The sequence below is a fragment of the Ursus americanus genome, chromosome 26 (assembly GCF_024610735.1).
Source record: "Ursus americanus isolate L20-20 chromosome 26, mUrsAme1.1.p, whole genome shotgun sequence".
In the NCBI taxonomy this organism is placed as follows: Eukaryota; Metazoa; Chordata; class Mammalia; order Carnivora; family Ursidae; genus Ursus; species Ursus americanus.
In genome coordinates this window covers 32,567,794-32,711,972 of record NC_142152.1, presented here as the reverse complement: position 1 = coordinate 32,711,972, position 144,179 = coordinate 32,567,794, and the positions used below count along the sequence as shown (strand labels likewise).

General features: G+C 45.9%; 1 protein-coding gene and 1 pseudogene across 1 annotated transcript; both read right to left on the bottom strand.

Annotated features, from left to right (window-relative positions):
• Positions 1-37,043: 37,043 nt before the first annotated feature.
• On the bottom strand, positions 37,044-137,682 carry KCNK13 (potassium two pore domain channel subfamily K member 13). Its single transcript, XM_045807644.2, has 2 exons — positions 136,755-137,682; positions 37,044-38,752 (listed from the first exon to the last, which is right to left on the bottom strand). Exons 1-2 carry the CDS (start codon positions 137,092-137,094, stop codon positions 37,860-37,862), a joined length of 1,233 nt encoding a protein of 410 aa, XP_045663600.1. The 5' UTR covers positions 137,095-137,682; the 3' UTR covers positions 37,044-37,859.
• Positions 137,683-142,692: 5,010 nt separating this feature from the next.
• On the bottom strand, positions 142,693-143,637 carry LOC123799061 (calcyclin-binding protein pseudogene; annotated as a pseudogene).
• Between the last annotated feature and the right edge of the window lie 542 nt (positions 143,638-144,179).

Below are 144,179 nucleotides of genomic sequence, written 5' to 3'. Positions count from 1 at the left end.
GGAGGAATGAACCGGGGCCAGTTTTCTGGGTGGCCAAAAAGGTGCGTGCAGTTCAGACACTCGCCAGCAGAGGGCGCCACACAACCAAATACTGCGCAGGGGCCTGTTTCTCCTGACCAGTTACGTTCCCTTCAGAGCTGGTCTCTGGTGCTAGGCTCCAAAACGGCCTGGACCCCCTCCCTGGGCACCCTCTGCTGAGGTGCTCCCCAGGCCTGGCCCGTCCTCTTTCTCACGAAGCCCCTTCTGTCCGCGAAGCCTGGTATTTGGCCTCTATCAGACTCAAACCCTGGCCCCTGAAGGGGAGCAGAATTTGTCATCCCAGAACACGCTTCTCCGGCCTAAGGATGATGTTAAGCTGGTTATTTTAAAGAACCTGCAGACATAGGAGCAGCTCTGAAAACTGAGTAGATGTTACCCTTTTGTAAGAGACATTGACAAGTAAAAGGGAAATCTCCATCTGTGCCTCCCTCGTTGTACCAGGAAGAGGGGCATGACCAACTCTCTGGAAACTCTTATCAAAGGAAAAGGTAATGACTTATGTCTGCATAACAACCATACCCTTGTTTTCTCTGTTTTCCTGGTGACCTCCCATTTTGTCTTTAGCTGAACATGGTATTTTAGGGAATGGCTCCGGCCATTTCTGAGAGATACTGTTTTCCTAGGTCTCTCCCAGGGGTATTGGAGATATACATGTTATTAAACTTTTATTTTTCTCCTCTTAATCAGTCTTTTTATTAAAGGGGTGTCTCAGCCAAGAACCTAGAAGGGTAGAGGGAAAATTATTTTCCCTCTCCCACACCCTTCAGGCACCGCTTCTGGAATCTACTCTCTGGCCTCACTGTGGCCACCTCCATCCCTCTGTCCAGGCTCCACCTGGCTGGCCACCCATACCGGAGGAAGACGTGCCTGAGCTCCTCTTGGTGCTGGAACCATGTCACTCCCAGTCCCACCCCCAACCCCCTTCCTCCTTGTTTCTGCCTTGAGCTCTGGATCTCCAGAGATGAACTAAAGCTGAAGACTTTATTATTTTATTTTATTTTTTAAATATATATATATATATATATATATATATATATATATATATATATATATTTTTTTTTTTTTTTTTTTTTTTTTTTGAGAGAGAGAGAGAAAGTGCACAAGCAGGGAGAGGGGCAGAGGGAGAAGCAGACTCCTTACTGAGTAGGGAGCCTGATGCGGGACTCAATCCCAGGACCCTGGGATCATGACTTGTGCCGAAGGCAGACACTTAACCAACTGAGCCACCCAGGAGCCCTAAAGCCAAAGACTTTAGATTCCACCTGCACTTCTACTGAGTGTCCAGTGGCTACCCTCTCAGCCACGAGCCCAGATGATGTACAGGAATGCTTTGACTTCTGTGTGTTACTGAAAGAGGACCCACTTGTTGCCTTAACTGCCTCCATTTTGACCTCAGTCTGTGCTTGCTGACTGATTAACTTCTTCTTCCCGGCTCATCCCTTACCTCGGGCAGAAGACCAGGCAGGCAAAGCATCCCGTGGTGGGAACCGAAACTACCCCTCCAGCAGTAAGCACTGCCCTGACGCCAGCAGGACCTCGTGTGATTGACCCCAAGACAATGACCGACCTGACCTCTGTTGCCCAGCTGCATGCACCCACTGACCTTTGTCCCACCGTTTTCTTATATAGCCCTAGAAGCATTTTCAGCACTTTGGAGACAGCCTTTGGGACACTAGTCTGCTGTCTTCCCAGTGCTGGCCTCACTGAAATAAATCTCTTTCTCGTTTCAACCCAGCTCGTGTCTCCGCCTCTGGATTTTACCAGCAGCGAGAGGCCAAACCCCATCTGTTTGGGCCCCACTAAGAACATTGCACTCAGTTGTGCAAAATGTTATCACTGGGGGAAGCTGGTAAAGGATATGCAGGATCTCTCTGTATGATTTCTAACAACTGCATGTGAATCCATAATTATCTCAAAATTAAAAGTTTAATTTTTAGAAAAGTGGATCAGTACCATTGATCGAATAATTACTACGTGAACCCACTTGGCACACTTCTGTCTCATTAAATTCTCACTCAGATCTGAGAAAGAAGTATTGTCACCCCTAGTTTATGAGGAGCTGGGGTTCAGAGAGGTTGGGGGGACTTGGCTCGGAAGTGGTACGGGTCAAGATTCGAATTACTCAAAAGCCCAAGCACCTCACTAGGTGGGTTCAATGGGCAGAAGAAAGAATCAGTGTTATTTAAAGATGAATGAATAGAAATTAACAACCCAAAGGACAGGAGAAAGTGAAAAAGAAAAAAATGAACAGTCTCGGAGGTCTGGGATCGCATCTAGTGTTACAACATACACGTAGATGCAGCCGCAGAAGGAAGGGGAATACAAAAGCAAAACAAAAAAAATTGTGAAAAATGAATTGCTGGTAACACCTCAAAGTAGGTGAAAAAACATTCACTCACAAATCCAAGAGGCTCAACGAACTCCAGGTAAGAAAATCACAATATAGGAAGGAAGGTAGATAGGCGACTGTAGACACGGTCTTCACAGAGGAGCTGGCCGCAGCCATGGGGCTTTGCAAGGCGGGGGACGTGGCGGAAGGGGTCAGTCCTGTCAGCCCAAGGCTGACTCTAGGGACCGGCTGTCATCAGACAGGAGTCAGAGGGGTATTGGCCGGTGGGGGCGGGGGGAGCGCAGAGAGAGGGTGAGACGGGAGTCCTGGCTGTGAAGATGTCAAGGAAGTGATGGGGAGAGAATTCTCAAGGAGGTCAGTGGTGTCAGGTGCACAGAGCAGCATAGAAGAATCAGGACAGGGAACCAAAAGGCGAGTGGACATGGTTCATAAGGAGATCTCCCAGGCACGTTCCACCAGTGCCCTTGGACTCTAAATGGGAGTGGAGTCTTCCCCTGGGGGGCAAATATGTCAGTGCTTTACAAATGCAAACTTTGACCCACCTCATTCCAATGCTAGGAGTTTATCCTACAAAAAGTACTAAGTGTGGGCACATGGATTTCTGTTCATCTGTGGTGATAATAATGACAGCTGACTTGTGTTAAGTGATTACCACGTGCTGGGTGCTTGGCTTGCATTATCTCATTTACCTCAGTGAGGGAAACGCTATTTTTATACTCATTTTACAGATGAGGAAACTGAGGCATAAAGACGCTGAGTAATTTATCAAAGGTACATAATACGTGAGAAAGCTCAGATCTTTCTGAGACAGAGTCCCTGCTCTTACATATGAAAGCAGCATAAATGTCAAGAAATACGGGCTTATATCCATTATGGCATATCCAACAACCAAAATACCATGTTATTGTCTGTCCTTTCCCAACCAGAGTTCAGCTCCATGAGGCTGGGGACCTTCTCTGACTTGTGCCCCAGGGCCTAAAATGGTGCTCGCACATAGCAGATGTTCAATAAATACTTGCTGAATGAAGGAAATAAACCTACGTAATAGAATATTATAGATTATTAGAATTCATTTCTTTCAAGGAGTAGTTAATGACATGAGAAAATATTCATGATAAATGCTGGTGATACTATTCTTAGTAAAAAGGGAAAATATAACACTAAATATATAGTATGGTCCCAACTTTGCTTACTTGCTTATTATATGTAAGAAAAAAAAGCTTAAGGAAACACATCAAACTATTCGCTGGGATTGCATCTATCTGAGTGGTAGAACAATTTCTTTTAAAAAGATTTATTTGTTTATTTCAGAGAGAGAGCGCGAGCAGGGGAAGCAGCAGAGGGAGAGGGAGAGAGAGAATCTCAAGCAGACTCCCTGCTGAATGCGGAACCTGACTTGGGGCTGGATCCCAGGGCCCCGAGATCACAACCTGAGCCAAAACCAAGAGTCAGATGCTCAACCCACTGAGTCACCCAGTCACCCGCCCCATTTATACTTTTTTCCTCTACTTTTTAATGAACCTGTTACTTCCAAAGTTAGAAAAAAATAAATGTTCTGTGTGATGAACAAGGTTGGGAGAATGAGGCACGGAGCTCAAAGCAGGATGGAAGGTTCAGGAGAAATAAACTCTGGGGACATGGAGTACTGGCTCCAGCAATCCTGCTACAGAAAGGAGAGGAGCTGGACAGGAACAGAAGGGGAAGCTGGGTCAGATGAGGCTTTTTCAAGTGATGGGGATCCTGTGAACCTATCTGAAAGTAAGAGGGAAAGAAGCCTGAAGAGCCAAGTTTGAAAACCCTGCAGGGGAGTGGAGGTGACACTCAGTTTAAATGTCTCTGCATGTGGCCAGACACAGTGGAGAACACCTGAGCAGGACATCCCATTCCTTCAACCAGTAACTAGTTAGGGAGGCCCCACCAGATGCCTAGGGCAGGGACACAGTGATACAAGGATACAGGAGTGAGCAGGAGAAGTGGCATCTGAAAGACAGTGTCTGGGCATTAGAAACCTTTGTCCCCAATAATAATAATCATGTAACTCTTGTGGGATAAGTGCTCAGAGAGGAGGGTGAGGAGATATGGCCAGGGTAGAGATCAGATGTGAGGGTCAGGGACAAGAGGTCCTGGGGTGGTTGCTGTTGTGGGAGAGGAAGAACTTTTCCTCTGCCCTCTTAGATTCAGTCAATGGGGACATGCAAATTAAACTGACAAGAGACATATTAACAGGAGAAAAAAAGGCTTATTTGTATGCATAACAAAAGGAGCTAACAGATTTCAAGCTATACTAAAAGCTGTGATCACCAAGACAGCATGGTACTGGCACAAAAACAGACACATAGACCAATGGAACAGAATAGAGACTCTGGAAATGGACCCTCAACTCTATGGTCAACTAATCTTTGACAAAGCAGGAAAAAACATCCAGTGGCAAAAAGACAGTCTCTTCAATGAGTGGTGCTGGGAAAATTGGACAGCTACATGCAGAAGAATGAAACGTGACCACTCTCTCACCCCATACACAAAGATAAACTCCAAATGGATGAAAGACCTCAATGTGAGACAGGAATCCATCAAAATCCTAGAGGAGAACATAGGCTGTAACCTCTTTGACATCGGCCCCAGCAACTTCTTTCATGATACATCTCCAAAGGCAAGGGAAACAAAAGCAAAAATGAACTTTTGGGACTTCATCAAGATAAAAAGCTTCTGCACAGCAAAGGAAACAATCAACAAAACAAAGAGGCAAACCATGGAATGGGGGAAGATATTTGCAAATGACACTACAGATAAAAGGCTGGTATCCAAGATCTATAAAGAACTTCTCAAACTCAATACATGAGAAACAAATAATCAAATAAAAAAAATGGGCAGAAGATATGAACAGACACTTTTCCAATGAAGACATACGAATGGCTAACAGACACATGAAAAAATGTTCAACATCATTAGCCATCAGAGAAATTCAAATCAAAACCACATCGAGATACCACCTTACACCAGTTAGAATGGCAAAAATTGACAAGGCAGGAAACGAATGTTGGAGAGAATGTGGAGAAAGGGGATCCCTCTTACACTGTTGGTAGGAATGCAAGCTGGTAGAACCACTTTGGAAAACAGTGTGGAGGTTCCTTAAAAAATTAAAAATAGACCTACCCTATGACCCAGCAACTGCACTACTGGGTATTTACCCCAAAGATACAGATGTAGTGAAAAGAAGGGCCATATGCACCCCAATGTTCGTAGCAGCACTGTCCACAATGTGGACCTAAATAAATTGTGGAAGGAGACGAGATGCCCTTCAACAGATGAATGGATTACGAAGATGTGGTCCATATAAACAAAGGAATATTACTCAGGCATCAGAAAGGATGAATACCCACCATTTGCAGCACCATGGACAGGATTGGAGGAGATTATGCTAAGTGAAATAAGTCAACCAGAGAAAGACAATTATCATATGGTTTCACTCATTTATGGAACATAAGAAATAGGAAGATCGGTAGGAGAAGGAAGGAAAGAAGAAAGGGGGGAGTAAACAGAAGGGGGAATGAACCACGAGAGACTGTGGACTCTGGGAAACAAACTGAGGGCTTCAGAGGGGAGGGGGGTGGGAGATTGGGCTAGCCCGGTGATGGTTATTAAGGAGGGCACGTATTGCATGGTGCACTGGGTGTTATACACAAACAATGAATCATGGAACACTACATCCAAAACTAAGGATGTCCTGTATGGTGACTAACATAACATCATAAAAATAAAAGGGAGCTAACAGAAGAAGTAGGTAGCGCAATACATGGATAAAGTTAGAGGCGTATATACCTAAGCTTAGTAGGAGAAAGTGGGAGGAGAGGCTTCTACGGGAAAGACAAGTAGGTTTCTTTAGGATAAAGACAAGTGGACTTTTAGGAAAACAAATGGGAGATAGAAAGTTTGTGATGATGTTTGTCTAAAAAGGTACTCTTAGCCTTCCCATCTTCTTCAGGGCCATGAAACTCCCCCAGAGAGGAAGTTTACTGTAGGTTCACCTGTCTCTCTCCTGGAAGTAGACTTGTCCCAAAGAGGGAATTCATGGAAGCCTCATTTCCTAGAAGTTGCAGCTGTTAGTCAGATAAGGGAGGCTCTGAGAAGGTTTCTTTCTACATCTGTTGAATTTCAAATGTTTTCAGCTTAAAGTAATTTTCATACCAACTCTGGGGTTCTGAGCAGATCTCCACAGTGTTTAAGATGGGATCTGAAAGGAGGAGGGAGCCAGGCGGAGATGTCTCCAAGCAAGGGTCGTGGGGTCCCCAGCAGTTAGCAGAGGCACAGAACAACTAGATGGGAAGTTCTAGAATGTGAACTTAGGGTGCATCTCAGTCTGAAAACTCTCCGGATTTTTTAGAGACAAAAAGGCAAAGAAAATACAGGTTGGGAGCCAGAATGTCTAAGTTAGACCCGACTGCCCATCAGCTGTATGGTCTTCATGTCTCTGACTGCCAATTTCTCATCTGCAAATTAGGGGTAATTTACCAAAGACCAAGAGCACCTGCTCCAGGGAGCCCAAGAGGACCGGGTTCGGCCACTTGCCCTAGTAAATCCAGGAGCAGAGAGAAAGCAGTGGCGAAATGAGAAAGAGATTTATTTTAGTGAGGCCAGCACTGGGAAGACAGCAGACTAGTGTCCCAAAGGCTGTCTCCAAAGTGCTGAAAATGCTTCTAGGGCTATATAAGAAAACGGTGGGACAAAGGTCAGTGGGTGCACGCAGCTGGGCAACAGAGGTCAGGTCGGTCATTGTCTTGGGGTCAATCACGCGGGGTCCTGCTGGCGTCAGGGCAGTGCTTACTGCTGGAGGGGTAGTTTCGGTTCCCACCACGGGATGCTTTGCCTGCCTGGTCTTCTGCCCGAGGTAAGGGATGAGCCGGGAAGAAGAAGTTAATCAGTCAGCAAGCACAGACTGAGGTCAAAATGGAGGCAGTTAAGGCAACAGCGGGGTCCTGTTTCGGTGTCATGACCAGGATATTGGCAGTGGGGCCATCAAGATGCAGGAATGCCCCTCCCCACCAGGACCCTGTTTACAGCCACACTCATTTTGCTCCCCATCCCCCAAGTCCTAGCAACCATGAATCTGTTCTGATTTCCATAATTTTGTCATTTCAAGCACACTACATAAATAAAATCATACAGATTTTAACCTTCAGGGATTTTTTTTTCCCACTCAGCGTATGCATTTGTTTTCTAGGACTACTGTGGTGACCAGGTACCATAAACCGGCGGCCTTAAAATGCCAGAAACGTACTGTCTCATGATTCTGAAGGTGAGAAGCCCAAATCAAGGCGTTGGAGGGGTCACGCTCTCTGGAAGGCTTTGGGAGAAGCCATAGGGCCCTGCCTTAGCCTCCTGCGTCCCTTGGCTCAAGGCCACACGGCTTCAGTCTCTGTCTTCCCGGGGCCATCTTGTTAGAAGGACACCAGTCGTAGTGGGGTAGAGACCACCCTTGTCCAGCATGGCCTCATCTTAACTTAATTAACCTAATTATATCTGCAATGACTCTATTTCCAAATAAGGCCACATCCTGAGGTATTGAGAGTTAAGACTTAAGACAAATCTTTTTTGGGAAGGGAACACAGTTCAACCTGTAGCAACATCATTCCCTAGAGACTCACTATTTGCTTTTCTTAAAACAACACAACACAAAACACTTTATATAGAAGTATCTGTTCATGTCCCTCTTTCTCCCCACAGATTGTGAGCTGTCGGCCTTTCCTGCCTCTCTGCCCCAGCACCACTTCCGGCATCCAGGAGGCACTCGGTAAATACCTGTGGAGGAGGCATGGCTGAGGCCTCCCTGGACCCATCACGTCTGTGTCCCGCCCACCAAGCTCGGGAAGGCTCCCCATCAGCGGCCATTTCCAGGGTTCCTGCGGGGGGGAGGGGGCACTGTGGCCATGTGCAGGCCGGAGCTCCTTTGTGCCTCCCTCCTTCTATCCATATTCCCTAGGACTTCTCCCTGGCCTCCGTCTTCTCTCTGCCTTCCCAGTCTGATCAGTCTCTGAAGGCAAGGGCTGGAATGGAAGAGAAAGTAGAAAGAGAAAAAAAAACATGGATGAAGATCAATTCTTTAAAAATAGAAGGAATAAGGGCGCCTGGGTGGCTCAGTCGGTTGAGCACCTGACTCTTGATTTCGGCTCAGGTTGTGATCTCAGGGTCGTGAGATTGAGCCCCTGTGTCTGCTCTGTGCTCAGCAGGGAGCTGGCTCGAGGATTCTCCCTCTCCCCATGCCCCTCCCACTAGTGCTCACTCTCGCTCTATAAATAAATAAATATATATATATAAAATCTTTATAAAAAATAGAATAATTATAAAAATAACAAATAAAGAAATTTAGGGTATAACGGCATTCTGCATCCATTCCGCTAGTGAGCAAAGCATGAGCTTGATGCTGAGTGTAGGGCAAGTTCAGCAAGGGGCCATAAGAGAGTTTGATCCTCAATCTTTCACTTCCGGGTTGGTTTTCACGGCACAACAGGTCATTCTTGTCGAAGCTCTCATCCGGGGTGTTAGCTGGTCTGTCCTCACCACATCCTCTGGGGCCAGGCATTTGCTTGAGGCACGAGCAGCTGTCACCCCTGACACTCTGTCACTCTGTCACATCTGACGTAGGTTCCCCGAGTCCGGCACTGTTGGCGCCATTTGCCGTTCTCCTTGTGCATCTGGATGGCAGCGGCTGACAATCACGCGTCAGCAAGAGACTGAGGATAAACGTATTGACCCCACGTACCAGGAAGAGGCTACAGAGGGATGGTGATTGGGTGGGGACTGGTTTTCTAAGGGCTGAACTCATTAGTAAAATGGTAGCGTGACTTCCCACAGCCTGGGAGTGGTGGATGCTGGGATATCAATCACTGGCATAAAGAGGACCCCTCTGGACCTCTCCTCAGGGCTTTGTGGTCCAGGTTGCTCCCAGGATGGGTCTCCCCAGGAGCGTCATGTAATCAGAGCAGGGGTTCAGAACATGGCATTCCTGAGTCCACCTTGGGCCATGGCCCAGCCTTTCGACCTCTCCGCTGGGTGACCTTGGGCAAGTCACCTGACCTCTTTGGGCCTCAATGTCTTTCTCCGTAAAATTAGGTTGTAACTGAGATGATGCGTTGGAAGCACATCCCGTAGAGCTTAGCGCATAAAAATCACTTACTACATATGTTCCAGGATTCCAGCTGACTCGTTTACTCGCATCTACTCTACATACAACCTGACTTCTGGGCTCAGAGATCTACTTACAGTTTCCCAAAGAACTGTGTTTATTCATTCGTTTGTAAAGGGAAGTGGAAAAAGGCTTGGGTGGCTGTTTTCAGAAGTTAGGAGAAACCCTAAAATGGAGAACAGACACATTCTTCCACCTGCTAGGAGAGAGAGACCCCTGCAGGGCTCAAGCCCATCAACTCCCACTAGCAGCCATAGTGGCCCCTCTTGTGGAAGACTAGACATTGGAGAGAGGAGGGCACATGTGGAAGCAGAAAGCCCTCCAGATTTTCCCTTCCCCCACTCAAGTCACATGAGCAAAACCCAAGTAGTTAGAGATGGGGGTTCCCATAACAACAGGGACTGGTATCTTGCTCCCTGGCTGCAGGTGGGCTAAGTTACAGATGTGTCTGGGCACCAGGTTGCAGCCTGGGAGGGAGTAATTTTGGTGGGAACTTGATGTGTGTGCCTGGAGTTGGGGTACCCACATGGGAGCATGACCGGGGCAGTTCGCGGTGGCAGGTGGAATGAGAAGACAGTCACAGACAGCCTGTACTTCTGTCTCATCATGCAACCAGTGGATGCCACAGAAAGTAGCTGAGCTGGGGGTCACGAGAGGTCAGCTGGAGAATGCAAAGCCAAACTCAGGGGGCAGGGCGCTGTGGAGGTATCCACAGGGAGCCCTGACAGAACCCCAGGGCACTTCATGAAAGAGCTGGCATGTTGACCAGTGGATGTCAGCCAAAACAGACTGACAAATAGCCTCAGCTAAGACTCAGTTCTCAAAATGAGATAATATCGCTCCCTAGGCGAGCATCTGTAAGCACGAGGGGGTGTTTTTTGTGGTCACAATGATGGCAGGGAGGGGAGCTGTCCTGGCATTTAGTGGACAGGGATGCTGGACAGCTTGTGAGGCATGAAACAGTCCAGCTTAAAGAAGAATGGCCCTGGGGCGCCTGGGTGGCACAGCGGTTAAGCGTCTGCCTTCGGCTCAGGGCGTGATCGCAGCGTTATGGGATCGAGCCCCACATCAGGCTCCTCCACTATGAGCCTGCTTCTTCCTCTCCCACTCCCCCTGCTTGTGTTCCCTCTCTCGCTGGCTGTCTCTATCTCTGTCAAATAAATAAAAAAAAAAAAAAAAAAAAAAGAATGGCCCTTCCAAACTGCAAGATACTCTGGAACCACAATAGATACTAAATAGCCAAAGTAATCATGAGAAAGATGAACAAAGCTGGAGGTATCACTCTTCCTGATTTTCAAACTACATTACAAAGCAATAGTATTCAAAACCGTGTGGTACCAGCATAAAAGCAGACACATAGATCAACAGAACAGAATAAAGAGCCCAGAAATAAACCCACACATGTATGGTCAGTTAATTTTGCTTCATCAAAGCAGTCAGGAATATACAATGAGGAAAGGACAGTCTCTTCAATAAATGGTGCTGGGAAAACTGAACAGACACATGCAAAAGAAGGAAACTGGACCACTTATCTTATGCCATACACAACAATTAATTCAAAATGGATTAAAGACCTGAATGCAAAAAAAAAAGAGAAAAAAAGATTTGAATACAAGGCCCGAAACCTGAAACTCCTACAAGAACTGATAGGTGGTAGGTTCCTTGGCACCAGTCTCGGTGATGATTATTTGGATTTGACACCAAAAACAAAGGCCACAAAAGCAAAACTAAGCAGGCAAAAGGACTACAACAAAGGAAAGTTTCTGCACAGTGAAGAAAACCACCAACAAAATGAAAAGGGAGCCTACTGAACGGGAGAAAATATTTACAAACAATCTCTGATAAAAGGTGAATATCTAGGGGCGCCTGGGTGGCTCAGTTGGTTAAGCAACTGCCTTCGGCTCAGGTCATGATCCCGGGGTCCTGGGATCGAGCCCCGCATCGGGACTCCCTGCTCAGCGGGGAGCGTGCTTCTCCCTCTCCCTATGCCGCTCCTCCTGCTTGTGCTCTCTAGCTTTCTCTCTGTCAAATAAATAAATAATCTTTTTTAAAAAAGGTGAATATCTAAAATGTATCCAGAACGTATACAACTCAAAACAAGCAATATCAAAAAACAAGCAATCCGTTGAAAAATTGGCAAATGATCTGAATAGACATTTTTCCAAAGAAGACATGCAGATGGCCAGCAGGTGCATAACAGGTGCTCAACACCGCGCATCATCAGGGAAATGCACATGAAAACCACAGGGAGGAAGGGCCAATATAAAAAAGACAACAAACGCTGGGGAGGACGTGAAAAGGGAAGCCTCGTGCACGGCTGGTGGGAATGCAAATTAGTGCAGCCGCTATGGAGAACAGTGTGGAGGTTCCTCAAAAATTTAAAAATAGAGCTATCTTCTGATCTAGCAATTCTACTTCTGGGTATTTGTCTGAAGGAAATGTGTTTTCACATAGTGTTTTCAACTAGCTTGAAAAGCTATCTGCACCCCCATGTTCATTGCAGGATTATTTACAATAGCCTAGACCTGGAAACAACCTAAATGTCCACTGATGGATGAGGGGATAAAGACAATGTGTCTATAATACAACGTGTACACACACACACACACACACACGGGAATATTATTCAGCCGTAAGAAAAGAAGGAAACCTTGCCATCAGGATAATATGGATAGACTTTGAGGGTATTAGGCTGAGTGAAATAGACAGAAAAAGATAAATACAATACAATCTCACTTATATGTGGATTCTTAAAAAAAAACGAAACATCCAAACCCATAGATCCAGAGAACGGTTTGGGGGTTGCCAGAGGCAGGGGTGGGGGACGGGGGCTGTGATGAATGAAGGTGGTGGTCGTAAGGTACAAACTTCAGTTATAAGATAAGAAAGTCCTAAGGAGGTAAGGACAGCATGGCGACTAGACTTAATAACACTGTGTTGCATTATGAAAGTTGCTAAGAGAGTAGATCCTGAAAGTTCTCATCACAAGAAAATGATTTTGTCTTTACTGTGGTGATCACTTCGGAATATATACAAATATAGAATCATTATGTTGTACACCTGACACTAATACAATGTTATATGTCAACTCTATCTCAATAAAAAGAATAAAATGCAACACACTCCCCTGAGGAGCTCAGATTCAATTACAGACTTTTGCAGCATCTCTAATCCCTCCAGCCAGGTGTGTCAGAGGACACAGTGGGAAGGGGGAAGGGCAGAAAAGGAGAGGCCCCGCCCCTCACCCCTGCTGCGTGTGGGGGGAGGGGTGTCTTGGGCTATGAATTGGGTCTGATTTGGGGGATGAGGGATGCTTTAGACTGGGGTTGACTTCCTAATCAGAGTGAGTCTTCCGAAAATGTGACTGTTTTTAATCCTAGATATGACCCAAAATGCTGGGATCTGCCCAAGATATCCAGGATTTTTCAAGGCAGGGGTGAAAGCACAGGTTGGAGAAAAAAAAATTTTAAAGATTTATTTATTTATTTGGGGAGAGGGGCAGAAGGAGAGGTAGAGAGAGAGAAGCAGAGAGGGAGAGAGAGAGAGAGAGAAGCTGAGTGCAGAGCCAAGGGGGTGCATGGTGAGAGTGTGGGGGGTGGGGGGCTCGATCCCACAATCGTGACATCAGGACCTGCGCTGAAATCGAGAGTCGGATGCTTAACCGGCTGAGCCACCCAGGCATCCCCAGGTTGGAGAAAATTAAAACCACTTCTGGTTTGAACTCAACCTGAATTGCAGTAAGCTAGCTGTCCATTCACTCACTCATTCATTCAGTATCCACTGAGCAGTGACCACGGGCCAGGCACTGGGCGATTTGCTGGCTACACAAAGCTCCCGTTCTAATGAAACATACAATCTAGTCAATTTGCATTTCATTCCTCAGTGCCTTTGCACAGGCTGTTCCCTCTACCTGGAGTTTCTGGCTCTCTTCATCTTCCTGCTCCTGGTAAGATTCTTCCAGACTTGGGTGGGGCTTCACTGCTGGACTGGCCTCGGGAGCCCCTTCTTCCCATTCCCTCTGCAGTTCCAAGTACCAGCCTGCTCCAATCACTGGCTCACGGGCTCGTTCCTCCCCTAACCTTGTTACTTCCAGCCCCTCAAGGAAAACACGCACTGAATCATGACAGAAAACTCTGAAATGACGGTCAGGTGATTGGGAAAAATCTGCCTCCCTTTAGTTACCACTGGGAGATCCTAAGCACGTCATTCTCCACCTGGGAACCCCGGACCTCACCTTTCCCATCTGTGAGGAGGGTTTACAATCCTTGCCCTCTCGGGTGCCATGGGCATGGAATGGAGCTGGGTGGATGGAAAGCCCGTTCTGGGGGCTAGGCTGCTGGGCGCTCCCCCCGTGGGTGCAGGTGTGTCCTAGCCACGGCCGTGGAGGAACCTTGTTAAACAATTACTCCGGCTTCTGAATTATCCCTTACATTGCAAAGTCAGGACTCTGGTGAGCTTAATATTTTCTAGGGCTTGTAGCTTTATGGATTGACTCCTCAGAGCGATGATGATGACGACGACGATGGTTTCTCACCTCTCTAGTTGCTTCTTCCCTAATTCCCTGCTTTTTAGCCAAATGGGACCAGTTTTTGTTTCTGGTACATGCCCTGGCTTCCCACCTCCCTGCCTTTACTCATACTTCCAACTCTGCCGCCAGCTGTTGAACTCCTACTCAACCTTCAAGACCCACCTTGATGCCACCTGTCAATAAAGCTTTCCCTGACACCATCCCCCTGCCCAAAGTTGTGCTCCTGCCCTCCTTTCTTAGAACTTTCTCATTTGTTGACTTAATTAGGGAGGTGGTGCCTGTCTCATCTTTTTTCGGAGCCTGGAAGCTTTGGGAGTAGGGACCGTAATGGTTTTGTGTTCGTGCCCTGCCACCTGTGCCTGACTCCGTGGCTTGTGTATGGGGGAAACACAAGAAACTTCCCAGAGAATGGAACTGAGATCTTGGGGGACACAGTGGGTCCTGGGACAGAAGCCAAGCAGCCCAGCATCTGAACTGACTTCTGCCTCCATCGCAGTCTGCCTGGGCCTGGCTCTGCCTGAATGTGCCCACATCATGGCAGCCAGAGGCACCTGCCAAGGCATATGCCCACGGCGTTCCCATAGGCTTCCCCCAGCTTCCAGGAGAAAGCAGCCGTGTGCCCAGGGAAGCCCTCGCGGAGGTAAGATTAGGTAGACCTTGTTAACAAGAGCGTTCGCTAAATGTTAAAACTTGGCTTTCTCTGTCTCAGCAAAGCCTTCTTGCCAGAGCAGAGTCCCTGGGAAGGCGGCAGTCCCCGTGGCATTTGAACAGCTGAAAAGCCAGCTGCTGGAAAAATTCCAGCCGAATGGCTGCCAGCCGTGGATTGACTAATTTATGGAATCCAATTTGTGATATTAATGGTAAGCCTCCTTACTCAGGTGTGTCGGCTCTTCGCACGGGGCAGAAAGCAGTGGAATGAAGAGCTGATTTCGAAGAGAGCAGAGAGGCAAGGAGCCAGCTTGCAGGGCCGAGCTGGAGAAAACCCTGACCGGCGAGGGGCTCGGGCTCCAGACCCTCGAGGTTCCTTCTCCTTCCAGCCTGGAGCGATCACAGAGCTCCGCGGCTTGGTGTGTGCCCACTGGGTTTCAGGGTGTTGCCATGGAGCATTTATGGAGCATTTACTGTATGCATGGCACACTGGCTCAGGGATTCGAGAACCTGGCTCTGCCATTTATGGGATGACAACCAAGTTTGCCTGTCCAGACCTCGTTTCCCTCACTGTAAAGTAGGGATGATGGTGACAGGGACATGAAAGCTTCTGTTTGGTGAGCACTTTCGAGGGGCCAGGCTCTGTGCCAAGAGCTTTCCTGCCATATCCTAACCTAGAACCCACTAACAGCACCATTTTATAGATGGAAAAGGAAAAACAAGGCTTGGAGAGTGTGCTGGGTTAGATGCTGTGTCCTCTGCCCCCACCGCCTCCTATTCATGTCCTTCCTGGAACTTCAGAACGTGACCTTGTTCAGTTATTTGAAGATAGGCTCATTGCTGGTGTTATTAGTTAAGTTATGGGGGGGGGAGCACTGGAGGTAACATGCGAGTAGGTTTGGCCTTTACTCCAGTACGTCTGGTGTCCTTATAAAGAGAGGCTTGCTAGCCTCACAGTTCCAGAGGCTAGATTTTGGTTATTTTAAGCCACCCAGCATGTGGGAATTTGTTATGGCAGCTCTAGGAAACTAACACAGAGAGGTTAAGTAAGTTGCCCAAGGCCACACAGCTGGGAAACAGAAACCCTGGGATTCCAAAGCAGATTTTGATTCCAGAGCCCCTGTGAGAGCCATTAGTCTGTATTAAATGAGTCAGTTGTGTAAATCCGCCTTGGAATGCGGCATGAGCTAAAGAAGTTAGCATGTTACAGTTGCTGTCGCCTTCAATTATGTATCATCGCGGGCTCTCCCTCCTCTGCACACTTCATGGGGCTGATGTGAGGACCAGAAAGATCGGGAATGCTTTGAAGACAACTGTAAGTTATATCACTGTTCGTATTATCAGAGACAATGAGGTAAAGAACAAGTATAGCTAATATCTTTTCACGATCCACTGAAGTGTGTTTAGTCAAAGTGACACCAGTTCATCGTGATAAGAGGGACGTGCGCGACAAACAATTCTGTTGTCTTCTGGAGACAGCTTGAGATTCTCCTGCTGCCTCGTCTATGTTTCCCAGTGCTGCCACCTGCCAGGACAGAGGGTGAGGGAACGGCTCCCCAAATCCCTGCCGAGTGCCATGTGACTTTGTCATTCTCCTCCCTGCCACGGGCTGGTGCGGGTCCCCTGCCCTTGGGGTTGGCCAGGTGACTTGCTGGTCAGTAGAATGAGATGGAAGTGATGAGGTGCTTAATCTTTTGCATTTCTACCTGCCCCCTGGTGCCTCTGCATCAGCACGAGAAGAGCATTCGCAGGCAGCTTGCCGAGTCCGGGTGGAGGACGAGAGACCCTGGCACGGAGCCGCCTCCAGGGAGCACAGCCTGGCTCAGCCCATGCCCAACCCTGCACCCCTGCGGGCAGTCAGTGCTCCCCTCTGGATGCCACTGGAGTTTTGAGGGTGTTTGTTAGGCAGTATTATGATAGCCAAAGCAAACTGATAACACCCCCGAGGACCTGCTCCTTTACAAATCCAGCTGTGCAAGTGATGCTATGGTCACCTGGCGCTCTGGCGCACAGTGGGACTCAACAGCAGTGTGGGCGCTCCCTGGAGCCTCCCTGGGGACTTGGGGATGGAGAGTAGGGTCACGTGACTGGCACCTAATGATTGTATGACCATAGCTTCCTTAAGCTCTTGACTCAGATTTTCATCTGTAAAATGGGAATGAATATATGTTCCCCCTTGGATTGCTTTGAGTATTTTAAAAAAGATTTTATTTATTTGCCAAAGAGAGAGAGAGAGCGTGAGCAAGTGTGCACAAGCAGGGGGAGCGGCAGAGGGAGAAGCAGGCTCCCCACTGAGCAGGGAGCCCGACGCGGGACTCGATCCCAGGACCCTGAGATCATGACCTGAGCCGAAGGCAGCCGCTTCACCTACTGAGCCACCCAGGCTTCTCTGCTTTGGGTATGAAATGAAATAAAATCCGTGAAAGGGGCCGGCACAGTGCCTGACACACGACAGGTCTCAGCGAGTGGCGTGGGTAGAGGTTAGAGGCCCCGCACGGACGAGGCTTCTGCATGTGGGTAAGAAGGTGTGTCCTTCTGTCTGTCTGCCCCATGTTTCCCACACTAAGGCTTGGGGCCCGAAGGAAGGTTTATTTGCCTATGAACCTGGATGCCCTTCATCCATGTCCTTGAAGAGTCTGGCCCCTCAACTTGCCCACCCTTCACGATGCAGTCCTGTGTGGCAGGAAGACGTCGAACCGCAGTTAGGTGTTGGGGGCGGCGCTGGGTTGGAGACCCTGCTGCCGGCTGGACACAGGCGTGACCTTAGCAAGTTAGGGTCTCGGGGCCTCTCTTTCCTCATCTGTGGAGCGCAGGCCATTGTACTGGCCTCACGGTTCAGCTACAGGGGAAGGTCAGATGTCCTCACGTCCCCCCTAAGGCAGCGGCTATCACTACCATCTGTGGGCCAGGCCAGGTCCCCGCCTCCCAGGTCTTACCCAACTCCACGCACCTGAACTCACCTACCAGTCCCACCCATGGAAGCTTGTCCCTCTGGTGGCCCCATCTTGCAAGAAGGAAGAGGGAGTGTGAGCCATGTTTTGCTTTCAACACCCACCCTCCCCAGCAGAGGGTTCTCTCTGAAATGTTTCTGGGGCAGAAACAGCCCATCACCCCCTCCATTCTCTCCTGCTTCTATCTCCCTTGCTCCCTCCCCACACTGACCCTATGACACCTGTTGGGATCCATCCAGAGATGATTCCAGAGCTCAGCTCCTGACCCCAAAACTCACAATGAAATGGAATGAGGTGCAAACATAGAAATCAGAAAACAATTGTATAACTACCACTTTACCAAACTCGTTCTCTGTGCCTGGCACCAGGCTGGGAAATTTCTCTGCTCTCTCTCTCTGAATCCCCCACAGCCCGTGGGATGGGAAGATGGGTGGTGTCATATCCACTTGGACAGTTGAAGAAATGGAGGCTCTGTGCAAAGCCCTCCAGGGAACTGAGGGGAGTGGGGAGGGAGCAGAGGGGAGGCGGGTTGCTTCTGATACATGGTGGGAGAGGGTAAGGCTGGGAAGACCTCAGAAAGAGAGCATATTTAAAGTGCCTTCGAGGGGCGCCTGGGTGGCTCACTGGGTTACGCATTTGACTCTTGATTTTGGCTCAGGTCATGATCTCAGCGTTGTGAAATCGAGCCCCACATCGGGTCCGAGCTGGGCGTGGAGTCTGCTTGGGATTCTCTCCTTCTCCCTCCATCCCTCCCCTTGACTCGCACTTTCTCTCTCTCTCTCTCTCTCTCTCTCTCTCAAAAAATAGAATAAAAGGCTCTACTATAAACCATTAAAAAAAATAAAGTACCTTTGATGTTGAAGAGTTAGGAGGGGTAAAGGAGAGCAAGATATAGAGATACAGAGAGATGGGAGAGAGACAGATGGAGAGATAGAGATGAGAGACAGAGAGAGGGAGAGAGAGAGAGAGTGCAGGTGCCTCAGCAGCTCCTGTGAGCCAGGAGAAAGCAGAATGACTCACGACTGATTCTCACAGGCCACGGCCCCAAGTGGCTTTTCATCTGTAGGGCAAGTTTACAGCTGAGAAAGGAACAGTTGTCTTTAGCTGTTCAGCTAAAACGGAAGAATCCTTGGGGATTTAGTAATAAGTATAAGAGTTTATAAAGTGCCTTTTTATTGTTAATAATAATTATGACAGTGGTAATACCAGCAGCTACCTCTGTTGAGTGCCTCCCCTGCACCCGGCACTGTGCCAGGTGGTGAACATAATTCCGTGCTCACTACAATTTAGAGGGTAGGTCTTCTCACCTCCCTCCACATCTGGATGTTGAAGCCCAGGTGCTGGTCTAAGTGACACAGCAGTGGCAGAATAAGGACTTGAGGGGCGTCTGGGTGGCTCAGTCGTTAAGCGTCTGCCTTCGGCTCAGGGCGTGATCCCGGCGTTCTGGGATCGAGCCCCACATCAGGCTCCTCTGCTATGAGCCTGCTTCTTCCTCTCCCACTCCCCATGCTTGTGTTCCTTCTCTCACTGGCTGTCTCTCTCTCTGTCAAATAAATAATAAATAAAATCTTAAAAAAAAAAAAAAGAAGAAGAAGGACTTGAACATAGGTCTCCTAACACTCAGAAAAGGGTGACAAAGGATGGTCAGAGTTTGAGCTGGTGCAGAGCTCATGCCCCCTCCCCCACTCCCTTCCATCCCTCCTTGGGCCTCTAGGCCAGGCCCTCCAAGGCCAGTGGCTGGGGCTGGCAGTGATCCTGTGGGAGGTCTAGCTAACTCTGCACTCGTGTTCAGGAGCTGGGTGCGCTCCATCTCCACCCACTTCTCCACCCACCTGCAAGGGCTCCCACCTTCCTCCTTCCAGGTCCATTCTCCAAGGACCACTACTGGAAACCTTTCTGGAGCTTTGACAGCATTCAGAATGGAGCCGTGGTCATAGCCCTGCTCTGAGTCTTCCCTGCAATGGGCTTGTGCTTTCCCAAACCATCCATCCTTCCTTCCTTCCTTCCTCCCTCCCTCCCATCCACCCACCCTTCCTCCCATCCATCCATCCATCCATCCATCCATCCATCCATCCATCCATCCTCCATATGTTTATGGCGCATATCCTATGGGTCAGGTGCTCTGCTAGATACTGGCCTCATTGGAGCGAACAAGACAAAGAGCCTGCCCTCACTGGAGCTCACATTCTGGTGGGAAGACACAGCAGAGAGATAAACCCACCAATAAATACCATCAGGGTATGTGGAGGGCCAGGTATGATCTGTTGTTTCTTAGCCCCATTCCCTCACTTCCTCTTCCCAGTAATGACAGAGAGAAAAGAACGAGGACGTTGACAACAGAAATAATAGCCACCACTTACTGATGGCTCACGCTGTGCTGGACACTTCGCATGCGTTAGCTCATTGTACCATCACGACAGCCCCATGCGGCTGTGCTGTTATTATCCCCATTTCCCAGTCACAGAGAAGTTGAATAACTAGCCCAGACCACAGTGTTGGCAAGTCGAGGATGGGAAGAAATTCAAACCCAGGTTCTCTGGACCCCAAAAGCCTTTCCAACACACGCTCTCCCCAACCATTGTGTGACTCGTCCCTCCAACACGCCTTCGTACACACCCTCGACTTCTAATGCATCTTCTCCTCTCATGACTGCGAGCTACGAAAAACCTACTGGGTTCCAGGCAGCACCTGGATACTATACGTACATTATTGTTTCCAATCCTCCCAAGGACCCCCCATGTTAGGTATCTTATAGGTAGGGGAGCTGAGTCTCAGAGGCTGGTCACACGAATAGTAAAGAATGGAGCTGGGATTATACCTTTGGTCTGCTTGGCTTCAACACCCATGTTTTTTCACCATCTCACATCGATCCGTCATCCAGCAAACTCCTACACATCCATCAAGACCCAGTCTACATGTAACCTCTTCATGAAGTCAACCTTAACAACCTGAAGCATGAGTTTCCACTTCTGTTCTCCCACCGTCCCTTCGATATGATATTAGTTTGTGGGTATTGGTTTACTTCTGCGCCTTTCCCCTAGGCAGCGGGCTCCCCTCCTCCTCCAGAGACTGGGGCTCTGTGCATTTCATTTCACTTCTGATTTTAAACTAACTTAACCTGTTAGCCTATCTGTCCATTTATTGCTGCCATTTACCACAAATCCAGTTAGGGTGGAATGAGGATTTGGTCCCAGTGGAGCTAATGCAACAAGCATTCTCAAGGTCAAGTCCAGCCCTTAGCAATATTGTGGAGTCTGCCTTCAATGACTTCTGTCCCCACCTCTGTGGGCAACTCAGCCTCTCTGACTGTATCTTTCCCCTCTTATTAGGAACACCGGCTGATAAACATTCATCCCCAAGTTAAAGTCCCTGGAACCCTGTGCCTCAGGGACCTGCATTCAATCCAGAGATAACTAAGAGTGGAATTTCACCTCCCTGCACTTGGAGCAGGGCTGTGGTGTGACTTTTGGGATCTCTTTCCTCTGTAAAACATCTTAGAAATTATATTTTATGACTGCCTTGGTATAAAGCCAAGTATAATCCAGGGTGATTTATATCCCTTCCTTCCCTCCCTCCCTCCTTCTTCCTTTTTTTGGATGAAAGATACAACTTTATTGTGGAAAACCAGTTGGCAGAAGTCTCTAACTAGAATGTTTGGCCCGTCTATTTACTATATATACACAGGGGCTGGGGTTTCCCATACACAGCTGGCCATGTCCCTCGTCAGCCTCGGATATATTTATCTCCCTCAACAACGATCATTTCCTTCCTCTAGCCCTGGGACTGCTATGGCCGCAGAACAGACACAGGTCTTCAGGGTGACATCCCATCATGTAATTCCTGGGCACCACCTCCTAATCCCTCAGGCTCCCTTCCCAGCCTACGACCCCTGCAGAGCACTCCGGGGGGCCCCCTGCCCTGTGGAGGGGCTTCAGTGGGCATTGTGGGGACACCTCAGACATTGACTCTACCTCCGAACCTACGACTTCAGTCTAAATACTCTCACAACTGTGAGAAAATATCAAAAAGCTCAAATCAAGGGACCTTCTGCAAAATATGTGACCAGTATTCTTCCAAACAGTCAAGGACATGAAAAACAAGGAAAGACTAAGAAACCATCCTAGATCAGAGCAGACTGGGAAGAAGCCACGAGAACTACATCCAGTGTGGTTTCCTGAACTGGATTCTGGAACAGAGAAAGGACATCAGTGGAAAACCTAGTGAAACTAGTAGAAGCCCCTGTAGAACAGTTAACCAGAAAGTACCGATGTTAATTTCTTAGTTTTGACAATTGCACCAGGATTGGGTACGATGTTACCATTTGGGGAAGCCTGCTGAGGGGTATATGGGAACTTTGTCCTATCTCGGCAACTTCTCTATAAATCTAAAATTATTCCAAAGCAGAACATTTATTTTTAAAAATATCAAAGAAATCCACAAGTAGGACTTTTTTTTTTTTTTTTTGAACTGGGATGCTATCCTTTCCAAAGGCAGTGTTGTATACCAAAAGCTAATCTTGTATTCATTGAATGTCAGGTTCTTTTGATGACTCCGGGTGGCTTGTGGTGTTTGGGGGCAGGGAGGAGCTCCATGACTCCATCCCCACAACCCCTACCAGGGGGTATGTGATAATGAGAGCAAGTCTCGCTCCAAATTCTGCCAAACATGCAGGCGTTTGTTAGTAAACTGCCCAGATAGTCTCACAAAAGGTTGGAATTTCAGGAAAGGTGTCTGCCTGTTTCAGAGACACAAATGTACTCCACGCACAACAGCCTCGAGCAACAGCATCCTTATGGCAGGGAAGATAAGCCCTGTGGTCAAACCAGAGGTCCAGAAGCTTCTGGATCATAAGGGAGGGTCAGTATTCATCCTTAATCACGCAGGGGGTCCCGATACTTCACTTATAACTCCGCTAACCCAAACACGCTTTGTTTGTCATTGCTAATGCGAATGAGATCGCCCTAGCGAGTGGTTTCAGGGGTGGATTAGCTTGTGGACGGAGCCTCGCACACTACACTTCTCATACCGAAGTATTTACAATATTCCAGGGAGGCAACGTCTGCAAACAAAGCATCCCTTACACAGGTTGAAACCCGCTTTGCCTCTTTTTTCCCACAGCAAGCAGGACATCGCTACCAATGGGGCTCCAGGGTGCCACCGAGCAGAAGAGAAAGCCAGGTGGGTGCCTGCGGGCAAACCCTGGAGAATGTGTACATGATGGATGAGAAAGAGGAGGGGGCCCCGTGCCCAGAGAAGTAGGGACAAAATGGCAGACACAATTTTTGGGAGGCTGTGGCCCACAGAACCGAATACTTCGGGAGACGGAGTAAGGTCTACGTCGAAGCGTCCACGGGATCTGACAACACGGCGGCTGCGGGTGAGCTGCCGTTGGTGGTGCTGGTGGCCACAGTGGCGTGCTGGAGGCCAAGCCTGAGTGTGTAGGATGAGGGGAGACGGGTAGAGAAGAGGAATGGCAACCCCAAACCTTGCTGGGGGACATGAGGCCCTGAAGGAGAGGGGAGAGATGAGGTGGCAAATCAATAAATCAAAGGAATTTCTTTTGTTTCTTGTTTCTTGTTTTACTGTTTTGCCGGGAGCAGCGTGGGGGGCAGGGGTTCAGTGTGGTGCACCGTAAGTGTTCAAAGCTTTCCTATCAGCCAGACGTACCTCTTTGTTCCTTTCACTTTGGGCACACTTAATTTTTTTTTTTTTTTTTTTTTTTAGGATTTATTTATTCGCTTTGGAGAGAGAGAGAGAGGGAGTGGGGGGAAGGGCAGAGGGAGACGGACAAACAGACTCCCTCCTGAGCACAGAGCCCCACGTGGGGCTCAATCCTACGACCCTGAGGTCACAACCTGAGCCGAGATCATCGAGAGTTGGACGCTCAAGCGACCGAGCCACCCAGGCGCCCCAAGGGGACCTTTCCTACCTCCTATGGGTATTAGGCGGACTGCCTGAAATAATGTACAAAACGCACTTAGCAAACGCCTGGCGCACAGCAAGAACTCAGTAAGGTTGTCGTCACAGGGCCAGTCGAGGAAACGAAAGGCGCCGGAGAGAAAGGGTTAATGATGGAGCCCAGTCCTCAGCCACGGCCCTAGACGGTCTCGAGTCTGACACAGAGACACAGAGACGCTGACTGTTGGTCCGTTTCTCTTGCTGCATGTTTTATGTGGAGCGTGGTCAGAGAATGTGAGGGACGGGAGCTGGGACGTCATCGCGCTCACGGAACAGGCAGCATGATCTGGCTTGGGACCCGCCCGCTACTAAGTGGTTATTTGATAAATGTCTCTATGTAGGGTGGCATTTGGTCTAAGAATTGCTTTCTTAACTCCCGGTGGTGAGGTTTGGGGGAGGGAGCTAACTCTCTTCCATCTCAGAGTTTTGGGGGTCCCTGTCTTTTTGCAAAGAGAACCTAACCGTTGTAAATGACCAAACTGGCTCAGGTCCGGTCACAGGAGGCCCCCAAAATGGGCTTTTGAAGTGAAGAGATTAGAGGACCAGGAAATTAAGAGAGGGGAAGAAATGAAGTCTCACAGGGGCTAAGTTGAGTAAGAAAATGGAGTCCATGGGCACCTGGGTGGCTCAGTCAGTTAAGCATCATTAACCCTGACCCAGAATAATCCAGAAGAGGATGAGAATGTGAGGTGGGAAGGAATATCAGGGTGTCCAGAGAAATGGAACCAATTGGAGATAGATGAATGACAGATAGATAGATAGATAAAACATATAAAGAGATTTAAAGACTTTATTTATTTGAGAGAGAGAGAGAGCGCGCGCACTCAGGTGGGGGGAGGGGCAAAGGACGAGGGAGAAGCTGAGCAGGGAGTTCGATGCAGGAGTCGATCCCAGGACCCTGGGATCATGACCTGAGCTGAAGGCAGACGCTAAACTGACTGAGCCCCCCAGGCGCCCCTAGAGAGATTTATCATGAAGAATTCGCACATGGGATCACGAGGCTGAGAAGTCCCACAGTCTGTCCTCTGCAAGCTGGAGACCCGGGAAAACAGTGTAAATTGAAGGCGGGAGAGCCAGGAGCCCTGAGAGCGGAGATTGACGTCCCAGCTCAAGCAGCCGGGCAGAGAGCACATCCAACCTTCCTCCACCTTTCTGTTCTGCTGGGGCCTTCAAGGGATAGGGTGATGCCCACCCACACTGGGGAGGCCAGTCTGCTTTACTCAGCCTGTGGATTCCAATGCTAATCTCGGCCAGAAACACCCTCACAGACACACCCAGAAAAAATGTTTAACCAGATATCTGGGCATCCAGCGGCCCCGTCGAGCTGACACGTGCAATTAACCATCACAGAAGAGAGGAGGGAGAGAAAAGCCAGAAAGATACCATGTATGTGCTTATGAGGGGCTCATACAACAGAAATCCCACATGTGTTCACACAGGAAGGCATTTAAAGATCCATTAGAAAAGAAAACACTAGTTAGATTACAAGAATCTCAGAGCCAGAGATGACTACCCAAGTATTAGCACCTCCAGAATTCACAGCAATCTCGACGGTTGGGAGGAGAGGGCTTTGAACTGATCTTATCTAGATATTAAGGGGCCAGAAAAATTCACATTAACATCGATCTAAGTATCTGAGGCCAATCTTTCGACAAGTTCCATACTGTAGAATAAAGGCTCAAGTCCACGAATCTCCAAAGAGTGGACTGTGCCTTACTCGTCTTTCTACCTCAAATGCCCAGGGAGGAACTGGCAGGTGGTAGATACTCAGTCAGTGTTTTCTAAATGAACGAGTGATTGCATGAACGGAGCAGGGCATAGATTCGGCCCTAAAATGCTTGAATTAGCTGCCGTAAAACCCCAACAGGAAAGCTAGTCATTCTTACTTAGATCCTTGTTCAGTCTTATTAACTCATATTTAATAAATAATTTAAAATATATTGGGTACCCTGGATACTTGGACAGGTGTCTATTTTAGGAGCACTAATTAGGGGAGGCACAGTGGAGAGTGGCTGGTCCGACAGGTGCAGTGAGAGCTGAGGAAGCGAGCTGCCAGGATGACCCTAAGGCAGGAGGGAGACAAAGGTCCACAGACACAGCGTGGAGTCTTCAAGAACAGAGTAAGTTAGTTCTTCTATTGAATGCTTGCTCTGAGCCAGCAACTTCTGGTCATTTTATAGTCACTTAAGCTGTGCAACTCAGTGGTAAGATTAGGGTAATTATCTGCTTCACTGGCGGGGATGCTGAAAGTCAGAGAAATTAACACACTTGCCAATATCCAAATCCTCATCTGTCTGATTTTTCCACTGCTCGGTACTGAACCCATTTTATTTTATACTTTATCTTCATTTTTGAATATTTTAAAGCAATAGGTAACTACAAAGAAGAAATTGAGAGTGAAGCATATGGCAACTCAGAATTAATTACCGTTAGCATTGTAGGTCTATTTGTTTCTAGGGCTTTTTTTGTTTTTGTTTTTGTTTTGTTTTTGTTTTTTTGTCTCTTAAGAAAAATCCCTCTACTGGATTTATAAAAATGATCTGTTCGCATTTACCGGTTTTGTATCTAATTTAGCAATCTTACCTTGGCATTCTTTCTTCCCCGGTGTGTGAGTGTGTGTGTGTGAGTGTGTGTGTGTGTGTGTGTGTGTGTGTGTGTGTGTGTAATACTCTGTATTCTGTATATCCTGGTCCCCTCAGTCTGGTTTGTTATGCTCCATTGTCTGTCTTCTCTTGTTCCCTCACTGAGTTAAAGAAATCTTTTATTTTTGCTCATTATGTATTTGTATGGGACATATGATTTTCATGTTTGGAAAATTATATTTCAACACACGGCCCCCACCAAGAAGAGAGTATGAGGGGCCACTGCAGGGGACAAGGGACCGATGTCTGATCTGAATCTCATCCTCACACTGTTCTTTCTAGGCTCCCAGGACAACACCACCTCCCTCCTCAGCCAGGCTAAAATTTTCCAAACAAATCTTGCAAAATATAGCTCAGGGAAGATTTAAAAAATATATAAAAACACAGAATATAGAGTAAGTTATAGAGGATAAACTTAGAACTTCATGAAAATCATTCTCGTAACAATTTTGGAAGCTGTTAAAAAATCTTCATGACCGAGTACCATCCTAGACCAACGGAGTCAGAATCTCTGGAGACAGGAATAGGGCATCACGTGTTTTTAAAGCTTTCAAATGATTCTAACATATGAGAGTAGGGAACGCCCGGTGCAAGGGGAGAGACTGGAGTAGGGAACTCTAGATGGAGTTTTCTCTCTTCCTTCCTCTCCCGGCTGTGTTAGGGAAGGAAAGGATGGGATGCCATCTCCTTAGGGCTCTCCTCTGGTTTACTTAGAGTTCATTTGGAGACAGAAGCCACGCCGGCAGTTTGAACAGGGAAAATGGAACAGAAACAGTTGTTAACCTGATGAGAGGTGATTAACCACTCAAAGCAGAGAACGAGGACTCCTGGGGGGTGTGTGTGAGAGAAGGCAGCAAGGGAAGAAAGCAGCAGCCACCCCTAGAGCTGAGGGGGTGGTCGAGGGAGGTCCTTGGAAATGTAGAGGAGGGCTCATCCCTTCCTCAAAGCTGACATCCGGTCCTCTAGGGCGAGAGTGTGCCATTTGGTGCATTTCCCCTGAAGCCTGACTAGAGAAGGGTTTCAGGGCTTAGGATGGTTTCTTACTTTTTTTTTCCTTCAGGCTCTGAGGAGTTTAATGGGTGTGATGCTTAATTTTATGTGTCAACTTGGCTAGACCGAGGTACCCAGGTATTTGGTCAAACACCAGTCTGGATGTTGCTATGGAAGTATTCTAAAGATGAGATTAACTTTTAAATGGGTGAACTTTGAGTAAAGCAGATTGCTCTCCAGAGCATGGGTGGGCCTCATCCAATCAGTTGAAGACACAGAGCAAATACCTGAAGTCACTGGAGGGAGAGGCAATGCTGCCTCCGGACTATCTTTGGACAAGAGTTGCAATATCACCTCCTCCCTGGGTCTCTAGCCTGCTGGCCTAACCCTGCAGATCTGGACTTGCTGGCCCCCACAACTGCAGGAGCCAATTCCTTACAATAAACCTCTGTCTACATATTGATACATGCTATTGGTTCTGTTCCTCTGCCGGTCCGTGGCTCCCACAATGGGTGGCTGCCTGTCCACCTTCCCCAGGCAGTGCCCCTCAGTTTGGCACACCTCTGTCCCACTCCTTTTCCTCCAGGAGAATGAGGCATTGAGGCTGGTTCTGCCCTCCATTCCCACAAGGTAGTATTCAAGCAGCTCAGGGGACGCGTAAAGAGTCCTTGAAGTTAGTGAATGTCCCGGAGTGCCCAGGCTGACCAGGAAGAAAAGAACCAGAGATTCCCGTAAAAGGAGGAGAAGAGTCAGCACAGATCCTCCTTAGAGGACGGAGAAACAGAATTCCAGAAAAGTAGGAGCAAGCAGTATCCCCCAGCTCTGGACTCGCCTCGAACTCCTTCTTCCCTCGTGTCTGGGAGGTGTTCACAAACACTCATCATGGAAGACGCAGTCTCTATCCTTGGAATCCTTGGTCTTCCTTCTTCCTTTCTTACCTACCCATGCCTTCAGCAGAGTGCTTTTTCCTTCTGGTATCCACTCTCCCAGTCCTAGCTCCCAGCCACATTCTTCCATGCAGACCTCCCTGACTTTCCCAGGCCACGTGGACTCCCACCCCTTCCTGACATCACCCTGGAAATTTTTTAATAGTTTGTTTCAGCCCTCAGTTACATAATGTGTTCTTGCGGTGTTCACTGTGTTCCTGAGGGACTGCCCTGAGATTTGTTCTGTCCTTTCAAACAGCTCACCCCGGGCAGGCTTTGATATTTATTGAATATTGAACTGACTTACGAGAGCCGGTGAGAAAGCAGAGGTGAATGTTCGGACAAATGGGTGGGGGTGGTGCCCAGACTCATGCACGGGTCAGAGAAAGTTGGGAACAAATCGTGGGGACAGGTGCACTGGGCAGGTTTTGGGTCATCTCAGTGGCCACCAGCCTAACCAGCCTGGATGCACAGAGCTCTGCTGTAATTATCTCAGGAGTCCATAAATCCTTCTCACTAGATCTGACGCAGGTCCTGCACCTTCTTCGAGGCCATCCCGTTTCTTTGACCCCCACCTCATCCCACAAAGCAGCACCTCCCACATGTGACAGTGCAAAAATACTGATTTTTATGGGAGGGTGATGGAAATGCATATTAAAAATTCAGATTCCCTGGTCCGCAGAGATTCTGATGGAGAAGACCCGGGATCTGCCTAAAAAGTCTCCCTAGGGGATTCTGACGGTTTGGAGGAAGGTGGTACATACTAGATGCTTGGCTCCTGCTGGCAGGTCATTCTGTAATGACTAAAATCCAAGGGCAGCTTCTGGGCAGACTCAACAAAATTCAATCACTGAATGCCCTAGGAATACATAGAAATCTACCCAAGGACAGTGAGGAGATGATTTAAAAAAAAAAAAAATCCCTTAAAAAAAAAAGTGCCATCTTCTGCATCAATCCAGGAGGCTAAGTCATTACCTTCACCTAATAGCTTACTGGAAGCATAGTTGTTAGGGCAGTTATTTTGCATCTGGGCAATTTAAAATAATTAGAATTGGTTCTGAGATGCGGAAAAGAGGTTCATTTCGGGGAGCCATTAGGATGTGGCCATGGAGGCAGAGCCTGGTGGTGATGCGGGCTGGACCCCAGGGGAGGGTCTCCTACCTGCCCTTGATAGCTCGTGCTCAGGCTGGCATTCTTTACTGGAAAAAATTGCCCTGGAGGACTTGTTAAAATACAGATTGCCTGGCCCTGCTCTCAGAGTTTCTGATTCCTGAAGCTGGGCTGGGGCCTGAGAATCTGCATGTCCCACAAGGTCCCAGGCGCTCTGGGGGCCACACACAGCTTTAGATCAATGGCCAATGTCTGCCTCGGACGTGAGACCTGAATTGGAGTCATAGACGTTCACCGAAGTCACAGCCCACGTTGAGGTGTGACTGGCCGTGTGCAATCTCGAGAAGGTCTTGGCTTTTTCCTTCTTAACTTTTTACTTTGAGATAATTTTAGACATACAGTCGAGCTGTAAAAATAGTACAACTTTCCATATACACCTTTTATCCAACTTCTCCTAATGTTAACCTCTTAACCACAGGGCGATTGTCAAAACTAAGAATTTAACCTTGGTACAATACCATTAACTAGGCTGCAAAATTCATTGGTTCCCACCCCAGTTTTTCCAAGAATGTCCTCGTTACGTTATGTGCCAGGATTTAATCCGGGATCCTTTACTATGCTTTGCCATCATGATTCCTTACGCTCCCCATAACCTGTAACAATTCTTCAGGGGCTCTGGGGTGACTCAGTCAGTTAAGCGTCTGACTTCAGCTCAGGTCGTGATCTCAGGGTCCTGGGATCGAGCCCCGCATGGGGCTCCCTGCTGGGTAGGGAGTCTGCTTCTCCCTCTGCCTCTGCCCCTCCCTCGGCTCATGCTCCCTCTCTCTCATTCCCTCAAATAAATAAATCTTAAAAAAACAAAACTATTCTTCCGTCTTGTCTTCTCTTTTGTGAGCTTGAGACTTTTGAAGATTTCTTGTTCCTTGTTTTGTAGAATGGCCCTCGGTTTGGGTTTGTCTGACGTTCCTCTTGAGCAGACTGGCGTTAGTGTGGGGGTTGCCCCGGGGACGCTGCCCCCTTCTCAGTCTGTCCTTTCAGTGGTACCTGACGTTGGCATGGACTGTTGTGGCTGTTAACTTTGCTCCCTTGGTTAATCTGGTATCTGCCAGAACTCACCACTGTCAAGTTACTATTTTTTTCTTTGTAATTACTGAATATTTTGGCAGAGATCCTTTCAGACCGTAAATACCCTGATTCTGCTTCCACATCTGCGTCACCTATTGTAGCGCCAGCAGAGGACCTCGTCTGTGCCGATTCTTACTTCTTACCCCTGAGTTGTTCCTTCTCTCCTACTATTAAGAATGTTACAGAAAGTTCTTTAACATTTCTTGAAGAGTGGGTTTGCTGGCAATGAGTTCTCTCAGTTTTTGTTTGAGGAAGTATTTGTTTCTCCCTCATTTTTGGAAGATATTTTTGAGGAGTATAGAACTCTGGATCAAAAGTGTTCTTTTTTTAAAATTTCAGCATTTTAAAGATCTCACACTGTGGTCTTACGACTTGCATGATTTCTGATGATAAGTCTGCTATCATTCTTTTCTTGTTCCTATGAATGTAATGTTATTTTTTTCCTCCAGCTGCCTTTATGATTTTCTTTTCCTTTTGTTTCTGCAATTCGAGTATGATATGCCTAGGTGCAGGTGACGTGTGTGGTGGGGGGGGTATATTTATAGATACCACCTGCTGGGCATTCTATGAGCTCCTTGGATCTTGGTTTCTGCCATTCATTTTGGAAAATCCTCAGCTACTATTTCTCCGAATATTTCTTCTGCTCTGGTCTCTTTTCTCCTTCGATTCCAGTTACTTGTGTGCTCGTCCATTTGATATTGTCCCAAAGCTCTTGGATGTCATGGTGTGTTCACTTTTCACTTTCCATCTCTTCGTGTTTTCGTTCAGGTAATGTCTATGGACCTATCTTCGAGTTCATGGATTCTTTTCTGAGCTGTGTCCGTCGACTCATAAGCCTATTGAAGGCATTACCCACTTCTGTTACTATGCTTTATATTTCAAGCATTTCCACTTCATTCTGTCTTCATTGTTTCCATCTCTCTACTGAAATTACCCATCTGTTTTTGCACGATGCCCATTTTTTCCTTTTGCACATTTAACGTGCCAATCATAGTTATTTTAAATTCCCTACCAGGGTGTTTCCAACATCTGTTTCAAGTCTGAGTCTGGATCCAATGATTGCTTTGTTTGGAGAATGTAATTGCATGCCTCATATTTTTGTTGTTGTTGTCGTTGTTGTTGAAAGCTGACACCTTGTGTCTGTCAGCAGAGACTAGGGTGAAGAGTTTGTGTGCCTAGAGACAAGCATGCTTTTCCTACAGACAGACACTTAGTGTGGGTATTTGAATTCATCTGTTTAGGAGCTGGGCTGGACTTGAGGTTCGTTGGTGCTCTAGTTCCCCTCCGCGCACCTCGGGCTTCATGTTCCTGCCGCAGTATCTTATGCATAGGGTGTAACTGGATTTGTCAGAGCGAAGTCTGCTGGAGTGAGCTCTAGGTCTTGCCCTGTGTCTCCCAGAGGGGTTCTTGGTGCGCTCTTACCCGCTCCACAGTATTCTGCTGTTACTTGTTATCTGCAGCTTGTTAGCTTGGTAGGGAGGATGCTGGGAGTGTTTCTGTTGTTCTGACTCGGTCTTAGTTTTAGGTAGGCACCGTGTCCTTGGGTGTCAGGGGCATGGTCTTCTCCCTTCTCCTGCCTGTCCCTTGGGCTGTAGCTGCTGGTGCCGCACATACTCCTGCCTTTCCCCCATGTAGGGATTTGTCCCCCCTATTCTCGACCCCTAGCTGCAAGGAATTTTCACCAGTGTCCAAAGGAAGCAGATTTTGTGGCCCGTCTCTCCTCTAAGGTTTTTGCTCCTTAGAAAAGATAGGAGAGCAAGGTCTTGGTAGAGTTTTTTTCCGCACATGGTGGCCATTCCCCTCCCCCAGGTTTGTACCATCATGGACACTTTCTTGGAGCTCATTCTGGATTTTCTGTGAGCACCCAGTGAGGTTTATGAAGAAAAGACCTATAAGAAGGGGTAGGTTCCCAATTTCTTTGGCTTCTGGAATGTTGTAACATATCCTCTTTACCCTCAGGGGCTGAGGTACCACAGAATGAGAGCCCAGACCCAGAACATTCCATTTATCTGCTGCAGTGACGTTGTGACCTAGATACAACTAGTCCTACATCGCAGATGAGGAAACTAGGCTTTCAAACATTAAGTAACTTTCGAGTTCTTATAGCCAGAAAGTGAAAAAGCTGAAACTCAAATCCAATCTGTGTAATTTTAAAGCTTATTCTCCAATCTGTCAATCTGAAGCCCAGTTAATTTTTACGTAAAGTGTGATTATTTCTCTCTCTTCTTTCAGAAAAGATTAAAGGCAGCTTGAAGATAAATGCTCTGCCTACTTCACAATGTGGTGATGGAGGTAAAAATATTACAACTGTGGACGGAGAAGCCTTAAAAACCAGAAAGTTCTAGCAATAGACAAGACGCTAGTATTACAGCTTCCCCCAAACATTTTACGACGTCAAATCATACAATTAACTCCGCTAATTCTGAAATGAAAGGACTCAGTGGAACAGAAATAAAGTTGATAGGGTCTTTTGGTTTAGTATAAAACCATCACCGACAGTGATGCCATTCAATAATCGAGAGCCATGAGTAAAGCACAGTGTGGCAAGCGCCGGATGTCAGCGCAAGAACAAAACAAAAGGACAAAACAAGGGCAGCCAGTGCCCGCTGCCCGGGCAGCTCCTGGGGGGGCCACAAAGCCCTGCCCGCTGCTGTCCTTACCATTCCCACATCACGGGTGCGGAGGGACTGGGCACAGGGACACCTGCCCACCCTCTCTCACAACGGAACTCGTGTTCACAGGCAGGTGTTCAAACCTAAGAACTCTTCTTCCCTATGCGGTTAGCCTCACCTCAGAAACTGCTGTGCTTTGTGACGTCTACGTAGCCCCCAGTATGGGATGTGCGCCCGTGACTTGGGTGAACATGACATGATGTTAGGGACCCTCAGGCTTGGAATGAATTCACATCAAAGCACAGAGTGAGGAAGTTATCCCCCTTCTCATTCTCTTGCAGTCCTTGTGGTTACATCGCAAAGCCTGTTTGGTGCCAGTGTCTTTCACACCTCCCCCACACCTGCCAATCTGCATTTGTAACCCACGGAAAGGGTCTCAGGTTTCGAGTCTTCACTAGGATCCAGGATCTGGCTAGAATTTAATAACATCGTTTTGTCTTCATTTTACTGATTTTTACAGTGATTGTATTTTCTATTTATAGCAAGTGATACAAGCCCCCCATTTAGTTAGACAAATATCTTTTTAAGACAAAATTAATTAAAAACTGAGTTGATTAAAATATTAAGAAGATATCATTTCAGGCCGTACGGAAATACCCCAAAGCTTGTGCAAGCGGTATGGGATGCGGATCCCCTGAGACACCCCATGTCTTGGCTCTGAGGCCCCCTCATGAAAGGCCAGTTCACGATCCTAGCATCACAGAGAAGACAGGCTAGCTGTGAGCCTAGCGAAGGATGAAGCCCAGGAGCTTCATGGATGTCAAGTCAATGGGTCCCTTCATCACTTAGGGGAGACTCGGGGTTCCTGAACAGAGGCGCTCAGGCCAACTGCAATGCCTTCTGCAAATAGTCACTTTCTTCTTGATCAGTAAGCCGCAAGGGCAGCAGAGTGTGATTTCTGATGGGGAGGCCATGCGACACAGTCCAGAGTAGGGGACAGAGAGAATTGGTAGGGAGGGTTAGGGACATGCAGAGTGGGGACAAGGGTGACAAGAGGAAATAGCAGTAAACATTCTAACTCTAGTGAAGATGGAAGGACCTCTGTGGAAACATGAAGAAAAGGGTGAGGCTCGGTAGCAGGAAAAGGCAGACGTATGTACGTGTGTGCTCCCTCTCACATCTGCGTGTATACACACACACCTCATTTTAGTGCACCTCCCTTTGTTGCTTTTTGCAGATAATGCATTTTTTTAAAGATTTATTTACTTTTATTTTTAGCGAGAGAGAGCACGTGGTGGGGAGGGGCAGAGGCTCCGCTGAGTGCGGAGCCTGACGTGGGGCTCGATCTCATGACCCTGAGATCATGACCTGAGGTGAAATCAAGAGTTGGACTCCTAACTGAGCCACCCAGGTGCCCCAGAAACCACATTTCTTAGCAATTGAAGGTTTATAGCAACGCTGTGTGGAGCAAGACTAGTGGCACCATTTTCCCAACTGCGTTTGTTCATTTAGTGTCTCTGTGTCACACTTCGGTAATTTTTGCAATATTTCAAGCCCTTTCATTATTAGTACACTTGTGATGATGATCTCTGATGTTACTGCTGTAAGTGTCTAGGGTGCCACCGCCTGTGCCATAGAAGATGGTGAACTTAATCGATAGGTGTTGCGTGTGTTTCGAGGACAGATGTGGGATTAGCCAGAGAACCAGAAGGAGAAGGGGCGCGGAAGACATGAGTGAATTGCTGGTGTCTCATGATAAAATTGTAATGGTGAGGGACGCCAGGCTGGCTCAGCTGGTAGAGCAGGCGACTCTGGGTCTCAGGGTCATGACTTCAAGCCCCACATGGGTGTAGAGTTTACTTAAAACTAAATAAAGTCTGTAAAAAAAACCTTCACGGATGAAGAGTTGCTTCTTAAAGATGAACAAAAAAAGTAGCTTCTGGAGATGGAATCTATTCCTGGTGAAGCTGCTGTGAAGCTGTTGAAATGACAGCAAAGGATTTGGAAACAGTCGATCAAGCGGCAGCGGGGTTCGAGAGGATTGACTCCAGCTCTGAAAGAAGTTCTACTGTAGGTAAAATGCTATCAAACAGCATCACGCGCCACCGAGAGATCATTTGTGGGAAAAAAGAATCAATGCAGCAAATGTTATTGCTGTCTTACTTAAGAAACTGTCACAGCGCCACGCCCCCCCACCTTCGGCAACCGCCACCCTGATCAGTCAGCAGCCAGCGACATCGAGGCAAGACCCTCCACCAGCAAAAAGATCGTAACTCGTTGAAAGCTCAGATGACAGTCAGCATTTTTTAGCAATAACATATTTTTAAATTAGGGTATGTACTTTTAAAAAGACACAACGCCATTGCATACTTAATGTACGATAGAACGCCGTAAACATAACTTCCATCTGCACTGGGAAACCAAAAAGTTCATTTGACTGGCTTTATTGCAATATTTACTGCATCGTGGTGTTCTGGAACCTAACCCCCAGTATCTCCAAGGTGTGCCTGTACAAATGCAACAACGTGAAAGGATTTGTGGGCTCTGCATTTTGAACTCCAGCTTTATATTACTACCTAGAAATTCCCTTGTTAACCAGTTCATGCCTAAGAGTAACTACAGAGAGGCTTAACTACATAAATTCCTAGTTTGCCATTTTTGGGGGTAAACGTTATTCCCATCATCCATTGTAAATGTACCACAATTCCGTCCTTACACTGGTTCTCAAACGTTTCCACCAGGGAACCTCAACCCAGAGCAAAACAAACTCATTCTCCAAGACCCTGCGAAGACTCCTCAGGAAAATTCCCCAAAGTTCACAAATCTTTGTCATGGCTAGCTCAAAAGTTTATTCCGGTTTTGGATCCTACCTAAATAGAACCATGTGTTTTGATACAACATCTCTCTGCCCATTCAGTACTCTGACCTTCTAGGAAGATGACACTCGCTTATACCGATGCTCCTTGGCCCCCTGGCACACGCAAGGACCTTTGTGCCAGTCCCTATACCAGGAATGTGGAGATCAAGAAATCTCCTAGAACAGGGACCCAGATCCTCTCCCAACGCCCACGATGCTCGCGCAGGGCAAAGCCCCGGGGAGCTTCGTTTGTGATCAGAGGTTCTTAACGGGGGTTTTGCAGTAGCTTCAGAATGCTCGATACAAGGTAAGACATGAAGATCTCTCACTTTGAAGCCTCACAGCCCTTTGTTCAAAGCCCAGGGCTGCTGCTTATTGGACACCTGCTCTTGAGTACTTCTGGCATTGTAAGGAAACTATTTGGGTTTGCCAGCTGCAAGAAAAGGCCACTCCACCTAAGAGGCAGCAGTGGAGGGAGCTTCCGAAGCTATGTGGAGCATGCGAGACAAGCCCGGACGTCCCTGCCAGGATACCTGGGTTCCCCTAGCTCTTCGCTGTCAGCCCGAAGAGTTCAGACAAGGAGCTGTCCCTTCGTGCCTCTGTTTCCTCCTTGTCTAAAACACAAGAAAGGTATGTGGGATGGTTCCTGAGGTCCTCCCAGCTCTCATGTTTTCTGCTCAATATCTCAGTTTCATCAGACATAGTTCTCTGCTTTTCTTTCTGATGCCCAACCTTCTTCATTGTTTCTAAAATAGCCATGTGTACCATCCTTATCTTATAAAAACAACAGCTATCTCTTATTGATGCTGCTTTCAAACCCCAAATGTTCTCTCTGAATATATGAAGAAGATCAACAGCCCTTGTTCCCAGCATGGATGTTTCACTGGCTCGGGAGGTTATGTAACTGGACTTGTTACAACCCCAGAAGGCAAAACCAAAACAAATGACACAGGAGAAGCCAAATTTTCTTATCTAGCCTAGAATGTTTCTCCAGCCAAGAATCCAAGATGATGCTCATATCCTGAAGGGTTAATTTCTTGTTTCCTTTTTCTCTGAGCACAATAAATGCCCATCTAATTAGGCACTCCCCCACACAGCCCTGCTGTCCGTAATGAGCACTCATGTAATCTTAGTTAATAAAGTGAAGATTTATTCAATTTTCAGTTCTAATAAATAGCCATTATCTCTGCAATGGGCCCCAAGCCCTGGTTAAAAAAAAAAAAAAAAGGTCTCTGTGACCCTTTGAAGGCAGAACATCAAGCTGTATTCTTTGATTGCAAAAGTGAGTCTCCTGAAGCTGGATTTAGTTTTCTTACCACACAGAGGTCCCACAGACACCTTAGCCGGCATTAGGATCTTAAAAATAAAAGAAAGGAAAAACAAACAGCAGAGAAGCAGACCCGGAGACTAGAACAGGTGACTTCCCTATTGGCGGCAGGGGGACACATCCCTTCTGAAGGGAGCCCAGGGCCCAGACACAGCGTGAAACAATCTTCCCGCTTGTTTGAAGGGCTGGGAAGGGCAGTGACTCTGGATTCACGGAATCAGGGCTCCAGGGGAAGAGGAGCCTCTTCGTTTGGGATTTTTATTTTTATTATTTTTTAATTTCCAAATGAAGAACAGAGCAGCAGGAAATGGAGGCTTACTTAAGCCCTCCCTCCCTTAGGTGGTTAAAACCCCGGAGGAAGATGGGTAAAGAAACAGCGCCAAGCAAGGTCTTGGGCTGTTTTTGTGATTCATTCTCAAGACTGATTTAGACCTTAGAGAATAAAGAGGAGGAGAAAGGCCTCAGGCCTTGGCCCGCAGCCCGGGAAGGTGGCTGTTCATTGGAGAAGAGCTTCCTAAGGCTGGTCCTGCAGAGGGCGAGGGGACAGCTCCAGGGTCCACCCGGGCCCTCGTGGTCCACGATCCCGGTCTCCACGTCCAGTGTCCGCTCCTCGCTCCTACCTGTCCCCACTGGTCTCCGCCAGCCTGTTGTTCATGATCGCAAAGGCCCCCACCCCGCCCGAGAACTCACTGTCCCGGGACAGTGCGCTGGCCTGGGCCGGGCAGCCGTTGGCCGTCTCCGACAGCTGCTTCTGGAGGATGGCCAGCGAGACCTTGTTGGCGGCCAAGAAGTCCTTCATGGAGATCATCTCCCCCGAGAGCCGCCGCGCGTCCGTGTCGCTGTCCAGCACCCCGTCCGTGTCTATGGAGATGTTGCACCGGTTCTGGACATTGCCCGGCATGACCACATTCCTCCGTGAGCGCAGGAGTCTCCTTTGGCACTGTCGGCAGCACCCCCCATCCATTTTCCTCAGGATCCAGTTCACGGACTGTTTGATGAGGATGGAGATGACATTGAACAAGGAGTAGATGCAGCAGACGCCCATGAGGATGAACACAAAGTTGGCGAAGCGGTAGAGGCCTTGGCTGTCGTACTGGGCGTTCTGGCTGCTGACAAGGTCCCCGAAGCCAATGGTGCTGAAAGCCACGAAGCAGAAGTAGAGCGAGTCAAAGTAGCTCCACCCTTCGATGGAGGTGTACATGGCCGACGCGCAGCAGGAGATGAGGAGGGAGGCCACGCACAGGATCAGCATCACGTAGTACACGGAGGGCTTCCAGCCAGCCAGGCTGTCCACCTCGCACCTGCCCGGGTTCTTCAGGCTCTCCTGCGGCAGGGCCCCTCGTCTCTGGAGCTGCCGCTGGTGGCACGACTTCATGATGTAGGCGATGACAGTGATCAGGCGCTCCAGAAAGAGGTTGAAGAACAAGATGGTGCTTGCACACCCAATGAGGCCATAGAAGATCAGAAAGATTTTCCCTCCTACTGTCGCTGGAGTTGTCATCCCAAACCCTGCAGGAGACAAAAATCAGAGGAGAGAAGAGTGAGGGGATACGGTCAGGGTCTTGACTGCGATGGCTGGCAAAGGACCTGAAGAAAGAGTCTCATAAAAGCACTCGGTCCTACCCTTTCATAAAAGCACTCGGTCCTACCTGAATCCAGATTCACTGCCCTTCCCAGCCCTTCAAGCAAGCGGGGGGATGTTTCACGCTGCGTCTGGGCCCTGGGCTTCCTTCAGGAACAAGGGGGAGAATTCTCACTTCCTTTTGGAGACACTAAGTGTTGTTCAGAGCTGTGCTGTTGAAAGCTCGGATGGTATCATTGTGCAAATCCGAAAAAGGCACGTCTTCCTCCAGGTGGATGCAGGCAGCAAAAAATGGCTGGGTGATGAGAATGCGAACTGGATTTCAGGCCCCCCTCCTTACTTGGTTAGATGTCCTGTACAGTACACAACCTGAACAACTATACTTAGCAGACACTGTTCAGACAGACAGAGGTTCATACAAGGAAAAGTCTTATACAGACTCTTCAGAATTCATTTATTGCATAAATGTTTATTCAGTGCTATTCCAGGAACTGGGGATTGAACCATAAGAAAGCCAGATCTGGTCCCTGCCCTCATGGAGCTCTAGGCTCGTGAGGTGATTACTACATTGTGTAGGTGCTGTGCTGGAGAAAGTACAGTGTCCTTTGGGGGTGGCCAACAGGGGAACCCATCTCAGACTTGAGGTTCTGGGAAGACTAAGCAGGGATACTTGAAAGCTACAGAGGAGTTAGGCAGGCAAGAAGAGGGGTGTGTGTGTGTGGTGGTGGTGATAGTGGTGTTCCAGGCAGAGAAACAGCAAATGCCAGCATCTGTAGAAATGAGAAATTTGTTCAAGATGTTCTCATCTTTTTTTTTTATTCTATTCTCTACCTTTATTTTTTTAAAAAATATTTTATTTTTATTTATTAATTTATTATTATTTTTTTTAGATTTTATTTATTCAACAGAGAGCACAAGCAGGGGGAGCAGGAGAGGGAGAAGCAGGCTCCCCGCTAAGCAGGGAGCCCGATGCGAGGCTTGATCCCAGAGCCCTGTGATCATGACCGGAGCTGAAGGCAGACACTTAACTGACTCAGCCATCCAGGCGACCCCTATTTATTTTTAGAGAGAGAGAGAGAGAGCTCATGTGTGGGTGGAAGGAGGGGAAGAGAGAAAATCTCAAGCAGACACCCTGCTGAGTGTGGAAACCAATGTAGGGATCAATCTCACAACCCTGAGATCATGACCTGAGCCATGATCATGACCAAGAGTCACATTAACTGACTGAGCCACCCAGGTGTCCCTTTCTCTACCTTTAAAAACCTTTCCTTTTCTGTAGTCCTTAGGAGCTCTCCTCTACTTGCTAGATGGGGTGCTGCCTGATTATAATGAATTGATTAATAAAGCCAATTATATCTTTAAAATTTACTCATTTGAATGTTACTTATCTTTAAAATTTACTCATTTGAATGTTATTTAACACTTGAAAGCAAAGATAAATGGAGAAAGTAACAGAAGAAATGAAGAACAGGCATCGAAATTCACCTCAGCTACATGGAACCTGATCAATGTCTACTAAGCAAACTTATAGAAAGGACCTAAAGTGATCATTCTTTTCTCAAACTAATTTACCTAATGCTTTATTCGCTTTACCTTTTATTCTTCTTATTCTTAAAAATGCATCAACTTAAGAAGGATTTAGATGAGATTAGGAACCTCCCAGTTAGACAATTATGGTGTTGTAGGGCTGCTGTAGAGACACAGGGATTCAAATTGGGTCTTTTTTTTTTTTAAATAATAATTTTTTTATTATATTATGTTGGTCACCATACAGAACATCCCTAGTTTTTGATGTAAAGTTCCATGATTCATTACTTGCGTATAACACCCAGTGCACCATGCAATATGTGCCCTCCTTACTACCCATCACCGGCCTCTCCCATTTCCCCCCCGCCTCCCCTCTGAAGCCCTCAGTTTGTTTCCCAGAGTCCATAGTCTCTCATGGTTCATTCCCCCTTCTGTTTACCCCCCCCCACTCTTCCCTTCCTTCTCCTACCGATCTTCCTATTTCTTATGTTCCATAAATGAGTGAAACCATATGATAATTGTCTTTCTCTGCTTGACTTATTTCACTTAGCATGATCTCCTCCAGTCCCATCCATGTTGCAGCAAATGTTGTGAAATTGTTCTTTTTGATGGCTGAGTAATATTCCATTGTTGATATGGACCACATCTTCTTAATCCAGTCATCTGTTGAAGGGCATCTCGGCTCCTTCCATGATTTAGCTATTGTGGACATTGCTGCTATGAACATTGGGGTGCATATGGCCTTTTTCTTCACGACGTCTGTATCTTTGGGATAAATACCCAGTAATGCAATTGCTGGATCATAGGGTAGCTCAATTTTTAACTTTTTTTTTTTAACGATTTTATTTATTTATTCGACAGAGATAGAGACAGCCAGCGAGAGAGGGAACACAAGCAGGGGGAGTGGGAGAGGAAGAAGCAGGCTTGTAGCAGAAGAGCCTGATGTGGGGCTCGATCCCATAACGCCGGGATCACGCCCTGAGCCAAAGGCAGACGCTTAACTGCTGTGCCACCCAGGCGCCCCTCAATTTTTAACTTCTTAAGGGACCTCCACACTGTTTTCCAAAGTGGCTGTACCAACTTGCATTCACATAGGCAGCAACCTCTTTGACATCGCCCACAGCAACTTTTTTCATGACACATCTCCAAAGGCAAGAGAAACAAAAGAAAAAATGAACTTGTGGGACTTCATCAAGATCAAATTGGGTCTTGAAAGTTGTTTTGGTCCAAAGCAGAAAAGGCCTAACAGGGCAAACAGGGTCACTCTTTGGTATACAAGTTGGACTATGTGAACTTCAGTCAAAACTTCGATGTAGCAAAGTTGCACTTGGTTTGTTCTTTAGAAAGAAACTTTGATAAACTCAAATTCACACTTTCATTAAGGGAGAAATGCCCATAGAGGATTCCACTATGGGAACAACCAAATGAGCAAGTTGAAAAAGTCAGAATAACAAGTATCTGGGAGTAGTTTCTATTATAAAGTGATGACTGAATACTTTAAATGTACTCGTGAATACCAAGGCTATGCAGGATCTTAAACAGGAAAAGGTGTGCCAGCAGGGTTAATGGTCTCAAGACACTATGGAACACAAGGCAGGCGATTTTTGTATTAACAGGGGATTACAAACTGCTCATCGGGTCAATAAACCAAGTCATACAACTTTCTGAAATCCTAGATGCTACAATTATCACATACAAGTCCACACTTAAAAGAAAAAAAAAAGGTGTTTCTGGGGGGTGGGGAATCTACTCTCAATATACAAAAAAATTAGAAATCCGTTTAAAGGGCAGTGAAATCGAGTCTTCCCCGGCGCCAATCATGTTTTGGACACCGCTGTGATGCCTGACAAACAGGTTCAAGCAGGGTCGACCTCGCTTTGCCCGGCCCCACGGAGCCAAGGAAAGAAAAGAGGTCTTAAGGGCGTCGACCCTGGAGCAGGGGAGAGGGGGGAGGTTGCCAGGGGTGCAGTCTGTGAAACACCAGAGGCTCAGAAAAGGTATTTGCGCAGGGGCAAGGGGCTGCGCGAGGATGTCACAGACGGGCACAGCGGCGAGGCTGTCACAGCGCGGCCTCTCCCGTCCCGGCCTTGGGCCCCAGTCACTCACAAGCGGGGCCCACGCCCTCTCAGGCTTCTCCCCAAGATGTTCTCATCTTTTAAACAAAATTCTTCAAACATACACCTTATATTTTGGGAGTGAAAACTGAGGTGTTGATTTTTATAGCTTGATCAAATAGAAAACATCTCTCTTGCCTTTACCTCTTACTGTTCACAATGTCTACCTTCTTGACCTTTCCACCCATGCACACAGACATGTTGCTAAGAATACCAACTACAGGACAATAGGCATCACTAAGAACACCGAGAAAAAGAAAGGAGCAGTGATTCACTCAGTATTTCTCACTGAGGGGCGCCCAGGGTCAGCCCACACCGAGGGACATGGAATCCTTCCAAGAAAATGATTCAGGAACCATGAGAAGTCTGATCTGTTTGAGGGGATGGGCATCAAAGCCTCTGAATACAAATGCCATTCAAAAAATGAGTACTGAGCCTGCCTCCCTAGGTTCAGCCTTTCATTCAAACCAAACCTTCTTGTTTCCATTTTTTATTATTGAGTTCAGGTTCCTAACTTGGGCCCCATCATTGGGATCTTGAGGACTCACCCCTTAGCCTCTTTCCTGATGACACCCTGCTTGTCCCCAAGCCACACTGCCCATGGCTGCCTTCCAGCGCACACTGGGAAGTGGTCAGGTCAGAACTGTCATGTGTGGGCTTCTGGGGTGAGGACCTCCTTCTCTCCTTGGGCAGAGAGCCAAGGGGCCACCCTTCCCAAACACCTAGCTACATATACTGTGTTGCCATCTGGTTTTCCAATTCAATTTGATTTTCCTTCCACAGTGCACAAGGGTCTACACGAGTGTAAGCTGTTAACAGCCTATAACCAGGAGACTTGAGGAAGATTCGGTGAATCTAGCATTTTAGCTGGATGGGACAGGATGATGTGGTAAAGAAGGTGCGAGGGGCTGGGGTACTTCCATTGGGAGTCACAGTTATGGACCCTAATGATACAGAGAAAAGTAGACCCTCATCTCTTCCCTGGGAACTCCCTCAGCAGCTCTTGGCACTGCAGGTTTCATTTATTACATATCTTTGTTATGTAAAGAAATACTTCGTCTTGGGGCGCCTGGGGGGCTCAGTCAGTGAAGCATCCGACTCTTGGTTTCAGCTCAGATCATGAGATGGAGCCCCGTGTTGGGCTCCAGGCTCAGTGCGGAGTCTGCTTGAGATTCTCTCTCTCCCTTTCTTTCTGCTCCCACCCCGCTACCCTGCCTCTCTCTCTCAAATAAATAAATAAATAAATCTTAAAAAATAAAAAGAAATACTTTGTCTTTGCTGTGTATTCTCTTGCTAGTATCTTTCACTCTTATCCCCAAGCTCAAGTTGAATTGAGGTGGTTGTAAGAGTGGAGAATTTAGAAAAACTTACTGAGTTTAATGACCGAGCTGAGAGCAATGTCTTTCTCTCCCCAGGCCACAGAACACTGAGGAGTAACCAAGGTGTTGAGTGATTAGTTCCCGCTTATCTGCGGATGTTGGGGCACCTCCACTGGCTCAGGGAATTCCCAGAAGCAGTGAAGCTTGCAAATCTTTCTGCACTAAGAAATGAACAATGAAAACTGGAGCCCCACAGCCCCAGTGCTGTGAGGCCAAATGGGTCTTAGGGCTCTCTTCTTTGGAGACAGAACTGAGGCAACAAGCAGAAAAAAAGAGAAACATTTATCTGGGGCCTTTTGTGGACCCAATAATATTCCAGAAACTGGATAAAGGCATTGAAAATGGGGAAAACCCAGAAATAGCAAGGGAGGGGGAGGGAGAGGGGGATGCTCTTACTAACAGAGGGGAACTTTCTCATGTAGCACAAGATTTAGAGGGGCAAATGTTTGCTTCTCCAAAATCTTCCCTTCTGATCCCAGAGGGGACTTAATTATTTTAGTCTTGGAGAGTAGGGCGGTTAGGAATAGCTCTCAGCTAAAGTTGACAACAATAATTTTAAAGCACCTGTGAATTTCAAGGGCGTGCACTAAGTGTTTGGGCCACACAATGATTAGCTGGACAGGGTCTTTGACCTCAAAGACCTCGCATCCAGGCTGGGACAAATAAATTGCTATCTACAAAATAAGGCCATACAGAATCAGTGGCCAAAATAAAGGCACAATGGAGTCATCCAGCTTCAGGGGCCTGAATGCCGCGTCACTTGGAATGTATGATGTCCAGGTGCATGACTGAAGCCAGCTGACAAGCTCGGTCACCTGACCTTTCCAATGAATGACAGTCTGGTGATGTGGGGACATGTCCCTGGGATTTAAAATTTCTAGATTCTATCTTGTTTATTTGGTTTTAAAACATTCAATTTGATTGAAGAACAGAGAGACCACGAGTTTTGATTACCTACTGAATCGGATTGGGCACCGCCATCTTTTCAATCAGCAGAAATGACAGCAAATGGCATACATGGTAGTGTGGGGAGGCACTGAGAGGCAGCCTCCTGCGGTCTGCAGGGAGACGTGTTTCCGTAGCTTCTACTACTGTCAGAGCTTAAAAGCGTGGAAGTTCACAATATAGATTTTTTCATAGAAAGCCTTCCCTTGTTTGAGCCCCATAACATGAACATTAGGGATGCCTTGGATTGGGAATAAGAAGCCTCGGGGTCCCTCTTGGTGGAGGAAAAGGATGCAAGCATCACCAAAGACCTGCCCTCTGCCAGGTATCACTGGCTTCTCGCACCCTTGCTGGAAAGCTGGGTGTTTAGGATTAGACTACTAGTCCCATTTGACAGATGAGAAAAAGAAGACTACAGAAGTTAAGTAACTTGCCTAAAGGTATAAAGCCAGAATCAGAACCTAGATTGTCTCCCAGGCCCATGCTCTTTCCACTTGACTGTGCTGAGTACCAGCCACTGTCAGGTGTACGCGTCAGGAGTAGAATCCAGGGAGGGAAATTAACCAAGCATCTATAGTTCCATGCTTTACACAGACACCCAGACCACAGTGGCTGCCAAATCTGGTACCCAAATCAGGGGATTGGCTTGCATCAAACTGAAACCCTACAATTTTCACTCACGAAAACACATGTTTCTGAATGTATGTGTGCCTCTTCCAACAAATGATGTAATTAAGTCGGTTTTAAAAACGTGCTACGCCCCATGCATTTTGGTCTCCTTGTATTTCTTAGGCACACAAATGAAACTGATTGTCACAGGTGGTGCTTTCCAGTATATAATTTATTCTCTGAGTTCAAGCCTGAGGTCATCTGATTTGTGTCCAACCCCTGATTCTGGGAACACATGAGCTAGCTGACTGAGGACCAAGGACTCATGAGTTTGGTTTGGAGTCCAAGGACTCCAAGGAAGCTGGCCTGGCAGTCTACTTCATTCTGGCTCCCTTGAACCATTTCAGATCTGTTTCAATCTGACCCCTAGGGCAGCTCCTGGGGCCAAACCAGGCTCCCTGGTGTCCTTCGGGCCAGGAATATATAAAGCAGCCAGAGACTGCCAGGGTCCTAGCCAACCCCAATAGAGCTTTTTATTTAGACCATGAAGAGAGGAGAGAAGACCTGCGGTTTCCCAGCATTTTATGTAAATTCTGTTGACCACCATTCTTTAAAAAAAATTAAGGTAAAACATTGAAAAGCTTTGCATGATGATATTTTCAAACATACACAAAGGAAGACAGACTACTATAATAAACCTTCATTTCCTACTTTCAGTGATTGTCAACAATTTGCCAGTCGTGGTTCCCTGATCCCACCCCACCTCCTTTATTTGCTGGAGTATTTAAAGGAAGTCCCAGACAGCACGCCATTTCATCCATTACTAAGGATGCACTGGGGTGCTTGGGTGGCTCAGTTGGTTGAGCGTCCGATTGATCTCAGTTCAGATCTTGATCTCAGGGTTGTGAGTTCAAGCCCCACGTTGGGACTTGAAAAATAAATAAATTAAAAAAACAAGGATGCATCTGTAACTGACAAGGACTTCATTTTCCCAACATGACCACACTATCACACCCAATAAAACTAACATTAATTCCTTAAAACCAAATAATACCTAGGCCATATTCAGATTTCTCAAAAATATCTTTTTATAGATCTGTATGAATCAGGATGTTAGCAAGGTCCAAACATTATATCTTTTTTCTTTTAAAGATTTTATTTATTTAGTTGACAGAGACAGCCAGCGAGAGAGGGAGCACAAGCAGGGGGAGAGTGAGAGAGGAAGAAGCAGGCTCATAGCAGAGGAGCCTGATGTGGGGCTCGATCCCATAACACCGGGATCACGCCCTGAGCCAAAGGCAGACGCTTAACGACTACGCCACCCAGGCGCCCCAAACATTATATCTTTTAAGTCTCCTTTATTCATTGAAAGCCTCCCCACCCATTTTTTAAAAATAATTTTTTATTATGTTATGTTAGTCACCGTACAGTACATCCCTAGTTTTTTGATGTAATGGTCCATGATTCATTACTTGCATATAGCCATTTTTTATGCCATTGCTTTGTTGGGTAAATGTATCCTGTAGACTTCGATCACAATTCTTTCTAGAAACTTTTTTTAAAAAAAAGATTTTATCTATTTATTTGAGGGAGAGAGTACACAAGCAGGTGGAGGGGCAGAGGCAGACCCCCCGCTGAGCAGGGAGCCCAACATGGCGCCCAATCCCAGGACCCTGAGATCATGACCGGAGCTGAGGCGGATGCTTAACCATCTGAGCCACTCAGGCGCCCAAGAAACATTTTTCAAAAATTGTCTATTATAAGAGTGCCCTCAGATGTAGCAGAAAATCTCAAACACTGTATGGGGACATATAAATTGGCATAAACTATCTAGAAAGCAATTTGGGAATGTTTCAGGCATCTTAAAAACACTTCTTTCTTTTTGTTTTTTTTTTTTTTAGGAATATGTCCCCCAAAATATCAGAAATGTGACTCATTATGTACATTGATGTTCACCATGTCTTTGCTTTTAATCATGAAAATCCTCAGCAACCTAAATGTCAGATAATAGGGAAATGACTAAATAAAGTAGCCATTAAAATGAAGCCATTAAAATGACATATTCATAGAGTTTTTAATGACTAGAGAAAATGTAAAGTGGAAAAATGCAGAGCCAAAGTGTGTCTGCAGAATGACTCAAGCCTAGTACATGGGGCATCCTCGTTAAATATTTGTTGGATGAAGGAATAAACTTTCTAAAATGCATTTATGTGTGTGTGTGTGTGTGTATATATATATATATTAGCAGTGAAGATTTTGCTTTTGGTTACCAGTAATAGCAAATCATAAACAGAGGTGGCTTAAACATGAAGGGGATCTATTATCTCATAGAACATGAAATTTGGAGGTAGGGTGACTCCAGGGAATAACTGGGTGGCTAGTTGGGTGGTTTTCCAAATAATCCATGAACCAAAACCATTTCACCTTTCTGGCTCTGGCCCTGTCAACAGGTTGAATAGTCCCTCCCTAGGTCAACAGCTTTGGGCATTAACTCCTCACACGCTAATGTCCAGAGCCAGAAAATGTTGTGTTCCTGTCTTGTGTATGTCTTTCTAAGAGCAGAGAATCCTTTCCAGAAACCCCCTGGCAAAATTCCCATTACACATTATTAATTAGTATAAGCTCTCTTCTCAAACCAATTATCTATAAGAGGAATGGATTTCCTCTTAGACTGGCCAGGGTTTACTGAAGCTCCTTGGGAAAGAGAAGGACCCCAGAACCAACAAGGTCTGCCACAAACATATACAGAAAAAACAACATAAAGGGAAAGAGACACAATTTGTAATCAGGTTATTTCAAGGTGGTGAAAATTCAGTTGATTTAATTTTTTGTAATGCTTTATATCTTTCATTACTTCTATTTATTTTTCTTCTTTTTTTCTTTCTTTCATTACGTTTAAACCAAGAAAAATGCGTAAAAATATTCTGGAAGATTTCCCCAAATGGCAGCAAACACCTGCCCAAAACAATCATCACTCTTCATTCTTCTCAATACACTGAGAATCAAAGTTTGATTCACATAAACTTTTCATCATCTTTTTGATTTGGAAATTTTAAGCCTCTTTGTGTGAGATAAAACTACATAGGGGTTTGTGGGTGTTTTTAAACAAGACCGTCCAGTTTTCATCGGGATGGAAGAAGAACAAAAACAGACCCCACGGTGGGGCACCTGGAGGGCTCAGTGAGTTAAGCTTCTGACTCTTGGTTTCGGCTCAGGTCATGATCTCAGGATCCCCGCTCAAGGGGGAGTCTGCTTCTCTGCGTCTCTCTCCCTCCCCGCTACCACTCCCCCCACTCATATGTGCTCTCTCACTCTAAAATAAATGAATAAATCTTTAAAAAAACCCAAAAAACAAAAAAGAGACTCCATGGACTATTCTTATGGGGGATGTGGGAGAAGGGAATGGGGGTCCAATGAGGGAGGACTTGAGGTTCTTATTAGACACAGTCTTTATGTGGATTATGGAGCCACAACTGTTAGAGCCAAGAGGAAATTCACAGCTTTCTAGCCCAATCTTTCTATGTTATAGGTGGGGAAACTGAGGCACTGAAAAGCCAGGTAATCTTCTTGAGGGGTAGAGGCTTGGCTTGACTCCAGGTTCCCTATCCAGATGGCCTTCCCCTACTCTTGTTGCCTGTGGTAGACTGTTTTTCAAAGATGATTTTGAGCAAACTGCTCCCATCCCTGTAAGAGGTGAAGCCTATTTCCCTTCCCCTTGAATCCTGGTGACCTTGAGACTTGTTCTGACCAATCATACATAGCGGAAGTCATGCTGCACTAGTTCTAGGCCGAGACGGTGAGCAGCCTAGCAGTTTTAACTCTCTCTGGACCCTTGAGTCATTGTGTAAAAAGTGTGACCACTTAGCTCCCCAGCCATTCCAGCCTCCTCAGATATTGGGTAAATCCGTCTTGGGCATTCCAGCCCCAGTTAAGCATGAGATATACCAGCTGGTACCTCGTGGAGCCGGAGAACCACCAGTGGAGCCCAGCAGATCCACAGAATTAGGAGAAATGTCCATGATTGTTGTTTAAGCCACTAACTGGGGGCAGTTTGCTACAGAGCAGTGAATAATGAAACGTCTCCTCTCTGGGACTTGCAATTTTTTCAACAGGCATCTTGTCCCCACTATTTCTGGGATGCTCCAGCTCATCCCTTCCAGCTGCGTTGATAATTGAGTGTTAGGGATTTTAAAGAGTGTCAAGAGGAGGTCTGCAAGGGGTTTGGGATTTAATGGAAATTCCCCTTGTAAATCGAGGAAGGTGTTGAGCCTGTGTGATATTAAGGCACAGACTCCAGCTGAGGGCGCTGGAATGGTGGGCTGAAGAGGGCATGCTACTGTTGATTCATACGTGGGGCACTTCTGGCTTGGGGCTATTATGAATAGTGTTTCTGCAAACGCTCTGGTGCATATCTTTTGGTGATACTCATTTCTCTTGGATATGCATACTTAGGGGCGGAATAAGGACTCACACGATATTACATGTTCAGCAGAGTGGATGCCCTGGTTTACCCCGTCCTCATCGAGGTCTGAGAGCCCCAGCTCCTTCATATTCTTGCCAATATTCACTGTAACCATTCTGGTGGGCACATAGTGGTCTAAATTAGCCTTTCCTTGATGCCTGTCAAGTTGAGCGTCTTTTCGTATGTTTTGTGATCATGTGGGCATCCTCTTTAGTGTGCCCGTTCAATTATTTTGCCCATTTCCTTTTTTGTTGTTGAATTCTAGGTGACACAGAAGCAGTGACGCCCTAGGCCTTGGGTGGGTCCCAGATTTGCTCAGTGAATTTACTGCCCATCTAAGCAAGGGCATTGGTTCACACAACCTGTTGGCCAACCTTATCTTGCACAGCATTCATTTCTTCAACGGAGAATTATTTCTAACATTTCTTATGCTAGCCAGTACCCCCTACAGTGTAGATGCTGATAACAATATTTAGAGTGCTTGATAGTGACCTCTTGAGAGTAGATTCTGGAATAGACACTCCCGTTGATGGCTAACTGCCTCCAGGGTATAAGCTGAAGTGAATTTACATAAACATGCGCTTACCTGTTTATATGAGGTGTCTCACGGTAAGTGATCGCTCAGACAATATGACACCAGCAAATGCTCATGGTAACAGCCTGTGAAAGTTTTCATTTGACAAACCAGGGTTTGAGCCCTAAACTGGAAGCTCCAGCGGTGCACCAGGTACTGACACACTCTACACAAGCTAACAATTTCCATTCACCTCACACTTGGGTAAGCCCCGTGCACCAGTAAATCGAAGGCAAAGGTACAAGCTAATCACTCAAAATTCCTTTTCAAGACCTTCTACAACTTTTAAAAGTCACTGCCCTCCCATCCCAAACACCGTTTGTTGGGTTCCGCAAGACAGAATTCTGCCAACAGAATTTCGTTTGGACTTGATGGGCTCTCACACCGCGCCATGTTGGTGTTCACCATAATCTCCCTTAAGCAGCCCCTACTAATTACTAAAATCAAGCTAAGACTCCATCTCTCCTTTGGACTGGTTCTTTCTTCACAAACCACCACTGAAAAACTCCCAGGAACGCCCGATGGGATGTAAAACTAGCCTTGTCTGGCCTGTCTGGGTTTTCCTCCATAGTCCACGATATGCCCCGTGGCTCCCATGTGCCTAAGAAATCAGGTCTGCTTAGGACAACTTCAGCACTCGACCAGGGGCATGGCAGGCCCTTCAATTCCAACCAGCCGTGGGCATCCGAGCCCTGACTTCTCCCTCACCTATCTGGAAATGAGCTGGAGGGGTAGCTGGCAAGATACCACCCAGTAGCTGGTCAGATGGATAAAACCTTGTCTTAACGACTTAACTAAAATGGGGAGAAGATTGGATCCTGTCCCTTTAGAGAAAGGAAGTCCTGCTAGTAATTAAAAACAAAACAAAACAAAGCACTTCAGGGAGTGCCAGAGTGGTGATGGGGGGGGTCCCTTAATAGAAACTTGGGGTAACAAGAAACTGGGACAAATCAGTCCGTTAGGACACGTGTACAGGAGGTGTGGAGGGAGGGGTGTGCGCGCTGTGGGAAGAGGTGGGGCGACCATCTGTACTCCACAGGCTATGAGAAGCGTGGATGAAGTTTTATGAGTCTTCTTAAAGAAATGCTTGAAGACAAGGGTTTATGACAGTCAAGTGTCACCATCAAAATTTACTTCCTCTTGGATCATTTCTAGAGGTTGAGGAGAAAGCCGTTGGAGACAAGTGTTGATGTGACAGTCAAATCAGGCAATATCGCCGTACTCATTAGGTTGCGTGTGCTGTGCCGGGAGCATAGGCAGATTGGGGCGGGGGTGGGTGATTACAAGACAGCTTCTGCCCTCCCGGAGCCTCACCCCTGGTCCTGGAGATAAAGCACCGCAGCAACACACGAGCAGGAAACCTGCACTAGGCTGTTTTATCAAGTCAAGTAGGCTCCTTTTCCTTCTCTTTCTCTTTCTTCCTCTTTCTTCCTTTCTTTCTCTTTCTCTCTCTTTTTCTTTTCTTTCCAGATTTCTTTACTTGCTAGTGAGAGAGAGAGAGCACGCAAGACAGCAAGTGGGGTGAGGGGCAGAGGGAGAGAGAGAGAATCTCAAGCACACTCTGCCCTGAGCCTGGAGCCTGAGGCGAGGCTCAATCCCAGGACCCTGAGACCACGACCGCAACCAAAATCAAGAGTTGGACGCCTAAGGGACTGAGCCGCCCAGGAGCCCCAAGTAAACTCCTTTTCTTGCCTTTTTTTTTTTTTAAGATATTATTTACTTATTTGAGAGAAGAGAGAGCATGAGCGGGAGGACGGGAGCAGGGAGCCTGACACGGGGCTCAATCCCAGGACCCCAAGATCACGATCCCAGCTGAAGACAGATGCCCAACCAACTGAGTCACTCAGGCGCCCCATAAACTCCTTTTCTGAGTCACCTGCAAGCAACCTAAGAGAGAGATGGAAAGCTTCTGCCAAGCTTCAGGGAAGATGGACGGTCTGATCGCACCTGTATTTACCGTGTGAGAACTAACTCAGAGGTGAGTGAAGAAGGCAGAAGCAAACCATGGTCACTCAGGACGAAAGCCTTGAACTCCAGTATGCACGAATATTCCTGAAGAAGCTTGTCAAAAACTACGGATTTTCAGGCCTCGCCCTTAGAGATTCTGATTCAGGAGTTTGAATGGGGCCAGAAAACTCGCATTTTAAATGAGTGATTCTGGTACAAGGACCACAGACCCCACTCAGGAAGATACCACTCCCTGGGGTCAGAGCACAGGGGCGGGAGATCGGAAACAAAGGTCATGTCTGCTTGGGTAAGATTCTAAAGTAGGTTCCCACCAAAACCAGTGAAGGGTTTGACACTTCTGGGATCCTAGAGGCAAAGGCAACCTTAATTTCTTTGGTGCATCATATATGACTCAGAAAACATTCAGATGGTACATTATGTCTCAATGAGCTGTTCTCAGAAGTTCTGGGATAACTGTGGGGCCAGACAGCAGCAGACACGTAACAGCTGCTCCCCTTCCTTTGGATTGGTGGGACTTCCAAAGTAGTCAGGGACTTCCTACTTCCTGCATTACCTACAGCGACAAAGGCAACGAAGAGAAGGAAGTGGTACTTCCCTCCCAGCTGATCCATTTTCTGGGATGGAACCAGGTAGGTGCTGTTCATGGTTTATTTTTGTAAAATGAGGTTTGGGATTATTTGGGTTGGGGGGGAGAAGGGAGCGGCAGGGAGCACAGCTGAGGGCTGAGGTGGGCCTTGGTTGTAAATCAGCTTTCTGCATGGGCATTTGCTCAGCACCAGCCCCCCTCGTAGCCCACCTTGGTACAGAAATAGGCCCAAATTCTGTGTTCTAAGCAGCGCTTCTTGACTAGAGTACCTGAACCATTGGTTCCAGAACTACCCAAAGAGCTTGTTAGATACAGACCCCTGAGCCTTCCCTACTGGATCAGCATCTCTGGGGCTGGGCCCAGTTCCCTGTCTGAATATCAGTGATTACCCTAGAGCTGGAGAATCACTGTTCTAGAGTTTTCCATTCAAGACAGGAGCACTCAGCGATGTAATAGACCAAAGGAGGGCTGGTGATAACGCCGTGCTTTTAGGGATTTAATAACTGCACTCTTTATTTGCAGTTATGCAGTTCATAGCTTCCCCGCCTGGTGGTGAGAAAAGCAACGGAAATACTGATCTGGGGAATTTCCTCCTTCATCCTACGACCTACGGGTTCATGAGTCCTCTGGGTCCTGAAGCACAAGGCCATCTGACTGGTTACTGCAGCTCCTTGAGCCAACAGATTAGTGACATAAGAGGATGAGGTGATGGTGGTGGTTTCGATGTAGGGAGCGTTCATTCCGAGCCAGACACAATTTTAGTGCTTTCCACGAACTCACTTCTTCAACCCTCGTGCCAGGCTTGCAAAGTCTTGTATGTGAGAATCTGGGGTACACAGAGATGACAAAACTTGCTCGGAGTCATGGAGCTCACTAGTTAGGGGCCTGGGTTCTAGTCCAGACTCTTAATAACCTAGGTATGCGATGGTTACAACTTACTCTGCTTGTCCCTTCGGTGATACAGGGCGGCCCAGGTGAACTCTTGGGATCGTTGGATTCCAATATTCTGTGACTCGGGTGTGCGGAGCATGAATCCGATCATCCCAGGATTCTGGGGAGAGCTCCCCTTGTGTAGCCGAGGCTCCCCTTCTACAGGCCAGGTGGGTGACACGTTAGGCCACGTGAAAAACATGTCTGTCTGTCACATTTCTCAACTGCGAAGACGTCACAGGGCAGCCAGGCGGCTGAAGGGAGATGGCGTTTTCCCTGTACGTGGTGCTATTTTTCTGCGACAGTTACTGCTGTGGATGCAGAATTCCAGAGTTCTTACAGTTCTGGATATCTTTGGAATCTGCTCTTTTTAGGGTTATCATCCCTCTCATTTTGTTAACAGTAAAGCATCTTTCACAAAAGATGGTATTGTATGTAGTGAAGATTAAACTATTTTTCAGGTAATTTCCGAACTGGGGGACATTTCTAGACTCCTTAGCAATAGGTCACGTACAAGTCAGAAATGAATTCCTGTTCTCCTGCCCATGAAAGCTGAAAACCAGGGTGTGAGACCTAAGGATTCCTTAAATCATGGGCATTATTATGAGTCACAGTAATTTCTGTGCTCAGAAGGTAACAGAAATTAGCCTCACAGGAATCAGAAGCACATCAGCCCCTGAAGAGGAATTCGACCAATTTCGTTTCCCTGGGAGAGAACACTGAGTCACGGTGGGGGGGGACAATTAGCTCTGGGTTTGATGCCTTCTCCAGCCCTTTGTCTCCTCACCAACACCGAGCAAGTACGAGGGCTGGACTACATGCTGTCATTAGTTCTGACTTTGCCCTCGTGTGAAAGGGGGGCAATCCTTTGATTCACGTCTCTCAGGGAGGCGTCCCCGTTCCAGGGCTTCTGAACTCCTACGGTAGGAAACTGCTCCTTCAAAGCCACACCTATAATTACGCTCTCTCTCGAACAAAACCGCCTTCCCCCAGACTCTGAAGAAATGGTTCGGTGAAGGAGAATGTCACTGCAAGGCAGGGCACGTAACCCGTCCCCGCTGACTTTGCTTCAACGTGAACGAGAAGGTCTAGCTCTGGGACATGTTGGGGAGTTACAGAAAAATCTTTATTTGACGGGCGTCTGGGTGAAGCACAGTCAATCTGACGGCCTTTCTGAACGCCTTGCTGTGGGCGAGAGGGCTGTCGGGCCCCTGGGGAGGAGTGACAGATGGGATCCACAGCAGACAAAGCTCCCCTCTTCTGCTTGACCTGGGAGGCTCCCAGCCCGCCTTCTCCACACCCTCTCCCTCCCCACAGCAGCTTGGTAGCCCTCTGGTAGGATCCTAGTGCTTCCAGAAATCCAGTTGAAAGGCAAAGACCTCGAGAATATCGGTGGCTCTCTCATCTGTTGTGGTTTTACTGAGATGTATGAAACAAGAATGAAGCATGGCCTGGGCGTAGGGAGTCACATACGACTAGAGACATAAATGTGTTATTGTCATACGATAACACAGTCTCCCCAGTCTATAATTCCTCCCTACAAACTCATGAAATTTCCTTTGTGTTATGGACTGACTGTTCATGAACTCGCCAATTCCTATGTTGAAACCCCTACTCTCCCCAGCGTGATGTATTAGGTGGGACTTTGAGGAGGTAAACAGGATTAGGAGAAGTGAGCAGTCTGAAAACCGAAGAGGGTTCCAGAGACCAGCCTGATCTCAGACTTCCCACCTCCGAAACTGTGCGAAATAAATTCCTGTTGATTACTAGTCACCCAGTCTACGGTACTTGTTACAGCAGCCTAAGACTGTCGGTTACTGTTGTACCATTGTGCACCTTGCATTACCCAGAATCTCCTGGAAACACGTGGCAAACATCTTCATATTTGCTATGAACATTAGCGTTTGCCCTAGGGAACCAAAGATCCCTACAGAAAATGACGTTTTTCTTTCCTCTTCTTCCTTCTTTCCTTCTCGTCTGGCCTCGTTCTTCCCTTCCTTCCTCCCTTCCCTTCTTCCATTTCTTTAGAAGACTCTTTGGAGACGTACAACTCCCATCTTGTTCTTTTTAGAGGCACCTTCTTGGCTGTACCTAAATGAGTCACTGCTCTGTAATAAACTATTCCTTGAGGGGGCTCTATGGAGGCCTTTCCTTAAAAACATTTAATTTTGATATTATTAGTTCCAAAAGCAGTTATAACTTTCTTTTGCCCAAAGCCAGTAGAGAACCCATTTCAGAAAGCATTGCGGTGCTCGTGGCACGAATAGAATTGGTATAATAATTTAACCGCCAGAGGAAATGTTTGCAAATACTGTTTCACAATGCTATTTTAGCTAGTCACGGGGAGAGAGAGGGCTGATGCATTAGGATTTATTTTTCCACCGAGGGAACAAACACCGAAGACAAACACCACCATGAACTCAGGCTGTCAGCCCAAACACGAGGGTCCTCTTCGTAGGTTAAGAAATGGAGGTGTGAAGGGGCGCCTGGGTGGCACAGCGGTTAAGTGTCTGCCTTCGGCTCAGGGCGTGATCCCGGCGTTCTGGGATCGAGCCCCACATCAGGCTCCTCTGCTATGAGCCTGCTTCTTCCTCTCCCACTCCCCCTGCTTGTGTTCCCTCTCTCGCTGGCTGTCTCTATCTCTGTCAAATAAATAAATAAAATCTTTAAAAAAAAAATGGAGGTGTGAAGAGTCAGACAGCAAGTCTGAGATGCCCAGAGCAACAAACAGGAATTTGGGTTTACCCCGAATCTGTGGGCTTCTTGTCAACTGGCTGTTAATGCCAAATGGGACCAGATCTGGTGGCAAAAACATAAGGCTGGAAAAGGACCGGGTCATCGTTGTCCACTGGGCATCGGCAAGCGGAACGAGCGCGGGCACGTTCGGACGGAAGGCCGTGCAGAGAACAGTTCAAAGCCCGACCTTTCTCTCGGTGGCTCTCCCGTCTGCGCGGCCGCTCACTGCAGGCTTTCGGGCGGGAACGTCAAAGGATGTTCTGAAGACACCATTTCTAGCTTTAGGCAAAACAGGCTCTACAAGGAACGTTGACCTAATTTGTCCCTTTGCCCCTTAAAATTGTTTTTCCCTCCACCTTTCCTCTTCTCTAGCACAAGCATCTGAAGTGTTCCTTCTCCCCGACAGGCCGTCCATCCGGGTTCTTCATCTCTGCTTCTCCAACAAACTTCTACTGAGCCTGTGTACCCAGCTCCTTGCTATCTGTAAGTAAGACACCAGCTCCCCGTCTCCTGCAACTATGTTTCTTCCAGAAGTTATGTTTTCTTTCTTCACCATCTTCTGCTTTGTTGCCATTTTTCACATGGGTATTGGCCTTTTATATTTCTTCCTTTGTAAATCCCTATTTACGTCTAGTCTGTTTTCCTATTAGGATATTTGTTCTTTTTCCTATTGATTTGTGAGAGCTCTTCACATATTTTTTGAAAATTAACTTGCCACCTTTTAGGTATGTTGAAATATTTTGCTCAATGTATGTCTGCCTTTTATTTTTACATAAATGTTTTGTCGCTTTGCCGAAGTTTACTTTTTATGTAGGAAAAGCCATCAGTTTCCATTAGTTTTCTTTTATGGCTTTTGTCTTTGGGAGTCATGGAGGGAAAAGTCCTCCAGGAATATACGAGTATTCACTTATGGTTCTAATTTTTAAAAGCAATTTCATAATGAATTCCTCTCCAAGTGCAGGTATCTAAAATTTTTTAAATAGTTTTTCTCTGACACCATTTTTAATTGAAATTTTTACTGAGATAATTGCAGATTTATAAGCAATTGTAAGAAATAATACAGAGAGAGTCTGTTTCTACTTTACCCAGTTTTCCCCAAGGCTAATGCTTGCAAAACTACTGTGTAATATCACGAGTGGGATGTTGACATTGATTCAATCCACTGGTCTTGTATTTCCCCCCATTTACTTGTACGTGTGTTTGTTCAATTCTTTTTTTTTAATGATTTATTTATTTATTTGTCAGACTGAGAGAGTGAGACAGAGAGAAATGGCATGAACGGGGGAGTGGCAGGCAGAGGGAGAAGCAGGCTCCCCACGGAGCAGGGAGTCCGATATGGGGCTCGATCCCAGAACCCTGGGATCATGACCGGAGCCAAAGGCAGACACTTAACCAACTGAGCCACCCAGGCATCCCGTGTGTTCAATTCTACAAAGTTTTGTCCCATGTGTAGACTGTTCAGCACCATTTTTAAATAGTCTATTCTTTCTGTACTCTCTTGAAATGCCACTTTGATCAGAGACGAATTTCTTACATTTGGTTCTGGATGCTGTATTCTGTCCCTTCGATCTGTCTGTCCATGCTGGGACCGGTACCAAAAATCTCAACAGTTCTCTTTCAACATCCGTGCCAACTCCTCTGTCTTCCTCCTCCCCTCTCGTCTTCTGGCTCCTTTCTCCTTTTCTTTTCAAAACTGCCCCACTTATTTTTATGTTCCAATTTTCCTGATGAGCTTCAGAATCATTTGGTTAAGTTCCAGAAAAGATTTTTTGGATTCTGATTGGAGTCGCCTTATATTTAGAGACTCATTTGTGGAGAAATGACATTCTTACCAAATTGAGGTTTTTTTCACCAGGAACACAGTGTATCTCTCTCTGTTTATAGAAATCTTTTAAAAATGAGGCTTAGAATTTTGTCCTTGCTTCATATGAAGCCTGTCCAAATCCTGTCACACTGAGTCCTCTTTCACAGCTCTCTGTCGCAGATATGAATGATCCTTTCCCTCTACCACATATATTTTTTGGTTATTTTCTTTTTTTCCCCCCCCAAAGATTTTATTTATTTATTTGAGAAACAGTGTGAGCGAGGGAGAGCACAAGCCGGGCGAGGGGCAGAGGGAAAGGGAGAAGCAGGTGCCCCACTGAGCAAGGGAGCCTGATGCTGGGCTCGATCCCATGACCCTGGGACTGTGACCTGAGCCGAAGGCAGACGCTCCACCGACGGAGCCTCCCAGGCGCCCCAGTTGTTTGTTCTCTTACTAATTTTTTAATTATGATAAAACATAATAAAATTTGCCATCTTAGCCATTTTAAAGCATATGAATCAGTAGTATTAAATCGATTCAGTGTTGTACAAGCATCACCACTACCGATTTCCAGGACTTGGGCATCATCCCAGAGAAACTGGTGCCCACGGAACAGTAACACCCTAGTCTCCCTTCCTCCCAAGCCCCTGGCGACCTCTATTCTACTTTCTATCTCTATGACTTTGGCATCGGACAGTATTTGTCCTTTTGCGTCTGGCTTCTTTCGCTTAGGATCACGTCCTCACGGTTCATCCGCATGGTACCACGTGCCAGGACTTTGTTCCTTTTATGGCTGCATCACGGTCCGTGTGTATGTTTAAGCCACATGTCGTTCATCCATTCATCGTCAGCGGACACCTGGGCTGTTTCTACCCTTTGGCCATGGGGGTGATGCTACACACTTTGGTGTGTGAGTGCGTGTTTGAGTCTTTGCTTCCACTTCTTTTGGATATATACCCAAAAAGAAAACATATTTCACAACTTACTATTAGTGGCAAACAGCAGGAGGAAGGAATTACTTTTTTTTTTTTTAAAGAGAGAGAGAAGGGGGGGACGGGTAGAGGGAGAGAGAGAGAGAGAGAGTCAGATCCTGACCCTGAGATCATGACCTGTGCTGAAATCAAGAGTCGTTCACTTAACCCACTAGCCACCCAGGCTCTCCTTACACTTCTAATTAGAAAAAAATAAAACCTCCAATAAAACCCCAAAACAAAACCAAAATATATGTACCTCATCCTTCAAGGCCCTGGCCAAAGGTCTTTCCTGATTCTGTCAGGCCCTGACCTCCCCGACCTCACGGTGACAATTACGGATGAACTGTCGTCCATTCCTAGCCCATGAGCTCAGCATGCCCCAGGTAGCCAAAACGTTAACATTTGTTAATTAAAAAGACAAACAAACAGTTCTCTCTTCGTGGTTTTGAATGTTCTGGATGAGTTTCTTTGCAAAGGCAAAAGGGACTGGTCAGAGGAGACGCAATGGAGAGATTCTTTCAACCTTGCCCGAGTGCTTCGAGGCTCAAAAGGCAGGAGGATTTATCTGCAGTGGCAGGTTCCCCATCAACGTCTAGGTACTTGCCGTGGGCCTGGCAGCTGACTTAGAACGTACTGCATGTTTCCTCTGCTTTCCTCACAGACCATTTCTCTTTCTAAGGTGGGCGCTCCTGTGCCATGGCCTGAGGGCCTGGGTTGGGCTCTTGATCAGCAGTTCTTGTATCCTGTTGGGTTTGAAGTCCTTAAAAGCAGTCTTGTCCCGTAATCCCCTACGCACGCATGCACGTGTGCGGGCACACACACGGTACCTAAGAGACCGAATCTGGAATCAGACTGTCTGGGTCAGATCTGAGCCCTAACACCTTCCCAAGGACACTCAGCAAGAAGGGCTGCAGGGAGGATGTGAACCCAAGCAGCTTTTGTCATCGCCTTAACCTGGACCAAATTACTTAACCTAGACTTCAAGTGTCTTCATCTGTGAAACAGGATAACAACAATAGCTTCCCTATAGGATTTTTGTGAGGATTGAATGATCTAACGTGGGGAGGTGCCAGAACAATGCCTTAGAGTTGGAGGAGCTAATCCTTGAAGAGGGGCAGCTGTGACCGGTGTGCGTGGCCCCGAGCACTGTGCCTTGCACACGGTGTTGGCCAAGTGACACTTTCTGTGAACTTGCATTTTCATTGTGCACCTTGGGAAAATTTCTTACATCATCACAATGGCCTAATCGCATGGAGCACATGACACCCTGTCCTCCTGCCCTCACCATGGCACCTGGAATAGCATTGCCACTTGTAGTTGACAAGGGCCAGCCCCTAGCAACGGAGAGCATGCAGCAACCCGACGTGTCCACTCACTGGCTGTGCACATGGCCTTGGGAGCAGCAGGTGCCTGGAAGGAGAGGCGGGCCAGGCATGGAGTCCTCAGGCTCCATTTCTGATCTCTAATCTGAGCAGAGAGGCCCTGGCTTTGCTGGCTGAGGGGTCCAGGAGCTCCCACATACTCACCCCTCTAGTGAGGGGTCCACTGACTCCCAGTCCCAGCTAGAACAGCTCCAATGTCAAGTGCTCAGAGAGGCCTGTCCCAGTCTGTGGTTATCTTCCATATTTGGCCATTTCTCATATCTCCCCCAATAGAACATAAGCTTCATGAGGGCAAGGACCTTGTCTGTTATGTTCACTGCTCTATCCTCAGCACCTAGCCCGGAGCAGGCATTCAGTAGATGCTTGCTGAATACTTGGAAAGAAAGAAAGTAGGCAGGCAGGCAGGAAAGTCACCTTTCTCCTCTTCCACGACGCCTACTCACCCACTCCTGCCTCAAACACTGCCTCCGAGAAGCCTTCCCTGATTCTCCAACCCTCCAGAGAAGTATTACCACGGCACAGGACTCACGTATGACTCTATATTCCTATGGAGCAACAGCCTGAATTTCTCTATGTACCCAGCCTTTCCCTACCCACAGTCTTATTTTTCTTTTCTCTAGTTACCGAGAGCCATGAAAACAAGACCATAAACTATTCAAAAGTGGAATGGTGCCCATGTTGGAGTTATATCCTTGCCCCTCTGGCCCCCAGCGGCCAGCCCAGCTCTGGCCACATTTACAGGTCAAGGCACGGGTCAGATCATGAATGCTTCCTTTTAAGAACCTGGACTTAGTCTGCTTCCCCCCCTCCCCCATCAGTGACAGATAATAAACAAATAATCTTTGCTCCCCCATCTCTTTCCCTGATAAACACCAGCTGGGAAGGCATGTTGGCGGGGGCAGATGGAACACTTTCAGCCCCTGTATCATACATAGTACGGCCCCTCAGGAGAGGCCCCTGGTGCTCTGGGCCACCTTCTCTCTGGGCCCCTTGTAAGTCTGCTCTGGCTGCGGCTGGTTACCTCCCTTCTATCCTGTGGTCAACCTGAAGGCTTGTGCTTCTCAGACCAGGGCGTGGGCCCAATCCTCACTAGAGGATATCCCGGGAAGGGGGGTGGTTTATCACAATTCCCATCTGATTCGTAGCAAAAATAAATGACAATTTTCTTGGTTGCAGTAAAGCTGAATCCTAAGACAGGGTAAGTCTAATGGGATAAAAAAGATCGCTTACAAGCCTAGCAGGCTGTTTATCGACTCTAGTTCAATTAATATTCTGGTTAACTGGGAATTACAATCAATAGTAGATATGCATGTGCAAATATCAAAGTTCATCAAAATGTGTTTATCACACAAATTCTGCCGGATTATATTTAAACCCATCTTCGATGGTACAGATGGTGTTTCGGACTCTTGCAATACATCATCAGAATCAACAAAATGGGCACAAATTCTTTTGAAATAGCACCGATGGGAGTGTCTAATTATGTGAGATTTTTCACTGCTTGATATCCAGTAAATGTGTTTCTCTATATTTATTTGTACATAGGATAAACTCTAGTTTATCCGGAATCCAAACATACTCATTATGCAACGTGCAAAGGCACAGCCGCTGGACCGGAGTCATATAGAGCCGACTGGAAAGATGCCCCCGGGATGCGTGGGCAGGGCTGCAAGGATCCCACATGGGGATTGAGGGGAGGGGAAGAGTCCTGCGCTGGGAGGCGGTGCACTCGCCTTCCGCCTCTGCCACTCATGCGTGGGTGACCCTGGACGTGGTATTTAACCTCTCTGTGCCTCAGTCTCCTCATCTGTAAGATGGGATGATGATGATATTAATACTTACCCGACAAGACTGCTGGTCAGGTTTCGTGAAATGAAATGTACAAGGCACCCACCGGCTTCCTGCAGGTTTCTCCCTGACATTCCTGAATATTTCATCCCTGGCTCACGGTCGCCAGTCTCACCATGTCACGATTCTAGATGGTTTCAGTATTCATATAGAATAGATACTCCCTACAACACGCTGGTGCGGCCTCTCCTGCCCCAGGCCTCCCCCTTCCGCATATTAAATCACTTTCTTCATTTGGTTTCTAAGACATGAGTCTTCCGGTTGTCTTCCTAACTCAGTGGTTTCTCCTTCTCAGTGTCCTTTTCTGGCTCTGCTTCATCTTTCTCTCAAGTGTCAGAGTACCCCAGTCCTTGGTCCTTGGGCCTCTTCTCCACTCTGTATTCTTTCTCTTGATGATTTCACCTGGTGTCACAATTTTAAGTTCCATCTAAACGCTGATGTCTTCTAGGTGACATCCCTAGTTTGACCCTTTCTCCAGAACTCTAGACTCATATACCCAGCTGCCTATGTTACTGGAGTATGCAATAGTGATCTCCCAAATCGACAAGTTCAAAATGGAGTTCCTAACCTTCCCCTCCAACATGGCCCACCCACAGTTCTCCCTCTCACAATAAAGAGTAACTATATCCTTCCAATTGCTCAGGCCCAAAACAGTCACCCTGGACTCCTTTCTTCCTCTGACACCTCCCATCCAATCTGTCAAGAAATCTTGTTGGCTCTGCCTTCCAAAATAGCGTCAGAACCCAACCATTTCTCATCCCCTTCCCTGCCACTGCCCTGGTCCAAGACGTTATGTCTTCCCTGGATTCTTGTAGTGGCCTCCGGACTGGTCTCCCTATTGCTGTCCTTATCCATCCTGCAGCACCAGAGCCACGCTTCTGAAACACGCCACAGACTCTAGGGCCCTAAACCCACAGTGGCCCCCCATTCACCTGGGATGAAAACCAAAGCCCATGGAACCTACAAAGCAGACTCCATCTGCCCCCTCCCTAATCCCATCGCTGACTTCTCCAACCCCCCACTGTCCCCTCCCTCTGCTCCAGCCACAGTGGCTTCCTGTTGCTCCTTCTACATCCCAAATCCACTCCTGCACCTCGTGGCCCCATTGTTTTCCCTGAGATAGCCGCAAGTTTCACCCCTTCACCTCTTGCAGGTCTTTGCTGAAATGCCAACCACTCTATTCTCGTGATAACCCCTTCCTAGAACTCCCATCCCTCCTTCCTGCTTAATTTTCCCATAGCACTTATCACCATGTAATATATTATGTGTTTTACATCTTTCTTTATTGTCAATCTCTCCCCATCAGAATGCTAGCTCCATGAAGACAGGATTTTTATTTTAATTATTCTGGTTAAAAACACATTACATGAAATCTACCATCGTAATAAAGCTCTCAGTGTAGACAGCAGCGTTAACTGTGTGCACGGTGCTGCACGGCAGATCCCTAGAGCTTTGTCATCTTGCATGACCAACCCTACGCCATGGAATGGCCACCGCCCATTTCCCCTCTTCCCCCACCAGTTCCTGGCAACCACTCTTCCATTTTCTGCTTCTAGGAATTTGACTACCTTAGATACCTCGTATAAGTGGAGTCATACGGATTTGTCTTCCTGTGGTTGGCTTACTTCACTTAGCATAATGTCCTCAAGGTTCATCCACGTAGCATATGACAGGACTTCCTTCTTTTTTAGGCCTGAATAATATTATTATTCCTATAATATAATATTATTCCTATAATAATATTATATGGCTATACCATATTTTCTTTATCCGTTCATCCACCAATGGACATTTAGGTTGCTATTGTGAATAAAGTTTCTTTGAACATGGGAGTGCAAATATCTCTGAGATCCTGACTTCAATTTTTTTGCATAAATTCCCAGAAGTGGGATTGCCGAATCTTATGGTAGCCCTAGAGGACAGGGATTTTTGCCTATCTTGTTCATTGCTGTATCCCCAGGGCCTAGGACAATGCCTGAAACATAGTAGGTGCTCAATAAATGCAATCATTTTTATCTGCAACACGGTACATAGCCTGATTACTTTCAACTCCTCCAGTACAGCTTTTGCAATCATTCCCACAGTAAGATTTCCAGTGCAACCTCTTGCAGGGGAAGGGTTTGCTAAGGGACTTAATAGGGTAAGCAAGTGTGTAAGGAAAAATAATGAATTTAGCTAACTTACTTATGGAACATAAGAAATAGGAAGATCGGTAGGAGAAGGAAGGGAAAAATGAAGGGGGGTAAACAGAAGGGGGAATGAACCATGAGAGACTGTGGACTCTGGGCAACAAACTGAGGGCTTCAGAGGGGAGAGGAGTGGGGGATTGGGAGAGGCCGGTGATGGGTATTAAGGAGGGCACATATTGCATGGTGCACTGGGTGTTATATGCAAATAATGAATTATGGAACATTGCATCAAAAACTGGGGATGTACTGTATGGTGACTAATATAACAAAATAAAAATTATTTTAAAAAAAGAGAATAAGTGATTTTCAAAAATCCTCAAACTAGAAACCACCATTTACGTAAAGGGTTGAAAAATATTTTGTAAGCCACCCTTATTGGTGACTCTGGCAGTTCTGACCATTTGAATGGTCCTATTAACTCCTTTTGTTATTATGGCCGTCAGCACAACAACAGCTGAACAGGGATGACCAAGAACCAGACTGCAGGCTGGGCTAGGCTAGTGGAGCCTGGTGAGCAAAGAGCATGGCATTGTGGGTAGGGGAGCATGGTATTGTGGGTAGGGAAGCAGGTATTGTGGGTAGAAGAGAGAGCATTGTGAATAGGTAAGTGGGCATTGTGGGTAGGAGAGCACAGCATTGTGGGTAGAACATGGCCACTGTGGTAGGAAAGCCCACCTGCAGTGTTGTTAGAGATCACTCCTTACTATTGGCAGAGTCAGAAAATGCCCATAGTTTCAGGACAAACCAAAGAAAACATGAGCTACCTAATTATATAGCCAGGTAGAAGCGAAGTACAAGAGCCCTGACAGAAGTCAGTGTGTGGGGCCAAATCGGAGATGAGGGACCTGGCAGAAGCCAGAATCCAAATGGAACTAACCACATCAAGTGGCAGGGTCCCACCCACTATCACCTGGTGCCCCCAGGACAGAGGCCATCTGCCCTTGCGCTCAGCACCTTCCCTGTGGGCAGATAAAGGCTGCCTGGTGTCACTGCTCCTGGGAGAAGGGCTGGGCACATGGGGCGTGTGGCTGGGGCCACTCGCTTGAAGAGACCTCCCTGCCTCTGGGTCTTCCTCACAGCTCCGAGGCCTGCAGGCTGCAGCCCTGTTTCCTCCCAGGATTCCCCTCTTGGTTCGAGTCAGATGGAGGACCTTAGGTAGACGGAACTTTATCTATACCACAGTGTTCACTGAACACCCATGCCAGGCGATGTGCTTCACGCCAGCGTCATGAAGAAGCAAGCATGGATCCTGCCTGCAAGTGCCGTGGGGGAGATGGAAGCACGTCAAGCATAAGTGGGTGATGATGCTGACGACGACGATGACGATGGCAGCAATGGTTAGTATCAGACACGAGGTGCCAGGCTCGGTGCTCTAAGCTTTACACGGATTATTTAATTTTAGGAGCTAGGGAGGTAGGTACTACTTGGGATCATTATTCCCATTTTACACAGGGGATTTATGGAAGTCAAGTCATTTGCCCAGAGTCACACAGCTGATAAGAGGCAGGGCCAGTCCGAGACACAGAGCCATTCTGACTCAGCCCTGCAGACTCCTGGGGTGCTAGGGGTACAGTGGAGAGGGTCACCTAGCTCTGACTGGGCTCAGGGGAAGGCCAGGGAAGGCCGGTCAGAGAAGGCTTCCCCTGAGAGCTGGCCGATGCCTAAGCTGAGCTGTGCAGGTAAGAAGTGACAGGTGAAATGTTCCAGGCCAGGGACCTTCTAGAGCACAGGAAGGAGCAAGTGAACAGCGTTGTACTCCTCACTCAGCCGGAATCCTCAGGTTCAAAACCTGGTTCTGCTACTTGTTAGCTGTGGAAACTCGGGCACACCACCTAATCTCTCTCTTCCTCCATGTCTCCATGCAAGAGCCACACAAGCTCCGCTCATCAACTTGCCTTCTTGTTCTCCTGAATGCTCTCCTCTTCTACCCACATCTATGTCAGTTTTCCTCAGGACTCCCTGTGTTCTGTCCTTTTCCTATTTTCTTTTTTTTTTAACTTAATTTTTTTAATTTTTTGGAGGTGGGAAGGGGCAGTGGGAGAGGGGAAGAGAGAATCTTAAGCAGGCTCCATGTGGAGCCTAACCCAGGGCTCGATCTCACCACCCGGAGATCATGACCTGAGCCGAAACCAAGAGTCAGATGCTTAACCGACAGAGCCACCCAGGAGCCCCTGTCCTTTTCCCATTTTCAACATAATCAGACAGAGCTAACACATTCTCTAAGCTTTCATTACTATTGGTAACCTGATGTCATTGAAACTGTATCTCAACCTAGATTTCTCCAGTAAGCTCCAAACCTGCCAGACATCTCCTTTTTTAGATGTCCACAGACACCTCAAACTGAACATGCGCCAAACTGAAGTCATCCCCTCCAACCCCTAAATCTCTCCCTCCCACTTGGGGGGAGAGTATCACCATTAATCCAAACCAGAACCCCCAAGGTTAGCTTAACCCCGCATCCCTCATCGGGTCACACTTCAGGTCCCATTGATCCCAGCACTGGAATATTTCTCCAGTCCCTCACTGCCATGTCCCTGGTCCAGGAGGTCGCCTCTCTTGCCTGGGCAGTGCCAGTCTTGCCCCACCCCCACCATTCTCCATGCCGCAACCACAAACCCAGCAAGCTTTCTAAAATGTGACTCTACCATCTGCCAGGGCGGCTTCAAACCCTGCAGTCGTTCCCCAGTGCCCTCAGGATAAAGTCCCAGTTCCTCACCTCTTCTGGGCCTCTCTGTCTCCCTGATCTTGCCTCTTGCTCGGCCCTCTCATACTCTCTAGCCGGTCACACTGCTGCACCCTAAGCAAGCCGTGTTCTCACCAACTTCTGGACTTTGGCCTGGCACTCTCTTTTACTTACCTACTTATTCCTCTGGCTGGATAATTTCTACAGGGCATCTCAAGCCTCAGTTTAGACATCACGATTCTGTGACATCTCTGATAAGTGGGTTGTGTGTCCCTCCATGAGTGCCTGCGTATGGCCCTGTGAGCGATACGAGCATATCCCTGTGCTAGCCTTCCCTCTGTGCTGTAACTGCCATTTCCTTGGGTGTTTTCATCCCCCGGATCCCCAGCAGCTGGAGGGCTGGGGGCTGCTTGACCACTGTTATGTCACAGCTAGAGACCTCGGTCCCCCTCTGTCCTCTCCCATTTCCCAGAATCCGTGTGGACCTAAGTTCTTTCTCACAAAGTCCTCTTCAATTCTTTCTGTTACCATCATTCGGTTCAGGCCTTCCTCGAGCCTCACCACGCCTACCCCCATCCCCTCGTTGCCTCTCCTCCTGCTGAGCGATAGACAGACCTGCCGAAGCCTTTCCTGACCTCATCCCTCGAGGAGGAGGGCGGCAGCCCATCGCCATCACTGCCCCTTGACGGGGTATTCGCAATTACACGCGAAACACCTGTCTTTTGTCCTTGGTTGGGAACTCCCAGAGAGCACGGCCTGTGGCTGCTAGTCATTCATCTGTGCATCTGACAAGGTGAGTGATGACTCCTAAGGCAAATATGATTTGTGGGTTACTCCCTTTTGTCAAAACCTTGACGAGCTCCCTGTTGCTTGTAGGATAAAATACACATCTCTTCGCAGGGCCCCACGGGCCTGCCAGAATCCAGCCTCTCCAAGTGTTCCGGCCCCTTCCTGCTCCTCCCCGCACCGTGCAGCAGGGCATGGGCTCTCCCCAAAGGCACTCTGTCGCCCTGCATCCCTGGCCTGCTGTGCCCTTCTTCTCGGTGTTCAAGACCTAGTTCAAGGCCATCTTCTCTGTGAAGCCTGGCTCAGCATCTGCTGACAGAGCTGTTACTTTCCTGTCCCTGACAGCATTGGGTATTCATGTGGAATGATCTGTTTGTAGATCCTTCTCCCCTCCCTGGATGGGATGGGCCTAAAGGCCCTTGAATACCAGGAGAGGATCTCATTCACAGCCTTACAGCTTAGAGCGGCCCCTGTAAGGGACAGGGTGTCCTGGAAAGGGCTCCTGACTGATGATTTGTGTTTTATGGACTAACAGTGTGGTACGAGGGCAGAAATGTACAGGAGTGTCCGTAAAAGAATAAGGGCTCCACAAGAGACCCCTAGGAGCTAAGACTGATGTCGGGCAAAGGAGGCATTGCAGACCAGGGGAGAAAGGAAGGCTGATTCAGTCAGTGAGGCTGGGAAAATTAGGTTGTTTTTTTTTAAAGAATCAAGTTACAACTTAACCGTGCAGCATATAATTAAATCATGGGTATGCCAAATTGTTAAATGTAAAAATATCAAGCTCTAAAAATACTAGAGATAAATAAATAAAAATACCTCGTTGACGTACAGATGGAGAGATCTCTCTAAGCCATAAATCTACAGAAGACACCTCAGAAGAAATACTGTAATAGCCGTGACTACATGTCAATTTTAAAATACCAAATATGTTAACAAATAAAAGGCAAGCAACAACCTAAGAAAAGTTATTGATCACAAATGTTGTAAAGTGCTAATACCTTTCAAATATTAAGTGTATATAAACTGATAAGAAAAACATGACTGCTCTAGGATTTAGGAAAGGAAGTGTAAAAATATTTTTTAAAAGAAGAAATAGAAATGCTTACAAACTTAGGAAATAATTACCTTTCCCTTAGTCATTGAAGAAATGTGAATTGAAGCAATGTATCATCTTTGCCTACCAAATTAATGAATTTTTTAAATGCCAAGAGTAAGTCACCCTTACACACTGCTAAGTGTTCATGAGAACCACGGTTCTGGAAAGCAATCAGGCAATGTGTATACCTCATATTGCCTCAAAACAGCCTCAAAAACAGTCATTCCCTTGGACCTTCAGGATCTGTTTTAGAGAAATGAGAAAATCAGACACTGATTGTAAAAACGTTCAGTGCAACCTTATTCATAGTGATAATATCAACAGAAGTACCCGGATTGGGATACAAGTAAAGTAAGTCAACAGGCAAGAGATTATGGATTAAGAGGCAGCCAATACTTGATGCTGGTGAAGAGTTTTTAATGTTTTAAGGAAATGTCCCTCCTCCCCATCATTATAAGACTATATATGGCTCAAGTATGTGAAAAGGTTAAAAAAAAGCATGTAAAGGGAAATATGGTAAAATCTTGATAGTAAGATGTGGCTGGAAAACTCTGAGGACTGGGGATGATGGATAACAGGACCTAGATCCACCCTCTTGTGTTAAACAACTAACATAATGGACAAAATACATGAAACAACAGTTTTCAGACATTGGACAGCAGGCAGCACATACGTAGAAGCAAAATGAATGACAACCTTAGAATGGAACAGAGTTGGGGCGGGGAGAAATGGAAATACACTATTGTTAGGTAGTTATACCATATGTAAAGTGCAATAATACTTAAAGATTGCGATAGGTTAAACATGTACACCATCAACTTTAAGTAACCATTAAAATGACACATCTGAGAATTCTGGCTAACAAGCCAACAGAGAAGACACAAAGGAATCATGAAAAACACTCCATTCGAAAGAAGGCAGAAAAAGAGGAAAAAGACAACAATAAATAGATGGAACAGAGAGACGAAAAACAGCCAAGTGTAGATTTAAATTCAATCATACCAGCAATCACATTACATGTCTAAACACCTAATTAGACAGCACTGATTATCACACGGGGAAAAAGAAAAGCAAGATCCAACTATATGCTGTCTCTGAAAGACCCACTTTAAAGACAAAGAGGTTAGAAGTAAAAGGGTGGAAAAAGATATTCCACATTTACACTGACCAAAAGAAAGGGGGAGTAGTTATATTCATGAAGATAAAGCATAGGCTAGAGCAGAGAATATTGCCAGGGAAAGAGGACCCGTCTAAGGGGAAGAAGTGTAATGGATAAAGGCACCAATTCCTCAAGAGGACATAAGGACCCTAAATGTTTATGCATCTAATAATGGAGATTCAAAATACAAGAAGCAAAAATTGCTAGAACTGTAAGTAGAAATAAACACATCTGTGATTATGGTTGAAGATTTCAACGTATGTCTCTCCATAAGTGACAGAACAAATAGGATATAGAAGACTTGAACAATACTACGGACCAGGTAGGCCTAATAGATATTTATAGAAAACTCCTCCCAACAGGAGCAGGACACGCAATTCTTTTCAAGTGCAACAGAATCTTTACCAAAATAGAGAGTATTCTTTATTTTTTTTTAAAGATTTTATTTATTTATTCGACAGAGATAGAGACAGCCAGCAAGAGCGGGAACACAAGCAGGGGGAGTGGGAGAGGGAGAAGCAGGCTCATAGCGGAGGAACCTGATGTGGGGCTTGATCTCATAACGCCGGGATCACACCCTGAGCTGAAGGCAGACGCTTAACCGCTGTGCCACCCAGGCGCCCCAAAATAGAGAGTATTCTTGGCCATAAAACAAAACTCAACAAATTGAAAAGCAAATCATAAAACCATGATGAGCACCAGGGGATGTACAAAATTGTTGAGTCACTATACTGCACACCCGAAGCTAATATAACACTGTGTTATCTATACTAGAATTAAAATAAAATTTAAAAAAGCAAATCATAAAAAGCACATTGAAGACCACAGTGGGCTTAAATAAGACAAAAATAAGAGAAACATAAGAGCATAATCTCCAGTTATTTGAAAACTAAACAACATACTTCAAAATAACCCATGGATCAAAGAAGAAATAGAAATCAGAAAGTATTTCAAATGGAATGAATATCAAAGTATGGAAAATTAAAAGCTAGATGCATCTGAAACAGTTCTGAGAAGGAAATTTATAGCACTCAATGTTTATATTAGGAGGGAAGGTCTCAAATCAACATTAGCTTACACCTTAAGAAAGGAAAAATAAGTACAAATTAACCTCAAGCCATGGAGAAGAAAGAACACAAGAAGAGCAGGTATATAAAATAGCTAAAAAGGGAAAATAGAGAAAAATCAACGATACCAAAAGCTGATTCTTGGAGCAGATCAATAAAACTTCTAGACAAACTGACAGGAAAAAAAGAAAATAGACACCAATCACCAATATCAGGAACAAGAGAGGGACCTCACTGCTGATTCTAAGGACATTAAAACAATCGTAAGGGATGGGCGCCTCGCTGGTGCAGTTGGTTAAGCTTATCCCACTGACTTCAGCTCAGGTCATGACCTCAGGGTCATGAGCTAGCCCTGGGTCAGGCTCGTACTGGGTGTGGAGCCTGCTTGGGTTTCTCTCTCCCTCCCCCTCTGCTCCTCCCCACCCCTGCTTGTGTTCTCTCTCTCTCTAAAAAAAACCAAACAAACAAAAACAATAAAACAGTAGTAAGGGAATATTATGAAAACTTATGGGCAATAAATTCCACAAGTTAGATAAAATGTTCGAATTCTTTGGAAGACACAAACCAACAAACGTCACTTGAGAAGGAACAGGTAAACATCAATTGCCTGAGTTCCAAGGAAATTCAATTTGCAGTTTAAAATTTTTTCTCATGGAGCACCTGGGTGGCTCAGTTGGTTAAGCATCTGCCTTCGGCTCGGGTCATGATCTCAGGGTCCTGGGCCCCACATTGGTCTCCCTGCTCAGTGGAGAACCTCCTTCTCCCTCTCCCTCTCCCTCTGTTCCTCCCCCAACTTGTGCTCTCTCCCTCCCTCTGTCTCTCTCTCTCTCTCAAAATAAATAAATATTAAAAAAATATTTTTACAGAAGGGGGAATGAACCACAAGAGACTATGGACTCCGGGAAACAAACTGAGGGTTTCAGAGGGGAGAGGGGTGGGAGATTGGGCTAGGCCGGTGATGGGTATTAAGGAGGGCACGTATTGCATGGAGCACTGGGTGTTATAGGCAAACAATGAATCATGGAACACTACATCAAAAACTAATGATGTACTGATTGGTGACTCACATAACATAATAAAAAATTAAAAAAAAATTTTTTTTTCACATAGAAACCCCAAGCCCAGATGGCCTCACTGTTGAATACTATGAAACACTTAAAGAATCAAAAATATCAATTCTACACAAACCTACAGAGAATCAAAAAGGAACACTTTTCAACATCTTCTATGAGTTCAGTATTGCTCTAACACCCAACGGGGGAAAAGACATCAGAAGAAAGCTATACACCAATATCTCTCATGAATACAGATACAAGTCTTAACGTAATTTTAGCAAGTCGAATCCTACAACGTGTGAAAAGGTTAAATACATCATGATTGAGGGAGATTTATCCTAGGAATGCTCAGTGGAGTCAACATTTGAAAACCGTGTCATTTATGATATTGATGGACTAAAAAAACAAACCACATGATTACGCAGTAGACGCAGAACCACCATTTGACAAAATCCAACACTGATTCATGGTAACTCTCAGCAAACTAGGAATAGATGGGAACTTCCTCAGTATGATAAAGGATTAATACAAAAAACCTACAGTTGGGGCGCCTGGGTGGCACAGCGGTTAAGCGTCTGCCTTCGGCTCAGGGCGTGATCCCGGCGATCTGGGATCGAGCCCCACATCAGGCTCTTCCGCTATGAGCCTGCTTCTTCCTCTCTCACTCTCCCCCTGCTTGTGTTCCCTCTCTCGCTGGCCGTCTCTATCTCTGTCAAATAAATAAATAAAATCTTAAAAAAAAAAAACCTACAGTTAGCATTGTATTTAATAGTGAAAGATAATGCTTACCATCTCTGATTGTGAAAAGGGCTAGAATGACCACTCTCCCCATTTCTATTCACACTGTCCTGGAGGTCCTAGTGCCATCAGGCAAGAAAAAGAGATAAAAGGCAGATTGTAAAGAAAGATGTAAAACTGCCTTTATCCACAGAAGACAAGACTGTCTCTATAAAAAATTCAACAGGATCTAAAAAAAATCAAGAGTATATGAGTTTAGCAAAGTTACAAGATACAATCATTTTAATATATGAGCTAAGAGCGACAAAAAATAATATTTACGATAGCATCAAAAATATAAAATTTGACCAAAAAAATATGTGAGACCTATATACCAAAAACTGTAGAACATTATTGAGAGACTAAAGAAGACCTGAATCAATGGAGAAATATACCATGTTTATGCATCAGAAAACTTGATATCATTAATACATCAATTCTCCCCAAATTGATCTATACATTCAATGTAATCCTAATCACAATCCCAACAGCGGTTTTGTGTGTGTGTGTGTGTGTGTGTGTGTAGCCATTAATAAGTGAACTTAAAAATTTGTATAGACATGCAAAGGACCTGGAAGAGCCAAGACAACTTTGAAAAAGAACAATGTGAGAGACTTCTACCACCTGATTTCAAGACTTATTATGCAGTTACAATAATCTAGTCAATGTGGTATTAATGTAAAGATAGACACACGGATCTATGAGACTCAGAGTCTAGAAATAGAGCTACACGTGCATGTTAACTGATTTTCTTTACAAAGGTACCTAGGCAATTCAATGGAGAACTGAGAATGTTTTTAACAAACGAGGAAAATTGGACAACCGATAAAAAGGAACAAATTACTGATACATGCAACAATACAGATAAATCTCAAAATTACCATCCCGAGTGAAAAACGCCAGTCAAAAAATGAGAGCACAAACTTTGTGATTCCGATTATACACAATTCTAGAAAACACAAACCAGTTCATAGTGACAGAGAGCAAACAGGTGGTCACCTGCACACAAAGGGGCAGAAGGAAACCTTTGGGATGATGAGTATGTTCATTATCTTAATTGTTTAGACGACTTCACAGACACCTAGATATATCAAAACCCATCAAACTGTACATCTTAATTACGTGCAGATTATCATATGTCAATAAAGCTGCAAAAGACAAAATCTTTGGTTTTGCGATCAAGCCTTGAAATGCGCGGACACATTCCTGTATGTGTTTGCACCAGGGAAACCATTTCTGGGAACGTAGTCCCTTTTAGAGTCACCTGCTTGACAAGAGGCAAGGGCCAGCAGGGGCCAGCTCTCTTGGTTTTGACCTGGAGAGACTGCGAGGATGTCCAGGAGCACCCCATCTCTGGGAGAGGGGTGCTGGGTCGGTGGAGTTATGTCCTCCCTCTCATTCACTCTTGGTGTAGGAACTTAAGTGAGTCCACCGAGAAACAGCTGGCTTTCCCCTAATGTGAGAGGTGGTGGCTGACAGCCCTGAGAGGCTCCACAAGCCCCGCCCCCAACACCACGTGCTGCTCTCTTCTAAGTTGCCATTATGTACTTGTCCCCAGGAAATGTCAGCGCTCCGCCAAAAGTGGCCAGAGGAATGATCATAAAGTATTCGCTGCCCCCTTTGCGGGTTTATTTCTCATTACAGAACCTAAAACTTAGAGAAGTCACTGGCAAATTTATCTTCAGTTCTGTTCCAATACCCGTAACCCTCAAACTCTACTGGGCGTAATTAATCTTCCTCAGATAATTCAGAGGGTACGGCAGGGTCTCACAGGGAGCCTGTGGGGTTTCCAGAGGACGACATGAAAATGAAATGGGTTTCAGTTGATCCCCATGCTTGCCCAGTTTTAGTACCAGGTTGACCTCTTCAGAGGGGACTGGCACTGAAGGGTTGGTGACTCACGGTCAGTCCCTCCACCAACGTGTAACAGTTAATAATACCATTCTCTGGCTCTACTTCCCCAGGATCTAAATGACTGTTTTGTAGTATGGTATATTAGAATGTTTAAGTTCATTGCTTCTCAATGGGCTTTCAAGAACCTGAATGTTCTTAATAAGGAGTAGGTCTTCCAAAACCAGAAGAAACGAACAAGTCTCTCAAGTCTTATACTTGGTAGGTGAGACCAGGCGCTGGGAGAATCTAAGTCTTACGTAAGAGCTCAGAGGCTCTGGGGTGTGTGTTCCTGTTTGTCCTCATAACTACCCGCTAATCTCACACCCCCAAGTCAGGGAGCTGTCTTGACCTTCACCGCCCTAGTGTCTCCCACCATGGCCTCCGAGGCTCCCCCGAGACTGTGGGTCCTACATCCCTGACATCTTACATCTGACAAGTCCCCATCTGTGCCGCCAGCCCACAGCTCAAGGCCTCCCTGTGCACCTGGACCACTGAAGACGCTTCTAATGGACCCTCTACTCTGCCCTGGCCCACCTCCAGCACCATTTCCTTCTAGCGCCCAGAGTTGATTGCTAAGTTTTCATTATGAGGAGATTATTTAAGAATATAAATCGCCTCTTGTCACTCCCTTACTTAAAATCCTTCAGTGTCATCCCACCGCACCAAAGGAAGCTCTAGCTCTTCACCATGCCTTCCAGGGCCAGGGATGCTCTAAGTCGTGCCTGGTCTCCTCCCCTGTTCTGTCATTCCGTCTCCTTTGCTCCCTGTATTCTGGCTACACTCGCCTGCCACAGGGCCTTGGTAGCTGCTATTCTCTCTGCCTGGAAGGATCTTCCCTAAATCTTCATTCACACTACTGATTTCAGGTCTCTGCTTCAATATCACCTCCCCAGCCCTTGGCCACCTACATACCAGCCTGCCCCATGCCCACTTGCTGACTATTATCTCATTACGGTTTTGTTTTGTTTGTTTTTACAGAATTTTCCCTGATCTCAAATTCTCTCTTTATGTACTTGTTGTAGTAGAATGAAAGCTCCATGAGACCATGGACCTCCTCGTCTTACTCTGCTATCTCTGCAGGGCTAAGCAGATGCCTGGACCACCCTGGCTCCCATGTGATCTTCTCCTTCTAGAGTCCTCTGAGCTGCACTCTGTGTGATTAATGGAACCAATCCTTTATGCCTTGCTGGACCTTGCCAACCTCCCTGGAGACTTACTATTGCCTTCTAAACACGGCTGCCTAGAATGTGCTTCTGTTGCCCCCCCCCCCCCAGCATGTCTAGAATACAGGAACCTCAAGCCCTACGAGTGTAATACCCGGCTGCCTGGGCAAGTCTATCAGTAAATGTTACCCAGCTGTACTCTGGGAGGCCTGCCAGCGTTAGCAGCATCCCATTTAGGGGAGCTCAAAATTCCAGAGCAACTTCTTCAGGGTGATAACTGTGCATATAACAGAAACTTAACCTCATAAGAAGCAACCGCTTACTATTAGTCAAGGGGGTGCCACTGGCTGGTTTGCGAATTTATGTGCAGATCTGGAAGAGGCTCCCCTCTGAGCAGATGAAGCTCCTTGAGTGTGGGATGTGGATGCGCACAGGCTGGGTTTAGCTCTCTACTCAACTCCTCTGCTGGGGCTCTTTGTGCAGTGCACACATCACACAGCTGTACTTAGCATCTCTGAATGGTCATCTTAGAGATTCCATGTCAAGGTCCATAGGGTAAATTATTAGCTTCCCTCCTGTGAGCCTCTGTTCTCTGATATTTTGCATAAATGCCCAACTAGCCATGGTAAACAAGGAATGGAGATATGATAGCCAAAGATACCCTCCAGATATTACTTTAATAAACTTCACTATACTTACCAGGCCCTAAATAGCCAGGTGCTATAAGCACAATGTCATATTTTATCAACCATATGACATCAGCACTTTGTGAAAAGAAAAAATAAGTTACAGAATTCAAAAGATGCCAATAGATAATTATCCCAGTAGAAAATCAAAATGAATTATGTATGGGTGGATAAATAGAACACTTTTAACAGCAGGGCACCTGGGTGGCTCAGTTGGTTAAGCGTCCAACTCTTGATTCTGGCTCAGGTCATGATCTCAGGGTCCTGGGATCGAGACCCTTGTCAGGCTTTCCGCTCAGCTCAGATTCTGCTTGGGATTCTCTTTTTCCCTCCCTCTCTGCCCCCTCCCATTGCATGTGTGCTCTCTTTTTCTCAAGTGAAATAAAATAAATAAATAAAAATTAAAAGAACACTGAATAGTAGTTACTCTGGGGGAGTAGGACAATGGGACTTACAGTTGATGTATTTCTGAATTGTCCAACTTATTTTTGTTTACGACGAGCATACAGTTACTTATTTTTTTTAGAGGGGAGGAGGGGCAGAGGGGGAGGCAGAGAGAGGACCCTAAGCAGGTCCCGCACCCATGCGGGTGGCCTCTGCGGCCAGCGGGGACCCGAGCCCCGCCTCTGGGCTTCCAGCCCCTGCGGAGTGCTTCCGTTCATGCCGGGTGAGTTAAGACAGCAGGAAGCGTGTTCTTCTCTCTCCTGCGGGAATGCAAGCAGCTCAGCAGCATCCCTGGCCGTCCCGGTGAACGTGGACCCTTCTGATGACTCATTTCAGGTACTTCGGGAAACTTCTTTAACACTCCACGAACCATGCCATGCCCCCATACTCAATCTGAAGTAGAAACTTCAACACGGAATGAAAAAGCTTCATTTTCTTGAAGAGGCCATCCGCGCAATCTGCAGCCGAAAAGCAAGCCAAGTGCTCCCCAACCTTCCCCACAAGGCCAGACATTTCTCACGCCCACCGGTGACGCAGGAGCCACATCTGACCGAAGACGTTACGGGCCAACTTTTGTCTAATGCCTGTGAATTGGTGAAAATCCCCCACTGCATGTCAATGAAGGTGACAAAGGTCTTCTCATACCCGACACTGGGCGGTCATCGCCACACCGAAAACAATGGAACCTCAACACCCTTATGTTTTGAGAATCTGAAAAATCACTTACGTAGCACCCTTTATCAGCCTTGAAACAGTCAGAGGTATGGGTGAACCCCGTACCTCCCTTCCCTTGGTTCTCGGCGAGATAAATGTTGAGCACACGCCATCGCTGGCGAGACAGACCCCGAGGCGGCCCAAGGAGAGGCAGGCCAGCAACGCACTTCCCGTCTTTCCTTTGCCAAGAAGTCATCAAGCACACGGAGGGTTTTCTTTCATGGAACCCACTTCATCCTTATCTTTGTTTTCCTTTTGAATGAGTCCCAGCTGGAGAATTAGGCACAGTCTCGTGTGTTTGTATTGGAAGCCCCGGGTCAGCAGCGTGGCGGTGAGTGTCCCCCGAAATGAGCCACGAGCCCCAATTCCTCTCCAATTAAACAATGTGAAGACTTTAAGTCACAGATGAGTTTCAGAGGAAGCTGGGAGGCTTTAGGAAGCCTGGCAGCCAGGGTAAACCTCCCATCAGTCCTGCGCCTGACACACGGGCTGTCTCGAGCTCCCCAGGTCCCACTGCAGAAGCGTCTTGTCTCAGCAGCCGGTTCATTCTAATCATGTTCTGTTTATAACAACACTTACTAAGTGTTATTCCTAATAAGACATACTCATTGTAGAAAATTCAGAACATCCAGAAAAGCAGAAAAATGAAAAACCACTCATGGTCCTGCCATCCGGAGAAGGCAGGAAACACATCTCTCCGCAAAATTCTCCAGCAGTAGAGCGAGGGACAAACACCCCACAGGAAGACAAGGGTTAAGTGAGTTTATCGGGAATTTAGCAGGGTGTAAGAGCGAAATAATGAGTTGCTATTGTGGCTAATACCTTGATGCATTTCCTTTCAGTCTTCATACATGTGTGAGTGTCTAGACACTTCAATATTTCATAAACTTTGAATCTTTCCTGTGGAGATATTTAATTTTTCTTAATCTTCCTACCTATGTCCTGTTTCAGTGGGGTTCTCACTAATCTTCCGGGGCTATGGCCCAACAACAAAAACGGGAAGAAAGACGGGGAGTCAAACATTAAGCAGTGTCACCTCTGTATAGAAGGGAATAACGTTTATTCCTAGCACCTGGACGTGGGCTTGAAGATATTTTTCCAGAGGCAATACTGTGTTTTTCCCAAATCATCACATCCTCGCCTCGTCTCCTATCTTATCAACGGCACAGGCTTTACAAGAAGGCTGTCTGAGGTGAGGGTTCATTTTGCAATCACAGAAAAGAAAGCAATGCTCTGTGACCTGCCTGGAGATTAGACTGGCCACCTTGGCCTCATTAGTGTGAAGAGCTCATCAGTCAGACTCACCAACCCCGACTGTGTACGTAAACACGTCCCACGTGGGGTCACTGTGCTGGGGAGTCTTCTTTGATGCTGGTGCCAAAGGATGCTTCGTGGAAGGGACTGGCCCAGGAACCACGATTCCAGCCAGAGTCCGGAGTTGGCAGATGTCATCGGTGCCGGACACGATCTAGGCCCTGGGGTTACGTGGTGAAAAGGACCCAATCTGTCTTTTCTAGAAGCATGCATAGTTCTACATGCTTTGGGGAGAGAGAGAGCCCGGGAGCAGGGAGGCTGTGTGGAGATTCGGGGAGCCATGCCAAGGGAGCAGAGTGCAGCTGAGTCTTGAAGCAGCTGCTGGAGTGTGCTATGCAGACAGATGGGGAGAGAGGCAGCCAGAAGCGTCCAATGTGGGCTCAGAAGGCCACCTGCTGGGTTCAAATTCCAGCTCTGCTGCTTGCTAGCTCTGTAACTGTGGGTGAGCTCCTTGACTGCTCTGGGCTTCTTTTGTGTTTGTTTTAAATCAGATTTTTAAAAAATCAGTTATAAAATCAGTTTTATTGAGATACAATGTATAACTTACAAGCCAAGAAACTCACCCATGTAAAGTGCACAATTTAAATTGTCAGATATTAAAAAAGTTCTCCATCTCATGTCAACGTTGGAACATTATCGTCATCCTATAAGGAAACAGCCTACAGAGAAGGCTCGTACCGGCGGGCCGCCATGCTGCATTTTCCTCTAATCCGCCAGAACCTGGCAACCACAGTCTACTTTCTGCTTCTCCAGATCTGCCTTTTCTGGACATTTAATGTAGATACAACATGCGGTCTTTCGTGCGTGGCTTTTTTCACTCAGCATGAGGTTTTCCAGGTCTGGGGCGATGCTGTCACATGTCAAATGAGCACAGTCACTACCTCCGACACAGATGTTTTGGGTTTGGAAGAGAGCAGGCCTGCCACGTGTCTGGCCCAGAGTGAGTTCTCGGTAACATCAGGCCTCCTCATGCTGCTGCCTCTGTGCGGAGCCAAGGAGGGGGTGCAGGTTAAACACGTGTCCTGTGTGTAATAGTCCTGATATCCGTGCCCTCAGGTGACCGAGTGACCAGCCATGGCTCTTGCAAGCTGAAAACAGCACCCGGTGCCAAAGGCAGAGTATAACTGCAGGGGTGGGGCCTCCGAGGTGAGGCCGGTGAGGCAGACAAACCCTGAATGAGGACAATGGAAACACCATCCTGTCAGGGAGAAAGGTGGAGGGGATGCAGGAAGGGGCTTTGCAACAGTGAACTCCCACAAAAAGGGCAATGGCCACCGCTCTTCCCAAACCTGTTGGAGAGGCAGACAGATGTGGCCCTTACTGAGGGTCCTACCACCTGCCAGGTGCTTTACCTCATGGAAACCTCCGCAGTCCTTTGAGGCAGGTGGGAGTGATTCCAATCCTGCAGAGGAGGAAACTGAGGCACAGAAGGGACCAAGAAATTCTGGGCAGTTCTCACACCAGGGCTTCACTGGAGGTGCTGGGATTCAAACTCAGGCCTGGCTGATGGAAGCCGATATTCTTTCTACCCTGCTCGGCTCTGCCACCACATGAGTGAGTGAACTGTATGTCCTGCATGGAGCTGTCTCCTCCCTCTTCTTACTTATTTTATTATTTTTTTAAAGATTTATTTATTTATTTTAGAGAGAGAGAGAGAGAGCAGGGGGAAGGGGCAGAAGGAGAGGGAGAGAGAGAATCTTAAGCAGAATCCCCGCTGAGCGCAGAGCCTGACGCGGGGCTCGATCCCAGGACCCTGAGATCATGACCCGAACCGAAATCAAGAGTCGATGCTTAGCCAGCTAAGCCGCCCAGGCACCCCCTCCCCTTACTTATTTTAAATGTCCTTCTCTATCTTCCAGGTCTTGCACGGGATAGACCAATCCATCATTACCTCATCTGTCACAATATCATGAAAGTTCAATCACATCTCTCCTGAGCCTTCATCTTCTCAAATGAAGTACCTTTTGATTAAACAACAACTATACTTTAACAGGAGAACAGACAAAAATGACTGCCGATCGTCTCGGCTCTCACGCGAGGACCTTCTCCAGCTTTGTTTCGGCTAGCCAAAGTAAACCTAAGTGAGCAAAGCACCCAGCTCTCCAACTGTGGTAAAAAATGTTCTCCTCCAGTTCTAGGAGTCATTCGCCATTCACTTCCCTTGGCAAACCTGTTCGAGCCCATTCCTTTTCTGGTTAAGCCCCATGAAACATACCCAAACAGTGTAAAGAGCCCTGCCTTCTTTTTAGCATACTCGTCGCAGGCCACACATCCTTTCCGACAGTTTGTCATGCTGAATAGAGAGAAAGAACATAAATAAAACCAAGGACAATGAAAAGATGGCTCAATGGAATTTCCTATACTGTCGTGAAAAAATGAAATGCATAGCGACGTCAGAAAACAACTGCGCATCCTCTTACAATAGGTGCCCACGCTGCCGCCCCGCCCTCTGCCCCCAGGTATTCACCCCAGGAAAGCGGTGCCCAAAGGGTGGCCACAGACCAGCAGCAGCAGCCTCACCTGGAATCTTATTAGAAATACAAAATCTCTGGCCCTTCCCCAGACCTACTGCGTCAGCAGTTCTGGGAATGGGGTCCGGCAATCTGTGTTTTAACAAGCTTCCAGGGGATTCTCATGCACGCTCGGGTGTGAATGCTCCCGTGTATGCACCAGGAAACACCCGCCAAGAATGTTCATGGTGCCACTGCTCGTAATGGCAAAAATCTGGGAAAACCCCTCAAAGGCCCCAAGTCAGGAGATGGAGAAGTAACCGTGGAAGAGGTACACGATAGCGTACTACACAGAGCCCCAAGTCAACGAGCTACAGTCAGAGGTTTGGCGCATCACAGAGGAATGCTGGAAATAGGATACTGAGGTGACGGAGAACGCTGCAGTTAACTCCCTTCAGACTGATGCTTCTTCTGTAAAGCTCACAAAATATGAAACAATATACTGCTTAGGGTTCCATACTTAGGTGACAAAAATTCAAATTTTGAACCAGGAGAATGATAACCACAGAGTTCTGGGCTGCAGTGACCTCTGCAGAAAGGAGATGGGGGGACAGGGAGGGAGACGGGACAGTGTAGTGACACTCCTGTTCTTAGGACAGGTGGTGGGTTCACGGGTGTCCGTCTTGTTGGAAGGATTTGTAAGCTCTGATTGAGCCGACGGTTGGACACGAGCTGGGCGCAAAGGCGGTGATAAGTAGACGACACGTTAGAAGCCTGATAGCCCCACATCCTTTGTGGCTTTAACATCCTGGCCTTGAAGCTTCCGTCACCCAGGGGCTGACAGACTAAGAGCTCTCCTCTTCAACCTCTGCCCCAGGGTAACCTAGAGCTTCCTTAGAACATACCTATGCTGTGCTTTTGACACCCTCTCCCGACCACGCTCCCCCCCCCCCCCCCGATGGTCATGACCGCTTGGGCCAGAACTTGGTAGGGCCCAAAATGCCCCCTCCTGCTCAGTAGGGCGAGTCTCTTAGACCACTGGAAACAACCTCCATGAGAGAGCACTCCAGCTACGACCCATAACCTATGCAAACAGAAAAAGACAAAGACACCCCTAAGCCCAGTGCTGTTACCCCCCACCCCCATCCCGGCCTGCCTGCTCTCCCTTCTCGAGAGCGGACGGTCGTAATGAACAGCTTGGCGCCTGCCACCTGCCTTTGGGCTGTCGTTACCGGAGCCTGGAGCCTCACGTAGACCTTTTGTGGGGAATCCCAGAACCAAGACGTCCACTCACAGAGCTGCGGACTCTCCCGCGGGTCCACGGACCGGCCACGGACGGTTCGCATATCCTTCCACCCGTGCCACATAGTAAGGTAAAAAGGGGCAGGGGATGGGGATGAATTCTGCCACGTACCACACCATCTCTTGCTTGGTTAGGAGAAAGACGCTCAGGGAAGGCATTCTGCAAGAGAAAGCACGAGAAGTCTCCAGAGGGGAGCCGGGTGGGAAGGATCACTGCCCTCCGAGGAACCCAGAGTGATGGGGACCGACACACGCGGAGACTTTCCTTCTCTCTCCTCCTCTTCAACCTCTGTCTCCACAAGGGTAGATAATGTGCTCACGTTGGCTCCTTCCCTGCCATCATGCCCGGTCTGGGTTACACGTCCACGGGTCACTTGAGCGCCCACGACGTGCGGGGCGGGGACAGGGAAGCCAGTGACAAAGAATGAGCTGACAGGCAGTGAGGAGAGGAGTCAAGGGGAGCAGCTGGTCTAGGGGACCCCGCCCCCGAAACAGCAGGAACTGGATACACAGAGGAGCTTTCAGTACTTCAAACCTTTTTTTTTTTTTTTTAAACCACCAATTGAATCCTCCCTGGGATTGGAGATAAACTGCCGCTTGGAAAATTGCCAATCTTTCCTTGCATGAAAGAACAAGTTTCATTTGAAGGCAGAACCTAAGCACCTCGAGAAGTACTCGAATATCCACGCCACGAAGTCCACAGTGAAAGAGCGGAGGCCCCATTCCTGTGCTCGCTCTGGCGGACCCGAGGGAAAGCCCCTGTGCTCATCTCCCTGTGCAGACCGACTTGAAACGGCGGCAGGCTCTTCTGAAGGCCAGGGGCTGCAGCTGGGGCCCCGCAGGCCTCGGTCAGGCCGGGTTCGCCTTCCACGCGGGCAGCTAGCAACGCTCCATCTGTTTTCTGCCATATGTATTTTCCTTATTTCCCCAAAGTGTCCTCAAATGGTCACGGAATGTACTTTGTTAAATGAAACATACTCTTGGAACACCAAACAGCCTAATACAGTGTGATGAGTTCGTTGTATGCGAAGCGGGGAGAGTGTGTACAAAATATAAAGCGTGCGGATTGCTCTGCTCTGAGACGAGCTGAGGCACAAACGCCCCCCGCCCCAAAACTGCTCTGGGGGCCGTGCCCCGGTCCACCCAGCTACATGGCTCCTTCTGTCCCTTTGGAAAATTGCAGAAAGATTCTTCTTACTCGACAGAACACATACAGTACTGTGGAAGAAACATTTGGGAGGTACATAGGATTTTTTCCACTTAAAAAATGAGCTTTGAATTTTATATTAGTTCTGGATTGTGAGATTTCAGAGTTCCCATAGTGGTGCACCTAATTTCCCCTATTCCTAGCAGGTTCTGTGAGTATGGCATATGGGTGAGCACTAACGAGCCAATATCGATACATTATTAGTAATTAAAGTCCGTACTTTATTCAGATCTCCTTTGTTTTTATCTGATGTCCTTTTAGTGTTGCGGGATTCTATCCAGGACACCAGCTCGCCCTTTGTCACCACGTCTCCACAGGCACCACTGGGTCTGTAACACCTCCTCAGACTTTCCCTGTTTCTGGTGACCTTGAGAGGTTTAAGGAGTACTCATTAGGTATTGTGTAGAATGTTCCTCAAGTGAGATTTGTCTGATGCTTTCTCGTGATTGGGTTGGGGGGGTGGTGGATAGTTCTAAAAACCTATCTTTGGGGACGCAGACCACAGAGGGGACGTGCTATACTTACATTATTACATGAAAGCAACTCACTATCCACATGACTCATCACAGATGATGCTGGAACCTTGATCACCTACCTGGCTGAGGGAAAGTTTGCTAGGTTCCTTCGCTATGAAGTTGCCCTGCCCTCCCACCCATCTCCTACGTCCGGCCCACTTGGGGGAGGTCACCGCGCGCCTGCACAGAAGTGGGGAGAGTCGTGTTCGTTCATCTTTTCTGAGGGTACAGCAACTACACAAAGTATTTGGAATGCTTCTTGCCTTCCCCATTTATTTATCGAATCATTTACTTAAATTAATTTGGATTTGTGGATATTTACTTTATATCTGGGTTACTATCCAAATATTAATTTTTTCTTTATTTTATTGCTCACTACTTAATTTTATTGTTTAAATTGTTCCAGCTTTGGGCACTAGAAGCTCTTTCGGTTGGCTTCTGTGTTCATTTCACATACTCCCATCATTGCGAGGGTTTTCTTCTTTTCTTTTTTTTTTTTTGAGCATTTCCTTACACAGTGCATATGATTTTACCATAAGCTTTTATCCTAAAATTAAGCAGATTTGGGGGCTGACCGTGGGAGAGAATAGGAGCTTCGTTTGAAATCTGGGCTTTTATTATGACATTCCCTTTTTTTTTTTTAAGATCTTATTTATTTATTTATTTATTTATTTGAGAGAGAGCAACAGTGAGAGAGCACAGGCAAGGTGGGGGAAGCAGCAGAGGGAGAGCGAGAAGCAGGCTCCTGGCTGAGCAGGGAGCCTGACGCGGGGCTCAATCCCAGGACCCTGGAATTACGACCTGAGCCGAAGGCAGACACTTAACCCACTGAGCCACCCAGGCGCCACATGATATTTTCTTTATAAAAAGCCAACCCTTTCTAAATGATCCATCCTTCCTATATTGTATCTACAAAAATTCCCCCTTTCCTTCAATTGACAGTAAGAGGCTTTTCCTTCCCCTTTTAGCTGAAATTTCCACTAAAAAGTACAGAATCTGGGCCTCACACGTTACCTACAACCCCAGGCCCTGGAATAAAAAAACTTCTTGAGCCCAAGATTTGGTTCCTCAAAACTTGATTTGTTTCTCCCCTTATCAATTCTGCAAACGTGAGCTGCTGAACTCCATGGCAACAGGGAGAAATGTGTTTTTATGTTATTTTTCAGAGTTCAGCTGTATTCATTTTTCTATTGCTTCTGTAACAAGTTGCCACAAATTTAGTGGCTTAAAGCAACATAAATTCATCATCTCATAGTTTTAGAGGTCAGAAGTCCAACGTGGGTCTCACGGAGCTAAAAGCAAGGTGCACGGCCACGTTCTGCAGGGCCACGTTCCTTTCTGAAGCTGCGAGGGAGACAGGTTTCCTTGCTCACTCGGGTTATTGACCGAATTCAATTCCTCGTGGCTGTAGAAGCAAGGGCCCCGTTTCCTTGCTGGTTCAAAGCTGAAGGCTCTTTCCAGCTGCCCAGTGTCCCAGCTTATTGTGCCTGCCTGCGTTCCCTGGCTGGTGTCCCCCTTTTCCATCTTCAAAGGCAGCTATGCTGGATGGAGTCCCTCTTTGTGCCTTGAATCTCTCCTGCTCCTAGGTCATATTTCTCTGACTTCTGCTAGGAAAGATTCTCTGCTTTTAAACACTCCTATGATGAAAATGAACCCATTGGATAATCCAGAATAATCTCCCTATTCAAGGTTCTGGGGATTAAGGTATGGACATCTTTGGGGGGCACTCTTCCGTTTATCACATCAGCACGGTGTCTGGTATGTATCAGGGCCTTCACCTAATGACTATGCACTTTAATGAGTGAAAGAGCAAAGAATGCTGTCCCCTGACTGTGCGTGAACTAGAGGCAGGAGACCCAGCGGCTGCTCTGCTATGTTGCTGATTGGAAGGTTCTCTCCATGTAACACTAAGTGTTTGCTGGGCAGACAGCCTGATGGTTTGGAACAATGAAAGCAACTCTGGTCTTGCTTTAGTATTTCAGTTAAACAGGGTCCTCAGTTCTGGGTGCACATTGGAATCACTGAGGGGCTTTCTTTTTTTAAGATTTTATTTGTATTATTTATTTGAGAGAGAGAGAGCACGCATGAGCGAGAGAGCACAAGCAGGGGGAGCAGCAGAGGGAGAGGGAGAAGCAGACTTCCCACTGAGCAGGGAGCCCATTATGGGGCTCGATCCCAGGACCCTGAGATCATGACCTGAGCCGAAGGCAGACGCTTCACCAACGGAGCCACCCAGGTGCCCTGACTGAGGGACTTTTAAAAAACACCTTTGCCAGGCCTCTCCACAAACCAGTCAAGTGAGATTCTGGGGGCATTGTTATTTGTTAAACAACAACAAAAACAACAGTACAACCTCCCCCCCACCCCGTGATTCTAAACGCACCTGGGGTTGAGAGAGAGCCACTGGCTTAGAATTAGCCGTATTTCATAACTGAAGACTTACAATCTTTCAGAGTCTATTGCTTTTTGTTATGGGCTGAATTGTGTCCCCCAAATCCCTATGTCGAGGTCCTAACCCCCAGTACCTCAGAATGTGACCATATTTTGAGACAGGGTCCTTAGTAAGGTAATTACGTTAAAATGAGTCCCTACGTGTGGGCCCTGATCCAACATGAGTGGTGTCTCCTAAGAAGACATTAGGACACACACACGCACAGAGGGAAGAGCATGTGAGAACACAGCCACGTACAAGCCATGAGGACGGGTCTCAGGAGAAGCCAACCCGGCCCACACCTTGATCTTGGACCTCAAGTCTCTGCATCTCTAAGAAAATGAATTTCTGTTGTTTACACCACCCACCGTGAGGTGCTTTGCTGGGCAGGCCTGGCAAACGGCCGCAATCTGAACATCCGGGGCCTCTGGGCTTGCCTATTAAGCGTGGGCTCCTGGGGGGCGGGGCTTGCCTTTCCACCTTTGCTTCTCCTGCTGTTGGTCTTGCAGTATTGAACCCGGCGGTGCAGTCAAAGCAGCCACGCCCTGCGTTTGTCCCGGCTCTGCCGCCACTACTGGGCTGTGTGATTGTTGCCCAAGGCACTAAGCTTCAGTCTTCACAGGTAAAATGCAGGTGACTGCAGAGATAACGTGCGATGGAAAAACCTGTATAATGGGAAATCTACCAAGATCTTTCCATGGGTCTGTGTGATTTTGATTTCAGTGCGAGGGCTTATTGGTATATATTGGAAGAATGAACAGAGAGTGTCCTGGAGCAAGTTCATGCAAACTGTTTTTTCTATCAGCCCAGCTACCCCCTTAAAAAAAAAAAAGATTTATGTATTTGAGACAGAGAGATAGAGAGCGCATGGGGGGAGGGGCAGAAGGAGAGAATCTTCAAGCAGACTCCCCGATGCTGGGCTCAATTTCATGACCCTGCGATCATGACCTGAGCCGAAACCAAGAGTCGAACTTAACGACTGAGCCACCCGGGTGCCCCCCCGCAGCCATTTTTAAAATTAGTTCTGACATTGATCTCCCCCAGGTTACAGCTTCCCCTTTCTGTCATGTTTACTAAATGTCTTGGGCCATTTGTGAATATCACATTCCAAATAAGACCCAACGATTTCATACACGATTCTTTTTTTTTTTTTTTTTTTAGATTTTATATATTTATTTTACAGAGAGAATAAGAGACAGAGACAGAGCATGAGTAGGGAGGAGGGTCAGAGGGAGAGGGAGAAGCAGACTGCCCACCAAGCAGGGAGCCCGATGTGGGGCTCCATCCCAGAACCCCGGGATCATGACCTAAGCCTAAGGCAGACGCTTACCTACCTGAGGCACCCCTCAAACACGATTCTTAAACTATAAATGGCTACAGCCCTTTTGGAAAGCAATGTCAAATTACAGGTAAAAAACTATTAAAATATTCATATCCCATTATCCAGAAATTTCACTTCTGTTACTCAATTTGAGGGAAAGACGCTAAACAAAGAAATAAGTTTGTTCATAAGCACATTCATAGCATTATATATAATAGTGAGAAATCAGCAACAATCTAAGTGGCCAGTAAGAGAAAATAAATAAAAGACAGTACATGCTCAACATAGACTATTATGAAACTCAAAAGTGCAAAAAACGCTTATATTTTAGGGCTTACTTAAAAAAAGATGCAGAATACATATGTTAAAATGCATGGAGATAAGGCTGAAAGAAAATCCAGCAAGGTGCTAATAAAGTCAGCGTCTTAGCTGGTGGGATCGTGTGTGATTTCCCTCTTTCCTTCCACCTCTCTGGAGTTTCTTTTTTTTCTATAATGTATATGTAGAAAAAAAACTCCATTTATCATGGAAAAAAACAAAAATAGAGTTAATATAAAACAACCAACAACAAAAACAGAAACAGGAGCCAGGGGATCCAAGTCGCTCGGGGACGCTGCTATCCCATTACGGGGCTCTGGCATGATGACATCCCTCCCAGAACGTTTTCCTGGTGTGGGTGTAAAACACGCCCTAAGGAAGTCCCAGCGCTTACAGGCAGGCAAAGGGCAGAGGCTGCCAAATGCTGCTTCAGCAAGTTCTCACCTATCGCTCTAACAAAACAGTCTCCTTAATTAATTTAACAGAAACCTGTCGATGAAAGTCAATATTTACACAAACCCGCGACACTGATAAGGCACGTATATTATTCTTACACTTTGCAGCACGCTCTGCAGAGGGGTCCCTACCTCTGCAGGGAGCGACACAGCCACCGTTCTGGTCCGTGAGCCAGAAGTCTGGGTATTGACTCACTGCCCCTCTCGCCCTCGGCGTCACGCTGGTCCTTCAAGTCCTGCTGATGCGGGACTCTGAGTCTCTCTCCCTCGGTCCACTTCTCTCTGTGGCTAATGCCACTGTCATCTCTCCCTCCACAAGGGCAATCACCTCCAAGCTAGAGACTGGTTTTCCTGCTAAATTCATCCTTCTCTCCTCTACAGTAACAGAACCTCTGAAAAGAGCCGGCGCTTAGCACTTAGGACAAAAGATGACACATCCCTGTCTGCTTGCAATCAGGCGAGGCTATGTGGCTACAAGAAGTGATCAGCAACCTCTGTATTGTGTGTGTCCTCATCTTCCCCTGCCCCCTTCCTGTCGCCAGGCATGAGGACATGGTGGTCATGGTGTCCAATTCTTTACTTACTAAGAGGGCATCACTGAGCTGCCGGCTGGCGGGCTGGGGTATGAGATTTGGTCAGCTGCAGGAACAAACTTAGTGAGTGGCTTAAAACAACCCAGATTTGTTGCCTTCGATTTCTGGAGGTCAGAAGCCTGAAAACAGATTCGCTGAGCTATAGTCAAAGTGTGGGCAGAGCTCGTCCCTTCTGGAGGATCTGAGGGGAGAAAGCGTTCCCTTGTCTTTTTCACCTTCCAGAGCTGTGTTCCTAGAATCCCTCAACTCACAACTCCTGCCTCCCTCTTCAGAGCCTGCAGTGTGGCATCTTCAAAACCTGTTTCATGCTCACATCACCTTCTCCTGCTCATGGGACTCTTCCTGTGTCCTTCTCGCATGAACCCTTGTGATTACAACAGGCCCACTCCGACAATCCAGGTTATCTCCCCATTTCGGGATCCTTGACGTGATCACATCTGTCTAGTCCCTACTCCAATACAAGGTACTCATCACAGCTTCCAGGGGTTAGGACGTGGAGCTGCCCTGGCAGGGGGACACATTATTCAGCCTACCACAGACATTAAAAATAATCTCGGATGAAAATGCACATGTGATTTTTGGCATATGACCCAGAAGCCATTCAAAGAATTGAGTGGCAATGCTTAACAAAATTTTCTTCCATTCTCATTCGCCTATTCATATAAATAAGGCTTCTTGGATGCTTATATTCAAATGAGAAATAGGAACAGAATTTATTCTAAAACCATCTCTTTCTAGCTTTAAGTTACATTCATTCATTGATACATCAATTGGAAAAAATTATAAAGCCCCATTCATCTCATTTAGAAATGTATTTCCAACAAAATCTCACTTTGTATGTCTAAGAGTTATTTGTCCAAGGATGTTACATGTTCAGGTGGTCTTGATCAATTGTGTACTGCTACTACTCGGAGAATAAATCAGAAAGAAATTGAAAAATATTTTTACGCCTGATGTTCACTGGTAATGAGAAAAATTAAATTTCAATTTATCTATGTACTTTTGTTGTAGGAGAAGGATGATCAAGAAAGACTTAGGTATAAAATGTATTTACTAGTATACATTTCTGTGGGGAAGAGGAACGGATACACAGGTTCCAAGAGAAAATGAAACACTGTAAAATTTCTGACAGCTAAAGAAAATCTTGTTCATGTATTTTTAAAAGAAGTGGTGATTGGTGGATATCAAATTGCTATGGTATTTAGTCCACTGGGTACATTTACAAGAAAGACGTGATAGTTTTGTTTTTAAATACCAATATTTATAATGTACCAAAAATCTATTTTTACTGTTTATATTTATGAAGAAATTCTAGAGGCCAACTTAAAAATGTGTTAGTTTTCCAAAATTCTTATGGAAAGTAGATGAGCAAAAAGTTTGAAGACAACTGCTTATGGGTGTCAGCTTGTCAGGAGAGCGGCACCCACTCCAGCCGTGGCAGGGCTGTTTGGCTTGAACCACAGTCTCGAGGAGTCCCCTTGCGCCCATGACAGGAGAGCGTCTCACTGGCTATGGCAGCTTGATCAACATAATAAGGAAAGATACCCGGACTCCTCTACTCCCCAGCTCACTCATTCCCTTCCCTACACTGCTCAGCCAGAGATACCTGTTTACAATTGATCAGCCTCAAGAACTTACACTCTGGCTGCCAGCACCGTGCCTGGTTGTAAGAAGAGACCTTTAACGGTTCCAAATATTAAGTCCTGACCATAAGCTGCCACAGAGCTAAATATGGATTTGCCAGCTTCGCCATCAGAAAAACAAAGCAAGACTCCAGTGACCCATGTTCACAGCCTGTTACGAGACTACTTTTATGAGTGCAATCAATCTAAGGTGATTCTTTTGGGTAAACAGAAATGGTACAAAACTGGAAGGGAACTCTTGCGGGGGCTGGTTATCCTCGCTGGAATTCTGCACGCACACACCCACTTGAAGACTGAACCGAACGGAAACCAAGATTCAAAGCGCATCCAAGCCGCGGGGCTCTGAGAGCACAGAGGGAACGTGACGCATACTTGGTTGACTGGAATATCATATATCAAAAATTAATAAAAGGAAATGGATGGCCAGTAGGAATCAAAAGGAATAAAGAAAGAGGGTGCGAAATTTCTAAGCAAAGGTAAACTTGCCGAATCAAAGCAGACTTCGCTGTTTGGGCAGGAGTGGGGAGGACCGTGGGGCCCCAAGCCATCCCACTTAGGCCCGTATCTTTGCTCTGTCATTTGCAACGTTTGTGACCCTAGACCAGAAACCTAATTTCCTTGTGCCTCAGTTTCTTCAAATGTAAAATAGGAATTCTAGCTCATGGGGCTGTTGCGAGGGTTGAAAGAGCACTTAAGACAATGCTAATGATTATGAGTTGTTATTCTTCGAAACGAACACTTCTTGAGCACTGAATCTCATCTTGAGCACTGAATCTCATCGATGACTATGCCTTGGGGCAGAGTTGCAGCCCAGACGGGTGTGTTCTAAAGGGCTTTGCTGGGGAAGCCTCAGATACCTCAGCCTGGAAGCACAGCCAGGGGCAGGGCGTCTCTGCAGAGGGACGCAGTGAACACTCATTAAGGGGCAATGTCTAGGGGTGACTTGGGGTGACAAAACCCACCTGGCCAGGTAAGGAGTCCACCTAGGGGAGGCAATTCAGGTGCCCTGCAAGGAATCTTTTTTTTTTTTTTTTTTATAAACTTAGGGTTTTTTTTTTTTTTTTTTAAAGAGAGAGAAAGAGTGCACATGTGCAAGGCTTGGAAGGGGAGCGATTGGAGGGCAAGGGGCAGAGGGAGAGAGCGAATCTTAAGCAGGCTCCAGGCTCAGCATGAAGCTCTACACAAGGCTTGATCTCACGACCCTGAGATCATAACTTGAGCCAAAATCAAGGGTTGGATGCTTAACCCACAGGGCCACCCAGGTGCCCCAGCCCTGCAAGGAATCTTCTTTGACATCAGCTATGAGCCAGTTGCTATTACTGAATTTACAAAACCTTAGGAGAACAGAAGACCACAGTCGTGTATCACCACATTTCTCAGGACTCAAATCACTTGCAAGAAATGGACTCCCAGGGCGTCTGGGTGGCTCAGTCGGTTGAGTATCTGACTTTTGATTTCAGCTCAGGTCATGACCTCAGGGTCGTGAGATCGAGCCCCGCACTGGGCTCAGCACTTGGGGCGGGGCGGAGGGGGGAGTCTGCTTGAGATTCTCTCCCTCTGCCCTTCCCCCCCACTCGCTTTCTCTCTCTTTCAAAATAAGTAAATGAAATCTTAAAAAAAAATAATAAAGATATGGATTCCCAATTCAAGTCAGTTTAAGCTGAAAAGGGGAGAATGACTCATATGACCAGACCATGAGAAAGTAGTCCTTCTTTGGGGCAGCTGGATCCAGCCCCTGAACTGGTATGAAGACTGTTTTCATCTTTTCCATCTCTCTTTTGCATGTTAGCTTGTTGGGAGATAATTCTAGTGTTTCTGCATATCTTCTGAGCTTTGTTCAACAATGTTTCCAAAACTGCTTGGAGGCAGGGAGCAGACTTGCTTACATTCTAGGACTTGGCAATGCCATCTTAGATATGATACCAAAACCACAAATAAAGAAGAAAGAATAAACTGAACTTCATCAGAATTTAAAACTTTGGTGCATGAAAGGACATCTTTATCAAGAAAGGGAAAGGATAGCCTGTCAAGTGGGAGAAAGTATATGCAAATCATATATCTGATTAAGGGTCTAGTGATCTAGTGATTTTGTATCCATAACATATAAGGAACGCTGGCAACTTAACAACTAAAAGAACGCAATTTAAAAATGGGCAATGGAACTGAATAGACATTTCTACAAAGAAGATAAACAAGTGATCAATAAATACATGAAAAGATGTTCTACATCATTAGTTAATAGGAAAATACAAATTGAAACCACAATGAGATACCAGTTCACACCCACTAGGATGGCTATAATAATAATAATAATAAAAAGGAAAACATGTGTTGGTGAGGGGGTAGAGAAATCAGAACCCTTGTGCATTTCTAGTGGGTTATAAAATGTTGCAGCTGCTGTAGAAAACAGTACGGTGGTTCCTCGAAAAGTTAAATACAGAATTACCATAGGACACGGCAATTCCACTTCTAGATATATATATTTATATTTACACCCCCAGAATTGAAAACAAATAAACAAATATTTGTAGGTGAATGTTCACTATTATAATAGCCCTAAAAGTAGAAACAACCCAAATGCCCAAATGCCCATTGAACATCAAGCACTGATTCCTGCTACAATGTGCACGAACCTTGAAAACATTGTTACCTGAAAGAAGCCAGACCCAAAAGGTCACATACTGCATGACTTCATTTCTATGAAACATCCTGGATAGATAAACCCACAGAGACAGAAGGCAGATGGGTGTGGCCAGGGGCTAAAAGGAGGGACAGATGAGGTGGGGTGACTCTTAACGGGTACAGTTTCCTTTCAGGGGATGGGAATGTTTCAGAAGGACACAGAGGTGGTGGGCGCACAACACCGTGAATGTACTAAATGCCACTGGACCGCACACTTTAAAATGCTTCATTCTGTTATGTAAATTTCATCTCAATTAAAAAAAATAATAAAGTTAATGTCGCCTGATGGGAGAAAAGTTGAGCTTGTTGGCTTGTAGGAACCCATGTGAACACAGAGCTCATGCTTCCCTGTGAGCTGAAATAAGCCGTCTAAATCCGCCCGGGTTTGTTTTTCCTTTCCAGCAGAATCTACAGAAGTGCGGTAGGTTGACCCAGCAGAGTCCTGCTGCTTACACCCTGCTTGCTGCTTGAAAGGCCTCACTGTCCCCTGATGAACATGGACCAACAGGGCATGGGAAACTTCCTTCCCACAGGCTCAGTGCGCCATGGCAACAAAATGTGCGACAGAAAATTCCGGTCACACCTAATGCTTGTTTTCACCCACACCATGCCAAGAAAATCTGTGGGCAAAGAAAGTGCCAAATACTTAGTGAGTTAGGGACACCTATTTCAAGAGAATATAGATTTAAAAGCAGGCTTCCAAAAACACATCAGGAGGCTATAGCCTGGAAGGGGAACAAGGGCTTCTTTAAGTGTCTTATATTTTGATCTGAACTTCGATTACATGGATATAATACATGTGAAGAGTGCAAACGATAAATGTAAAATTCATCAAGCCGTATACCCAAGATTTGTACACTTGACTGCATATACATCATATCTTGTTTAAAAATTGGGGGAGGGCAGGAATGGAACAATATACTTGGAATCCCTCCATTTAAACAAATAAAAATCCTTTTGGAGCAGACTAAAGACATTGCATCAGAGCAAGACGCTGCTCTTAAGAATGATTTGTGCAATGACAGCGCATTATAGCTCTGGTTCCTAATCCTGGCTGATTGAAAACTCGCCTGAAGTCTTCTATAAATACCAGTGCCTGGGCTCCGCCATGGAGATTCTGATTTAATTGGCCTGGGGTGAGATCATTTTATGGTCCCTGGGTGGTTCTATGAGGGGCGGACAAACGATGGTCTGTGAGTGCAATCAGCCTGTCGCCTGTTTTTGTAAATCAAGTGTTGCTAGAACACTGGCCGTTTTCACACTACGACAGCAGAGTTGAGCAGGTATACCCGAGACCGTTAGGAGCGCAAGCTTACGATATTGACTAGCTGATCCTTTGTAGAAAAAGTCTGCCAATCCCCGAATCAGACCGGGACTACACGTTTGAATCACCTGGGCAGTTTCTTAGTCACTCAAACGTTCGGTACCACTCAAATGTTGGAACCTTCTGATACCAAATACTCTAGGGAAGGGGCTTGGGCATGATTTCTTTGTAAATTCCAGGAGATTTTCATGAGGAACCCTGATTTCTGAACCACTGCCCTTGATGCTTTGGGGTAAAGCAGTTCCTAGAAGAGCTCAAGAACCAACACCAGTGGGATGGCTCCCTCAAGTCATGTGCGGAACTTACTAAAACTCAGATTCCCAGCCATCACCCTTCAGAGACTGAGTCAGTAGGTCTGGAGGAGGGTCCAGTAACTGCTATCTTAAAAAAACAACCACCTCCCCCCACAGCTACTGTGTCTGGGAACATTAATGTTCAGGGGCTGAACTGAGATCAGGTCCCAGCCCCAGTACCTCAAAGGCACAATTCTGGCTGGCCACCAGACTGTGCAGTGGGTTGGTGGGAGCCAAGTGGCTTTGATCTGACTTTGGCTTTAAGTGCAATCAAGAGAATAGGTTCTGCCCAGGCCACACTTGGAGGGCACCCGAATGTCTCCACTCCGCACTGCACGGGAAGTGATCAGAGGAGGACCAGCAACTGCGTGCAGAGATAAGGGCCACTTAGTAGAAAAGGAAACCGGCACTTTGGGGCTGCTAATGGTGAGGCTGGTGATCACCTAGCAATGAACTCCCTCAGGATGGTCATGGCCGTCTGCTTCCAGAAAACAAACCAGCAAACTCACTCACTTTGGAGGATGACTCACGAGAATATCCCGAGAATCAGGGGCACACATCTCCTGGTGGTGGAGACACAAAGAAATCTGCCCCAAAACCACAGCCGCAGGGTGCCGATTAGTGCACATGCAAGAAGAATGAGTGAAACACACAAGTGCAGGCTTCTGCTAGGACACGTGGGAAGAGCTGCTGTAATTAAGGCAGGGATTCGCCGGGCTGTGCAAGGACCAACAGGATTTATAGTTCGGGGACACCAGTGGTTCTCAAACTTGGATGCACTTAGAATCACCTGGGGAGGTTTTATTTCAATCCTGAAGTCCAGGCCATCCCCCAAACCACAGAAGTCAGAATTTCTGGGTGCCGCCACCAGGTGCCATGGAGTTGTTAAAGCTCCCCACATGATTTCAACATGCATCCAAGTTTGAGCTCTGGTCCGCACATTGGGAGGTCCAAGGGAGCCGGTTCAAGGGATGAGCAATATAGAATGCGGTCTGACACTCGGGGAAAGAATTGTGGGGAGAAGCCAGTGGCTGACAGTGCACAGTCTACAAAGGGGTGCAGAGGGACAGGCATGGCATCAGCCATTGATTCCTGAGAAATACGCTGATACAGCACAATCCAGGGGATCCAGCTGGGAAGCGAGCCGTGCTGCTCATGGGAGAGCTGCAGTGGGAACTCTGGTTTGCTTTTTCCTTTGGTCTGGGGGATTTTGACCCCACCATATCTTGGGGAATAATTTTAGAATTATAGAAAACTTGTGAAGATAATGCAGAAAGTTCCCGTATACCTCTTACCCAGTTTCCCCTAATGTGAACATCTTACATTACCATATTTGTCAAAATGAAAAAAAAGAAAAACACCTAACATTGGTACATAACTACTCATTGAAATCCAGACTTCATTTGGACTTCACCAATTTTCCACCGAAGTTCTTTCTCTGTTCCAGGATCCCATTTAAGGGCATTTGGCTATATGTCCCATTACTTTTGAGGACTTTAAATGCTTTGCCTTTAAACTCATTTTTCATTCTGCCTTTGTGAATGCATAGATTTTAATCTGAATTTTACCAAGACTGCAGAAATTCTCTTGAGAAAAATATTTTCCTCAGTGAATTCCACTATAAGTCACTTGAATTCCTCAACAATTGTTCCATTCTGGACAGTTAAACTATTACCATGTTTTCTCCCCTTTAAAATTTTTCAAAATTCCAATATTCAAAACAGGATTTTTTTTTCTCATCTAAAAAAATTACCAAAAATAATATGGTTCATCAATTACTTCTTGTCTTTGAGTGCTATCTATCATGGCTTCTGATGATCTGAGTTTTCCTCAATTTTCCTGGATCAAATTACACATATCCAGATTTTGCCAACATTATAGATTGATTTCGTATGTGCATCTTTCCTTCTGCTGGTTGTGTTCTGCGTGGGTTCATCTCCATTCTCCCCAGTTCAACTGTGGTGCTTTCAACCTTACCAACAAGTTGACAGTCTTTAGTTTCTCACGTGTGACGAATTTTATTATGTGCTGTTAACTGTTGCCAGTTTCGTTCGGCATTGGTTCTTTCGACTGATAATATTTACTAATAACTTGGATAAAAGACAGATAATTCATTTTTTTGTTTGTTTTTTAGGTAAGCCATGGAAAAATTGAATGGCGCTTCTCAAATATTCCAGGAACCCCCTAATGTCTGGTATGGATCTGTTGCACCGCTCATCCAGTTCTTCTGAATGCTGGAGCTCACTCGATGTGCCGTGGATGGGCAGAGCAAGGACAAATGGCAGGTCAAGTAGGTCAAATGACCTGCTTCATAACAATTTTTTTTTTCTTTTGATACCTGTACCTCAGTAGCACTTCGCCCACAGGACGCCGTGTACGTGGCACCCTTGGAGCCGTGCAGGATGGCAGCCTGCTGTACGCCCAGCTGGGGAAGATCGGCGAGAGAGAAGACTCAAGAGCAGCGCGGACCAAGTAGAGTAGGATGTTGGGCTGAATACCGAGCGGAGAAAAAGGACCAGAAATTGGGCCGAGGCAGAGGCTTGGTCAATGGGGAGTCCTAGTTCCTGAAATCAGGGTACAAAGTCAGGCCAGGGCCAGCTCCACGGCTGACATACTGCACTACTGGCTCCTTACCCCCCCCCCCCCCCAGAGCAGAGTCTATTTCAGAGTTTGGAGGATGGCCTCGTGCCCCATCTGTGAAGGCTGCATAGACAAGGGTGGGCCAGGAAATTACTAGAGAAAGTGATTCATCTGAGGAAATCAGAAGCCTTATTTATTTAGGTAAAAATGTTCTCTGAAGGTTTCGCTGTAATGCTCTCATGGTATCCAGCTGCCTGTAGAGGGAAGGTGGCTTTACAGCTGTGGCCGCGCCACCCAGGGCTATGATGCCACAGTGAGAAAGAAGGGCCAGCAACCTCTTCGATCTCAGCCACAGCAACTTCTCTCCAGACACGTCTCCAAAGTAAGGGAAACAAAAGCAAAAATGAACTGTTGGGGCTTCATCAAGATAAAAAGCTTTTGCACAGCAAAGGAAATCATCAATAAAACTAAAAGGCAACCCACGGAGTGGGAGAAGATATTCACCGATGACATAGCAGATGAAGGGCTTGTATCCAAAATCTATAAAGAACTTATCAAACTCAAAACTCCAAAAACAAAAAATCCAGTCAAGAAATGGGCAGAAGATATGAACAGGCATTTCTCCAAGCAAGACATCCAAATGGCCAATAGACACATGAAAAAATGATCAACATCACTTGGCATCAGGGAAATACAAATCAAAACCACAATGAGCTACCACCTCACACCAGGTAGAATGGCTAAAATTGACAAGTCAGGAAACGACAGATGTTGGCGAGGATGGGGAGAAAGGGGAACCCTCCTACACTCTTGGGAATGCAAGCTGGTGCAGCCACTCTGGAAAACAGTCTGGGGGTTCCTCAAAAAGTTAAAAATAGAACTACCCTGCAACCTAGCAATTGCACTACTGGGTATTTACGCGAAAGATACAAAAATAGTGATTTGAAGGGGCACATGCAACCCAATGTTTATAGCAGTAATGTCCACAATAGCCAAAATATGGAAAGAGCCCAGATATCCATCAACAGATGAATGGAGAAAGATGATGTGGTGTGTATGTACACACACACACACACACGCGCGCGCACACACACACTATTACTCGGCCATCAAAAAGAATGGAATCTTACCATTTGCAATGACGTGGATGGAAGAGGGTGTTATGCTAAGCTAAATAAGTCAGTCAGAGAAAGACAAATACCATATGATTTCACTCATATGTGGAATTGAAGAAACAAAACAGATGAACATAAGGGAAGGGAAGGAAAAATAAAATAAGATAAAAACAGAGAGGGAGGCAAACCATAAGAGACTCTTAACTCTAGGAAACAAACTGAGGGTTGCTGGAGGGGCCTGGGGTGGGGGCATTGGGTAACTGGGTGATAGACATTGGGGAGGGCACATGATGTAATGAGCACTGCGTGTTATGTGCAACTGATGAATCACTAAATTCTACCCCTGAAACGAATAATACACTATATGCTAACTTAAAGTGAATTTAAATAAAAACTTTTTAAAAAAGGAAGAAGGGGGATATTCTGCATCCAGAGAAAGACTCCACCCTTCTCCAGATGCCCCTTTCTAAGCAGTACAGGTCAACATCTCTCTGCTTGGTCTCAGGACAACAAAAGGAAACATTTCACTGTCTTCCATGCTGCTCTTTCCCACCGACCGGCAGATTAGGATAAGTGAAACTAACAGAGAAAGGGCACAGCTGGGAAATAAAGGATAATTGGGCTTAAGTAGTAAATAATACTTCCCCTCATGCTTTCCCTGGGCTAATCGACCACATCTAGCAAAGCCACTGAAGGCGAGGTCTTCTTATCTGTATGAGAGATGGAACATTCGAACAAAAGTGAATAAATGCGTAAGTGGCTTGGGCATCTGTTCAGCAACCATCCAGTCAGGAAATTGAGAATTTCCAGAACCTCGGATGAATGGTCGGCTTTCCAACCTCTGATGTCCCAGGACAGTTCTGTGAATTGCACAACATCTGAGATTTGGAGGGAGAAACATGACTTTGTTTCATAAAGATCCGCATGATTCAGAGGCATCTAGATAAGTACTCAGGAGTTTCCAGCTTTGGAGGTTTGAAGGAAATCTCAGGGAATTAATGATTAAGATGGAGAAGTGGGGAGTTCCTGATTCAGGACATCTGGGGTAAGGCTCAAGGATAGACATTTTTTGACAAGCACCCCAGAATATTTGATAGCAGGTGGTTTTCAAAGACACCGCACTTTGGAGGGAGATACATGGCATCTACAGAAGCTTAGCTTAGCACAAGCAGGTGCCACATGAGTTCTTCAGGTCCTTGATACTCAAAATGTGGTCCTGGATCAGCAGTGCCCGGACACTTGATGGGAATGCAGAATCCTGGGCCCAATCCAGAGCATCTGAATCAAATGCATTTAAATAAGATCCTCCCGGTCATTCGTGTGCACCTGAACGTTTTAGCGGCACATCTCTGAATTCATCGGAGACGGAGTTCTCAATAGCAGTAGCACTGCCCTACAGGCCGTCTAGGACACAGGCATGTGACACGTGGTTTGGTTATCATAATGAGTTGGCATTTCGGTGGGCAGGGGCCAGGGATGCTAGATGTCCTGTCATGCGTGGCCAGCACATTAAAGGACTGTCCTGCCTCCTGCATGACTTTCAAACATCTTGCTGGATATTCATGACCACAAAACACCTGCCTGTATTTACCTGAGCCTAGCACCCAATTCTTGTTTTACAAATAAAAACACCTTTTTTGGGGGGCATAATTTTAATAGACACTGAAATTTCCAGGAATGCAATTGCCATTTAAGTTGAGGGAACATTCAAGAAATGTTGAATTTTAAGTGTTATTAAGAACTACTCACCATCTGTGATGGTTATTTGCCAACTTGACTGGGCTAAGAAATGCCCAGATAGCTGGTGAAATATTATTTTTAGGTGTATCTATGAGTGTGTCTCTGGAAGAGATTTTTAGCATTTGAATCAGCAGACTGATGAGAGAAGATGGCCCTTCCCAATGCAGGTGGGTATCGTCTAATCCGTTGAGGGCCTGAACGGGGTGTGGGTGGTGGTGGTGGAGGTGAGACAGGGAGAGTTTGCTCGCTCTGTTCCAGCTGAGACATCTGTCTCCTCCCGTCTTTAGACATCGGTGCTCCTGGTTCTTGGGCTCTTGGACTCAGATAGGGACTTATACCGTCACACTCCCAATACTCAGGCATCTGGACTCCAACTGAATTATACCACTGGCTTTCCTGGTTCTCCGGCTTGCAGACAGCAGACTGTGGGCCTTGTTGGCCTTCATAACCCCATGAGCCAATTCCTATAATAAATCACCGCATAGCTGCATCTATTTGTCTTCAATCAATTTAATTTCTCCGGGGTACCCAAACACACTTCCTCAGACAGTCCCATCACCGACAGTAAGCAGGTGCAGGGATGTGTGGCACACCTGAGTTGGTCTATCAGTAGGCACAAGCACCTCACTGCTTCCTCAGATTCAGACCCTAGCATTTATTCACTAACATATATATTATTATACCATAAAATATTTGCCTTTGTTTCTTCTAAGTAGGTCTGTGTGCTGTCTTTTTAAAACTATGCGTATCGATAGCTTGTTTTATCTATCAGGTTTCATCTCCAAATTGTGAAGGAATATTTTACTTATAAAGTTTCCTTTCAGTATTATAAGACCCAGTTTCATAAGGAGCCAAGAGAAGGAGAGGGAAGTCAAAGGTCCTGAAGCTGGAGGGAGCTTCGAGGACTGGAACAGAAAGGAGACCCTAAAGGAGAGACAGCATTGTTGAATGTCTTAGAGGTGGGGGTGGAGAGATGAGACCCACCCTGACCCCCACCGCCACTGTTGTAAATAGCGAAACGGAGCAGGAAAGTAGTCAATGCCCAAATTTAAGATGACAACATCTCACAAGGGAAGGGATTCCTTGGGACTCTCCCACCTTCCTTGCTAAGCCTGAGTAGAGCAAAGCTTCCCTTGAGCTTTTCTGGTCATCCTATGAGGACACATGGCTGGGGAGAGAAACAAGGAATGGATATCACCCTCGTGAGACAATTCTGGAAGAACTCTTCAGATGACCACACAAAGGCTTCCAAGAAATTTCCAAAAGATAAAATGACCAACCAAATTATAGAAGTCCCCAAACATGGTAATGCATGTTGTGACAAGGACACTGTGTCCTGTTGCCAGCTGGGTGCTTGCCATGTAAAGGGAGGAAACTGACTTCAGAGAACTTGTGTTTTCAGTGAGGCTGAAACTCATCAAAGACTGGCCTGTAGAAGAATGGATTCGAACTCGTGTTTACAAAAAAGAATGAGATTGCTTTAAGGGAGTAAATTGTCCAGAGAGAAAGCCCCACACTGACTCTGTTGCTGACACCCACGAGGGCCGTAGGGAGGGGCCAGACAGCGTGGAAAGGAGAAGGCTCGAGGGGATGAGCGAGGCTTCTATTCCACGGTGTCCTTGAGGAGGGACATGATTGCAAGGTTCAACTAAGCAGAGGAAAAGATGTTGGAGGGCAACTGGGCAGAGGAGGGAGGAATGTGAGCTGTCAAAGGGGAAAGATCAGGAGAGGCTCTTGAGGATGACAGCGGACCAAGGAAGCTGACTCCGCCAACCAGCTGTGTGCAGAGACAAAGACGGGGTCTTCAGGAAGCTGGGAGGCTGAGCTTCAGCACCTCGATAAAATCCGTGCTTCGGTCAGGCTACAGGAGGAGGAAAGGAGAGTCTTCAGAGCTAGGAGACGCACTTACACGTCTCTCTGGCCCAAGACAGGACAGGGACTCCTTCCTCTCCTTGGGGTGGAGGGGATGTGCTAGTCTCCATGTTGTTTTCAATCTCCCAAAACACCTGCATTGCTTTTCCTGGGAAGAGCTCCTGGGTAAAATAACCCAGGTCGCCTTTAGAATTCCCGAAGTGTTAACAAAGCTAAAATTCCTCAAACTCGAATGTCTAACATCTTAGACGAAAGCTTTCCAATTCTACTGGAAAATAGCAACCAAAGAGAGAGAAACTTAGTGTGAACATCTAAGGAAACACATCATGCTGATTTAGAAGCTCGGTGGAAAGGCTCCAGTTTCCAAGGACTATGTATAGACAAGGGGAGGGATTTCACAGGAGGACACAGGAGACAATATACCGTCCGTGTCACTGACTGCCAATAACCAGGAAGGGCGCGGGACTGAAGACAACACTGTGAGCGTGTCTGTGTTAGGGTAGGGGCTGGGTTTATGGATCCTGGGATCCGACCATCCCGGACTGAATCCCGCCTTTACTACCAAGCATTGGAGCAAATGCAAGAGTTTTGCTTCACTCCTTTAAGATACTCTAGTAAATGGAAGAGCTGTGCGCTGAGGCTGGCATCCAGCGAGCTTTCTCTGTGTTGGTGGTTGTTCTGACCAGTACCACACCGAGGTGTGTATCTCTGCCTTTAACCTGAATCAACGGGGCACCCACATATCCAGAGTCCACTTCAACGGACCATTCCTGAATATATGACCCTGCCCCCTTGTCTCAGTACTGGTTTTGACATACAAGGACAGGACCCACTCACTGGGATCACTGATCCAGGACAAGATATCAGAGTGGGGACAAGCTGGGAATTCTAACGAAGATTCCAGAAAAACAGCCTCCTGTCCATTCTGTACTGACGGTGATTTCAGAGAGAAAGAGCAATCAGAGCTAATGTGGACTGAGTGCCCACCGTCTAGTGGACATGGTTCTAAATGCCTTACCTATGTCATTCCTCTACAGCTCGGCACAACTCTGAGGTGTTGTTATGATCACCCCCTTCCAGATGGGAAAACCAAGGCACGGAGGATCCAAGCCCCCTGCAGGGGTAATTTGAGTGATAAGCTGAAGCCTGCTTCCTTGTAAAGAACGGAGAGGCATCTGCTGGAGTCAAATAGCTTAAGTCTCGGATGCAAATGTGATTTTAAAAGTGGCAGCTGTTGAGAATATTTTTCAAAATCATTCCACTGTTTCATGTGTACCAATGAAAGCTATAAAAATAACTACTACTAATTTGACGAAATTACTGTTTTCTTTTGTTCAATCTGCTGGTTCACACTTAGAGGCCCGCCTAATAACCTTGGGGCTGATTAGGCCTTCGTCTTTCATGAGGCAGGCGATTTTCTCTCCAGGAAATGGAAAAGCCGTATGTCCTGGAGGTCGCCAGTACCCGCTAGGAAGTGGCTTATTAAGTGTAATTTCATTATGCAGAATCTACTTCCAGTTCAAATTTCCTCAGGGATCAAATTCCACTGAGGCTTCACAATTGGCCCCTGACAAAAAAATTAAGTCACAAAAAATGCAGCCACGGCACGTATTACGGAGTGTTGAGGGTGGAAAGCAAACTCACTTCTTTGCATCCGGGTTCCTACGCAAGATCTTTTTAGTTGCATTTAGTTCCTTTTTGTACTATGGCTACTACCTAATTATCCGAGGGGGGTTATCTACACAATTCACGCCAAAGTGGAATGAACATCAAAGCAACTTTCTCCAAGCCCTTAGGCCCGTCTAACACAGAAAAAGCAAATTAATTTTAATATTGAATCGTGAAGAGAAAGGCAGGAGAAATCTGAGCCTGAGGTAATATGCTAATAAAACTCCAGCTCAAGAAAAATCCCAAGCTCCACCGTTAGTCAGGTTGTCTGTACCTGTCAGAGAAGGACGTTTGCTGGGGGGGAAGAAACCATTCTGTATGTCAAAGCCAAATACACAATTTTGGGGGACTGTTTGCACTGCTGGCCTCCCCTGAAAGGAAAAAGCATGTTTATTTCGTAGGAGAAAGAATGGGCTTCTGAGACTTTCCCCCTTAAGCAGATGTTCCAAACCCTTCTGAATAATTCTGCAAACATCACACCCAAGTGTATTTTACTTTTCTGCTCTACGGTCAGGCTTTCACAAATGCTGACGTGCTGTTTTGATCACACAGAGTTTACTGTGCTCTGTGAAAGCAACGCCTTTCATCTAGAATCCTCAAAACTTGCCTAAAGCATCAGCACCTTACTCCCAGTTGTGCCTAACAGAAAACTCAGGATACGTCCAAAGCCAATGTTGAGCCAGAAACAACCTGTCTAAACGCTCATAGAAATAAATCAGTCCTCAATTTCCTAGAACCCAACTAATGGACATTCTATTTTTCTTGGGATTTCTCATACCCTCGACTTTTAGGAAAAGGGAGCTGTTAACAAGAAACACGGTGTATCAGAGATTTATTTACAGCATATACTTCAAGTCACCAAGGGGGTGGCTTGAAAAAGAGTGGACAGAGTTCCATTTCTGATCCTCTCCACACTTGGCGGCTGCTCATAACGGTAGGAGGCAACGCAGAATCCCGAACGAGACTCTACTTACTGAGACAGGAGAATGGACTAACGCATTTATTTTAATAATTAGTTTGTTTTTTGGTTCAAAAAGGTGTGGACTAATGTATTTTAGAAATATTTCATCCCGGGGGCGCCTGGGTGGCACAGCGGTTAAGCGTCTGCCTTCGGCTCAGGGCGTGATCCCGGCGTCCTGGGATCGAGCCCCACGTCAGGCTCCTCCGCTATGAGCCTGCTTCTTCCTCTCCCACTCCCCCTGCTTGTGTTTCCTCTCTCACTGGCTGTCTCAATCTCTGTCTAATAAATAAATAAAATCTTTAAAAAAAAAAAAAAAGAAAAGAAATATTTCATCCCAACTATGTGAAAACCATACAAAGAGCATTTGGAAGGAAATCCACGGAAAACAGAAGCAGCGACTCTGCTTAAGGAGCTAATGGGTGATTTTTATTTTTTAATTTCAAAGACAAATACAAAATTGTGTTCTAAAGATTTGGAGTGGGATCCTAGTACTTGTCAATGGCAAGAGAAGCCAGTCCATGAGACCGATTGCATTCCCAAAGCAATTTGGATGAGACTTTATGGTCTCCAGAGGGCTCTCTCCAAGATGTAGTCATTTGACCTTCGGCGTGAGTGGTCATGGACCTAATATTGTTATATAAATTGCAGCATTTTAAAACTCTAAATTTCATCCTAAGCAACGAAAGCAAGAAATCACAGAGGTTTTTTTGTATGTCTTCCATTTCAATAAATACAAATTAAATAAATGACAATTAAATACCTATTTAAAAATACAACGGTTTCCATATGGTATCACCTAAAATTATGTGTAGCCCCAGTGGCACTTGGAGAACCCTGCAGTAGTAATGCCTGGGTCCTCTAATTTGTGTTTTAAAGCCCATGAGGAACCTCTAGGTTAGAGCTTGACACATAGAGAAGAAGGAAGGGGAAGGTGAACTAGATGCAGGAGGCCCAGAGTGACACGGAGGGAGCGATCCTCTCCCGAAGATCTTCCAAATTTTCTGTCCCGGGACATAGAGAGAGGGCTTGGGTCTTTGTGATGTATTCTCCTTGTCTGCTTAAGTCAGTCTGAGTGGGGTTTGATGGGCGTGTTTTAAAGAGTGGGGGTTTCACCTTCTTCTCCTTGGCGGTCAGATACTGTACAGGCTCTGACGAGTGGGTGATAACTGGACGTGCTACGATGGCGTTTCCTATCTCCCGTTCCTTTTTTGCCAAGCGGGAATTTGTGTTGCAATTTTGTCTTGTTTTCCTCCTACTGCTGCATTCTGGGTCTGTTATGATGGTTGGATCTGATTGCTTGCTCCATATATGGCAGCTGGAGGGTGGTCCTACCTGGGGACCAGGAGCCTTTGCCTGCTGCGGCTTAACAGGACTTTGAATCCTCTTGCATCCAGAATGGGGAATAAGATTTGTAGTTACCAGTTAGATGGCTGGTTATATGGGGTAGAGGTGTGTCTGGGTGTACAGGAAGTGGGGTTTATGCTAAGTGGTAAAATAAAATATAGATAAGGTAGGGTTTCATCCCTCCTGTACCCCCATCCCCACCCCCACCTCCACCCATTCCCTTGGCAGCCATGTTTATCCTACCTGATCCAACCCCCCAAGAGTCAGCTGATTGGATGAGGATTGCACACCTGACCCATATTTGGCCAATCAGAGTCTCTAAAGAAAATAGAGGGGGGATTGAGAAACAGGAAGCAGGCATTGCTCCTTGTTTCAACTGGGGAGACTGTGAGCTCCCTGGTCTGAAGGGTGGCCGTTGAGAACCAAGAGTGGGGAGAAGCAGAAAGCAAAAGTGAAAAGCTAGAGGAAAGAATGAGGCAGATGTGAAGAGAGAAACAAAGGCAAGAGACTGGGAAAACAGCTGCCGATTCCATCTGGCTTTCTACCTCTAGTTTTAGGGCTCTTGTGCTTCCTGCCCCACAGTTCCACGAACTACCTCCGTATCTTGATAATACATTCTGCGTTTTGTCCTGAGCTCATTCAAGTGAGTTCTTAGTACTTGCAAGCAAAAGAGGCTTGACAGGCACTACAGAAAGCACGCTCCTACCTCCTAATAAACGTGGGCCTAGTTTCTATAGGAGAGTTGCGTGTCGCGGTGTTTCACTGCGTCCTGCAAGGAGGACTAAGAGTTCGGGTATTGCATCATCTGAACAAGTTGGAGAATAACTGCCCCTACTTGTTGGGAGAAACAAGACGCCCTTCTTGGGTCCTCATCCCAATATATCTGAGAAAAATGAGGCAGCTGGTTAACAGCAGCAGCAGATGGTGACTCGAACACTGGCTCTCAAGGAGGCGCAAAGGTCAGAGTCACTTAGGGAAGCTGTGGTGTCTGTTTTAAATAGAGCCACCAAGGACCCACCTCAGACCTATGGAATCAAAAACTCCAGTCCAGTGGTCAAGGCAGTTATACATTTTTATAAGTTTCCTAGATTTTAATGTGCACCCCTGTTGGGAAGAGCCACTTGATCCCAAGACAAAGGGACATCCGAGGGAAGGAAGGGCGCTAGAGCTTACAGATTAATGTAGGGACAAATAATGTTAGCCGTAGTGGTTCCCTGACAGCCTTGCCTTTCTGTACAACCCAGTAATAAAATTCCTCTCTAGCTGAGAAACAGTGATTTTCTTGCCCATAATAATGAGTTTTAACCATCCCAAATGGCTTAATTTATGCTTAATATGTACTTTTTGAAGACGTGGGGTAACAATGTAATCCATTTTAAAAAAAAATACGACTTAATTAAGTTTGCAATGTGTGTAAAATTTTAAAGTAACTTCTACAGGGTAGAGAATTGGAAAATAAAGATAAGCAAAAGAAAAAAATACATTTTATAATCACATCACCCACTGTTTTGTGATTTCTATCACACTGTTTAGATTCATATCTTATCTATCTGATCAGACTATTTATGTATTTTTTCCTTATAGAAACGGGACCATATTGTTTTCTAACATTTTCCATTTCATATATTATGAATATATTTCTATGTCAAAAATACTTCTTACATACTTCAATAGGAAATAAATAAATAAATAAATATACTTCTTACAGCTTCATAATATTCCGTTTATGGGTGGATTTGTGAGGGTTAAATGAGACAATGTATATGAAGTATGTGTGCAGGGGCGCCTGGGTGGCGCAGTCGTTAAGCATCTGCCTTCGGCTCAGGGCGTGATCCTGGCGTTCTGGGATCGAGCCCCACATCAGGCTCCTCCGCTATGAGCCTGCTTCTTCCTCTCCCGCTCCCCCTGCTTGTGTTCCCTCTCTCGCTGGCTGTCTCTCTCTGTCAAATAAATAAAATCTTAAAAAAAAAAAAAAAAAAGAAGTATGTGGTAGGCACTCAATAAAATGGTGGCATTTAGTACTGTTACTAGAATGTACTGACAGTTTCCTTATTGATGGAATATTAAGTTGTTCCCAGGAGTGGGGGTATTGATTTTTACTTTATTAAGTATTTAATAGACACTTAAATGACTCTTTTCATTAGCTGAAAACATTTCTCTTATCGGATTTTTTCTTTTTATTTAAATGTTAAATATATAGAAGTTTTATATTTTCACTCGTCACACCTGTCAGTCTTCTCCTTTGTGATTCCTAGGCTTAAAAAGCTAAATTCTCACTAGGATACATAATAAATCTTGATACATGATCAATATCCATATAACAAATAATAATCCTTTAAATGCTTCCACCAAAATGGTTCAGTTAAACACAAGTTTGGGACAGACACATTTCCGGACAAAACTTTAACTTATAGAAAAAGTCTTGATAATGGAGCACATCACGCCCACTGGGGATGATAAACCCAATGAAACTGTGGTACACGCGCAATGCGGACCGAGTCCTGCCTCCTTCCAGCTGACTTGGGAAGAGGACTCCCATCTCATTAAGACACAGGAAGAGGAAGCAAGTTAAGAACTCCACACTCTAATGGTGCCTTTCCTTTCACAGATTACAAGAAAAAGAATCAGTTTTATTACTGAGATAAGGCACTCTGTACTTGCCTCACCTCTGATGATTCAGCTGAGTGACAAGTATACAATGCTGTGACTGTACTCTCCCCTGTCAGGAGAAACAGGCATTTTGAGAGATCATACGAATGCCTCGTTCTCATCTGGCGGCAACGAAGGAAGTCTATAAGGGCGTCATGGTCAAAGTGCATGGTAGATAGTTTCCATTTATTAATCTACTTGACCAACATTTACTGAGGGCTACTGTGTGCCAGGCACTGGGCTAAGTGCAGACACACAGAAGTGAGTGAGATGGGGCTCATGGCTCCATGTAGGCAGCTAGTTCCAAGTACCTGGAAGATTCCCCACCCTTTCCCATTGGTGGAAGGCTGAAGCAGAAGTTAGGAGATCTGATGTGATGAAAGAAGCCAGAGCGAAAAGTGGCACCCACCGAATTCCATTAAAACAAATCCCAGTACAGCCAAGCCAATCATATAATAAATCAGTATGTCTAAAAGCCAGGTACTAATTCAGTTATAGAATAAACACATTTAAAATATCAAGAAAGACTTAGGACTGTATCTCAGAGTTCCATTAATGAAGATTTGCCATAAATCTCCACCCGTGGGCAAGGAGGCCATCAAGTCTTCTGGGGGGAGGGATGGGAGGGACCCCACCCTATAGAGCTAGACAGCTCATGATGTCCTCCACCGGCAAGTGGAAGACAGAAAAGGGAACCCTCAAACAACCCCACTCCGGTCCTCTCTCCATGGGGCCCTTCAGCCCTTTAGCAATATTCACGCCACGTCTGGTTTAGCTGGGCACCCTGGAGTGGATCGGGGGTTCCCTAGAATATAGCACTTCAAGCATCCACCATTCTCCCTGACTCACCCTTGATTTGTTGAAAATGCAGAGCTGGCGATGAGAAATTGGGGCATGGCAACAGTTCTATTTAAAAAAAAACTTTCGAGGAAGAATAAAATCAAGTGGAAATGGACCTGAATCCATCTTCGCTGACATAATTTTGAATTAATTTTTCTTCATCAGTGCTTGGCAAACAATAGCAGTTCTACACCATGTTTTGGGGGAGTGTTATGCTCAACTAATTAATTAGTTCACAGTATAATCTGATGCTTGTGAAGGTGACATGGCAGTCTAGAAGAAGCATGGGCTTTTCTAGAAAAAAGCCAGATGGACCCACTCCCCCTTCTGCCGCCTATGGGGCAAGAACCAAGTTCCCTAAGCTCCGTTTCTTCATCTGTGAAATGGAGAGGGCATCATCTCTCTCAGAGGGTTGCTCTGAGGCTCAGATGGGAGGATTACATAAATCCACACTTAGTACAGTGCCTGGCTCACTGAAGGCCTCAACAAACTTAATTATTATAATTGGGGCGCCTATTTGGAGTGTGTGCCCAGTGCCCAGGGGAGATTCAGCATCTGGTGCAGAGTAGGTCCCTAATACCTCCTCCTGTTGCAGAGCATTAAGATGCTTCTTTAAAGACAAAGAAATGAAATGTTTGTCTTCCATATCTTGCATCCTACCCGTCTTCTTTACTCACTCACAGGCTTTCCTGCCACTTCTAAATGCTCCATTCGACCTCTGTCTACCACGTTTCTTTATCTTCTGCCCACAAACCTCAGGATTTCTCTTTCCTCTTCACTGTGGCTTTACCACATTTGTGTTTAATACTCTCCATTAATCAGTTAAAGACCCTCTCCTCTCTTCATTTAATGCAAATTGTTGGAAGGAAGAACTGGAATGGATGTGGTGTAGCACTGGGTTCTTATCTCCCTCCCAAACACACACCGGCTTATAAAATCAGAGGGTTTTTACAGAGAGGAGACATTAAAAACATTTCGGTATCTTTAAAACTAGAGTTCCCTTTTCCAAAATGAAATTAATTTTATTTGTAAATAACACCCTTGCCAACGTTTAAGTAAGTACATACATAACGCAATTCTTAACTGCCTTTCTGATGGACTTTCCATATCCCCCGGCACTGGAAACTCCAAGACTCTCCCTGAGCCCCTTTTCTAAACCTCATAGTCCTAAATTAGCTGCACAAGCACTCCACCCCGCCCAAGAACAGGGTATTAAAATGTCCAATGCCCTTCATGTTCCCTTAGTGCCCACAAATAATGAGGTATTTATGGCACAATCACTCTGGCAGGGCTCACATCTTGAGATGGTCTACATTCCAGGTTAAAGAGCAGTTTTCCCCCCAGACACTGGGGCATTATCCAAAATCAACATGGACGATATCCAACAAGACCTCAGAGATGCTATTTTTCTTTTACTATGTTGTGTCAACTGCCTACTGTACAGGGCTTGATACATTTTTAATTACTCAACTGAGTTTCCTTTGAAGTTGTCACTTTTCACCATTTCCAGTTAATGGACCTTAATTTCCCATAGGAAAACCTTGTTAGCCTGTCACAAAGTTCAGGCTTTTCTGGTTCAGTTCTCATATATCAAATATGCTAAGGGGAAAAGCTCTTTGCCTCCTGATTTGAGATGGCCAGAGGGAAATCAACAAGAATGGGATACAATCTTCATGCACTCCATCAGAAGAGACGTGACTGCCCTGTGATCGAACTAGAAGCAATTAAGAAAAAAAATATATATATATATACACACACACACATATATATATATATATACACATATATATATCATGGAGGACTCAACTTCACAAATCTTTTTTGATAAAAAGCCAGGCGACGAGATCACTTGGTTCTTAAATGTTAAAAAAACACAAGATGAACCTCAACACTTACACGAAAGGAAAGGAAAGAAGTCAAACACAGTGATGAATGGCAGGTAACACTCAGCCTAAGTTGGGTGGGACCAGGGGACCTCAGGGTCCCCGAGAGGAGCATCCATAGCTCAGCTTCAGTAAGTGGTTGATATATAGGAGTGGTGGCCCGGCATAGCCAGCTTTCCAAGAGAATTCAGAAATCAAGACTTTTTCTTTTTTTTTTTTTTACTAGAAATCTGATTTTAAAATTTGACAGCAAATTCACATTTTCTCATACACTGTATCCTGGAGCTGGCTGGTACAGGCTCACGAGAGTCAATTAGTGCATCTTTTTTCTACTCAGGCCTTCACTGACCACATTCATAGCTTGAAACCAGCCATTTGGGGGAATATTTGCAGAAATAGGCAAATGCTACAAATCAGGGTTTTGTTTGCTTTAAGCTGACTGTTAAACATTAACCAGCACATTACCATCTGCGGGTCAAATAGGTCACGTTACCTTTGGCCAAAATTGCAACTTCTAATTTAAATATTAAGCAAGAAGTAGGGTTAAATAACCATGAGGAATTCTGTTGTTCTGGGGTGTAGTGTTCTGTATATGTCTATGAGGTCCATCTAGTCTAGTATATCATTCAAAGCTCTTGTTTCTTTGTTGATTTTCTGCTTAGGTGATCTGTCTATTGCTGATAGTGGAGTGTTGAGGTCCCCTACTATTAACGTATTATTATCTGTATGTCTCTTTATTCTGGTTAAGAGTTGGCTTGTGTATCCTGCTGCTCCCCTGTTGGGAGCATAGATATTTATAATTGTCACATCCACTTGTTGGATACATCCTTTAAGAATAATATAGTGCCCTTCTGTATCTCTAAGTACAGTCTTTAGTTTAAAATCTAATCTGTCTGATATGAGAATTGCTACCCCAGCTTTCTTTTGAGGTCCATTGGCATGAAAAATGGTTTTCCATTCCTTCATTTTCAGTCTGGATGTATCTTTTGGTTCAAGATGAGTCTCTTGTAGACAGCAATGGATGGGTCATGTCTTATTATCCAATCTGCAACCCTGTGGCGTTTTATGGGAGCATTTAGGCCATTCACATTGAGAGTGATTATTGAGAGAGATGATTTTAATGATGTCATGTTGCCTGTGAAGTCTTTGTTTCTATAGATTGTAAATTTCTGTTTTGTATCACTCTTGGGGCCTTTTTACTTTTGTAGAACCCCCCTTAATATCTCCTGTAGGGCTGGTTTGGTGGTTATGAATTCGGTCATCTCAAACTCAATACACTGGAAACAATCAAATAAAAAAATGGGCAGAAGATATGAACAGACACTTTTCCAATGAAGACATACAAATGGCTAACAGACACATGAAAAAATGTTCAAAATCATTAGCCATCAGGGAAATTCAAATCAAAACCACACTGAGATACCACCTATGCCAGTTAGAATGGCAAAAATTGACAAGACAGGAAAAAACAAATGTTGGAGAGGATGTGGAGAAAGGGGATCCCTCTTACACTGTTGGTGGGAATGCAAGTTGGTACAACCACTTTGGAAAACAGTGTGGAGGTCCCTTAAAAAGTTAAAAATTGAGCTCCCCTATGATCCAGCAATTGCACTACTGGGTATTTACCCCAAAGATCCAGACATAGTGAAGAGAAGGGCCATATGCACCCCAATGTTCATAGCAGCATTGTCCACAATAGCTAAATTGTGGAAGGAGCTGAGATGCCCTTCAACAGATGACTGGATTAAGAAGATGTGGTCCATATATACAATGGAATATTACTCAGCCATCAAAAAGAACAATTTCACAACATTTGCTGTAACATGGATGGGACTGGAGGAGAAAATGCTAAGCGAAATAAGTCAAGCAGAGAAAGACAATTATCATATGGTTTCACTCATTTATGGAACATAAGAAGTAGGAAGATCGGTAGGAGAAGAAAGGGAAGAAGGAAGGGGGGTAAACAGAAGGGGGAATGAACCGTGAGAGACTGGGGACTCTGGGAAACAAACTGAGGGCTCAGAGGGGAGGGGGGTGGGGGAATGGGATAGGCAGGTGATGGGTATTAAGGAGGGCACATATTGCATGGTGCACTGGGTGTTATACACAAATAATGAATCATGGAACTTTACATCAAAAACTAGGGATGTACTGTATGGTGAGTAACATAACATAATAAAAAATTATTATAAATAAAAATAAAATAAAATCCTGCTGAGTGAGTGTGGAAAAAAAAAACCACGAGGAAGTATTCTACATTCCAAGCCAGTATTTACAACAAAGAGTACATGTGCCACTGCAACCATAGGGGAAGTGTGAGCTAAGAGTCAGACGAACATCCCAAGCAGTTGAGAACACAGAGATAAAGACACAGGGAGGTGTCTCTGAACCACGTCCACCACCCTATAAAAAGAGCACTCCAATAAACAGGACATTGCTAAATGCTTGTTTCTTCCCCACTGCCCTGAGGGGAATGGTAACTGACGCTCCCAACAATGACCTCTCAAGGCATCACTACATCCTGAAAGGTTCTCCAAATCATGGGGAAAAGCTGAGACTATGCATAGTGATTGAGCAACACGAGCGTCCAAGTCCATGTTCAAACAACCACAAGTGGCTTAACGCCCTTCACCCACCACACCAGGAGCAGGGATGCCCGAGATTACAGGTTCCCCTTTTCTCTTCATTCAAAATAAGCCTAACCTCAGTCTGGTTCTCAGTTCCTGTTTCCTGTCGCATGGAGCCTTTGACAGTCTGGGGAAACTGATGGGTCCCTTCTCAGAATGATTTTTTAAGTGAATGAAATACAATGCATAAGATCACAAAAGCAACCATATTAAAACACAGCGATTAAACTGTGAAACATGCATGTAAGATAGTGCACGTACTTCTTTAGGAAATCATTAAACAACAAGAATGGGTCTAACAAATACCATGATTTCGAAGTAGCGGTGAGGGGGCCGTGGGGGCATCTGCCACACTGCACAGTGAGAGGAATACACTGATTTCTCCTGGAGACCAGGCGGCAGGGGCTGCTCAGGTGAGCTCTGGGTTGTTGCCTGCATTCCTTACTAAAGGAAATGCTAGAGGGTGCTGAGTTAAAGGTTAGTAAACACAAAGACGGAATTATTTTCCCATCCAAGTTTATAGACCCTCTGAATTCTATCCGTGGCCTCAGGTTAAGAACCCCCATAGTCAGGTTGCGCACTGTAGGGACCCAAGAAATGTCGACCGGACTAAACTGATTTTTCTGTTTGATATGGGATGGGTTCTGGTTGTGGTTCTAGGGGGATAAGAAGGGAGAAAAGACACTGTTCAAACCTAGAGTGGGACAACCTGATGTCTGTTTTTGTATATGCAGCCTGGCAACCCAGCTTCTTCAAGACGATAGCTTACAGAAAATATTCATTGGTAATATCAAATACAAATCCATTAACGACAAAAATAAATACAGAACCAGGGCCATGGGTTTTATTTCAGTTTCACTAGAATTCTATCTCAGCCAAACTAACTTCTCCAAAATTTAAATTGTGGCTGAACAAAATTGGAATCAAAGCTCTACCACTTCCTAGTTGTGTGGCTTTAGGCAAACTATTTAACTCGCTGTGCTTCAGTTTTCTCATCCAAAGAATGAAGAAAATAATAGTGCAACCTCACAGGGTGAAAAATTATGTATCTGGAGTGTTTAGTACAGTACCAAGGAAGACTACAGTACATGCTAGCTGTGGAAATAACTAGATTCTTGCAAATTGGTTAAGAGAATATTTAAATTTAAAGACTGTCCAAAATTCAGCAGTCCCTATACATATTTAAAATTAAAAATATGCTTTATAGAGCTGTTATACTAGCAAATAATTAGAAATAAATGACATGTCCTGCAATAAGAGGTAGAGTTCAATTATTGAACATCCAGGGGTGCCTGCATGGCTCAGTTGTTAAGCATCTGCCTTCGGCCCAGGGCGTGATCCCAGAGTCCTGGGATCGAGCCCCACATCAGGCTCCTCCACTGGGAGCCTGCTTCTTCCTCTCCCACTCCCCCTGCTTGTGTTCCCTCTCTCGCTGGCTGTCTCTCTCTGTCAAATAAATAAATAAAATCTTTAAAAAAAATTATTGAACATCCACACCATAGTTTTATATCTGGAGAAGCTGCAGAAATATATATTAAGAATCACAGTTGAACACTTCTCAACACATCTTATAGGCCAACATTATCCTGACATGAAAATAAGAGATCACAATGAAGGAAAAAAATAGGTGAATATCTTTTTTTGCACATAGATGCAAAAACTTTCAACAAAATACTAACAAGCCAAATGCAGCAACATATGAAAAAGACCAAATGGGATTTATTCCTGGAATCCAAGGTTGGTTTAATACCTAAGAATGTATTAATTCAATATGATAATATCAATAGCAGGAAAGATAAAACCACATGATCACCTCAGGTGCAGAAAAAGTATGTGACAAAAATCTAACACTCATTTGTAATAAAAACATTCAACAAACTAGGAAGAGAAGGGAACTTCCTCAATCTGATAAAGGTCATCCTACCAACAAATACACCAGAACTAACATCATACGTAATGGTGAAAGACTGAAACAGTCCCCCTTAGATAGGCAAGGATGTCCACTGTCACTGCTTATACGCAACATTGTGCTGGAGATTCCAGCCAGGCAGGAAACAAAAAAAGAAAAGGCATCCAGGTTGGAAAGGGAGAATTAAAACTATCTTTATTCATAAATGACAGGATCTTGTATATAGAAAGTCCTAAGGAATCCTCTAAAAAACTATTAGAATACATGAGTGCAGCAAGATCACAGGATATGAGATCTACAAAATCAAGTGTATTTTATTTTATTTTTAAAGATTTTATTTATTTATTTGTCAGAAAGAGAGAGAATACAAGTAGGGGGAGAGGCAGGCAGAGGGAGAAGTAGGTTCCCTGCTGAGCAGGGAGCCCGATGAGGAACTCCATCCCAGGATCCTGGGATCATGACCTGAGCTGAAGGCAGATGCTTAACCGACTGAGCCACCCAGGCGCCCCTCAAGTGTATTTTATACACTTGCAATGAACAACCCAAAATAAAGTCTCTTTGTCAATAGTGATAAATATTTAGGTATCCGTTTAACAAAAGAAGTGAAAAACTTATACCTTGAAAATTATAAAACATTGTTGAAAGAAAATTAAACGATCCCATGTTGCTGGGTTAGAACACGTGGTATTTTTATGATGGCAATATTCCCCCAATTATCTACAGAGTCAATGCAAGGCTTCATTGCAGAAACTGACGAACTGACCTTAAAATGTACCTGGACATTCAAGGGACTCATAATAGCCAAGAAGAAGAAGAGCAATGTTGAAAGACTCACACTTCCTGATTTCAAAATTTACTACAAAGCTATAGTAATCCAGACAGTGTGGTCTTGGCATAAGAACAGATATGGAGATCAATGGAATAGAACTGAGAATTCAGAAATCAACCCTCCCATGTGTGGTCAACTGATTTTTGACAAGGCTGCCAAAACAATTCAGTGGGGGAAAGAACAGTCTTTTCAAAAACTAATGGTGCTGGAAATGGATATCCATGTGCAAAAGAATTAAGTTGGACCCATATCTCACACTATATAGAAAAATTAACTCAAAAAGATTAACCACCTAAATGTAAGAACAAAACTACAAAACTTTTAGAAGAAAACACGGGTATGAATCTTTCTGACACTGGATGAGGCTGTGGTTTCTTAGGTAGGATTTGGGAAACATCAGCAAGGAAAGGAAAAACAGTAAATTAGACTTCATGAAAATTTTTAAAACTTTCATGCTTCTCAAAACACCATGAAGAAAGTGAAAAGACCACCCAGAGAGAGGAGACCAACATTCACAAATCATATATCTGATAAAGGACTTGAATCCAGGAGTGTTCTATAAAGAACACTTACAACTCAGTAATAAAAAAGATAACCCAGGGGCACCTGGCTGGCTCAGTTGGTGGAACATGTGACTCTTGATCTCGGGGTTGTGAGTTCAAGCCCCATATTGGGTGTAGGGAATACTTAAAAACAAAATCTTAAGAAAAAAAAAAAAGACAACCCAATTAAAAATGGGCAAAGGATTTGAATGACATTTCTTTCAAGAAAGTATATAAATGGCCAACAAACACTTGAAAAGTGTTCAACATCGTTTGTCAACCGAGAAATGCAAATCAAAACCACAAGATACAACTTCACATCCACTTAGAATGGATATAATCAAAGAAACAAATAATAAAAGTGTTGGTGGGGACGCAGAGAAATTGAAACTCTCAGACAGTGTCGGTAAGAATATAAAATGGTATGGCCGCTTTGGAAAACAGTCTGGCAATTCATCCACATGTCAAGAATAGAGTTCCTAATTCATCCAGCAATTCCAAACCTAGGTATATACCCAAGATAAATGAAAACGTATGTCCACACAAAAACTTGTACACTTATCAACCTCATTGTACGGCGTTATACGCAATAGCTTAAACAGGAAAATACCCAACTGGTTAGCTGATAGGTAAAACGTGGCACCTCCATGTAATAGAATATTACATGGCAATAAGGTGGAGTGAAGTATTGATACATATTATGTGGATGACTTGAAAACATTATACTAAGTAAAAGAATCCAGGCATAAGAGGCCATATTCCATCATTCCATTTATAAGAAATGTTCAGAACAGTCAAATCTGTAGAGACAGAGTGGTTGCCAGGGGCTGGAGGGGAGGGCGGGGGTGAAGGGTCTGGGGTTTCTTTTTGGGACGATGAAATGTCCTAAAATTAATTGTGATGACAGTTGTGAAATACTAAAAATTGTTGAATCATATACTTTTTTTTAGATGATTTATTTATTTATTTGACAGAGAGAGAGAGGAGAGCACAAGCAAGGGGAGCAGCAGGCAGAGGGAGAGGGAGAAGCAGGCTCCTCACTGAGCCAGGAGCCTCATGCGGGGCTTGATCCCAGGACCCTGGGATCACAACCTGAGCCAAAGGCGGACGCTTAACCGACTGAGCCACCCAGGTGCCCCAAATTCTACACTTTAAATAGGTGAATTTTATGGTGTGTGAATTTGTAACTGTGTTACAAAAAAAAAAAGAAAAAAGAACCACCAGTAAGTATAAGAAAGCAGTGGTCACCGCTGGAGAGTAAGAAAGAAGTAAAAGGAGACTTGGATTTTTCATTTTAAATACTTGGAATAATTTGAAAATGGATTTAAATATGCATGTATTAATTTAGGAATGTTTTTTAATGGAAAAAATACTTGTAAAAAAAAAAAGCCACCTTGCCGTTAATAAGGCCCTTGAAGGGGGGTGTGGGTTTGTGGGTGAGGCAGGGAGAGGGGCAAATACTCAAAAAACACCCTTTGTTTGAAAATTTTGTCTTTGGTCTGGAACTCTTCTATTCATGGAAATCCTCATGTACTTTCACTTTCTGGAACCCAGGTCCCACTTGCTCCTCTCCATGGTCCCAGCACCCGTCACAGCGGACCCACACCCGGCAAGGCTTGTGGAGAGAAAAGCCGCAGAATCTCTGTCCTCCTGTTCCTTTTAAGGCAGTTGTTGGATTTTGACCCGAGGGGGCATCTAGCAGTGGGTGGTCACCATGGGGGCCCTACTGGCAGAGGTCAGGGATGCTGCTAGATATCTTAGGACGCACAGGACAGTCCTACAACAGAAGATCATCTGGCCCCAAGTGTCACAGTGACAAGCTGGAGAAATGCAGCTCAGGGAGTTTGTAAGGAACTGGGCATGGGCAGCTCAGGTTTCTTGGGTGGGGGCAGACCTGATGCGAGCTTCCTCTTAGCCCCGGGGGAATGCAGAACAAGACCTCTTAGGGGGAGAGCAGGGGGCCAGGCCAGGGAGCCCCGGGGCCCAGGGCTGGGGGATGCAAAGAAGACAGAGACACAGAAGAGCCTCTTATAGTTACTGTTGTTAAAAGGACAACTGCTACAAACATCAAAGGCGAGTCTGACAACGTGACTCCTGACCCCACTCTCCTGGCACAGGGAATTTCACTTGTGATGTTGGAATCTCTAGTCCTAACCTCTCTCCTGAGCCCCAGACCCCCACCACTTCCCCCCACCCCAACTCGTCCCAAAGGTGCCCTGAGGTCAACAATTTCAAAGCTCAACTCAGGGTCCTTTCAACCGTCTCCCTTTCGGAATCCCATTTCTCACCCCAACTGGCGCGTGTCCGGGGACCGTCCTTCCTCCTGCCCTTCCTGTCTACCAAGAATCTTGGGAATTTGGGGAATTGTTCCCTTTTTTACTTTCAGTTGCATGCCCCCCCCCACTACCCCCACTGTCCCGCCCACACCAGATGTGGGTGTGTGACCCTGACCTCCCCTCTGGCTAAGCATTTGTCTTATAAACCTGTCCCATGCGGGGCCCTGCAGAGCTCTGTTCAGGGGCTCTGGAAAGACAGGGTCCTTCTCCTTCATGGTCTAAGGACCACGCCAATCTGATGCTTCTGGGGCCAACGTCATTGCTCTGAAGCAGGCCCTGACTGACCCTCATAAGAAAAATGAGAAGCCAAGACAGAGACAGACAGACAGACAAAATGATACCTGGTGACATCATCTAAACCCAGATCCAGCCTGTCTGAGGTGGACCTTTCAGTTAAATTATCAATAAATTATCTTTTCATTTTCATGAAAGATGTTTTTGTCAGAGAACTTTATCAACGACCTTAGTTTAACAAGAAATAAAAAATTGAATATTCCTTTTCATCTGCGTTATTGGTTTTTCTTTGGAGACTAATATTATTACAGCCTCAGTTAAGAAGAAAAGGAAGGAGGGATGGGCGAAGGGAGTGAGGGGAAGGCAGGCCGGCCAGCCAGGCTCTGGCTGGAACAGTGGCACCTGCCAGCCCTGAAGGACCCTCAGGGCCAACTCTGCGGCGGGTTCTGCTCCCTGCCTGCCTTGGGCAGCTCCCCTGCATCCTGCCCTCACCACACTCTACTCCATGGCCTGTTTGTGGCAAAGAGGCACTGGTTCTAAGATCTGTGTCAGGCTGTCCCCAGGGGACCTCCCACCTGCCCTTTGTCAGCCTCCTGTTTCCTCCCTGTCCTGGCCTTTAGATCCTGTGGGGACCAGCCTGGGGGCCACTTCACGGCTCTCCCTGCCTCTTCTCTCTTCTTCCAAGAGATCTGGACACTTCTAGTAGATGAATGTCTCTTTTTACTATGCGACTCTTCCCCAGTGTCTAACAGCAGGCCAGCCCCACTGTGCAGAGCTCCTGCCCTATGGCCTGACAGTCACGGCTCTTTGTGACTCGCTCATGGATTACGCTGCTGTGGCAAACACCGTTAGATGCCTCTGACATCCTTTCTCTCGTTATTCCTTAGTAATTACTCTCTGACATATTACTAACTGGAATAATGAGCCCGTTTCCCAGCCACTGTTGCAGCTGGGTGTGACCCTGTGACAAAGTTGTGAACAATGACTGTCAGGGGAAGGACGATCCGGAATTTCTGGGAAGCCCCCTGTAGTGGACATGCTGTTTGTGCCCTGCCCAACTCCCCCTAAACTCTGGACCAGCTGTGTGTGCCCATCCCCTGGCTGCTGCAGGATTTACTGCTCACAGCTGACACCTGACAAGTGTCCTGCACTTTTAGACCCTTCCCACCCCCAGCCATGACCAGTGACTGGTGTGGGCATATAAAACCCAGTACCTTTGCCTGAAGGTGGGACACATTCCAAGGTGTAATTCATGCTCCAGAGCTCCATAAAACAACCTCCTACTTGGCTTCTTCTCTTTCTATCTCCTCACTTCCTTTACTCTCCCACTGGCCTCTTCTGAGAGCACTACCTTGATAAATCACCTCCACCTAAATCCTTAGCCCAAAGTCTGCTTATGAGGGAAAGTGACCTAAGACATCTCTTTGAAAGAAAAGGACACGCCCTTCCTCTCCCTTTCCTTCGTCCTACCACCTATGGTGTAGACGTGATGGCCAGAGCTCCCGCAGCCACATTGAGCCCTGAGGACCAGAGACACATCCTAGGGATAGCAGAGCTAAAGAGGTCTTACTCCTTGTGACATCATACAGTCTGTACCAGGCCTGAATTGCCTACATGCAATGCAGTGCCTTTCCCAGCATAGAGTAAAACCTTCTGTGCTTTACCACGGTTTTTTGGGTCTTGCAACTTGAAGCTAAACAAAATCCCTAACTGATGGACTCTCTTACTTACCAGCTGTGTGTACTTAGGAAAATTTCTCTCTCTCTGAACCTTATTTTCCCTGACTCAAAAGAGAGTTGAGAGAATGAGCAGGTCATCGTCTCTTCCCAAATAGACATTAGACTCCACCTTCTCCAGGACATTTGTCTTAATTAATTGAATAAGTAGAGGTGTGGTTACTTTCAGTTATCAGTTCCCAGAATTCAGTTTTCATCCATCATTCCACGACATCAAACATACCCCTGTGTGGTTAAAGCACGCCTTGTACACACATTTCTTTTCATAGGTGTTGGTATTAGGACACAGGCTGTTAAATAAAAGAAACTAAGTCTAAAAATACAGCAGGCTAAAAAATAGTCTAGCGTGCCTCCATACCGAATACAGGAATATGACATCTGGAGCAGAAAATATCAACAGGCAGAATGAATAAAACAGGCCTTAGTGAGGACAATGCTAAATGTAGCATAAATTCAGTTTAAAAAATTTAAATCCCAAAGAAAGATTTCCAGATTCCTCTGGGACTGAGAGTGGCTTAACAGGACCTATCCAGGGAAACTAAGATGAGCAAAATTAGATGAAGAAAATCTACTTTAGGAGAAAAGAGAGAATAGTTATAAATCGTCCAAAGCAAAAGCCAGAAAAGCAAAAATAAACAAATGGGACTGCATCAAACTAAAAACATGGGCACACGAAAGCAATGAGAAAAGGCAGCCTAGTGGACAGAAGATACTTGCAAGTCACAGACCTGATAAGGTGTTAATATCCAAAATATATAAAGAACTCATACAACTCAACAGCAAACAAACAGATAAATAAGCTGATTAAAAATGGGCAGAGGGGCACCTGGGTGGTGCAGTTGGTTAAGGACCTGACTCTTGGTTTCGGCTCAGGTCACGATCTCAGGGTCGTGAGATCAAGCCCCAGGTCAGGCTCTGCACTCAGCAGGGAGTCTGCTTCTCTCCCTCTCCTCTGCTCCTCCCCTACTTGCACACACCTGCGCTCTCTCTTTCTAAAATAAATACATCTTTTTAAAAAAATGGGCAGAGGATCTGAATAGACATTTTCCCAAAAACGACATACAGATACAGGCCCACAGGGACGTGAACAGGTGCTTGACGTCACCGACCATCAGGAAAATGCAAATCAAAACCACAACAAGAGGGGCGCCTGGGTGGCTCAGTTGGTTAAGCGTCTGCCTTCGGCTCAGTTGCGACCTTGGGGTCCTGGGGTCGAGCCCCATGTTGGGCTCCCTGCTCAGCAGGGAGTCTGCTTCTCCCTCTCTCTGCTCATGCTCTATCTCTCTCAAATAAATAAATAAATAAATAAAAACCACAACAAGATAATCTCCTCACATCTGTCAGAAGGGCTATTCTCAAAAAGACAAAAAAAAAAAAAAAAAAAAAAAGAAAAACAAGTGTCCCCGAGGATATGGAGAAAAGGGAACCCTTGTGCACTGTCGAGGGGAACGTGAATGGGTATCGGCACCATGGGACACAGAACAATGGAGTTTCTCAAACAACTAAAAGTCTCGCTTTTACTTTCTCTTTGGAAGCAGAAGCAAGGCTTAAGAAAATGCAATTGGTGTCGAGTGAACTATCATCCAAAGCCTAAAGGCCCAGAGGCAGGAGAAGAAGAAACGGACTGGAAACGAAGAGGAAGGTACCAGAAAGAGATGCACTAAAGATTGCTGAAGAGAAAAAGAGTATGGCTTTGGTGTGCTCTCGGCAATCAGATATGATGACACAAGTCCAGTTTCAAGGCGAAAAAAATGTAATGTGAAAAAGCGTTTCCAGAGAACAGGATATAACAACAAGGGACCTGGGAGACAAGGCGTTTGGAGGGAATGGAGCTGAACCCATGCATGCAAGACTCACTATCATTCAGGGGGAAGGGTCTTAATTTTATTTATAACCACGAAAAATAATGGCAGATATCGTTTTTATATCCCAGGAAGTTTAGATAAGTTTTCATTCTGATCACACTTTAAGTGACCAAAAGAATACCCAATGTACTGCAATAGAAGGCATGGCATTGGAAAGGGAACAGAAAAACAAGAGAAATGCAGAACAGAAAAGAATATTGCATATGAGACCAAACACCAAATGGGCCAAATTCCCCTACAAAGAGAAAAGTCTGTAACTGGTTTAAAAAGAAAAAAATACAAAATGTATTAAGTGGTTTGCTTAAAAATATATTCAAACTTACAAATAAAGAAATGGTCTAAAAGTCAGCAAATATCTCCTAACATAATGCAGGAGCTTAATCATATCCATGTTTAAAAATAGATGTTAGTATAGAAGGCATTAAGAGGTAAACCAAGGTATTATGAACAGAACAGCAGTTATGCAAGTGATGACATCAGTAATTCTGAATGTATATGCCCCGACACACGCAACCACAATGTTATTTTGGGTGTGTTCTCTAGGTCGAGAGGGTGTTCGGGGGCGATGTTCCCTCCTTCTCCAAAATTCTGTAACATAAGTGAAAAGCCAGCTGAAACATATACAGATACTAGGATACAAAGAAACACTCAAAACAGAAAACAGAATTCTGGAAAATGCACATTCTCAAATCACTGTGTGATAATTTTAGAAATAAATCCGATCATAATTATATAGCCAACCACACAAAACCATTTAAAAAGCAATCTTTTTGAATAACATTTGAGCTGAGTTAGAGCAAAACGAAGAATGGATGAGAATATTTGTCTCAACCACAGAGGGACCCGGCTTGATGAGAAACCATAGAAAAAATTGCCAGTAAAAATGAGCATATTTGGCTATATAAAAATCTTTTGTACATGCCCCCCCCCAAATGTAATAGTCAATAAAAAGACAGCAGAACAAGATAAACATTTTGGGCATATATAAATAAATACATATAACAGAGATAAAAACTCAGGACCTCAGGATAGCCCTTTAAGATACCACAGAGAACCCCATGGGCTACTTGGAGCACAGTTTGAAAACCACTGCCTTGGCTGATCTGTAAGGTCAATGCCTCGTGATCTTTATCAGATGCTTAACACGAGGGAAGACCCGGGGCGCCTGGGTGGCACAGCGGTTAAGTGTCTGCCTTCGGCTCAGGGCGTGATCCCGGCGTTATGGGATCGAGCCCCACATCAGGCTCCTCTGCTATGAGCCTGCTTCTTCCTCTCCCACTCCCCCTGCTTGTGTTCCCTCTCTCACTGGCTGTCTCTGTCTCTGTCTAATAAATAAAATCTTTAAAAAAAAAAAAAAACACGAGGGAAGACCCAAGACACACAAAACCCTGGTGTGAACAGGCCAAGAGCTCACAGGCAGAGTCAGGAAGTGATTTCTGGATCAAATGTGTTGGAATCAGAGATGAAAGTCCCGGGGGCCGGCACATTCTAGGCGCATCGGTTGTCAAGGTGATGGGAGGAAGGCTGCATAAGATACTGCAACAGGAGGTATAAGTCTCCCTTGGCATGGACTCCCAGGAGGTGGGCAGACATCACCCAAACCTTTTACCCGTGGAACCACAGATGGTACAATATCACAAACGCCCCCTGAGATTCTGCTCGCCAGACCGTGTCTGTCTTCTTATACGATCCCTAGTCACCCAAGGACCACCGCAACTGAAAAAAGAGGTCACAGGCCCGTCAGCTGGCAATTCTTCCCACAACAAGGACCCCAAAGGAAGAAATGGCAAAGCAGTAGTGGTTCAATGCATAAGCTCTGAAGGGAGCCTCCAGGCTTCTTCCAGCTGGTTAACTTCAGACACAGCATGAAAGCTCCCTGGGCCCTAGGATCCTAGTCTAGCACATGAGAATATTAATAGTAATCAACCTCATGGGGCTCTTATAAGGACATATACAAAGATGTGTGCTGTATTTAACCCATGGTAAGCGCTCAATACATTTCATAAACTTTATTACACACGAGAGTAAAAAAAAAAATAACCCCAAATCCAACAATTTGAGGATAAACTATGCTACATTAATAGGAACGTGTGAAATTCCTGGGAAAGTGTACAGGAAATAATGTAAAAGGAAAGAAACAAACTGAACAGCATATCCTGATAGATTACAACACCTAAGTGTAGACATGAGGATCCGAGGAGTTAAGAGAATATAAGTGCCCCAGGTCCTTTTAGAAATTAGTGCGTGCATAGTGAAACAGCTAATATGCTAGTTCTCCTCCCCCCTGCCCCGGTGCTGATCAAACGTCCTGCACAAACAGGCACACAAATGAACTGTAAAAATCAAGATTTTTGTTACTGACCAAGAAAGGTAAAGAACTTTTTGTCTTTCTTGCTCCCACAGGAAAAGCAGCCAAAGCTCATGGATGGTCAAAATTCTACCTGGGAGGCTCAAACTCGAGTTAAGCCATCATCAGACCTGCCTGGCCAGGCTGATGCTGTTTTACAGTTAGAATCTGAATGCCTGTGGGAACACAGGCCCCACTGCCCCCAACATCCCACACCCCAAGTTAGACTTGTGTCATTCATGGCCTGACCCCTGGGTTCACCTACCACAGGGTTTCCCCGTAAGGAGGGGTGATGGAGAGAAGAGATGTCACGGGTGGATCGGAGAATGGGACCAACAGAATCTGGCACTTAGGCTTCTAAAGATGGCTCTCTGGCCCAAGGAAGATGCAGGGGGAATGCTACAGGTGCAACATCTCAGAAAAGTGATATGATGTTTAGCAATTCAGACAAACTGAACTGAAGGAGGCAGAAGGCTGCAGGGTAAAGGGAGAGCTTCTTAGTGATGGAGACACCTCCCGACGAGATGCGTTGCCCCACTGTCCTCAGTGGGCTGTGTGCTGCCGGGTCTGAACACGGTAATGTCAGGCTGAGAGTGTCCCCTTGTGTAAAACCATTAATGTGTTATGATCATAACCTTGCCCTGCTCTTCTCACCACCCCCCTGTGGGACAGCACTGCTGCTTGCTGGGCCGGTCCCCAGGGCTATCCTTCACTGGGGAGAGAGCAGGTAACACGCTGAATGAGAAAAAGCTAAAACAAGTTGGAGAGGTGAAGTCACTTGTGATGACAGAGAACAGACAGAGATGGGGGGGGGGGATGCAGAGGGGCAGACACACTGAGAGGATCTGAGATAAGAGGCTCCAGAACTCCTTTAAGATATATGACACTAGGAGAGGAGAAGAGAAAGAACATTCCTCTGTGTTATAAATGGGAGCCTCTTGGGTTCTTTAGAAATATGCAAGCAAAAATTAAATTTACTTTCTCATTACTTTGGGCTAATGGACCATGCTTCTTTGAATGAAACACCACCCTTAGCACCCCAAGGGGCTCAAGAATTATTTGGGTTACATTCATGCCAAATCTCTCCTTTATGGAGAAAGTTATGGGGGGTGGCAGGGAGAGAACAGGATGGCTTTTAGGATAAAAGAGGAGGAAAGCACCATGTTTCCTAAGAGAAGAATTTAATGAAACAAGCTGAGTACATACGTGGACTAGCTGGCGTGCTGGACAGCGGAGAGTAGAGGGGTGTCCTGCGATGGAATTCTAATTTCCAGATACAGAAATTTTCCAAGAAGGAAACAAATGATTGAACAAGCCCAGGGTTCACAGGATGGACAGCGTGAGCTTCCTCATGCAATTTCAGAAGATAGATCCCAAGAGAGATGGCCCTCTCACCTGACCCTGGGGAAAGCAAATGCCTACAGGTCACTCTCTGTGCCGTCTCTTTCCCCTTGACCATGCGGCATCGCTCCTTCAATATAATCTCACAGTGCACCATCGTTGTTCACACGAGACAATATGGGGAAATGTTTTAAAAACTACTGCTATGATGGGGGCTGTGGCAGCACTTGGAAAAATACTGAACAGAAACTCGTGTTCTTATTAGATCTGGATGGAAAGTTATTTTTTAAACACAAACACAAACAATGGAAGACATCGCAAGAAAAAGACCGGGATACAAAACTACACAGAAATTTGTAATGTTCCTAAATCTCATAAATGCTGAACAGAAGACAAAAATGCATGGAAGGTATGGCCCAACCATGACAAAGGGCCCAAATCCTTCAAATACAATGATTAACACAATATCCCCTTGCTCCCGATAGCAAAATGGGGGAAGGACTAGCTAGCTGACACAGGAAAGATGTAAGTATGTGGGGTTTTTAAAAAAGATTTTATTTATTTATTTGAGAGGGAGGAAGGGGGAGAGAGAGAGAGAGAGCACACAAGCAGGGGGAGAGGCAGGGGGAGAGAGAGAGAGAAGCAGACTCCCCACTGAGAAGGGAGCCTGATGCGGGGCTCAGTCCCAGGACCCTGAGATCATGATCTGGGCTGAAGGCAGACGCTTAACCAACTGAGCCACCCAGGTGCCCCAAACTATAAGTGCTTCTAATAACTAGTTAAAATTAATCAACTTTAGTATAAATCTAAGAAATTCTAATTATGAGATTCATTTTTACCTAATTACAACATATGCTCATGTCATAGTGGTTATGTGGAAAACAATCAGATACAAAATATGATCTAGTCCTGTGACTTTAAGAGGTACCTTTCCCCAACATTTTAGTATCTTAGAAATTGGGGTGCTCTCACGATGGCTGGCATGTCAAAATTTAATTGGCAGCCTCCTTAATGGTACGTAAAATAACGGAGCATCTTACATTCAATCGAATAGCACTTGGGGTACAATGTACTATACACCAAAATATTAACAGTGATTCTTGTTAGATGGTGGGATTGCGGGTGATTTCTACTTTCTTTTTTATACTTTCCTATATATTTCCAGTCTTCTCAAATTAATATGTATTTCTTTTATCATCAGACAGTAAACAAAACAAAACCTGGTTCTAATCTTGATTTTGCCCTTTTATAGCGAAGTCCTGATATAGCCCTGGTAAGTTAACTATGCTTTCTGTCCTCAGTTTCCTTATCTGCTAAATGGACCGATAACTTCTCTGCCTACCTCATGAGATTTGTGCACAAATGCTTTGCAAAGTATGAAGTGCCTAGTCAATGTGTGATTTAAATCTTGACACATGTATGAGCCCACGAACATGTGATATCCATTAATGTACTTATCAGATGTTTTTATTCTTTCTCAATGCCTGTTCATGATGTCAGTGTATATAGCTTTACACTGTAGAATGGTGATTCCCAATATTTTGTTTGAATTCGATATAATTCTATTTCATAAGCTTTTTCCTCAACTTTGTTCCCAGGGACGAAAAAACAGATTTCAAAAACAATATTCAGTTCAGCACCACATAGATTTGCACGCTGACCAGGCCAAATCATATGCTCGTCAGCCCAGCTCCCGAGCCCCACGAGCCTTCGAGCCTTGTAGAATCCTGAGGCACAAGTGCTAATCACAAGTCACACCCAGGGCCAAAAAGGGGTGCCAGCATAATTACTTCTGTTCAATTGAAAGGAACACCACTGCTGCGGCCCAGTCTGGAAATCTACCTTGAGGGTTACGCCACGGAGGTGTGGCAGCTCTCCGTCCAAGCCTCTCCAATCGACACAAGCCACGGTCCCCTTCTCAGCCCAATCCCAGTGCACCCCTCCATCTGGTTAGGCTGCCCCTGCCTAAATCAACTTGCCCCTCGTGTACTTAACGACCAGCTGGAGAGGAGGTCCACCAAGACAAGAGATGAGCACATCTCACCTCCTCTCCGCTCCAGCCTGGCCACCAGTTTGTCTACGCTCGAGAGCACAGGGGGCCTTGCCCTCGGCAGCAACATCCCAAACGGCTTTGACGTGCCTCTGACCCACCTGGCTGTTTTGTTAAAGAACAGATTCTAACTCAGTTGGTCTGGGGTGGGCCTGAGATTCTGCATTTCTAACAAGGTCCAAGGTGATGCTGACACCATGGCTTCACTGACCACTCCGAATAGCAAGGATCTCCATGGTCTCCAACGCTATAGCCACTCCCATCGCACACGCGTCCGTGCGCTCCCCGGACCGCCCACCTCAGAGCTGCCTGGGGGAGCTTCTCAGAATGCAGATTTACTGCGTCAGGATCTCTGAAAGGGGGGCCCAAATGCCTGCATTTGAACAAGCACCATACTCCCCTCGGGTGAGTTCTTGTAGACACTGAAGCCTGGGAACTGCCAGCAGACAATTCTAAGCATCCTTCCTGGACCACAGCACTGGGAGCTGCATGTTTCCAAGTTCGGCGGAGCGGCTTTTACTGAATGGCAGCTTGCACTGAGGGACGCGATGCTATGCAGGAGCGCACAGCTCTCTTTCAGAGTTATGGCCTAGATGCTGTGGAGAAGATTACTCATCATCTTACGTGCTCCCATTCATAACAATCTGTAGGAAAAATTTCATTCCAGTCTGAAAAAGTTGGGTGTTTTCCAAACAGGCAGCCTGGATAAGAGGGACCATTTAATGGTTGTCCTTGCCCCTCTATTTCGACGACTGGAAACTCAGCCAAATCTGGGGCTCACTTTTGGCCATTAAGCAGGTCCTTTTGACGTAAACCTCTGTGTATTGACAATATGTGGCTGGGGCGCCTGGGTGGCTCAGTCAGTTAAGTGCCTGACTCTTGATCTCCGCTCAGGTCTTGATCACAGGGCATGGAGTCTACTTAAAATATAATTAAAAATTTTTAAAAACCCCCCAAACCAATATGTGGCTTAACTGAACTGTCCCAGTCACGGTTTCTCATCTCCTCCATGTCTTAAATCCATAATATCCATTTCTAGTGCCTTGTACATATGCATGTGTAGTAGGCTTCTGAGCCGTTCACCAATATCCAACCTTATCCACTTCTGGACTCAGGGGAGCAGTGTGGTTGTCCTTGAAGTTGGGTGTGGCCATGTGACTTGGTTTGGTCAATGGAATGTGTGTGGAGGTGACTCGGGTCCCTTCCAGGGGATGGCAGCTGGTCCTCCACACTTCGGCCCTTCCTGGGCAGTCCTGGAAACATGAGCTCATGAAGAGTCGTCACAACATGAAAGCAGCCTGAACAGGGGACCAACAAAGGAGACAACTGCCCTGGGGAGTCACCACACACACCACAGGGAGTTTGGTGAGAGTACGAAGTAAGCCCCCGATGTGTTAAGCTACTGAGATTTGGGGGTAACCTGAAGCCTAAGCCTACCTCGACCATATCATATGCAAATGACCTCAAGTCCTTTTTGGAGAGACGCTGAGTTATAAATACACGGGCCGATACAGAAACAGACTCCTAACAAAAGCCTATTTGAGGGAAAAGATACTTAGAGAAGATTATTTATAGAATATACTACCAACCTATTTCTCTGAGTAGTTCCAAGTTGATTCTCGTTTCAATCTGATCACCAGCCTCTTTCAGAATCAGCATCCCTGACTTGTGTGTTCATATTTTGCTCTTCTTAAATTATGGCAAAAGAGACATAATATTTACCACTGTAACCATTCCTAAGTATAATTCAATGGCATTAAATACATCCATTCTGTTGTTTAACCATCACCACTACGCACACCCAAAACTTTGTATTATCCCCAACAAAAAGGCCATACCCATAAAACTACCCTTCTCCTCTCCCCCCAATCCCTGGTAACTTCTGTTCTAGCTTCCATTCCTCTGGAATTTGTCTATTCTAGGTACCTCATATAAGTGGAATTATATAACATTTGTCCTTCTGTGTCTGGCTTATTTCATTAAGTATAATGCTTTCAAGGTCCATCCATGCTGTAGCATACATCAAAATTCCATTCTTTTTATGGCTCAGCAGTACTCCATTGTACGTACCTACCACTTTGTGTTTATCCATCCATCTGTTGACGAACACTTGGGTTGTTTCCACCTTTTGGCTGTTATGAATAACACTGCAACAAACATGGGTGCCCAGTATCTGAGAATCTGCTTTCAATTCTTTTGAATAAATGCCCTAGGGGTGGAATTTCTGGGTCATACGGTAGTTCTCTGTTTAGGCTTTTGAGAAACTGGCTGTTTTTCATTCTGCTTTTATTTTATTCTTTAAATTTTTATTTAAATTCAAATTAGGTCACGGATAGTGTGTTATTAGTTTTAAGGTAGAATTTAGTTCTGCTCTGACTTTTAAATCAAAGATCTCAGACAACAGGTGCATGAAATTCTCCAATTGCATTTTCAGGAAAATGTCGTTTGAACATCACACACTCTCCTATGCAATGCTTCCTGTACAAAATCCCAAGGGGAAACTTTTTTGAGGGTTAGGAACTGGGATGAGGTTGATGCTTCCTTTTTCTGATAAGGATTCCAGTATGGGTCCTGACTCTTCCATGGGGCTTGCAACCAAATTTCAAGCTTGAATAGTCCTTGCTGATGCCCCACTCACACCCTTTAGGACCTCCTTTACCATTTCTGGGCACACTGGCCTGACTTCAGATGGCCAGTGCCTATATTTTTGTCAGAGGACTGCCCTTGGCTGTCCATGAAAAAAAAATCAGGCCGGAAGTACAGTTTTCCCCCATTATCTGTGAGTTTGCTTTATGCCACTTTGCTTTTATGAAAGACCTACGTTAGTACGCGTAATTGCTAACTGAAAGAAATTGGAGGATTTTTACTTTTAGGAAATGGTACTTGCTTTATCCTTTCACGCCGTTTCAGTTTACAAAGCTTCCATAGAAACAGTCTGCTTTCAGATGGCGGGGGAAATCTGTACCTGGGAATTATCCTTGTGCTTCCCCTGTTCTCCAAGCAGCTCTGAACCAAATCCTGACAGCTGTGGGTGTATAAATGCCCCAGCCCCATTACTTGGGATAATTCTGGGTCATGAGCTTTGCACTGTTTCAAGCTTCCACTTGGGAGTAAGTATCAGTTGCCCACTACAGTTCCTGCTGAATAGCAGACCCCATGGTGACTTACTTCCCTTTCTGTATCATTTCCTCCCTCCCTTGCCTGAATCCCTTGCACCTGCCAATCAACACAAATTCTTGGCTCAGCGTCTGCTTCTGAAGGAACCTGAACTAAGACAAAGCTCCTCTCTAGCAACTTCCTAGATCCATTTGCCTTCCCTATTTCTGTTCTTCTTTTTCCTGGTTCTGAAGTTTTATTTACATGTTTTTCATTGTTTCACCATATGCTTTCATGTTGTCTGTTACTTCAAAGTCTTTGCCGAATAAAGCATAGTGGAACTATTTTAGATGAAAAACATCATGCAATTGTTACAGCTAAAATACGAGATGAAAGGTTTATTGAATATGATCCCAGTTTTTAAAAATACGTATGTACATATGTGTGTGCATAGAAAAAAAGAATAGAAAGAAATGCACCAGAAGGTTAACAATGATTAACTTGGGGTGATGTCACTGCAGATGGCTTAACTTTTTTCTTCTTCATACGTTATTTTACAAAGAACGTGAAGTTTTAGCTTCCTTGTTTATAAAATGAGGATAATCATACCTACCTCATGGAGTTGTGTTGATGGAAATTAAGTGTAAATGTAATTAGCTGCATCGCATATTCACATAATAATCACAGTATGTGCCTAATATGTACCCTAATAAAGGGGAGTGAGTGCCGTAATTACAACAGCAATTAACAAAACAATTTAAAAGGAAATGTTAGCATTGAGAAAGTAAAAATAAGCCTGTGCTTTGTACTTTGTAAAGAACATTCACTTCCATGAGCTCATTATCCCTCCAGAACCCTGCAAGAGGAGCAGGCTTAGGGGGAGGGAGTGGGCAGGAGACAGAATATTTACTGAACAGTGAACACGTGCCAATGCCAAGGTGTCTGCTTTGTAGACATCTCAGGTGAGAAGGATGGGGCTCAGAATGGTTAAGAAACTTGCCCAAGCTATGGAGACAGGGCCAATAGCTCCAACTCCAGATTCTCAGTCCAGGATTCCTTCCCTTCTGACAGGCGACATTATTGCATTTGTGCCTCAAAAGCCCCTGTTCCTACCTGCCCACCCATCCAAGACATTCTCCGTTCCTAAGGCACCAGCGTCCACCAGTCAATACATACAAGCGGCTGCTTCCTACCTCCATGTCCACGGGGAGGACCAAGGGGTAGCTTGTGGTGGGGAAGAGGATTTAGCTCCCCAGATCTCCCACCAAGACCACCCCCAAATGAATAATCAGTCTGAATAAAAACATTGTACTCGCGATGCAGACACAGAGTCAAGGTCAGCTCCACAGCAACACTTCTCAATCAGGCTGTTCACCCCAAGTCCTCCCTACACAGAAATTCTAGAACTGTCTTCACAAAAGAGTTGATACAGTGGGGGATTTAGGGAATTCTGCTAAGAGAGCCCACAGAGATGGCAGGCTGGGAGAAAGAACCGTGATGGGCATTGCTCCCCCTCTATCCCCCTCAGGGCCTCCTGTTCTAATCATCATAGGGAATGCTAAGAGAGCTTTTTTGCTGCCTCATAGTTGTGGTGTCATAACGGCCCACTGATGAGCAGGGACCGCTATGGGATGGGAAGGGGGTGGTGAGCTGGACAGTGTAGCACCAAGTGCTTCTGAGAGAGCCCGTGTGTCCCTAACCGTGCCAGTCCTCCCTGCCCTGCCTCCTACTCACCAGCTGAAGCCCTGGGCTTCTAGACTAACCTTGGGAAATCTTTCTGGACTAATCATTCTCCTGGCAGAATGTCAACCTAAGACAGCCATGCGTGGGAGCTTCAAGCAAGTTTGCCTTGTCACCCTGCCTCACTGACAAGCTCTCCTCCCAAGCACAGGGGCCGGGGCTGAGAGCACCTGCTGTGCCCTGAGGGCCCTGCTGCAGTTCCTGGGCTCCGGCAGCTGGCAGCTACTCCCCTTCTGGGTTGTCTTTCAAAGCCCCTCCTCCGCTTCAGCTCTCTCCTTCCCTCAGAATTTCTACAGTGTCTTCCCCAACCCCCTTCTCACTTGATTATGCTTCGGAGAGGAACAGTCTTTAGAGGTGTAGTAAAAACACTCCCAATGTTTTCCAAATAAAGGTATAACCGACCATAGCTGTGCTGTCCACACTCCTGGTCAAAAACTCTCCATGGCTCCCAGTTGCCTCTAGGTAAGTTCCAGCTCCTTAGTTTGGCAGTATATGTCCCCCTTCATGCCCTGAGCCCGGAGACCTTCGTAGCCTTCCCTCCACTACTCCATCTAGATCAGGTAGCTCATGGGGCACCCCCAAATGAAATTCTCCTCTATAGAGTGTAAAACACGTTAGTCCCCAAACCATACCTAACACTAACTGGTTCAACCCAAAGGTCAACCCCCTTTCTTCCTGGTAGGAAACCGTTTCCACCCTCATTAGCACTTTTGCCTCCCTACTTCCAATTTGATATTCAATCTGATTTTTCTCTCTGTAAGTTTGAAGTCATGGACGGGTCTTTGAATTCGCGCCTCGCCCTCTAACCATTGCCTCATGCGTGGTATTGGGTCAATACATCTTTGTTGGTTTGTAAGCTTTCTCCCTGAAGTTTCATGAACTCAAGCTCTATCTCCTGACCTAGACTGAAAATCCTCCAGAGCAATTTAAGGCTCGTTCAGATCCCCCGAGCGCTGTGCTAACAAGCAGGCCCTGACTCAGGGGGTCCAGGGAGAGGCCGAGACGGCATTTAGAACGAGCTCCCAGGTGATGCGGATGCAGCTGCTCCGTGGACCACGCTTAGAAAAGCAGGGAGGCAGTACCACCTGTTGACGAGGCAACAGTTCACATCTGTGCAGCCGGGCTGAGCGCGGAGGTGGAGGGACGCAAGACTGAGAAGCGGCCCGCCAGCAAGATGCCGGCGGGGCCGGCCGCCCCCTTCGCCCCCCAGCGACGCCCACTTACCTATGGTGGACACGACGGTGCCCACGAAATAGAAGGCGCCGGTGAAGTCCCAGCGCGGGCGGGCGCTGTCCACGCGGATGCCGGCCTCGGTGGCCTCCTCGTAGTGGCGAAGGAAGCCGCGCAGCTCGTCGCGGCTCAGATTGTGGCGGCGGCTGAAGTTGGCCAGGCGCTCCTCCCAGCGCTGCTTGGCCTGGCGCTCGTGCGCCAGCTCCAGCGCCGAGAAGACGGCGGCGCCGCCCAGCAGGTAGAGCACGATGAGCGCGGCGAGCAGCAGGAAGCGCGCGTTGTCCTCGTTCAGGTAGCCCGGGCCGCAGCTGCAGCCGCAACCCCGGCCGGCCATGGCCGCGCCCCCGGGGGCAACCGCACGCTGGAGGGCCGTGGCCACCGGCCGACTCTGGCCCAGGCCCCCTCCCCCGGGGGTCGCGGCTCAACCCGCCCCCGGACGTCCGACGGCGGGCTCGTCCATGACCGCTGGACGCTCCCCCAGGCCGCGCGGCTCCCCAGGCCGCCGCCTCGACCGCTCCCGCGGCGCCAGCTCCCCAGGTCCGCCTCGACTCGTGGTTTCAGATCCGCTTTGTCGCCGCCGTCCCCACCCGCCTTGGAGTTCTCCTAAATGCTCAAGGTCCGAGGGACCGGGAGAAGAGTCCGCTGCTTCTTGGCACCAGCATGCGAGCGCTGTTTCCACCCCGATGCCCTCCCTGCTCTGCTCAGATTGGGGAGGGGGCGTGGCGCGTCCTCAGCGCAAATAGGGGCGGACTTGAATTTCCCCCGAAGCAAAGATCTTCCGGCCTCGGAAGCTGGCGGGTTAGAGGAGCCGGCGGGCTCGGTCTCTTTGACCAGCGCTTCTCAAGCGCCGACGGCTAGGACGCGGGGTGTCGGTGTGCTGGCGCTGGTGGTGCCTCCCCAGATGGATCCGCGGTGCTGCGTGCCAGTCGCGCGGAGCCTCAGGCCTCTGGGGTTACCCACCCGGCTGCCGGGGTGTAGAGGCTGGAGCGGGTCCCGGGCAGGCGCACCCCGAGGGACTGCGCGGAGCCGGGTCCATGGGTTCCTACCTCGCTCCCGGCCCCCACGCTGCGCTGCATCCGGCGGACGGATCGGCTGGAGGAGGAGACCAGAAAGGGAGATTGGAATGGGGGGACGAGGGAAGTTAGGGGCATCTCTCCCGGGCAGCCTCCCTCGCCTTGCCCCTACCAGAGCGCCCTTGGCCTCTGTGTCCAGAGCGGGGGCGTCTTCCGATCCCACGCGCCGGCTGTGCCGGTGCGACGCGCGCGTCCCTAGCCAGTCCCAGTTCCCGGAGAGGTGGCCGAGGACAGGGGGCTGGAGAGTTCCATCTCCTCCATTGGGGCTTGGCCGCCTCAGTGTGCTCCAGGGATTTTTGTGCTGCCAGGACACAACGCAGGGTGCTTTCCCCCCACCCGGTGCAGAACAGAGGCCAGGCTCCCCAGCAAATGGCCAGGGACTCCCTCCCCAAGACCTCGCCTTTCAGGGGGCGCTTGCGCAGCCTCTGAGCTCGGGCTCTCACCTCCGGGAGAGACCCCTCCGCGCCGCTCTGTCAGGACTGTCCCCAGGTTCCCTCCTCGCCGCGGCCCCGCTCTGCACAACGGCGCTGGGAGCGGAGCTCCCAGGGCTCTGCCCTGCCTGGCTTGAGCGCTCCGAAGCCGCAACAGGTGGAGCCTCTTGGCTGCCAGCGGCAGCGACTCCATCCGGTTTCCAGCCTGCCGGCCACGCGGCGCCGCTCCCAGCGCTATTCTCCGCCTGCAGAAGCAGTCTCTCGGCTGGCCCACCTGGGGGCTGCAGCGCTCCCACCTCGGGCGCTCAGATCCCGGGGAAGTGGGTGCTGTAGAGGCAGGTTGGATACTTAGCGGGCTTGGGTGGGTCCCTCCTGGGCCAGAAGAGGGCGCTCCGTCTCCTCCAGACACAGGCGCCCACCTGTGTACCCAGCCGCACAGGGCCCCTCCGGAATCACCAGCCTCTGGCATGTAGGAGTGAATATGGATACATAGAGGAATGGACGCGTAGGCACCTTCAAACTAAGTAGAAGTTCCCAGCCTTCCGACAGAGTAGTCGCAGGCTCAGAGCCCACCCACCACCCGCTCACACTCGCCAGGAGCAGAGCATAAAGAAACACAGAGCTCTGAATGCCAGTACATGTGCCCTCCCCGCAGCTCCGTTACCTACTACTGAATGCCCCTGTTTTATCGAACTTACTGGGGGCAAGAGCTTTAGGAGGTAGTGCATTTGTAGACACATGTATACAACCAGGGTAAGTCCAGCAATTACTCCCCTCTCCCATTTTATGAAAATTTTCAAATGTAAAGTTGAAAGAATTCTAAATATTCTATATACTCACCACCTAGATTCTACAATGAACATTTTACTCTTCTTGCTCTATTACATACTTATCCATTCCTCTTTCCCATCTTATTTGGGTGCCTTTCAAAGTAGGTTGTAGACAGCATAAAGAAACAGAGCTCTGGAGTCCAGATATTTTTTTTCTTTTGGAGTAAAACTTACAGCAAAATGCACAAATCTTAAGTGTGCCATTAGACGCGTTCTGACAAATGCATACACCTGTGCAAATTAAACCCCTACCTATCCAACCTATCACCCAAATATCACCAACAGGTTAGTGTTCCTCATATCTTCTTTGTCAGCAAACCCCCACCCACATTCCTTCAGAGGAAATCACTGTTCTGATTTTTTCCCTACCAGCAACTGGTTTTGCCTTTATAGAAGAAGTTTTGCTTGTTCTAGATCTTCATATAAATGGAATTCTGCCATTCTATACTTTTGTGTAAAGCGTTTTTTGAGATCTATCCATGATCTATGCTTTGGTCATTTATTCCTTTTTATTGCTAATTTTAATTGTTTGAATATTCATTCTCCTATTGATAGGAACCAGGGCTGTTAGAATTTTTTGGCTATCATAAAACTGTTAGGAATATTCTTGTACAAATTTTTGTGGATTTGTTTTCATATCTCCAGTAAATACCTAGCAGTGGAACTGCTGGGTCATAGGGGAGATGGTATTTAGTTTTATATGAAATGCTCAACATTTTTCCAGAGTATAGCTAGTTGTACCAACCAACAATGGACAATAGTTCCATAACCTTGTAAACATTTGGCAGTATCAGTCATTGTGATTAAAATTTTTTTAATATTTAGAAGATTATTTATTTGAGAGAAAAAGCAGCGGGGAGGGGCAGAGGGAGTGGGAGAAGCAGACTCCCCAAGGAGCAGGGAGCCAGATGTGGGGCTCTATCCCAGGACCCTGAGATTATGACCTGAGTGGAAGGCAGACTGATGAACTAATTTGGTTCTTGCAACCTTAGTAAATTCACTTGTAGTTAATTAATTGCTTTAGGATTTTCTGTATAATCATGCCATTAGAAATAGAGTTTTGCTTTTTCCTGACATCTATTTATTTTTCTTACTGCAACGTTTAGGACTTCAGTATAATGGTGAATAGACGAGGTGGAAGCAATCTTTGTCTTGTTCATGATCTTAAGGGAAAACCTCCAGTTTTTCACTGTTAAATATATTAACTGTGGGTTTTTCATAGATACTCTTTATCAGGTTAAGTTTCCTTTAATTTCTAGTTTTCTGAGAGTTATTTTTAAAATCATAAATGAGTGAATGTTGCCAAATGCTTTCTCTGCATCTTTTGCAATGATCTTATAGTCTCCTTTATTAATGTATTGAATATCATTCATTGCTTTTCTAATTTTAGCCAACTTTGCATTTCTGGGATAAATTCTACTCGGGGTTCCTACTCTTATTTTCACTTTTCTACTTGTTTTGTGTTTCCTTTGCTTCTTTTCCCTAGCTTCTTATGGTGGACACTTAAGTCACTGATTTTAAATGTTTCTTCTTTTTAACGTTACCATTTTAAAGCTTTATTTCCCTGTTTTCCCTGTGCTAGCTGCATCCTAAAAATTTCAGTATGTTGTACTTTCATATAATTTTGCTCAAAATATTTTCTGTATTCGACCCATGAATTATTTAGAAGTGTGTTGCTTAATTTCCAAATTTCTGGTTTTTTAAGACAAATCATTTATTTCTAATATTTTCACTGTGCTCAGAGAACTATATTCAATGTGTTTCAATCTTTCTAAATTTGAGACGTATTTTACGGTCCGGCATATGATCTATCTTCGTGAACATACCATATGCACTTGAATATGTATTCTGCAGTTGTTGGGTGTGGTATAGACTCTATAAGTGTTAATTAGGTCAAGGTACTTGACAGTGTTTTTAAGATCTTCTGTCTTTACTGATGTTTATTCTAGTTATTCTATTGACTGGTGAGAGAAGAGTGTTAAAATCACCAACCATAAGGTACCTGGGTGGCTCAGTTGGTTAAGCCTCTGACTTCAGCTCAAGTCATGATCTCAGGGTCCTGGGATGGAGCCCTGCCTCAGGCTCCCTGCTCAGCAGAGGGTCTGCTTGTCCCTTGCCCCTCCCCCCTCTTGTGCTCTCTCTCTCTCTCTCTCTCTCAAATGAATAAATTTAAAAAAATCTTAAAAAATCACAAACCATGATTATGGAATTGTCCACTTATGTCAATTTTTGTTTCATAGACTTTGAAGCTCTGTTATTAAGTTCAAGCATTTATGATTATTACATCTTCCCAATGTAGTAACCCTTTTATTTTTATGAAATGTCTTTATCTCTGGTAATACCCTTTACATTCAAGTTTATTTTATCTGATATTAATCTAGTCACCATAGGCTTTTATACTTAACATTTGCATGGCATCTTTTTCATTTACTTTTAGCCTGTGTCTTTATGTATTTAAAGTGGACGCGAAATAAGTCAAGCAGAGCTAAGCGAAATAAGTCAAGCAGAGAAAGACAATTATCATATGGTTTCACTCATTTATGGAACATAAGAAGTAGGAAGATCGGCAGGAGAAGAAAGGGAAGAAGGAAGGGGGGGGTAAACAGAAGGGGGAATGAACCATGACAGACTAAGGACTCTGGGAAACAAACTGAGGGCTCAGAGGGGAGGGGGGTGGGGGAATGGGATAGGCCGGTGATGAGTATTAAGGAGGGCACGTATTGCATGGAGCACTGGGTGTTATACGCAAGTAATGAATCACGGAACTTTACATCAAAAACTAGGGATGTTCTGTATGGTGACATAATAAAAAACATTATTAAAAATAAAGTGGATTAGTTGTGGACAGCATATAGTTGAAGGTTGGTTGGGTGGTTGGTTTGATTTTTGGTCAGGTCTGACAATCTGCACATTTTAACTGGATTGATCAGATCAACACTGTTCAACAGAAATTCTGCAATGATGGAAATAAATTGTAAATATTTGTGCTGTTCAATATAGGGGTCTAATGTGACTACTGAGCTCTTGAGTGCCACTGAGGAACTAAATTTGTAATTTAATGTTAATTAAGTTTATCACACGTGGCTAGTGGCTATCATCTTAGACAACACAGGTTGAGACCCTGTATGTTTAACGTAGTGACTTAGGGGACCGGATCCAAGTGCGCCATTTTACTATTTGTTTGTCCCCACTGGTTTTCGATCCTCCGTTCCCATCTGCTTTTGGATTAACTGAATAGTTTTTAGAAGTCCACTTTATCTGTTGACTTTTTACCTCTACCTCTTGGCATTTTTTAAGTGCTTACTCTAAGGAGTAGCTTTTCACAGCCCTGTAAGAGGTAATATTGTACGACTTTGAAACCTTGCAACTATATGGGTTCATTTCTCATCCTCTTCCCCACATCCATGATTGTCATTCAGACCATATCTCCATATGCTAAAACCCCACAATACAATTTTTATTGTTTAAATAGCAATATGTTTTTATGCAAAAATTCAGGTTTTATTTTTACTTATTACATTGGTCGGAACTGATGTCAGGAACTGATAACTTTTGTTTTCTACCTCTTAGCTGAACAAAAATACACATGATGTGGCATTCTCCCTTTTCACATTTCACACAAGAATGTATTTTATCCTTTCTTGAACAAAATCCCCAGATTACCAAGGAAACCATCTTTGGAGGAAGTGTTTAATAAGCATATTTTATTTAAATAAATCCTCCAGTAGGAAATGGGAGAATTCATTGCCTTTACTTAGAAGGCAGTGTAAGTAGTTACCCGTCAAATTTTTCTGCCCAGCTCACCAACATTTCCTTATTGGAAACATCAATTTTTCCACATCACAGTTCCCAAAAGGACTTAAAATCTCAAAAAATTCTGTGTCTCCTTTGGCTTGCTGCTCCAATGATTCCACCCAGGCTTTATTAATGGTTCGCTTCATATCATCATCTCCATCTTCATATATTTTGAGAACATTCATCAATCCCTCACTAGGATCTGTTTCAGTGTTGTAGGAAGGATTTTCTTTCTCTTCTCATTCCTTTTCAACCCGAGTCAGGTAGTCTCACTGCGTGTTTTCTGCGTCCTTTCTATATAAGATGAGAACTGTATCTGTTTGACTTCTTTTTGAACTGCCTGCCACAGAGATGGGTTTCAAGAGATTGTTCACAATCACGGAGTAACTCTTCTTATTTATATTCTTTACCAAAAGATCAAATAACCTCTCTGTGAAATGCACTTGCACATTCTCAGTGAGCAGCTGATGAACTTAAGTTTGTGAAAATCTACATTGCCTTATCTGACTGACCCCATCTGTAATTACCAATTTTCACCTTATATCCTGTTCTAATGGGAGAAACCACAGCAGCAGCTTTTCACTGTCAAGTTCTGCTTTTTTCTGTGCTTTCTGCTGCACCGTGTTCTGGATTTCTGTCTCCATCTTGGGATTTTTCAGCTGGCTTTTTCTAGCGGTCTTTTCCAGCAGCACCCTCACCTCTTCCAGATCTTTCTAGAGCTTCCAACCGCCCTCCACAGTGGAGTGACTCTGGGTTTCTACAGTCAGCATAGATTTAAAGAAGCTTCCTGGCCTGGGTAGCAGAGTGGGAGCTGAGGGAGCCTCGTCCAAAGCTGAAGCCATGGTCGGGCTGAGTTGGGCAAGGCCCCAGCAGCTGCCGGGCATGGGAGAGAACAGGAAACCATGCACCAAGTGAGCGTGTGCATGCGGGCGGGCACAGACTTCACCTGTTCGTCGCGGCACCCGCAGCCTGCGCGAACACCCACCGGGTGCAAGACCTAGCCCACCTCTGCAATATAGATTTCTTAAGAGAAAGTCTTCTATATTTGTGCAGGTATTTGCTCTTTCTGGTGGCTTTCCTTCCTTCCTGAATATTTGAGCTTCTCTCTAGTATGTTCTTCCTTCAGCCTGAAGAATGTCCTTTAGCATTTCTTGCAGTGCACATCTGCAAATTCTCTTAGTTTTATCTGATAATGTGGTTATTTTGTCTTCATTCTTGAAGGATATTTCCTCTGGATATAGATTTCTGCGGTGACCTTTCTTTCTGCATGTGAAAGACCTTTTGTGCTGT

What these genes read in the sequence shown, in the direction of transcription:
- KCNK13 (XM_045807644.2), bottom strand. Translation starts at nt 137,094, where the DNA reads ATGGCCGGCCGGGGTTGCGGCTGCAGCTGCGGCCCGGGCTACCTGAAC. An exon ending in CACCGTCGTGTCCACCATAG is followed by an intron (nt 38,753 to 136,754) that starts GTAAGTGGGCGT and finishes TGTCTCCTGCAG; the next exon opens with GGTTTGGGATGACAACTCCA.